The sequence below is a fragment of the Rutilus rutilus genome (assembly GCF_951802725.1).
Source record: "Rutilus rutilus genome assembly, chromosome: 10".
Classification (NCBI taxonomy): domain Eukaryota; kingdom Metazoa; phylum Chordata; class Actinopteri; order Cypriniformes; family Leuciscidae; genus Rutilus; species Rutilus rutilus.
In genome coordinates, this window is record NC_140215.1 from 5,130,165 (window position 1) to 5,274,053 (window position 143,889).

The window sequence follows — 143,889 nt, forward strand, 5'->3', positions numbered from 1 at the left end:
CTGTTTTTTATCAAATAAATGTCGCTTTAGTGAGCAGAAGAGACTTATTTCAAAAACATTAAAAATAGTAATGTTTCCAATTCCAAACTTTTGACCTGTACTGTATATATATATGTCATCATCATTATATCATTCTTTCTTTTCATTTTTTTTTTTTTTTTTGCCATAGCACTACTTATCTAATGACTCCTAGAATGTCAACTAACAAACATATACTTTTTATGAGTTAGTTCTTACAAAGTCTGAATGTCAGCAGCAGATGTGTTGGACAGGATCGTGTGCTATATAAATAAAGCCGAATAAGAGAGATTCACAGTACCTTCTTCAAGCTGCCATGCCATAACCATAGACTGTAAAGAAATAACCCACATCATGTAACACACAACAACATGAGTGTCCTGAGCTGCAGCAGACCACGTGTTTGAAGGACTGATGTCGTCAGATTTGTGTTACAGTCCCACAGATGTGCGGTACTGCTTGTGTTTGTTATACAGATGCTTATCGTGCATGTAAGAACAATGTTTTATCAACCACTTGAACAGAAATGGGCCAAATGTGGGTGGTATCATGGTCAATGCTGCTACTTGCTTCCTGTTTAATGAAACGCACAGACAAAAGTCACGGTGTCTGTCAAAATAAAAGTCACACCATGTGATAGAAAAATTATCTTTATTTGACAAGAGTGAAACCATAATGAATTCGGAGGTGGGGTATACACATGTATCATTAATTAAAATATTAATGAAACTTTGAATAAAAAAGAAAAATTGATAAATGTATAATTACACAAGTAAATCATTGTCATGATAAAAATTATTCTCCTGATATCCTGATATTTAAAGGAATAGTTCACTTAAAAATAAAAATTCTGTCATCATTTACTCATCCTCAAGTTGTTTCAAACCTGTATACATTTCTTTCTTCTACTGAACACAAAGGAAGATATTCTGAAGAATGTTAATGTTGATGGACCCCATTGTATGGATGGTTTCCGCCACAGTTGAGTAAAAAGTATAATTCTGTATGTAATAATAATGAGAAAGTTTCTCATAACAATGAATTATGTCATAATAATGAGAAACTTTCTCGTAATACTGAGAAATTTAGTTTCTCATTACGAGAGGTTATGTCATAATTACGAGAAAGTTTCTCATTGGTAGTCTATGACATAGGTTACTAAGTCATTATGAGAAGGTTTCTCATTATTACGAAAAAAACCCAACTTAACATCTCATAGCTAATAATGAGAAATGTTCTTGTAATTATGACTTAACATCTAGTAACAATGAGAAACTTTCTCGTAATAATGACTTCCCTACAAACAGAAACGTCCAGGAGATCCCCTGTTTGTCCGTAAGTCATTATTGGTAAAGTTTCTCATTGGTCATTGGCTACTAGAAATTTTCGCATTATCACAAGATGTTAAGTCATAGATGTTAAGTCATAATTGCGAGACATTTTCTCATAATTAACCTATAGGGTCCCTCGTTATAGGGTCCCCATTAGGTCCGCTTTGTGACGTTCCCGGGCGGACGTTCTGATGACGTCCGCAAATTTTGGTCGCTTTATTACGTTCCGATGGTGACGTCCGCATTTGGTCAGCTTTATAACTTTCTCTTACCTGCCATTTCCACAACACTTGCAAAATCCAGTCGCCCACGCGTTGCCGTTCATCATCAGAGCTGATACCTTGCAACTCAGACAAACGAAAAATCTTACTAAAATATTATCCCATATCGGATTTAAAAGGGGATTTGTTTATTCCTTAAAATTCCTTTAAATTTATTGTGATAACGGATTTTATCCAGAAACCATGGTTTTTGTTTTGCAGATTGACATTATAGTTATCTTGTTTATTATATATATGGATATAACACCTATCTTAGTTATTGCATGTGTTCGTCTTGTATAATGAGAAAGAAAAAAAAAGAATAAAGAAAAAGAAAAAAGAAGATATATACATTCTATTTTTTCGCATCCCAAGGCAAAGTCGTACTTTAATTTGACTGCTTTCAGTTTAGTTTGTTTTAAAATAGTCCTCAAGTTTCTCTGAATACTACTTTCAGGACTTATTTATAATATTACTACTTACTTTCTTTGAGGAATCCATACATCAGAATATTTCGAAACATACTTATAAAACATCCAATTTGATATTGTAATAAAATTGCAGCAATTAACATTTCTTTTGCATAAAATCTTAATTGTTGCAATAGCCAGACAGAGTCGTTATAACAACTAGATTACCAGGTAAATCCTAGTCTTTTCTTGGACTTCTGAATGTCATCGGTCTCATTCAGCTCTTTTATGTTTTGAGTGGTGCCGTTCACATAAGTGGGCATCTGAACACCCGACTCATCATGGACTAGATAGCTTGGTCTAAGTCCACCGAACATGGGCCCCAGGCCCCCTCCGATGCCCTCTCTGCCAGCCTTCAGGAGCGGGTAGATGTTTCTCCCTGCCTTCTCGGCCGTTTCGACGACTTGTTTGGCGTATTTCTGGAACTGGTTTTCCTCCTCAACAATGAGAGCGGTGTTCTTCGCCACAAAGTCCTTCTGTTCTTTTTTCGTACGGTGATGCTTTGCACGTTTTGCAGCCTTTACAAAACCAATGTTGCATTAGAGAGAAATTATGAGTTCAGCGCATAAAATAAAACATATTAAGAGCTACAGTATACCCACCATTTCTTGCATGTAGATGTCTTGGAGTGCTTTTCCTTCTTCTTTAGCTTTTCGAGCTTTAAGTTCTTGCTTTTCCATGAAGATTTTATCTGCTTCCTTCTTTGCATTCAGCATCTCCAGAGCTTTCTGTTTTTCTTCCTCTGCCTTTCGTTCCAGCTCTTGCCTCTGATATAGAGTTGAGAAAAATGTTTATTTCAATAAATGCATTTCAAATGATATATATAAACAGTGTGATGCTCATAAACCCAACATCACTGTGGTAAAATATCACTGTAATACATGGCCTCTTGTGGCTATACTTAAATAATTTAAGTAAATTTAAATAATCATGCATCCATTACTAGGCAAAGCATAACATTGAAATCATGCATTTCATTTTATTTACATGTATAAAAACAAGAGGAATAGGTCATTTACCATGGATTCTCTGTGTGCAGCGATAGATTTCAACACGGCTGCATGTTTTTCTTCTTTCTCACGCTGCACTCGGGCCTGTCTGGCCTCGCGTTCAGCGACTGCTTTTGCGATGATCTCTTCTTCATTGCTGATTTCTTCTTGCTTCTGCACGGCTAACTTCTGTATAATAGTCTCTCTGTGTCTTTGAAGCTCTCTAAAGCAAAAAGAAAGACAAAAACAAGCTCAGTTCTGAGACAAAGCAAGCAGTGGAAAGAATTATATTTTCTCTCCAGGCTTCCCACACTTCACCCACACACTGAATTTCCATGATTTCAATAACCTTCCCAGTTAGATGCGATTCATGAATAAGTTGTAAGAATGTGGATGTCAAATAGTAAGTTGGGTAACAATCTTTTGATTTAATGTAATTTATTTACTTTTGTATAAATGTTCCCAAAAGACCTTTCACAGACAAATTAAAGATTGGATCTGGTTTGCAAGCAAGTTTGACTTGAAATATTTGAGTAAGCTAATTCATACGCAACTTAAAATTATCATGTAATCTCAACTTAAATATTTTAGTAGTGGAAACTTGGCTAGCTTTAACCAGCAAATTCAATAAGTGCTACCTAGCTAATTGGTGACTGAATGCTTTCATAGCATCAGCATATCATAGCACTTGCTGAATGAGTACAGCAACTTGAAACATTTAACAATGTTAAATCACCACTCGTCACCAGCCATGATGGTAACCCCCTAAAAAACCCAACAACAAAAACTCTTCTAAACTATAGCATTACAAAACATTAAACACTACTAAATCTCCCACTTAACATTAATCTGGCATTATATGTCATAACATTATATGACACTTCATTTTAGCATTTACTCTCCCTTTTGAGTGCCATGGCAAAGCTTGCTGGGAAATTGAAATCCCAGCCCAGTTTCAGTTAAATTTAAGTTTATCAAAATTAAAAGAAACAAGTTCATAGAACTCAAAACAATGAAACAATTCAACTTACTTAAAATGTGTCAGTTTTGTGATACTTAGTTTTAAATGTTTCATTTTTAATTTTAATTTGAAGTATCTTATGTTAATTTGATGGAACTAATTTGTATAATTTGAGTTGGCCCAACTCAAAACAATTAATTATTTTGAGCGTTAGGGTTTACAGTTATAATAATTAATATTAGATGAGAAACTTAACATTAAACTTAGAAATGTTGCCTTGGCAACTAACTGAAATAACATTTCAATTTGTAAGTTGAAGTACTAAAATAACTAAAACTGAAATAAATATAAAATAAAACTCAAAAGAAATATATATAAAATAAAATAAAAAACGAATTAAAAAAATGACAAAAGCACATACCACATTTCCTAATACAAACTGAAAATATACAAATAAAAGGTCATTCAAAACATTACTAAATACTATATACTATAAATAATACTAAAATAACACTGAAAGCCCATGATCTCTAGAGATTCACAGTTTTAAAGTAACAAAAATGCCTAAAATGCACCCAAAGTGATTTTATCTATTATTTAGCATTTAATATATCAAGTTTAGTATGGGTTGGAAGTGTTTAACATAAATAATCAGCATGCTGTGTGTTTTAGCCCTCATAATTGTAAGAAAATGCTCCTGAAAATCAATTGCAGGGAGCAAAATAAAGAAGTTAATTTCTGACACTAATGAGAATCCTGTCATTAATATCCACCACAGGACGCATTTCCATTGTCTTATGTAGGCTACAATACCTAAATATTTCCTCCTGCTTTTCTTTCCTCATCCTCGTCACTTTCTCTTTATGGCTGGCGAGCTGCTTTCTTTTCTCCTCCTCTTCCTCCTCCCTCCGAGCCTCTGCTGCTTTCATCAGCTCTCTGTTGGTCAATTGGTCCTGATGGAAGACAGAAGAAGGGATTTCAAAACAGCATCTGATTCAATCTGCTTTTACAGTGTGAATGCTGTCCAACAACCGCCTTACACGAAAAGCATTCATTGTGCTTCTCTTCTCTTCCTGATTCTTGCGCTCTTTCATGGACTGTTCCCACAGATGAAGATCTCTGAGTCGCTCGATTTCTTCAGCCTCCCTTTTGATCTCCTGCCTCTCCTGCTCTTTCTTCATTTCATGATCCTTAAACCTAATAAAGCAGGAAACATCAGATACTTTGTCCTTTAAGGTAATTCCCAGCTAACAGGGAATGTTCTCAGAACATTAGATAAGGTTCTCTCAAAGTTACGTTCGTTCAAAGTTATCTGGTCTTTAATCATGTTCTCAAAACATTAACACAAAAACATTATTTATACATAATTCGTGAAGTGTTTTTTTTTTTTTTTTTATGAAAAGTTTTAGTTGGACAATCGTCTAACTTTTTTTTAATGTTACTAATTATTTCAGCACGTTCAGAGAACATTCAAAAGCAGTGCTCGGGGTATTGCATTACTTAATAAGATTACTTTTTTCAAGTAACGAGTTACTTTACATATACATTACTTTTAAATTTACAACAAAATATCCGAGTTAATATTTCAAATAAGTAACACACGTTTTCCCATTTATGGACTGATAGCTCTCCTGTTCCCATGTTGAGAGAAATCGGGAGTAAGTGCAGAGGCGTTTGAGTGTAAACATGATGGTTATTGCATCTCACTTGCACAAAAACATATTCAGCATTCCTCAAAATAAATAAAAACAGTAAAAACTCAGAATATGGCAATATGTCAAATAATACAACTATGCATTTAATCTCACTTTATTAAGCAATGCCTTTACTGTTGACCTTTGATGTTTCAATTACTAATAATCAAAAATGACTTTAGATGAACAACACATTTGTGTTTCATTTTTTTTTATTGCTGAAATACCCATGCGAAAAAGAAGTATGCTTCAAGTTCATTTTATGAAGTATACTTAAGTAATGTTCAAGTATATTTTAAATATACTTTATGTAGTAAGTATACTAATATCAATGTGTACTGTGTACTGCTTGGGACTAAATTGGCCCACTTTTAGTATATAAAAGTATACGTTTAAGTGTACTATAAGTGTAAGAGTAGTAAACTTTAAGTACACAACTAGGTTTCTCATTTGTAATGCATCTGTACTACAAGTGAACTTATAAGTATGCTAGTAGTTTACTATTTTAATACAAGTAGTACATTTTTTAGTTTATAGAGCATATTTTTGTTAGCTGTGTTTTTGCCAAATGCATTGAAGCAGGAATGCACTTTAATTTCTCCTTACTGTAGTTTCAAGCTCTCAGAAATGGCCAGTTGGTCTTGTTTCCTCTGCAGTGCTTTCTGCTGCTCCTGCTGGACAGCCTGGTCTTCTCTGGAAGCCATTTTGGTCAAGATATCTCTGTCAACGTCTTTGCTGGCATTCTGCTTCATGCGTTTTAGCTCGATCTGAGCCTCCCTTTCCTTCAGAACCTCCGCCAGCATCAGAGCGCTCTATAAAAACAAGAGGATAGTTTCTACCAACATTTTACCACAGAAAACGATTTGTGATCTACTAACGTAAGACACAAACATGGAAGCCTTTCACTCGGTCGTTCTGGTAGTACTGCTGGGTTTTTGCTTTCTCAATGGCCTCCTTTCGGATCTGGGCCTGGTATTTCGCTTCTTCTATGTCATGTAGTTTCTTCTCCTCTTCTTCGAGCGCCTCTCGGATTTTTTTCGCCTCTAGCTTTTTTTGTCGTTGTCCCTGTAAGGACAAAATCAGATTTGCTTGTTGTACTTTGTTACTGTATACATCAAGTCTCATATTGACCCTCAGAGACCCAGGTATTGTTTTATTTATTTTTTTACTTATGAAAAACTAAAATATCACATCAAGATGACATTCAAATTACAATTTAACATTATACCAAATTGTAACAAGCTTAATATTATAATAGGGGCACAGACACAAAAAGAAAATTAGACAGAGAGAAGTATAAATAAGGCTATATAAATAATAAAAAATAATAAAAAGTATCTACACATGGTCAAAAGAATAAATAATGGTAACGTTCTTTTTGGGTTTAGTTTGTGTTTTAGTTTTGTTCCCGTTTTCCTGTGAGCCTTGTCATTTGACTTAGTTTCCCAGTGTGTTTGATTAATCATTCCTTTCACCTGTTGTACAATTAATTAGCTCTTTTGTTTGCTCTGTGTATTTAAGACCTCAGTTTGAGTTAGTTCCAGTGTTGTTTGTATTAAGTGTAATGGTTATTCTGTTTCTCCTGCATGTTCCCATTGGTGATTAAAGCACTCTTTGTTTATCTCTGACTTGTGCATGTGGTACTACATGTGACAACTGTATAGTAAGTTCACCATTAGTTAGGCTAAGTACAACGCTTAACAGGAACTAACAATGAAAAATAATTCTAAAACATTTATTGATCTTAGTTTGTTAATTTTATTAATACATTTTTTTAAATCAAAAGCTAACATGAACTAACAATAAACAGCTGTATTTTAATAATTAACATTAACAAGGATTTAAGATATACTGTAACAAATGAATTTCAAATTAGTTTTACTTAATGCATTAACTAATATTGTAAAGTGTAACCTGAAAACATTCTAAACACAAACGGCATACAAAGTAAACAGGAGTACTAACAAAATAGTATAATACATTATACATACGAGCTAAAAAATCCAACCAAATAACAGCTTTTTATAATTATTTCTTAATAAAGACTTATATAAATAAAAATAGAAGACTTAATAAAGTAAAATTAGACTTAATAAAGGAAAAAGGCCTATTTTCCTTGTGTGTTTAGGTCAATAAAAAGCATGATGTTTACGCATATGTAGGTTTAGGGTAAATTTGGGTTTTTCAAGCAAGTATTATTGTTCAGTGAGTCTAATGCAAGAAAAAAAAAATTGTGTGCACGATTTACTAATTCGTACCCTCGATTTAGCCTACAATTTTTTCCAGCATGTCATGTGCGGGGCTCCGTAAATAACTTTCTTATACTGTCTATGGTAAATAAGAGAGCTACAAATGCAGTGATTCCAGTGCGATGCTCATTGCTCACAGCTATGGTGTTGGACCAGTGTTTGACGAGCTCTTTAGAGCGCATGTGCAGCGCCTCCCGCTGTTCAGCTGCTGCTATGACACTTCTATCGTGATGATTCACACCGTTCACACTGTCCTGCACGCGCTGCCATTCAGTTTTGGACAAAACTACCACTTGACGAAGGTCTGCTTCGGTTTTCCCCATCTCCGAACTCACAACTGTATGCATTCGACACAACACATTTCCAAGTTATTATAAAAGCTCTAATTATTATACGTTATTTTCAGATATTTTGTTGCACAGTTAGTATTTTTAATTCTCACCTTGTTTACTCGAGCCTTTCCTCCGACCGTACTGGACGACACCTGTTCTTACTAAGGCTGTTGACATTTTAACTCCTCACATTCGTTGATCTAGCTGTATATTGAGATGCTTTTATATTTTTATTCCTTCACACGTCGACGAACTTGGCTAACGTTGGTAACATGCTCGGACTCTACACTGTGGTGCTCGGCAACCACTTAAACTTTTGTTACACCGTTACCCAGCAACCCAGGGGTGTGTATGGAGTTAATATTGTGCCATAATTAAACAAACAAATCCAGCATTTTGCAAACAAACTCGATCTGCTTTGCAAAGGAAAACTCGACTCGCAAACAAACAGAAAGCAATGTGCAAGTACAAAGGTAAATTTGAGCGAAAATGCAGTGGAGTTACAAATATGCATTGTGTTTTACAAATATAAATAAATGAGCCTAGATCATATTTCACAAATAAATACAACCCATCCTACAAATTGCATGTAACCTTGGCTTTTTATGAGATCTCTCGGCTCGATTTTCTCACAAATGTGTCCAGGCAGATTTTCTCACAAATGCAGTTGAGCAACTTCCTCTTCTAAAACAGTAGATGGCGCTAAGATAGGGGATTAATTTAGCGTTAGTCTCCTGGGAGCAGGGGGGGGGGCAGGGTTTCATATTATTTTGAAGCTTCCCCGGGCGCCGCCATTGGCTAGCGGACCATCACCTGCTGTTAGCATCCCATTGACTCCCATTCATTTTGGCGTCACTTTGACAGCGAATAACTTTACATCTGAGGCGTTTAAAGACTCCATTTGTCCATTATTTATTTCTAAAGAAACACGAAAATGTATAAAAGGCTCCATTACGTTGTATCTTACGTTATGGCCCCGTAGAAGCAGTTTTTGTAAAAATAGGCTAACGATTGCGTCATAACCACGCGACTCTCTGTCGCACAGTAGAGAGATTACCGTATGGACAGGAGGAGAAGCTCGTGGGCAATCGGGGGGACGTGGAGGCAAAATGACAAAATAATTAATCAGAAAACATAGCAAAAGTTGCTCCTGCTCCTAGCTCATGGACACCTCCTACTCACGCTCTCCGTCTCTGCAAGTTTCAGAAGGGAATGATTCAGATTTATCTTGGCACAGCTACTAGAAGACAGACAGGTTGCTCACGTCACATCTACGTCATCAAGCTCAGTTTGAGTCTGCGCAGTACGCTCGACCATCAGGAAGTTAGTGCTTCTAATTGACTTCACTTGTCTCCATTGAATCCAATGGGGTCGCTGTGTCCAGTTTATATACTGTCTATGCCTGGGAGAAGCACTGATTTGATTCGTATTTGTATGCACTAGATTTGGTATTTTTTCAAAGGTTACATGCAATTTGTAGGATGGTTTGTATTTATTTGTGAAATATGTTCTAGGCTCATTTATTTCTATTTGCAAAACACAATGCATGTGTTACTCCACTGCATTTTCGCTCAAATTGACATTTGTACTTATAGACATTGCTTTCTGTTTGTTTGCAAGTCGAGTTTTCCTTTGCAAAGCAGGTCGAGTTTGTTTGCAAAATGCTGGATTTGTTTGTTTAATTATGGCACAATATTAACTCCATAACCTGCCTGTGAAGTAGGTGACGTCATGCGAATGTTTAAAGAGCCAGCAAAACAAACTGATTTAGCCAATTTGGTTCATTTGCCTTGACATTTTTAACATTATGGAATGAAATAAAATTATATTTACTTTAAATCCTTAGTATATGACTTTTAATAATACAGATACTCTCGGAAGCCTTTCTTCTTGGTCTGGTACATGTTAAGACAAAATGGCAAAATAGCCTTCCAGAAAGTAAATTCTCCTACATGATTTTACTTCAGTGATATTGACTTCTAAAGTAGGGTAGACCAGGGGCTAGTTTTCACACATTTTATTCCAGTAAATAACATAGGTATATTATTTTTAACTGGCTTTTTTTCTTTCAAATTAGTGTTGATTAATGTTACTGAACATATGTAGGCCTACCATGTTGTCACACTATATGGGGTAAGTTGTCACAACTGAAACTTGCCATTACAGTGAAACAATTCTGAAAAACATTACATCCAGTGTTTAAAAAAAAAAAAAAAAAAAAAATCCTTTTAACACATTTCACATTTTGATGAAATCTCAATAAAAAAATGTACAAAAAATGCATAAACTTTATTATGATTTTACTTACTTTACTAGATTGTTACTAACAGATAAGTCAAGACAAGAGAAAATGGCAACAGAATAATGTCTGTCATGTGGTCACCTAATTAGTCAGATGCTTCAGCTTGTGTGAAGAATTAGTCCAACTGACCTGAAATAGCCTTCTTTTCATCCTATATTCACTTTAAGCTCACAAGAATAGATCATTGATATATTGAAACATATTGATCATTGAAACACCCAATAAAGTATGAAGATCCCAAATTGCAGAAATTAAGAATAAATAAGTAAATAAATGTATAATAGGAAGGAATTAAATAAATAAAAGTGGATATAAATAAATAAATAAATGTGGGGAAAAATGAAAAAATGTTTGTGAAAATAAATGTAATAGGAAAATACATAGACTTTCTAAAATGTGAAATATATAAATAATGTTTGAACAATAGATAAACAAATAAATAAATATATGTGAGAATAAATCATTGTAATAATAGGAAAATCCATAAAGAAATATATAAAAGTGGAAATAAATAAATAAATACATGTGGGGAAAATGAATAAACAAATAAATAAATTGATGTGAAAATAAATAAATAAATGTAATAATAGGAAAATACCTAAAGAAATATAAAAAAGTAGAAATAAATACATGTGGGGAAAATAAATATATAAACGAATAAACAAATAAATAAATGTATGTGAGAATAAATAAATAATAGGAAAATACATAATGCAATACATAAAAGTAGAAATAAATTAATAAGTACATGTGGAAAAATAAATAAATGTACAAATAAATAAATACATAAATTGATATAATAAATATATGGGAAAAATAAATTAATGTATAAATTAATAAGGAAATAAATACATGAAAAAACACTAAAAATAAATACAGAAAATAATAAATAAAAGGAAATAGTAGTGCAAAAATTAATTGTAGGCCTACAATACTTGTTTTATCAATTCCTTTCTTTTTTTTCTTTTTCTGTTATTTATTGACTTATTGTTAATTTCTGCAGATTTGTGGGTCAATAATACCTGCGTTGCCATTACATATTTTTAAATGTCGATAAACAAAACTATTGCGAAATGTGTGGTGCTTCTGTTGCACATGCAGCGAGGCGCGTGAGGGCGGAGTTTATATGAGGAGAACATCAGTTCGCAGTTCGCACGCGATCAGTCATTTGAGTCGAGTCGAGTCAGTGAATCAACAGCAATGGCTCCGGTATTAGTCAAACGCGTTTTAATCAGTGAAAGTGTTGATCCATGCTGCAAAACTATTCTGCAAGAGAATGGCATCGAAGTGACGGAGAAGCAGCAGATGACTAAGGAAGAGTTGATTGCAGAGATTCAGGTAAGTGATTCTGAAGTTGTGCAGCAACTTCACCGGAATATCAAGTGGCTTGATTTGAATCGCCGCCAAGCTAATGGCGTCTTCCAATGCAGGAACAGTACAAATGTGATGTAAAATATAAGCATGTGTGAATGCGTGGCTGTTGGATGCATGTGCTGAAGTTTGTGTGTGACTGTCACCCCTCCTCCTCCTCCTCTAACAAGAGTCTGATGCAACAGCAGCCTGTATCTGCACCATTACGCATTACACATTAGATTCACAACTAATGATTGTATTAGACATCAAACAATCAATCATGATCCTTTCCCAGTGCAGTGTGCTTAATGCAAGTGTGTTTTGCTCTCTGCATGTGTTTTATTGGTTGCGTTTTAATTTATAAGGTATTAGCATTCGCAGTTTATCATTTTCATTATCACCAATGATTCTGCTATTGATTCGGTATTTGACAGATTAAGTAAAAAAAAAAAAAAAAAAAAAATGCTTTATGATGTCAATAAAATATATTTATAATAAAAAAAATATATATAAATATATATGTGTGTGTGTGTGTGTGTGTGTGTGTGTACATATGTTGTTTATTGTCAGGATAAATAAACAACATTTTACAAAATAACAACATAAATAAACAACAATAAATATTAATTGATTTACTGTCAGGAATACATTGTATGTTGACTTGCATGTCGTTCTTATAAAGGTTTGGGATAAACTTAATAATACCTTGTTTTACATGCCAATTTTGTTTACATGTCTTACAATCTTTTCCCCCAAGAATTATGATGGTTTAGTTGTCCGATCAGCAACCAAAGTTACTGCTGATGTCATCAATGCTGGCAGTAACTTGAAGATCATTGGCCGGGCCGGAACAGGAGTTGACAACGTGGATGTGGATGCAGCGACCAAGAGAGGAATCATTGTCATGAAGTAATGAAGCATGTTGAGTCTTGCTCTGACCTCTATTCTCTGTGTTCTCAGTGCTAAAGCAGGTTGCTCTAGTTGCGCACTTTTCTTTATTCTGTTGTTAAAGGGATACTCCATTTTAAAATGAAAATTCTGTCATCATATACTCACCCCTCATGTTGTTTCAAACCTGTATGAATTTCTTTCTTCTGCTGAACAGAAAGGAAGATATTTAGAAGAATATCAGTAACCGGACAGTTTCTGGTCTCATTGACTTCCATAGTATATATTTTTTCTCCTACTATGGAAGTCAATGAGACCAGAAACTCAACCAGGGGTGAGTATATGATGACAGAATTTTCATTTTAAAGTGGAGTATCCCTTTAAAGGAATAGTTTGCACCAAAAATAAAATCTTCATAATTTATTGCCTCTCGTGTTATTTTAACTCTGTATAATATATAATTTTTCTCGTCAGAAACGCATATTAGGAGGTTCTAAAAAGAATGGCTAAGAATTCCTTTACTAAAAGTTATTTTTTTTATGCTGTTGTGTTTTTTAATTAATTTATTTTATTAGTGAAGAAGGTGATAGCAGAAAGATGTTATTATTATTATTTTTTTATATTTTTAGCACTCCGAGCGGAAACACAATCAGTGCTGCTGAGCTCACCTGTGCTCTTTTGATGAGCTTGTCAAGGTAAACTTGCAAAATTATTCTTTAATAAATAACTTCTGTTTTTTTTTTTTTAAAGGGTTCATATGTTTTGAGATAAATAATTATTTGTGTTGTGAAATTATTGTAACATTCAGAACTCCGAAGTCACTGATGTCTGATGGTGGGTCTGAAATAGGGAAGAAAATGATCAAACAATACATTAATAAACTAAATTTTGGCTGCTTTGGCCTGTAGAATAAGTGGACCTCAGAGAGAACAAAATGTAAACATGATATTATCCCTTTAAGTTTGTTAAATTGAGCTTTCACAATCATTATTTAAGTTATGTTCTGTTCCTATTAAATACCTTATTAAAAATTTCCAATAATATATTTATTATTATTTTATGCATTTCTTAGACATATTCCCCAGGCTGTCATGTCAATGAAGGATGGAAAATGGGATCGGAAAAAGGTATGCACACTTTTTGTCCTCTGTTGCACAGGGCATTGCATTATGGGATAGAGTATTGCATGCAACACATTTTTTTGGCAAATCATCAATGTATTCTATGCATACTGAAAGTTTACAAATACTGTACAAAGTATACACTGATGAGCCAAAACACTATGAGACCCCCGAAGGTGTCCTGTGGTGTCTGGCACCAAGACATTAGCAGCAGATCCCTCAAGTCCTGTAGGTTGTGAAGTGGAGCCGCCGTGGGTCGAACTTTGTTGTTCCAGCACATCCCACACATGCTCAGTTGGATTGAGATCTGGGGAATGTGGAGGCCAGGACAACACCTTGAAATCTTCATCATGTTCCTCAAACCATTCCTGAACAAAATGTGGAGTGTGGCAGGATGCATTATCCTGCTGAAAGAGACCACGTCCACCAGGGAACACCATGGTCATGAAAGGGTGTACATGATCTGCAACAATGTTTAGGTAGGTGGCACGTTTCAAATTGCATCCAAATGAATGGCTGGACCCAGGGTTTCCCAGCAGAACATTACCCAGAGCATCACACTCCTTCCACTGGCTTGTATTCGAAAGTGGCCGTCGAAAGACGGCCATGTGCTGTTCACCTGGGGAAGTGATGGCACCAGGATGCACTGTGGGATGACCACAGTGCATCCTGGTGCCATCACTTCCCCAGGTGAACAGCACATGGCCGTCCAGGTGATGTAAAAGAAAACGGGACCTATCACACAAGGTGACCTTCTTCCACTGCTCCAAGGTCCAGTTCTGACACTCACTTTCGGCAGTGGACAAGGGTCATCATAGGCTCTCTGATTGGTCTGTGGTGTGACGCATTCCTCCTATAAACATCATTTAAAATTGTATGTATTGTGCCACAGTGGACCTTCTGTTGGCTCGGACCCGACGACATAGCCTTCATGCATCCATTAAGCTTTGGGCGCCCAACACCCTGTCGCTGGATTGACCCTCCTCCATTAGCCTTCAAATTGCGCAAATTGAAATTGCAAATTGAATATACGCCGGATGGAAACGCGTCAATTTCGCAAAAACTCCCATTTATCGCAAAAAAAATTGTTCTCGCATGAGGTGGTTTTTCAGGCAATTCGAAAAAGAAATATTTCGCAACACTGCAATGGAAACAGTTTTTGCGCATTTACAGGTCACCTGACGTAGATGACGCGGTGTGTTTGGACAGAATGCGAGACAGAGCTCTTTATTAAATTCATAAAAGACAGAAGAATTACAGGAATAATGGATTCTAAACCTCAAAGAGATGCCACAATCAAGACCTCGAAGCAGAAATGAGTGAGAAACACAGAAAAACACCAGCCGCTCCAAGTATAAGGGTCTTTCCTCAACATTAATGCTTGGATAACACACATACGTCACCTTCGATTAATAATAATGGCCAGTGCGGTGGCTGGGATATACGTCAACCTACCAACATCTGTCGCCATGATTTTTGGAAGGACTTACCGCGAGAGGAAAAAATGACGTTTTAGTCGCATAACATCGGTTAATGGAAACGCCGTCATTTCGCAATAGTTTTTTGTCGACATTTAGAAAAAAATCACAAAAGTTTTGCTCAAATCTGTAATGGAAACAGATTTAGTGTTAGTTAATTCTCACCACTGCTGATCGAGAGCAACCCAGTCGCCTTGCCATAACAGTTTGGCCCTTGTCAAAGTCACTCAGATCTTTATTCCTGCCCATTTCTCCAACACATTGATTACGAGAACTGATTGTTTACCATCTAATCTACCCTATGTGTCCTTGTTTGGAAGATAATCAGCGATATTCGCTTAACCTGTGACTGGTCATACTGTTTTAGCTCATCAGTGTACAAAGTACATCCTGCAGAAATAGTATGCCAGTATGCCGTTCCATAGCCATGCTTTCCTGTCTGTGTCAACTCAGTCATCACTAATCAAATGTGATCACTGAATGTGTTGCTTCACATTGTTTTGGTAGAATGGCTGAGAGTTTTGCTAATGATTTTGCAGTTCATGGGTGCAGAGCTGTATGGAAAAGTTCTTGGAATTGTAGGGCTTGGAAGAATCGGCAAAGAGGTGGCGGCGAGAATGCAGTCCTTTGGTATGAAGGTAAGATCTTTGTGACCTAAAAATGGACTTGACTTAAATGCAGGCATGATAGTGATTTCTATCAAATAATTTAATTGTTTTACAAAGATTGAACTTTTTGTATCCCTAATAGACCATTGGGTACGACCCCATCACGCCTCCGGAGGTTTCTGCGGGCTGGGGTGTGGAGCAGATGTCTCTGGAGCAACTGTGGCCACAGTGTGATTATATCACTGTCCACACTCCACTCATGCCCTCCACCACAGGTACACACAACCAAAACAGGACATGTGTCGTCTTTCCCAGTTTGCTCAGGTTGCACAATTTGGTTAAAAAATTAAATTGTGATTTATTCTGGGAAATATTTCAATACATCTCATCTCATCTCATATTGCCATTGCTTGGATGCCAAGACTAAAGTCCTGAGATACCTGCGTCTAATATAGTATAATCTAAAACCTGCATCTAATCTAATCTAATCTAATCTAATTTTTATTGTTGACTATTTGAAATTATGTTCTATAGATATATAGATAAAATCCTAAGTTCAATAAAAAACATCTGTCGATTCATCCATCCATCCATCCAATCACATCCATCCATCCAATCAATCAGTCCCATCCATCCAATCAATCAGTCCCATCCATCCAATCAATCAATCACATCCATCCAATCAATCACATCCATCCATCCGTCCATCCAATCGATCACATCCGTCCATCCATCCACCCAATCGATCAGATACATCCATCAATTAATCCATCGACTCAATCACATCCATCCATCCATCCATCCATCCATCCATCCATCCATCCATCCATCCATCCATCCATCCATCCATCCATCCATCCATCCATCCATCCATCCATCCATCCATCCATCCATCCATCCATCCATCCATCCATCCATCCATCCATCCATCCATCCATCCATCCACAATTGCCCCAGTATAAAAGCAAACCTTTGATGTCCTACACAGGTCTCCTCAATGACGCCTCATTTGCTAAGTGTAAGAAGGGTGTGAAGGTGGTGAACTGTGCTCGTGGTGGCATCATCGATGAAGCCGCCCTCCTCCGGGCTGTGGAGTCGGGGCAGTGTGGAGGAGCGGGACTGGATGTGTTTGTGGAGGTCAGAGCTTGTCTATCACCCAGACTGAGAACTATTTTAGCTTGTAGCTGCATAAATATAAATAAATAACATTACTTTCAGAAATATTTAAAATATTACTAATAATGTTGCTGTTATTTTGGGGTGTTCAGGAGCCTCCAAAGAACCGGGCATTGGTGAACCACCCCAATGTAATCAGCTGTCCTCATCTGGGAGCCAGCACTAAAGAAGCACAGGCTCGGTGTGGGAAGGATATCGCCCTGCAGATTGTGGACATGGTTACTGGAAAAGCATTAGTGGGAGCTGTGAGTTAAGCTCAGTTTACCAGTGTCAGAAATGAACTTTATGATGGATGGGGCAATATTTGCCCTCTGGAACGGATTCTTTTCCCCCCTGATTTTTCAGGGACATTTTGTATATTTATGAGGGCTTTTTTTTCTTTTTTAACCATATAAAATCATAGCAACTTATCCTTTTATGTCAAATAGTTCAGTTAAAATAAAAATATTCAATCTGAACAATTATGAATGATGCAACCAAGTAATTTATTTTGTAGGACAAAACAAGTAATGTTCACCAAATTCCACCATGGAAACCCTGGAAATATCAGGAATTTTGAAAATGAAATCCTTGCTAGATATTGAAAGGAAAAAGTTGGTACACAACAGCTCTGAAAATACATTCAATTTATTCAATTCTCACTTTCAAATGATTACACTCTTGTGTATTGTAAGACTTGCTTGCAGGACAAAAGTGATGTTCAGTTTGTGTGTGAATTGTTATTTTTAGTGAATCCGATGAAACGATTAGCAAAATGGACTGAAAGATTCATTAGCATATTCCTCTTAATGAATGAGTTTTAAAAACCCTTTTCCAATTAAGAAATTGATGTTATAAATTGGCAAATGAGAAAGTATCTTTAACATATAAGAAATTACACACATAACCTCAACTCTTTAGGATATTTACATAGATTAATTTGTTTAAAGCCAGCATGAAATGAAAATTGTAATAGGTTATTGTGTAAGTGCATGTTATTGATCTCATTTGTAAACAATTCATCCATGCATATGCTGTATTTCTTATATTTTTATTAAGATTGTAATTTTTAAATTACTGTGACGTAGGCCGGAATTCTCCAATCATTTAGTCTGCTTAAACCCTTTCGCATTCAGATCTGCCTCCATCCAATCAACAACCGACGGACAGAAATAGTCCCCGCCCTTCATTCTTTTGTGTTTTCGACAATTTATTTCACTTGGCTGTATATCACAATACAGTAGAACAGATCTGCACTATGTCTGTTACATCTAGACTTTAATCTCTTGTTTTATTCTCCTCAGGTCAATGCTCAGGTGTTGGTCAGTAGTTTCTCTCCTGACTCTCATCAGTGGATTCGGCTGGGAGAGTCCATGGGCAGAGTGTTGAAGGCCTGCAGCACTTCTAAAAAACCCTACAGTCACATCCATGTCACATCACTTGGTAGGTCAATTATTAAGCAATAATTTAGCCAAATACGTTGTCAACTTTTGTTATTAACTCACTCACTAACTGAATGAGTTCTGAAACAAATGGCAAGCAATACTGTTAAATTATTTTAATAACCATTTTTTCATTTACACATGATGCAGGATTGGATTTACACACACATATTTACTGTCAGGAGAAAACCCTCCCATATATACATGTGAGAGTTTGCTGTCGGTCAGATATATTTTATGGACTTTTAGAGTAGATATTTCTACTCTTCTGAGAAAAATGTTTTGTTCAATTTTTATTTTATTTTATTTTATTTTATTTTTTATCAAATGAATCCACATTTACAGTAGTTTATAAGGTCTTAATATCTTAACCCTGTGTGACCACTACAGATGTGTAACTCTCTCTTTCTGGATTAATAATTTGGAATGATTAATTCCATATTATTAGATATAAAATCATGTTCTTGCTTTGAAAACCCATGAAGATCAGTGTTGTTATTAACTGAAATAAAAACCATTCAAAATAGTTGTTGTTAATTAAACCAAAGATGAAATGACATAAAATATAAATATTAGATACAATAAAATTTCATTTAGAAATGTTGCCTAATAAACCAAGTAATAGAATAAGCTTCATTTGAAATATTAGTAGAAATATTTCTTAAACAAAAACTAATGAAAATAACAAAAAACAAAAGAACTAAAACTTAAATGAAAATATAACAAGCTAATTCATAATAATAATAATAATAAAACAATAAAAGTATATAAATAATACTAAAATATCAATGTTTGAATTTTTAGATATATTAATTTGTGATGTAAAAAGTCATGCATCACAGGGTTAATTTTTAAATAACTTATGGTTTTCGCCATGAAAATAACCAAAGAATCTGGCTTTCGCTTTAAAAAATTTTTTATAACATGATAACATTGTCTTGATGAAACAAAGATATTGTAATTGTACTACAATTAAATAAATTACTTACAAATGAAATTATTATAATTTACATTTTTATCTATTGGCATTACATTTTTATCATCAACAGTGCAAGGATGCCATCTTGTGGCAATATCATACATTTGTATCCATTTTACGTACAGTATATATACATATAAAATGTAAAAATATCCAAAATATTTGTTTGTTTGTTTATTTGCTGTTCAGGGGAGTCCTTGAAGAAGTCCACTGGGTTTTTGAGCTCAGCAGCTGTAGTTGGTTTGCTCACTGAAGGTCCTCAGAAAGGCCCCAACTTGGTGAACGCACTGCCTCTAGCTGCAGAGACGGGAATTACCGTAAGACAACTTTACAAAACCATGGTTTTGAACCATGTATTTCAGGTCAAAGCACACGTTACGTTAAATCTGTCCCTGTGTCACAAACCCCCAGATGAAGACGGATCATAACGACTCGAATGACCGCGAGGCGTGTGTTGTGGAGGTCTCTGTGAACGGCAGTAGCTGTAAGGCGGTCGGCTCGGTGCAGGCTGGGGTTCCTGTGCTGTTGGAGCTGAATGGAAGTGTGTTTCGACAGCCTGTTCCTCTCAGCGGACACCTGCTGTTCTTCAAGGCCGCCTCCTCCACTGAGCTCCTGCTCTCCATAACCGGTAAAGGCTGATTCAGGTTTTAGCTTTTAATGGGAAGAATAACTGAGATGGAAAAATTAGCAATATTAGGAATTTTAAAATGATGATTTCCTGTTCAGCTCTAAAATATTGACCAGAAATCGCTCTTTGCATGTAATTTATAGAAAATGTTTCAAAATCCTCAAGCAATCACAAACGACTGAAAGTCGTGAAAATGTATTGGTCAAAAGGCATGAGAACCCTGTTTTGTTTATTTTTTTGGGGGGGTAATTTATTTCCACTTTACAACATCCTGGAATAAATATATATTATGTTTATTTATGTTTATTTTTTTTTTTCTGAGAGGAAAGCATATTCATCATTTATTTACATATTCATCTAACCGTTGCTCTCAGCAGTGTGGGTGTTGAATGTTCGCTAACAGTATATAGCTGCTCACGTATTTATGACTTCTTTTTACCCGTAAGAGAACTTAGCCGTGAGTGTATCGGGACCTTCAGTTTATTGATGCTTTCCTATCTTCCTCAGGGGTTTTGGCTGCTGCAGGTGTGGAGATGGAGTCCTTCAGTGCCTCTACTGCCAGCAGTGGTGACCAATGGTACTGCATGGGGATTTCTTCACTGCTGGGGGACATTGGTGCCTTGAAGTCCTTAGTGAAAGAGGCTGCACAGCTCACTGTTTAAATATCTGTCACTGAACCACTTAACATCCCAGCGTCTAAAGCTCTAGCCTGACTGAGTTTCATTACTTGCTGTTACTCATTGATCACAACATTACGTTTCCTAAAACAACAGTGTGGAAAAAGTCAGATTTTTACTATTCTTGTTATTAGTTCACTAAACCTTATTTCTATTGCAGATATGTGAATGTTCGATTAAAACAATAACCATCAGTGCTTTGCAGTGGATTGTGTCTCTTTTCATACTAAAGGGTTGCCATTTTTGTCTCTAAAGTGTAAAAATTACGTTAAATAACTGACGCCATTTTGTACTACTAAAATAGATATTTACTAAACACTGCACTTATTTTTCCCTTTTTTTTCCCCCCTGTTTCTTTCATCATCAGGATAGAGTTTTTGGGACTGTCCCCACCTCTGTTTCTGACGTCTTAACAAATATGCATTAACAAATAGCACTTTGTTTTAAGTCTCTCTCTCTCTCTCTCTCTCTCTCTCTCTCTCTCTATATATATATATATATATATACACGTGTTTTACTCTATAATGTATTATCAGAAAGTCTTTTAATATATTGATCATGTTTTATTTTGGTAATTTAGGGGATGAACATAAAAACAAATTAGTCTCAAGTTGAGATCAATTTGTAATAAATTACTTTAGCTCCTTTACAGGAAGATATAGATGATGTATACTTATTGCTAATATGATCACTTGACAAAAATATGTTCCTGAGTCTTCATTAAATCCACTTTCGAACACTTTTTAGTTTCACCATCTTGACCACTAGGGTTGCAATGTCAAACTCAATGTCCCCTAACATTATAATACGGTCCTCATTTTTATAGCTAATGTTCCCAGAATGTTGCTGAGAGGTTTTACACTGATATAATTTAAACAGGGCTTTATTATTGTATTACCTAAACATAAACTAATGTTCAAAGAACGTTTCAGGAGCCAAACATTGTCATTTACGCACCCTCAGGTTTTTCTAAACCTGTATGAGTTTCTTTCTTCTGCAAAACACAAAAGAAGATATTCAAACAATTTCTGGTCCCTCCATTGACTTCCAAAGTAGCCTAGTTTTTTTTTTACTATGAAAGTCAATGGGGACCAGAAACTATTTGGTTACCAACATTCTTCAAAATATCTTATTTTGTGTTCGACATAACAAAGAAACTCATACAGGTTTAGATCAACTTGATGATGAGTAAACGTTGACTTTTTGGGTGAACTATCCCTTTAATCTGTTTATATATCTTGAGATTCAATTCACATTATACATGAAATTTAATATATCTTGAGATTGCAGAATGCGTTCAATTTAAATTCTTCAATTATTAGCACTTAATAATAACATGAAAGGATATTTAAAACCTCTGAGAACTTATAAATCGCCTCTATCAAGCAGGAAAAGGCGCTCGCTTCATCGACTTGACCCTCAGCACTGTTTCCATGGTAACTGTGAGTTATTTCTGTCCTTTTAATGTACCCTATGGACTTAATGGTAGCTACACACCAATAACTCACCGTCGCTAAGCTATATAAACAAACCTTTTTTAAACGAGTTAAGAAAGCGGTGAAGCAGCGCTCGGAATGGATTAATTCTTGGTGTTCGGCCGCCCTTGGTACTAGTAGTTTCCCTCAAGCGTTATTATGCAACGGCTTTAATCCTTATTAGGATTATACACTCAGCACTGCCATGATAACTGAAACGTGAAAGCTAGTATTATGTCTCAGTTGATTGAAGAATCGATCAAATGGTGGCACTTTGAACATGTCTTTGTAAAGATGGGATGCTTGTGAACATACTGGTGTCGTCACATGGCTGAAGGACGGCTGTGTTGAATCACTAGTGGCGGGTGACAGCAGCGAGTCTCTCCAGCTATTACACAGATACCAAAATAGGAGCTCGACATTCTAGTCTAGTGGCTGAGACTAAATACAGGGGCCACATGTCTGATCTGTCCGAGCGCAAGTTGCACTGTTGGGGATAAAACTTCTCCAGCGAAGAAAGGACGAGCTGTGTCAGTCAGTCAGTCTGTCATTACGGGCCAGGTAAGCTTGTTTTTACATAGGGGCTAGTTGTCACAAGCTTCATCTAGGTTGTTAGGTAATGAGTTATAAATTGCACGAGGGCTTGTTTTCATTAGCAGTGTTTTTGTAATATGTTGCTTGCAAAAACCTAATTCAAAGGTTCACGGGGTTATTATATTTAACTAAAACTTAATAACAAACATGCTACTGAAATAAAACAATTAACCCTTTATTTCAGCTAACGTTAGTTGTTTTCTAATTTCTCATTTAGTTTAACGTTATGTACTAAAACAACTAAAACCAAAATAAAATATGTATAAAAACAAAAACAAACAAAACAAAAACACACAATATATCGGTCACCATATCGGTAACGGCCGATAAATGTTCATTTTTAATGTTATCGTTTTCGGCCAATAAGAAAATTTGGTCGATGTACTAAAGCCGATACATAATGGATTATTTTCTTCAGATGAGACACTGTTCAAAACTGTTCAAAAGGGAAAATACATTTAAGTGTAACATGTGCAGCACAAAATCTGTCATATAGGCTACAATGAGGACATCATTATAATTGTGTGCTTGGGACATGGCTTTTAATGATAAGACTTTTGTTGTTATAATCAGGCTCTCAAAATTATAAAAACTTTGGATTTTGATTTATCGGCCAATATATCGGTTATCAGCTTTCAAATATAAAGAATTATCGTTATCAGCCAAAATGTTCATATCACGGTGCATCCCTGGCCAACACACAACCAACTTACTAAAACGGTAACTAAAATGAAAAGGAAAATGGTAAATATAAAAATAAAAACTAAATTTAAATAACACTGGTTCAAATGAGCCTTTTATTAGGATTGTTTTGTTCATCTTGTGCTCATAACTAAATTGTCTACAAAGATTTTTGTTATATCTGTTAAAGGGATAGTTCACTTTGAAATTAATTTTTGATATGTTTTAGCTTACCTCAAGGGCATCCAAGATGTAGGTGTCTTTGTTTCCGCAGTAGTTTCAATTTTGATATTTTTAGGTCAAACCGTTCTTGTCTGTCAGTCATATAATGCATGTCGATGGTCACTGGCTCAAAACACAAGCACAGAGTCCAAATTAAAACAATTCCCCATCGTCCAAATGAAACAATTCCCCATCATAAGTACACATTGATGGCCTAAGACACGAAACGAGCGGTTTGTGTGAGAAAACGAACAGTATTTATATCGTTGTTATCTCTTGAAAACAGCACATGTCCAAATGATCTGACGGCGCAGGCGGGTATAGATATATACATAGATGTCGCCTTGGCTACTGCAGTTCATTGGAACGAAACCGTAGCCAAGCGACATCTAGTGTATATATCTATACCCGCCCGCGCCGTCAGATCATTTGGACGTGTGCTGTTTTCAAGAGATAACAACAACGATATAAATACTGTTCGTTTTCTCACATATCACTCATATCAAAAATTAATTTCAAAGTGAACTATCCCTTTAAGTAAACAAGATAACCCAGTAAAAAACAGACTATATACATTCAGACAAGTCAACTATATAATGAAAGAAGTTTAAACAAAAGCTGAAACAGAAAAGAGATAAATGTCAGACAAATTTATTGTCACGTGTGTTTACGATTTTATACAATTGACTAATTACTATTTCTTGGCCAAAACAATAATATTTTATATGTTACAATTTACATATAGCTTTTTCATGATTGTTTTTTCGTAATTGTTTTACTGTGTGCATTTTGCCTATATTGTTTAATGCTCTTAATTTAATGATAAATCATCTCTTTCCAGTTGCAATGTCAGGAAAAGTTCAAAGCGGCTACTCGTATGAGTTCTGCGACGCTTCACACTCATCAGAAGTGCTGGAAGCTCTTCACGAGTTCCACAGCAGCGGTTTGTTCACGGACATCACCCTGCAGTCTTCATCCGGACAGCTCTTCCACTGCCACAAGGCTGTCCTATCAGCCCGCAGCTCCTATTTCAAGGTAATGTTCACCTTAGACATGAGAGAACGTCTGAATGACACCATCAACCTACCTTGCATAGACGGGGAGATTCTGGGTGCTTTGGTGACTTACGTCTACACTTCAAAGATCAGCATAACCCAGAACAACGTTCAAAGGCTTCTGGAGGCCGCAGACCTGTTGCAGCTCAGCTCGCTCAAGAAAGCCTGCGAGAACTTCTTGATTCGTCTGCTGGATGTCGACAACTGTCTCGGGATGCACTCGTTCGCCGAGCTTCACGTGTGCTCTTCACTGGAGCGCGCGGCCTTGAGGATCATACTGAGCCGCTTCGAGGAACTCACACTTCAGGAGGAGTTCCTGGAGGTGGATTTCCAAAAGCTCGAGGTGATATTAGCAACTGAAAACCTTAATGTGTGGAAAGAGGCGACGTTATTGGACGCTGTGGTGAAATGGGTCGCCCATGACGCGGCTCCTCGAATAGACCGCCTGAAAGAGCTTCTCAACTGCATCCATCTCGACGTGAATGATGTGTATCTCAAAACTGCTTTGGATCTACGCAAACAAAGCTTTGAAAGCAAATTGCGATCCTTAATTCTCACCTCCTTGAAGCCAAGCAAAGGTTTCTCAAACTGCTGCAAAAAACTAACATGCAGCTTGTATGTTATTGGTGGGTATTACTGGCATCCGTTGTGTGAAGTCCACATGTGGGACCCTGTTTCCAACACGTGGGTTCAGGGCAAAGACATGCCTGACTTTGCAAGAGAGAGTTATAGTGTGGTACTTCAAGGCCCTGATATCTACGTGACCGGAGGATACAGGACAGAGACTGTAGATGCTTTAGACACCGTGTGGATTTATAACACAGACTCGGATGAATGGACTGAAGGATGTCCGATGATCACAGCCAGATATTACCACTGCTCCGTGGCTTTACGGGGGTGCATATATGTCATAGGCGGATATACGGCAGGAGCTCCTACGCGAGAAACTGAATTCTATGACCCCTTGAAGAAGACATGGTTCCCTGTGGCGGATATGATACAAGGTATGAGAAATTCAAGTTGTGTCTCAAATGACTCACCATATACCAATACTATGTACTCAACTGTGTAGTAGTGTATGAATTTTATAAGGTTATTTTGTCATCGAACATAAGTCTTACAGCCCCTCCCCCTCAACTAGTGTCCAACATCCCACAATTAAGTGCATGATCTGAGTATTTGAAGTTCACTTTTACTTTTGGCAATTTTCAGTGTAAAAACACTACTTTCATTCTACAAAACGCCACAGAATAGTGCATAGGTAAATTGGGATGCATCTTCAGTTTATTTACAGACAACCTTTTACTAAAAAAGGAGGTTTTTTTTAAGCGGTCTCAGTTCTGGAAGTATTTTTTCTCACATTTTTTGTTGGGATTTAAAAAAAGAATAATACTTCAATAAACAGCCATTTGCCAGATCTACCAGATTCATCTATCCAAGATGAATTACAACATATTTGCAGCAAAAAAGTATGAGAAAATAGGACAAAAAAGGACAAAAGTACAAGACTGTGCACTTAAATGTTGTCGTGTCATTTGCAATGTTTCATGGATTACGTAATGAAATCAGAAACAAAACATTCTCATTTAAATACAGATTATTAAAAATTTCTTTAGTACATTTCTGGACAAATATTTAGACATATACACTACTGTTTAAAAGTTTGGGCTCATTAAGATTTATTAGTAGTTTTGTTCAGCAAGGAAGCATTAAAAATTGATCAGTAAAGTCAGTTATAAAGTTATTTTATAAAAAATGCTGTTCTTTTGAACATTCTATTAATCAAAGAATCCTGATAAAAATGTATGTTTCCACAAAAATATGAAGCAGCACAACTGCTTTCAACAGTGATAATAATAAGAAATGTTTCTTAAGTAGAAAATGAGCATATTAGAATGATTTCTGAATGATCATGTGACATTGAAGACTGGAGTAATGATGCTGAAAATTCAGCTTTGCACCACAGGAATAAATAGCATTTTAAAAGATAGTCAAATAGACATCAGTTACTTTAAATCGTAATAATATTTCACAATATTACTGTATTTTTGATCAAATAAATGCAGCTTTGGTGAGCAGCAAAAGAGACTTATTACAAAAACGTATGTGTAGTGCAGCTTTTCACTACGATTCAAGCTATTAAAAGACAGTTTAAAAAAAAATTATGTTGGAAAATGTATTGTCTTACACAGAAAAGCTTTAAAATACCAAAGACTTAAAATGCCTGTTGATGGAAGTTCGTTTTTTTTACTTTAAAGGTGTGGGAAATGCAACCTCTTGCGTGGTGAATGACAGAATCTATGTAACTGGAGGGCATTATGGCTACAGAGGAACCTGCACTTACGAGAAGATTCAGACTTACCGGCCAGAAATCAACGAGTGGACAATCACAACGATATGTCCACATCCTGGTGAGCCACCTACGCTTCGTATCAGATGAGCCAAAATGTGTTCTCCACCAGCATCCAAACAGAAATGAGTCCATCTGGTTTCTCTCATAATGATGTACCTGCCTATATTTGACCTTCTTCACCATCCCTTATTATTTGAAAAACTCATCAAAACTCTTTACTTTCAGAGTACGGTCTTTGCTCGGTCTCCTTGAACAATAAGCTTTATCTGGTCGGCGGTCAGACCACCATCACAGATTGCTACGACCCCGAGCAAGATGAATGGAGACAGATGTGTGCGATGAAGGAGAGAAGGATGGAGTGTGGATCGGCTGTTATAAACGGGTGCATCTATGTAGCAGGAGGGTATTCATACTCTAAGGGGACGTATCTGCAGAGTATAGAGAGGTACGACCCTGAGATAGACTGCTGGGAGATCGTGGGGAACCTCCCATCGGCCGCGCGCTCACACGGTTGCGTTTGTGTGTTCAGCATGTGAAATCACTACACAAATCACATTCAGTGGGGTCTAAAAGTCTGAGGTCACCATGTATTTATATAAACCTGAAAATAAATAGTTCAAGCAATGTCGTAAAATGAATAAGCAGTACTTCAGGTTCTGAATTTCAAGGTCACAAATCAAAGTACAACACCCTTTTGCTGTTATGACCCGCTGCAAACGAGATGTATAACCAGACACCAGCTTCTGTCAGTGTTTCTGAGGAATCTAAGCCCATGCCTTCTTCAAATCCCATTTTCTACGGGGTTCAAGTCAAGTGACATTAGCCGTGTTTCCATTACCCTTAAAATTGCGCAAATTGAAATTGCGAATTGAAAATACGCCCAATGGAAACGCGTCAATTTCGCAAAAACTCCCATTTATCGCAAAAAAAATTATTTACGCTCGCATGAGGTGGTTTTTCAGGCAATTCGAAAAAGAAATATTTCGCAAAACTGCAATGGAAATTTATAGTCGCATTTATAGTCACCTGACGTAGATGACGCGGTGTGTTTGGACAGAATACTGAGACAGAGTTCTTTATTAAATTCATAAAAGACAGAAGAATTACAGGAATACTGGATTCTAAACCTCAAAAAAGTGCCACAATCAAGACCTCGAACAAGATATGAGGGAGAAACACCCAGAAACACCTCATATGTGCCGCTCACAAGTATAAAGGTCTTTCCTTAACATTAATGATTGGATAACACACATACGTCTCCTTTGATTAATAATAATGTTCAGTGCGGTGGCTGAGATGTACATAAACCTACCAACGTCCGTTGCTATGATTTTTGGAATGACTTATCGCGAGAGGAAAAAATTTAGTTTTAGTCACCATTTCGCAATAGTTTTTTGTCGACATTTAGAAAAAAATCGCGAAAGTTTTGCGCAAATCTGTAATGGAAACGCACCTTGTGATGTGTAAAAAGTTCTTGCTTGTGCTTTTGGGTCAGTAGTGGTGTACGCCTTGGAGTTCTGGCATGGAAACCATCTGCGTTTAGTACTCGCATTACTGAAAACCTCAGTGCCTGTTGCCACCAAGTCTTGTTGCAGATCTTTTGCAGTCACTCGAGGGTTTTTCTGGGAACCTGCCTTCTCAGAAATCTGGTTGCAGCCGTTGATAGCTTCCTTTTCTGCCCCGTCCAGGTAGTGTAACCGCTGTTCCTTTAACTTTAAACTTGTGAACTGTGCTTCCAACGGTGTCTCTAGGAACATTTAGGGCTATCTTTTTGTATCCTGTTCCTTGTTTGTGAAGGGCAATGACATCTTCTCTTAACTTTTTGGACCATTCTTTTGGTCAAACGTGACACTCAACAAACCTAGCCAGTTCAGTATTTCATGTGTTCTAGCTCAAGCACACCTGGTGCAACTAATGAGCCCTTGATTTGTTGCATCAGATGTTCTTGAGACAACATCTGTTTTGCAGATTTGTGCTGTTGTGAGGGATTCTCTTCAGGGGGTTGAATAATCTTGAGACTGCAGAAGTCATTAAAGTGGCATTTTCAGTTGGATTTGGGGAAACCACTTGAAACATTTGTTGTGTTGAGCTATTTCAATTACTTTTGTTTGATTTGAAGTCTATACATTTTGCCAATGAACCTGATTTGCAATGGGGGTTGAATAATTTTAATCACAACTGTATATCATTATCGTTCTTGGAGTGAATGGGCCTTAAATCCTCGTGCATTGCAAATCCACTCTCACATCATATTCACTAAACCTTTGGCTCAGCTCTCTTCCTGATCCGAATGCCTGCTCTGCTTGTATGACAAAATTATTTTTAGAAAATTATTTTTCTATTTTAGACAACAAAATAGGGGCAATAGTATGTAATAAAACATTTTTCCATACTTATCCAGACATGGAAGTGACTAAAATCAAATTCCAATACTTTTCCATTCTGCGTAGGAAAGGAACCCTGCAAATTTGGTACATTGATCATCAGACTTTTTGTACAGACGGTCAGATGCACAAAATGCTCTTTGGATAATCTCAAATCATACTGGAGATCATGATCATCAGGTTATGTTCATGTCAGCTCCGAAAGGGAAAAAACCAATTAAGAATGAACTGAAACTCGTGTACATTTTCAGTTTCGATTTATCACAAGAATTGTTTCCCTGAAAAAATCCCTGAAAATATATATTTTTTTAACTTTTGAAAGGTGATGATATCATATTTGTTCAACATGTGAAGTCACTGATAATGTGTGAGAAACAGTTTGTCTGTTGTCTGTGCTGGAAGATAAGGGGCTGTTTCTAAACGTATACCGACAATAGATTACAGCACTTCACTTTTTGCACAGTGACTTTATAATATTTTGCAACTAAAAAACAAAACTACTGGTATTTCAAACATGATTTAAATGTATTTATTCCTTAATCAGTATTCCTTAATACTTAATCAGTATTTATTTACATGATTTTGAATTTGTAATACAATTGTGTGATGTGTAATTTATTGTTTTTAGTTATTGTGATGATGATGTTCAACTGTGTATGCTGCCAAAAACGTGAAAAGCACAAATTGAAATAAAGTTCCAACAATAGTGTGTTTGTAAATCTCTGCGGTACCCACCCAAAAATGATACAGTATGTAAATGTATAAAATTTATTTTGTACAACAGTGAAAAACTCTACTAAAATGTTGCAAAGCAACACAAACTCCTTTTTCCCCAACGCCTTTATGTTGGAGTGAATCGAATGAAGTCCACTTGAATATCAACCTACAATAATCAGATAAAAACAGAAATATTATATTAGCAGTTTATCATGTCTGATGCACATGTTGCCAGTGCAATAATTCTTCTTTTTTGTGGCAGTGTAAAATGTGAAAATGAAACTTCTCAACTCAAAACATGGACTTACCGACTTCTTTTTGTGGAACTTATAAGATGCCGGCAGGTCATATCTGAGCTCTGTGAGGAAGACAACAGTTCAAGATAAATAAAATATCATTATGACAAACTATGAAGCTTATTACATCCTACAGGTATTGCAGAAACTCCAGCATGCTCTTGTAGTTCAAAAACAAAACAATAAAACCTAAAATACTCTTCAAAAGTTAGGAATTAAATAAAATGTTAGGAAACATTTTTAATGTTTTTGGGGAAAAAAAAAAATCTCTTGCTCACCAAGGCTGCAGTTACTTGATCAAAAATACAGTAAAAACAGTAATATTGTGAAATATTATAACAATTTAAAATAACTATTTTCTATTTGAATATATTTTAAAATGTAATTTATTCCTGTAATGCAAAGCTGAATATTCAGCATTATTACTCCAGTCTTCAGTGTCACATGATCCTTCAGAAATCATTCTAATATGCTGATTAGTTGCTCAAAAAACATGTATTTTTATTATCAATGTTGAGAACAGTTGTGCAGCTTAATATTTGTGTGAAATCCATGACACTTTTTTCCAGGATTCTTCTTTTGAAAGTTCAAAAGAAGCATTTATTTGAAATAAAACAACTTTTGTGAAAAATTTAAGACTTTACTGTCACTTTTGATTCATTTAATGCATCCTTGATGAATATAAGTAATTAGGGGTGTAACAATATATCGTGTCACAATATATCGCAATACAAAAATGCAACAATATGTATCGTGGATAGTTCACCCAAAATCAAATTTACCCTGTGAGAAAGAATTGAAGTTTTCAGAGTCAGTACTACATTAAACTACAATATATTATGTTGAATATAATGTATAATAATAGGGGAATATTAGTGGGTCCTGATAATGCTTATGTTATAAGTCTTATGTTACCAGTAAAAAGTGGCCTACATTATTTTAAATATATCTAGCCATATTCGTCTAAAATAATTCTGTATTTTCAGGTTCAAAATCATGAATATATTTATTCTGGTGTCACCACTGTCCAAGCCTATTCATTTACACCCACAATGTTATATCAAATTTAGCATTTAATCAACGGTACATTTTTTCTTAAACTTTTATTATATGTCTTGGAGTATCGCAATAATATCGTATCGTGAGTTCAGTATCGTGATATGTGTCGAATCGTGAAATTAGGTTATCGTTACACCCCTACAAGTAATACTTTTTTTTAAATAAAGTCTTTCTGAACCAGTAGTGTGTATTATGTTTATAGGTGTAGTAAATGTTACCTGCAATGACTTCCATTTTCACTTTCCAGTCATTTGCTTTCTTCTGAATGTGCTGCACAAAATTGCAATTCAATTGTAAGTAATGTTTTCTCATGTATAGAGTTGAAGCTGCTAAATTATGACACAATGGGGTAACTTACATCTCGTGTTGAGGTCTTGTGAAGGGAATACACTGCCGTACTTGCCATAGAAATCGCTGTCTGCAGGAACTGCATGTCAATACCTAAGGTTGAAGACATGGATGTATAAGTTACTGTGAAGTGAAGCATTGCATGCAGAGGATAAGCTGACTCTTACCCTGGTTGTGCTTGGTGCCAAATGGCGGGTTCATGATGACCGTGTCAAACTTCTTGCCGTAAGAGGATCCGATTGAGCACACGTCACACTGGACCACATCAATGTTTGACAATTCAAATTCCTCAACATTTCCTTTGAATATATCCAAGGCGTCATCATCGATGTCAAATCCAACACACAGTCTTGTAAGGAAAGATCACGGTTATGTTGATTCACATCATTTTTAAAACTCGAGTAATTTTAGGCCATGGAGAGAAGGATGGAGTTGGTCTTACCCAGCATCAAGGACTGCAGCTCCTATAGACAGAACTCCACATCCACAGCCCAGGTCTGCAACTAGTTTATTCTGTATGTCATCAAATGTGTTGTGAATGGTGTACAACATGCAGCCTATAGACAAAAGCACATAGGACAACTGAATGCAGGGCTCAACATTAATGACGTTAACAACATTAATTAACGTATACTGAACTGTGGTATTCAGATATAGAATACAGATGTGAATATAGCATATATATATATGGTCTGCTAGATGAATGTGTGCACACACACGCACACATATACATATACACATACACATATACACACACACACACATATATATATATATATATATATATATATATATATATATATATATATATAAATAAATGTATAAAATATAAATGTAAAAATATATATATATAATATGTGTGTGTGTGTGTGTGTGTGTGTGTGTGTGTGTGTGTGTGTTTATTCACCTGATACAAGTAGACCACATCCATACATTCACAAGTACGCATCTCACATTAAATAAAAGTGTCATTATTGAGTCTATATAACAAAAATACATAATCCTCACCCGCTATATGAGGACTGGTGGGGTACTGCTCCAGGAGGATTTTGGGCTCCTCAAATCCATCCACCTGCTGAAGGCAGCTCTCCAGCTCTTTAAGCTTCATAACTTACATCAGACGATCAGTTAATCCAGCTCATACCAGCCTGTTGGTATATGTCATGCTAATGTTAATCGGATGAGGAGCGTTGACTCACTGACTCTCTTAACTGAAGCGCCAAATGATCATGATGGATCATGGATCTTGTGATGTCTCCTTCTGATATATGGTGATTTTCCTCAAGTGGATAGTTCATACAGTGGATCGCATTGATAATATGAAAACATGTAGTGCACTTACATGTGTTTTTCTCTTCTTCTTCTGCAAGATTATCTTGCCGGCCTGGCATATTAGCGCCACCTGCTGGATGATTACCACCATGCGGCACAGTCATCATAAGTCAAATGACCAGAGCCAGAGGTGTAAAGTCAGGTCAGAAAGTAAAAGTCCTGCCATATGTTTATTCCACGCATTAACTCAACCAGCTGATTTCACTGATTAGTTCTTTCTGTGCTAATTAGCAAATCCAGGTGATTGGAACAAAATACCGAGGAGGACTTTTACTTTCTGAACCTGGGGCACGTTCAAGTTCAAAACGGTGCGCAACGTTTTGCTACGGTTTCCGGGTTGAACGTCATGTTTCCTGTTAACGGCGTGCACCGGTGTGCAACGGGGTTTGAGATAAGTTTTCTCTTGTTTGGTGGGTGTGTCAGAACTGCAGTCCAATCAGCAGCAACATGTATATAAAGCACGCAGTATTAAAGTGAACTCGCAAAATGGGTTCAAGGAAAGTAATTTACAAATGTGTTCGATGCAGCTCGGTATACGCAACAACTGAGGATATTAGAAGACATGTTTGTCGAAAGTTTTATTGTAAAAAATATAGGATTTCAACATAATGATGTAGTTGTTTATATTTTTAGCTTCATTGCAAGTGTATTGGTATAGAAATAAACAATGGTAATTAAGTGCTTTTCCTAAAAATGAGAAAGAAAATACAGGGTATTAAAACAGTATGACCTACAAATAAAATAAGTATGTGAGGCTAAATAGATGTGTTTTAGTCTGAATTAGGTAAGATGTGTGCTTCCATTTCAGTTTCAGCAATCCCTTCACTCGATTGGGATGTTCTCTTTTGTTCTGGGCGGCAAGTGCAGTAACTGTAACATCAGGCATATTTTGTAGCATTAAACACATATTTATACCGACTTCATCAGGCTCCGAAAATTCTTCACAAAGAACACAAAGAATGGCCTTCTCAGCTGCCATAGTTGCAACTCTTGCGTCATCAGAACAGTGTGTTCAACGCATCACCGTTTCTGTTTAAAAAACGTTGTGCAACGTTTTGTCGGGGCTGAACGCAGCCCAGGACTTTACACCTCTAGTTTTTATATCACATGATTATTATTAAAGGAACATAGGGAATTCATTTATTTTTAAATCATGTCACTTGCCATTTCCCCAGTGCTTTATGCACACTTACAACTAACATGAAAAAAGAAAAAATAGAAAAAAAATATTTAGGTGTTTCTTCTCCAAATTTATGTTTAAAATGTGAAATATTTTAATTTGGCAATTGTTTTCAAGTGTCAACAAAAGAGCGTCTAGCTATGCCTGACCTGGCTCCTTATGTAGATACTGCACTACATAGCATTGGGTGCTGGCCATTTTTGTAGTTCTGTCCAGTTCCAAGTGTTTCAGTTTCTGAACTTGGAACAGCAATATATATATTATACTACTAATACAAATATCAGTATGCATTAGCAATCAGTTCTGCAATGCTTTGTGCTTTTTGGTTGGTTTGTGTGAATATAAAATGCCCCCCCAACCCCCCTAGCAAGATAATTTTTGGGACCTCTGTATTTATAAAACCCAATATTAATTGCAAAAACTGCACCTCTTCAGTGGCTAAATTAATTTCATAATGATCCTTTCTCTGTGAAGTCAAGCAGCAAAAGTTAAGTGATATTGTGCAAATACTAGGGTGATATCAGCTAAATTGGGCCACTTTTTGGTAAATCGTTTGGGACAATAATACAATACCATATATGCCTTTTCCATGTGTTTTTATGATTAATAATGACTGTTTTTGATAATTCTGTGTTGAAATTATGTAATAAAATATAATTATTTAGGCCCTACAGTTCTTGAAACATCAGCTGTGCCAACTTTTTTTGCATGAGCAGTTTCAGGTAAAATGGGCCAGTCAAACTGCAAAGGGAAATAGTAATTTATCATCAATTTTAATTTTAAAACACAATTGCTTATACAGCCACACATTTAAACTGCATTAAACAAACATATTCAAATGTGCAATTAAAAAAGTCCATTTTGGAACAGCATAGATCAGTGAACTGATGTCAGTGGTGTGTGTGTGTGTGGGGGGGGGACAACACATTTAGAACAAAATGTGCAAATTACAAAAATTCACATTCAAAATTGATAACTGATATGTGTGTCTGTGTGATGAAAACATTTTTCAAACACAGTATTTGCAAATGAAACCATCGTCATCACAGATACCATTCTCTTCACCACAGCTCTCATGAAACCAGGCAGAACATGGATCACATTTCACCCATTCCTCAGTAGCCTTAGGGTCATTTGGGTCACCATAGTGGGTGTTGCAGACTTTGCAAGGTGATTTGCTTCTCTTGCCCTGCTTTTTTCCCCTTTTGGTTGCTTGCCTTGCTGGCTTGCTTGGCCCATTTTGGGGTGAACTAATATGCAAGACTAGTCTTACATGTCACTGTTTATAACACAGAGCGTTCATCCTTTGCTGGGACGCTTAAAAAAATAAAATTCTCCAGGCACCACTACATCACTGAGCAAATCGGATTATCAAAAAATGTTTGCGTGTGTGTGTTGTCATGTAGCCCAGGTTATAGACTGATTGTCTTATATTGTAATGTTATAGGCCTACTGCATATTGAGAAAATTTAGATCGGTATTGTGCAACAATCGGGAGATGGACCATGGAGATAATGTACTAAAACGTTCTGTTCTTTACCCTGGAGATAATGTACTAAAACGTTCTGTTCTTTACCCTGGAGATAATGTACTAAAACGTTCTGTTCTTTACCCTGGAGATAATGTACTAAAACGTTCTGTTCTTTACCCTGGAGATAATGTACTAAAACGTTCTGTTCTTTGTCTGATTATTTCATGATATAATCAGTAATCAACTGAACTCTTATAACTCTTCACAATGTTTTTGATGATTCGAGATATTTTTGCTTATGTCAATAACAGAGGGTGAAAGGGGGGGCTTGCTTTACCAACTGAACCAATCATATTGATAGAAGGTGACATGTTAGTCACGCTGATCTTATTTTCATGTGTCTGTCTTTATCCTATAAAACCTGATGTATTCTTCTTTTTGGGTGAGATTCTCTGGAGAACTCTCCCGGCCGTGATTAAAGCATTTAAAAGACATTTGCTGAAGTCTGTCAGTTATTAATGCTGTGCAGCAAGTTAATTAGGGGAACAGGTTAGAGAAAGTTAATTATCACCCAGCCACCGTCGACCGTAGACGTTCGGGGGCGTCGATTGTAGACGAGACCCAGGTAGACTTAGGTCAGGTGACAAATAGAGAAAAATCTAGTGATATAGGCCTATAGACGCCCTGAGAGCGCCGATGAATACTAATGTAAATGTAGTGTTGCGTGCTTTCCTCTCAATAAAATAAAACCAGAACAAAAATGACAGTGGTGAGAAAGCGGCAATTAAGAAAGCATCTGATCATAGCGATGCATATTTGCACAAGCTCTGCAGTTCACCATCATGCCGACAGATGAGGTAATACATTTACACTTATGATAGTTTGATAAAGTAGCCTATATATTAGATACTATATAAGCATTTGTTTCATGTGTCATAGATTAGAATGGACGACAGGCTCTTGGGAGCACACGTAAATGACCTTGGTTTTCCCCTTAAAAATCAGTCTACAGGCTTCACACATTGACAATAAAAAATGTATCAATTCATGAAAAATCTTACATATAGCCCTTAAGCAGTGGCTAACTTTAGCCAGCTTTTCCTCTTCATTTTCTTGCAAGTGTCTTATCTTGCCTGCCAGGTGTCTGTACAGCATATTTTCCAGTAAAAGAAATGGACACAGTGATTGGATTCAATTATAAATTGGATTCAACGGAGAAGAGTGAAGTCAATTAGAAGCACTCACTTCCTGATGGCTGCGCAGACTCAAACTGAGCTTGACGACGTAGATGTAACGTGAGCAACCTGTCTGTCTGTCTTCTAGTAGCTGTGCCAAGAGAAATCTGTATCATTCCCTTCCGAAACTTGCAGAGACGGAGAGCGTGAGTAGGAGGTGTCCATGAGCTAGGAGCAGGAGCAACTTTTGCTAAGTATTCTGATTAATTATTTTGTCATTTTGCCTCCACGTCCCCCCGATTGCCCGTGAGCTTCTCCTCCTGTCCATACGGTAATTTCTCTACTGTGCGACAGAGAGTCGCGTGGTTATGACGCAATCGTTAGCCTATTTTAAAAAAAACTGCTTCTACGGGGCCATAACGTAAGATACAAGGTAATGGAGCCTTTTAAACATTTTTGTGTTTCTTTAGAAATAAATAATGGACAAATGGAGTCTTTAAACGCCTCAGATGTAAAGTTATTCGCTGTCAAATTGACGCCAAAATGAATGGGAGTCAATGGAATGCTAACAGCAGGTGATGGTCTGCTAATCAATGGCGGCGCCCGGGGAAGCTTCAGTGTTTTCTGAAACATTGGCCCCTTGATATTTTCAAAATCCTGCATAGACACTTTTACAGAAGTAGGCTACTTCCTGAAATTCTACCATAAGCATAGCCTAGTTCTTAAACGTTGCAGCCTCTATAACAGTGGTAAGGCCGGAAATCGTTAAGTGGGTGGACCTTGGTGAAATAGGGTGGACCTCTATTTTTTATCTTTTATATAAAAAAAAAAATATATATATATATATACAGACCCTTTCCAAAAAATTAGAATATCATGGAAAAGTTTATTTATTTCCATAATTCCATTCAAACCGTTAAACTTCCATAGATTATAGATTCAGGGCCCACAAATTAAAAGATTTTTTGTTTTTAGTATTTAGTTGTTTATTTGTACATAATTTGGGCTTCCAGCTCATAAAACCCACAAAAACAGGATTTCAAAAAATTTGAATATTACATGAAATCACACAGTAATTACACAGTAATACCATGGTCATTGAACCAGGTTTTTGGTTATTTTGGCAGTGTGGGCAGGTGCAAATCCTGCTGGAAAATGAAGGAAGCATGAAGTGCTCTGAAAATGTCCTGGTAGACGGCTGCGTTGACTCTGGATTTAATAAAGCACAGTGGACCAAAGTCCTCTTTTCTGATGAGAGCAAATTTTGCATCTCATTTGGAAACCAAGGTCCCAGAGTCTGGAGGAAGAATGGAGAGGCACACAATCCAAGATGCTTGAAGTCCAGTGTGAAGTTTCCACAGTCTGTGTTGGTCATCGGCTGGTGTTGGTCCACTGTGCTGTCCACTCAACGCAGCCGTCTACCAGGACATTTTCAGACCGCTTCATGCTTCCTTCATTTTCCAGCAGGATTTGCACCTGCCCACACTGCCAAAATAACCAAAAACCTGGTTCAATGACCAGTTCAATATCACTGTGTAATTACTGTGTGATTTCATGTAATATTCAAATTTTTTAAAATCCTGTTTTCGTGGGTTTTATGAGCTGGAAGCCTAAATTATGTACAAATAAACAACTAAATACTTGAAATCGTTTAAGTTGTGGCCTTGTGGGCCCTGAATCTATATAATCTATGGAAGTTTAACGTTTTGAACGGAATTATGGAAATAAATAAACTTTTCCATGATATTCTAATTTTTTGGAAAGGGTCTGTATTATGCTAACCCTAACTGTGCCACAACACCCCCCAACCCCATGTATAAATACACTTTAACATATTTTAAATATAATGGGTAACATAGAAATGGTGCAGAACCTTAAATAGGAGCAATTTTTCATAAACTTTGTTTTACTTTTGTCAAAATCCTTTAGCTTGTTTCTTTCCAATGGGCCTATTTAAACCTGGTCATTCGTGCATTTTTACTGATCTGACAGCTAGCCTATACATTTACACTGGGGAACCTCCTCAAAACGAATATAGCCTAAATCTAATCTTCAATTCCCGCGCGATATGCAAATTTAACTGAGTAAAATTTACATTTGTGGCTTCAACAACCAGATGCATTTTGTCCGGTTCCATCTGGAATAGGAAAAATGCACTCTCTTTCAGTCTTTTCACGATTGGATAGCTATCCGATCAGAGAAAACACGTGAAGTGACCAGGTTACGCATGAACGGAGTTTCCACACGCATCACAGTCATTTTGATGTGAGTGGAATGTTTAATAAGGACTCAGTATACTTAGTTGAATATCTCCAAAATGTATAGCATTGACTATAGTGTAGCCTACAGCAGAACAAACTGTAAGCTGTCAGTCAGTAACTGTCATGCGCAGTGGTCGCGCTAACGATTTATCAGAGCTGGTATTTTTAGAACTCTTAACTGAATAAAACAAGCTGTGTTATGACGAATGATTACCTCAAAATGTAGATCTGTATATGCAGATTTGAGGTGCTTTATCTGAATGAAATGATTACACCTCTTTCACTTTTGCTCATGGGTTGCCGACCCAACCAGCCCCTGATGGTTAGTCACTGATTAACTTACTTTGAGAATAAATGCCTCGTGCCTTTTAAAGCTTGTTGTATGAACCTTCACTTGTATACATATGTTGACAGACTGTGCTTGCAGTTGGGTGATATTTGCACTATTACACAGATTTTCCATTATACACAATGATGGGTGAGAATATGTTTTCTCTTGAAAAGATGCAGTCTCTCTTATTGTGATTCATGATTATATTGCTGTGTAATATTATTTAATATGCAATTAATTTCATAGTTTTATATGCTGAAATTTGCTCCTACATACAGTATTTCCTCTATAGATTCAGTTTCAATGGGTATAGTTTCTTTTTTTAAGTAAGAAAAAAAAAATGCTATTCTGTATCTCAACCATAATTATTTACATTTCATTTTGATCTTTTCTTTCCGTCCTTTGCGATACAGGTACTGGACAGGTTTCTCAGGTGCTTGGTCCAATCATGCTGCTAACCCTCCTTCTGACGACTGTTCCAGTTGTTCAGAGCGGGAAGGTTCTTGTCTGTCCTGTGGGTGGCAGTCACTGGGTCAACATGAACATCTTGGTTGAAGCACTTCATGCCAAAGGTCACAATGTTACAGTCATTCGGATAGAAGACAGCTGGCACATCAAAGAATTCTCACCTCACTACACATCGATCAATCTCAAGAGTGAAGGAGAATTTAGTGAAGAACTCCTCGAGACGTTTACATCCGGACTACTGGCAATTATGAGGGAGGATTCGATTTGGGCTCGCCTGAAGCTGGAGATAATTATGTGGAAAAGTTTTTTATGGATGGTTGAAGAAGAAAACAAGATAATAATCAACATGTTTGAAGACCAGCAGCTAATGCAGTCCTTAAAAGATGCCAAATATGATATGATTCTAACAGATCCAGCCATGTTTAAAGGTGTTATATTGGGTCATTATCTTAAACTGCCCATTGTCTACAATGTCCGTTGGACAGATTACAGTGAGGCTCATTTTGTAATAGCTCCTTCACCGCTTTCTTATGTTCCTGCTTCAATGGTGGAGTTATCAGACCGCATGAGTTTCTTGGAAAGAGTTGAGAATGTTGCGATGTACATCGTTCCAGAAATACTGCTAGCTATCCTGATTACTCCAGCTTATAATGCACTTTGTGAACGGTTCATTGGCCCAGGAACATCCTACTTTTCTTTACTTCAGGGTGCTGATCTGTGGCTCCATAGAGCTGATTTTATTTTTGAATTCCCGCGTCCCACTATGCCAAACGTTATCTACATTGGTGGTTTTCATTGCAAGCCATCGAAGCCTCTTCCACGAGACCTGGATGACTTTGTGCAGAGCTCTGGTGAGCATGGTGTCATCATCATGTCTCTGGGAACTCTCATTGGTCAGCTTCCTGATGATGTAGCTGAGGCAATTGCTGAAGCTTTTGCAGAACTTCCACAGAAGATCATTTGGAGGTACAAAGGAAAGAGACCATCTGCACTAGGGAACAATACCTTATTGATGGACTGGATACCTCAGAATGATCTTCTGGGTCATCCTAAGACCAGAGCCTTTGTGACACATGGAGGAACCAATGGAGTTCAAGAGGCCATCTACCACGGCGTGCCAATCATTGGACTTGGGCTGATTTTTGACCAGCCTTGTAATCTTGTAAAAATGAGAGTAAAGGGTGTAGCAAAGAACGTAGACTTTACCACAGTGGGTAAAGACTCCTTTCTTAAAACAGTTAAAGAGGTTCTTTATGAGCCCTCTTATCGGGAGAACATGCAGCGGCTCTCAAGGCTTCACAAGGACGTCCCGGTGAAGCCTCTGGACAACGCCATCTTCTGGATTGAGTTTGTTATGAGGCACAAAGGTGCCGCTCACTTGCAGACAGAGTCTCATAAAATGCCCTGGTACTCTTACCACTCTGTTGATGTCACACTGTTCCTGCTTTCTGCTGTGGCACTCATAATCCTGATCATATATATGGTTATCAAGTATTTCTGCTGCAGAATATTCATGAGAAAAACAAAAAACAAGCAACTGTAATGAGGATGAGGTCTTAGAATCCTTGCATTACTTTCCTGCTTTCCTGTTTGTCTAAAAATACAATGAAATCATCTATCTCAGCTAATCTCCAGATGAATACTTGGGGAAATATATTTGGGAAATAATACATATTTTACTACCTGCTCATTTAGCTGTGCATTCTTTACGGTATGTCATACCTTTTCTTTCCCAAAAAGCATTTTTAGGAAATGGAAAACAACAAACACCTTTCATTACTTGACCTAGTTTCTGTAAAGCTGCTTTGAAACGATGTGTATTGGGAAAAGCGGTATACAGATACATGTGAATAGAATTGAATAGTCGTATTCTGAATGACACAAGCAGTATTGACATTTCCACCTTTGATTATGATTATGCTCAAGAGCACAGTGATGGATATCTCTAGTTTATGATTCACATCTATGACCTTTGTGTTAGCAGCCCAGATTTTTACATGCCCTACAGCAGCCTTTTCTAAGTATAGCACTTGTTTTGTCAGTCTCAACTTGACACAGTTAAAATGTCGTAAAAAAAAAGAAAAAAGAATGACACTCTCTACTGTTTATATATTCATTGCAGTATGTGTTACATGAATTTAAAATTATTAAACATATTAATATGTGGTTCAGGCAATATGTGCATACTCTGATTGTCTTCACTGTAATAAAATTAAACATGACATAGAAACACAACCCTGTCTCTTTTTGTTAAATGTCAGTTTTAATGACCAATAATTATAGTGATTATAAAAGTAAAAAGAAGATATAATAAGAAATAAAAGCACACAATTCAGTCAAATACATCGCTCTAGAAGGCTACAATAGCCTAAAAATATCTAAAGTTATGAAACTTCACTTTGCCCCCTCAAAAGCAATTTTGCCAGGGAACAAATGATAGGAAAGGCTGCTACGCTGACGAGTCTGCCTATAGACAGGAGGTTAAAGAGCTGGCTGTCCGGTGCAGTCACAACAACCTGGAGCTGAACACTCTCAAAACAGTGGAGATGATTGTGGACTTTATGGAGAAACACCATAATGGACAGCACTGGTGAAGCAGTGGAGTCATTCAGGTTCCTTTGGCATTACCATCTCTCAGGACCGGAAGTGGGACACTCCATTTTGAAAAGGCCCAGTAGAGGTCGTATTTCCTTCGCCAGCTGAGGAGGTTAGACCTGCCACAGGAGCTGCTCCTGCAGTTCTGCAGTCATTCAGTCTGTCCTCTGCACTTCTGTAACTGTCTGGGTCGACTCGGCTACCAGATCAGACCTGAGAAGACTACTTCCCACTCTCCAAGAACCGCTCTCATCCAGAGTGAACAAAAGAGCTGTCAAAATCACTCCTGATCCCTCACATCCAAGCAGCTTCATCTATCTTTGACATGCCCTAAAGCAGCCTTTTCTAGTAGGCTACAAGTATATCACCCCCCATGTGAACATGTGCAATACAGAACACTACTTACATGTTTTTTTTTTTTTTACATTAGCACACCATACTTCTTATTTACATTCTCTTACATTTGTATATAACATATCTATTGTCTATATTGTGTATTTGTTATATTCTATTTTATCATTATGACTATCATGACTATCACTATCATAGGGTAAAACGAAAAATAGACATTTATATCTACTGCAGTTGTTCTTGTGTCTTATGTTTACCCAGCCACCCTCTTTCAGTTTATTTTTATACGCTGTATTCAATGGAAAGAAAATAAGAGTGAAGCCACATCCTGTACCTTTCTGAAAACAATATACTGTATGTGTTTACCACATTATTAGTTCATCAACATACTTTGTCATATGTTACATAGTTTTTGATTAAAGTTATTTTCGATTTTACTATTATTATTATTATTATTATTATTATTAGTGCGGAATATATCAATGTTCCAAGGCAGTGGTTTTAAACAAATGATCTTTCTTGTCTTAATTCACACGCAATGATAACAGGTGTAATGCGGATAAAGATTATATGTGATACAGCATTAAGAATTTGGATTGTGTTTCGAAAGTTTTTTTTCCTGTTTCCATTTCTCAAGACTTTATTTATGCAAACCACATAAGGATGACGTGTCACATGTGTCATTTTATCATGGTTAACACTTAGTCGACATAGTCATAAAAATAATAAAATCTTAATAACTGTATTTTAGTGGCATACAGAAAGTAGTATAACTTTTTTTGTATGTCAGTTTGTGTGTGCGTGATGTTTTAAGGGTTGCGACCTGTGAAGGAAGAAAACAGGTTGCTTCACTTCTCTCTGTTTTGTTGTCGAGGGGAAGTGGAGACATTAGTGAAATCATGTCATTGCATGACTCAGAGCAGACTGATTTCTCAACAGAGTTTAATGTAGAAGTGTAAGAACTTTATTTTTACTAAAACAACTTTATTTACAGCTGTGAAGCAGAATCAGCACAGTTATTTGCTTTTTACATTATAAGAGCAAGAAGAAAGATAACATGCCCTGAAACAAGCAACAACAACAACAAAAAAGAACACACTATATTCAAACATTATTTTTTTTTAAAGAAATGATTACTTTTATTCAGCATGGACACATTAAATTGTACTTCAAATATTTACAGTGTACTGTTTTAACTGTGTTTTTGATCAAATAAACGCAGCCTTGGTGAGCATAAGAGGCTTTTGTCAAAAACATTTAAAAAAAAAATCGTAAAACTGACCCAACACCGGTAAAAATACAGATGAAAAAATATACACAAAAAACGATCTCTGTTTTCATGGGTTATTCTGTTCTGACAGAATCTGAAACCTCTGCAAAGTGTTTTTCACAGATCATTTTTGATATGAACCCACAGAGTTAAAAGCACAAGCGTGGCATGTCACCTCAAGCCAAAGAAAAAACTTTTATGATCATCATCACAGGATTCACAAACAAGGTGTAAGTCTATACCTTGTAAATGAAGCTGCTATACTTAAAAAAAAAAAAGAATTTAGTTTACATGGAAGCAAAAGACCAGTGTACTGGTCTGTCTTTTTTTTTTACTCACTCCTTTGATGTTGCAAAAATCTGTATCTTTATAACAAGGACAAGTAAATAATGACCACATTTACATTTTTGTCTACACTGTTTCTTTAACAGAAGCAAAAAGCTTTTGTACCCTCATAAGAGAACAGCGGTTGACTACAGTGTGACTGACGTGTGCCTTGTGCTCCCAGAGCTATGAACAGATCCCACTCGATATTTCGACAGCACGCTTCTCCCCAACAGGCCTTTCTTAAAGAGAGAAGTCAGGAGCTGGTTGCGGAATTTCTTCCCAATGAAGGCGTACAAGATGGGGTTGATCGCACAGTGGGCGAAAGCTATGGCCTGCGTGACATATAAGGCCACGTCTAAGTCGTACCTCAGGTTGCACGTTTCCGTGATTCTGCCGGCTCGCATCAGGTTGTCTAAGAGCTCTGTGATGTTCTTGGGCAACCAGCAGAAGATAAAAGCCAGAACGACGCTCAAGATGACCCGCATGGCCTTGTGCTTTTGGCTGTTGCGCGTGCGGCAGAGCGTGCATATGGTGAAACCGTAGCAGAACAGCATCACGGCAAGCGGGAGGAAGAATCCCAAAGTGTGGTGGAGAATCCGTAGGCTCATCCTCCAGTTTTCCATGCTTTCCGCCGTCACATTGTCATGACATATGTAATCCCCATAGGGCGCGATGACATCGCGATTCAACACAACGGGAATGGACAAGAAAATGGCGCACAGCCACACCAACGCGCACACTATGCCAACCAGATGGCGTTTTTGGTTGATGAATTGGGTTGCTTTCACGATGGCCAGGTAGCGGTCAACACTAATGCATGCCAGCAGGAAGACGCAGCAGTAAAATGTGACTTCCTGTATGCCCGATAGCAGTTTGCACATAATGGTGCCAAACATCCATTCGCCGGCGTGAAGGAATGCGGCCCAGAACGGGAGGGTCAAAGAAAAGAGCAGGTCGGCTATGGCCAGGTGCATCAGGTAAACGTCAGTAGACGTCCTGCGGTTCTCCATGCAAAACACCACGAATATCACCACGGTGTTGCCCAGCAAGCTCAGGCAGAAGACGATGATGTAGACTAGGACCAAAGGCGTGCTGTTCAGATGTTGAAAGATGTCCGGGCAGGGAGGCATCAATAAAGGGTATTGGTAATCTGTAGTAACTTCTTCCATGTTTAAGGAGTTTGGCTGCCAACTGCAAGGGGACGAAAAGTTCATCAGGACCAGCATTTTCAGATTGAGAAATGTGCAAAATATGATTCACTACCAATCAAATGTTATACTGATATTAAAAGATATACTGTACAGTATGTGTGAATCACTGTATGTCATTTATTAAATACTGTTCATTTTTAACGGTTCAAACTAAACAGTTCTCATATGCACTAGCCGAATTAAGCTTGTCAAGAAACTATTATTGAACAAACCCGAATCAACACGATACTGACTCGAGCTGAATAATGACACTATTATGTTCTGAAGAGCTGCTTTATAGTTGAATTGAGTTTGCTTCATGACTAATGGACTACAGACCTTTTTCACAGCAGCGCTATCTTTTATTTTGAACGGGAATGAAAGCGAGGCTGTGTGGGATAGACATGCAGCTCTTCAATGGGTTGTACTGTTAATGTGTTTTTGGATCGTTCTGCTTACAAAACATTGCAAAAATGTCTTTCCAAGAAATTTCTGTAGCCAAAAAACTCTAGACAACGTGAGCATTGGATTATTATAAGTGATCTTGGAGCTTTATACAGGTTTTTATTTCTATCACTCACAGCCTTGCTCTGAATAAGGTCTATTGTCTTTTAGCGCTGCTTTACAGCTGAAACTGTGAAATTTCATTATCGAAGATCTTCACAACATTAACTGTTATTTTTGAAACAAAAATTTCTTTGAAACAATCTGTATTGTATAAAGTGCAATATAAATCAATTTTGACTTGACTAATTATTCTTATAACAAGGAGTAGATGTCTAAACTTTTGACTGTTGTATTGTAATACTTAAATGCATAAATCTAAAAGTATACTTCGACAATTCAAAGGAAATATTTCACAGTAAGTCATACTGACACATCCAAAAGCTGAACAAACACTTAATATTTTTTAATTCTCTTACCGTTTTATCTTCTGTGATATTACTGAGATTTTCAGGGCTGAGTTTAGGGATCATTCAGTGGAAATTTTCCGATACTTACTGACTGATTTCTCACAGTTTTCTGAGAATGACAGGTTTGATAACAACTGATTATTACTACCACGTCCCTTTCCTTCCTGCATGAATAATCAAAAAAAAATCAAAAAAAAAAAAAATAGAGCAGATATTATCAGTACCACAGTTTCACAAGAGAGACAACTAAAACCAGCTTAAAACCTGCTCAGGTATTAGCAATTAGTGATACACATTAGTTCATGTTGACTCTGGCTTGCTTTTGTGTGATGTAAAAAAAACACAATACACACATGTGTCCATAAAGTAGTGACCGCGACTCCATGCCAGCTCTGCCCACAACGACATCTCATTGGTTCAAAATCACACATAGCTGTACAGTGGTTCAGACATGTGTACAAACTGCACTTTAGGTTAGCTTCAGGATAGGAACTAACCATAAATGTAGCTTTGAAAAGACACAAACCCCTGTGTTGTACCAAAGACTTATTTTTTATGATTTTTATTTAGAACAAAATATAATTGCATACAAGAGTAGGGTGAATTGCCCTAATGTGGGAAATGTTTTGCACTTTAGACTTTTGTGACATATTGCGATGTGTAACCAAAACATTAAATCCACGCCCAATACCATTTTAAAAAACCCAGGATGTGTCCTAATCAAATCAAAAGAGAAAATTCAGATAACCCATTCATAAGAGAAATTATAGACATATTAGTGCTCTTATTGCAAGTCGTCTGAGACAATCTGCAGCTTCCTAATGTGGGACAGTTGTGTCCCCATTAAAAATCTATGATAAAAGACCAAAAATCACATTGATACATGTAGAATAGTAAAATCTTATTTTATTTTAGATTCTCTCTTAAATCTCAGTTAGTAATTCTCTTGGTTATGGATGGATGAAACATGGATAACTGAACATCATCAGACCGATAATACAATATTATCTAGTTCAGTTTACTTAACAACAAACACAGCTTGAACAAACTTTAATTCATAAACGTGCCGTTAACCTTTAAAAATCTGCATTAACAGTATTCTAATATTGCATTACAAGACTAAAACCATGTAAATAACCATGTTTGTCCCACAAACCATGCCCCACCACACATTTTTGACTCATTGAAGTACTGTCCCACATTAGGCTGATCATGCTGTCCCGGATTTAGAAACCACATTTCCTAATGTGGGACACTAGGAAATTTGATAAAAATATAAAATATATAGTTTATACAGACAAAGGTACACAATTTTTTGATGGACAAACATTTCATAAGCATATTAGGCTAAAAAGTAGCAGGATTGCTTTGTTTAAAATGTATTTAACCATTTGTCTTTCGTCTTTTGTCACACTTAAATCACACTCTTGACATAGGCCATTATACCACAGGGGTAGAATTGCATAATCTGTTCAACTGAGGAGGTGAGCGATTTTACCAGAGATGGCCAGCATCATGAGGAGATGACTTGAATATTTTTTTGTCAAAAAATGACTTAGGCAATTATTTTAGGAAGGTGAAGACATGCAATATGGCTGAATAAGTCTTCTTGAATAAGTCCGCCTTCTTCAGAAAAAAACAGCCAATCGCCAATTGGGAAAGTCACACCTTGCGTCCATACTATCCATCCTAAACAATACATGAGATTCAAATAAGTGTGTCCCAAAGCATAGTATGTTAAAAGAGTAAGCCAGAAGTCCCCGGATGGTCTACTATTTCCGATGTATTACTCTAAAAAATGCTGGGTTGTTTTAACCCAATGTTGGGTCAAATATGGACTAACCCAACGTTGGGTTAAAAATGCAATTTACAAATCGACAAACCCAGCCGTTGGGTTACATTTTTAATGTAACCAATGCAATGTGTCCATTTTTTAATTGCATTTTTGTCCATTTTTGATTTTGTCCAAAATGCAATTTGTCCATTTTTAAACTGCATTTTTTAACCCAACGTTGGGTTAGTCCATATTTGACCCAACATTGGGTTAAAACAACCCAGCATTTTTTAGAGTGGTGCACACTCTAAAGGCTAATATTGCGCACAACGCATTGCGGTCATGCAAAACATGGTGGATTTGCACGACTGACGGTGAGAGGTTCAGATAAAGGTTTGAGTGACTAATCAAAGTTTAACCTGCTAAAAAAATATTGATTTAATGTTATCCATGTTATATTTCATCTGTAATAACAATGTGGACTTTTATAAAGATCCCTTTGGCCATTAACTTTTAAATGCATCATTATGCATTAATATGAGGAGAGTCTCCACACGAAAGACCCGCGGACATGTGGAACATGCTTATGCATTTCTCTCTGATACGGTAGGAAATGAAATGAAATGTGGAGGATTTTATCCTTGACAAGATGATTGACAGGCTAGTTTACTGTGACAGGATGCGACAGAGAGCAACTGTTAAAGACGCAGTTGTGACGTGATAGTATGTCACAAAGCTTCTGCTACACACTCAATAGTATGTACTTTTTCTTCACAAAAAGAGTACATATTTTTAGGGTGTAGTATAAGTAGGCGAACTGAGACGCAGCAATGCAGCTGCCCTTATAAGCTTGATTGCTGTCACTGGCTGCGTCCGAAATCACATAGCCTACTCTCTTGAGTACCCAGCTAGCAAAAAGTTGTCTATTAGAGTTGAATAGACGTAAATCTTCAACGTCTAATTACGACTTTTCAATGTTGAAAACAGGTCGATCTTCAACGTCTTGACAGTAGGGGTTCAATCTTCAGCTGGCTGGCAAGAGCCGCCACTGGCATGTCACGTGACCTGTCAGTGGCTGGTTGGCATACAGTCTGATTCTGGCATTTCACGTGACCTGTCACTGGCTGGTTGGCGTCTGCCAGTCTGATTCTGGCATATCACATGACCTGTCAGTGGCTGGTTGGCGTCTGCCAGTCTGATTCTGGAATTCCACGTGACCTGTCAGTGGCTGGTTGGCGTCTGCCAGTCTGATTCTGGCATATCACGTGACCTGTCAGTGGCTTGTTGGCATACAGTCTGATTCTGGCATATCACGTGACCTGTCAGTGGCTGGTTGGCATACAGTCTGATTCTGGCATTTCATGTACATTGTTTTCGTCCATTTTAACTGGTTTAATTGGGATAAAGTTCTCTAAAACATCACTAATACTAAATTATAGATACATGAGATTCCATTCATAAAAAGAAAACAATGTATTTCCTTACAGCGACAGTGTCAGACAACGCGTTATACACGCAGTTCAACCGCGGCTGACTGGATTGAGCGCCCAGCAAAGCGTCAGTAAGCAACCAGTCTGATCAGGTCCATTTTAACTGGTTTAATTGGGATAAAATTCTCTAAAACATCACTAATACTACATAACAGATGCATGAGATTCCATTCATAAAAAGAAAACAATGTATTTCTTTACAGCGACAGTGTCAGACAACGCGTTATACACGCAGTTCAGCCGCGGCTGACTGGATTGAGCATCCGGTAAAGCGTCATAAGCAACCAGTCTGAATTCTCTAAAATGCCAATCATGCAAAAGAACATAATCATATCAACAGATGCATAATACACGAGCTAGAGAGGGAGGAACACAAAACAGCTAAACTGGCAAAAATCAATGGTTTCTGAAACTTGCAAAAGGCAGGTCACGTGATATACCAGAATCAGACTGGCAGCTGCCAGTCTGCCACTGACGGTCACGTGACATGCCAGCTGAAGATTGAACCCCCACTCCGTCTTGATGTAAAACTCTTTACATTTATTTGAGATAATAATGAACATGGTTTGGTAGTTTGTTTTTCTCTGTTATTTTAGCATTTAACAGACTTATCCTGTCTTAGATTATCAGTTGAAAACATGTGGTCAAACAGTCCGTCCGAAACTACTTAGTTGAAATCACATCATAAACCACGCTCACCCATATTTCAATGTTGAAAGACGGTAATTGTTTACTGAGTAGGTACTTATTTTGAATAAGTAATTACTTTGCGACCACTAAAAAAGTACATTCTTTATATGTAATCTGTATGTATATTCGCCATGTTGTCATTATCACGTGACCTACCAACATCAGTTGCGTCGTTTCACTGCCATTCATGAATCCTCTCCCGTGGCCTCATGGGATAGTAAAGTGTCCATCGCATGCACACTTCAGAATCTCGCTGGAAGAAGTAGGTCATCCGGGTACGTTTTGCCTTCGATGAGTAGCCTATTGTGAATTCAGACTTCTTTTGTCAGATTTCAGTGGTGATTTCAAATATGACATTTAATCGTAAGCTTAGTGGATAGCTTTCGTGAATTTGATGTTTCCCCAGTCAGAGAGATAGGAGCTGTACTTGCACGACTGAATGATGGCTGCCGAGCGAAATTACTTGCCTTTAAGGGAATTTGGTTGTACCCTTTTAGAGAAGTGAAATTATTTCTTTGGGATGTAACAAATCATAGCAGTTGCTACAGTGATTATGGCCATTCACTACTAAAATTGACGCTTTCTAATCGGAGCAGGGTTATTGAAACAATGATAAAACTATGATAAAATAAAATAACATTTAATAACCAAAACTTAAAATAAATTAACCAGAATGGAGGCACGTTTCCATAGTCAGCATTTTCACACGGTTGAATGTTTTTTCTTTTTACGAGAAGACGTCCCACAGCGGGCGATATGGTTTGTGATAAAATAAAGGCTTATTGATTCTGAAAATGATTTCAAGTTTATATAGTAAAGTGATTTTCAACCAGAGCGTCAGCAAACTTCCAAATGGGCCTCAAGATGATTTAAAATGATTTTTAAAAAAGAGAAAAGACCATATTTCTTATTTTAATTTACCCCTTCAACATCTGTTTGTTTCCTATGAAGAAACGGTTCACACAGTCTTGGAAAACCTGGATATACTGTATGTGGAAGTGTGATTTAGACCTGGAAAAGTAATATAAATTAATAAAAAATTAAAAAGCCATCAGAATTTTTTATAATAAATATACATTGCACTATATGCCAAGCTCTTAAAAAAAAAAAAAAAAATCATTGTAAATTATGAATAATTGGAAGAGTCATGTAAATTCATTGGTTAAAAATATTGGGAGCCCTGAAGAACATTCAGCTCTTTAAGTTTTTGAAATCCTGAAATGCAATTCTTTTAATTATAATTATTTTAGTTAGCCTATTTTGACTTCAGCTTTTAAAAACTGAAAAAAAAATTAAATAATAAAAACGAAACTGTAACCAACAAAACAAAAAAAGTCACATGTTTGAACATTTAAAATGTCACATGACACAAAACACAGAAGTGGCCTCAACAGCCACTTTTGGGACATTATCTCAAAATAAACCCCTAATTAAGTGTGTACTGATCGCCCTTTCTGAGTTTATTGTGCAACATGATCGGGCTGACGGTCTATTAAAGGGAAATGAGAGTGTTCATAGCATTTTTATTTTTTAGAGCATTTTTATTTTTTAAACGTACAAAATGAGCATAAAAACAAACATACAGTATATCCATTTTAAGTCCTGGAGAGCTTTTGTTATTATTGCATTCATTTAAGGCTGATTGACCATCGCACCATAAACACTTCATAAATACAATAATATAATATAATGCCCCTCCAGAATGCCCTGAATGAAATGAAGAATACTGTAAAATTAATGGAGGAAAAAAAGTACATTATGCATTATGAAAAGAATACTGCATTTTGATCAAGTGCATTTTAGACTATAATCTCATAAATAAAAAGCATCTAGCTTACTGACCAAACCAGCTGCCTTGAGCAAAACATGACTATGAAAAGCTTTTGCGTCATGTGTTGTAAGCAATTTCGCCAACATCAACCATTATGCAATAGCATGTGTTTGTTTACTGGCAAGTCAAGTCAAAAGAGTTCATCACCATTAAGTCTTTATGATATTATGCTTTCTCAGGTGGCTTGGGTCCATCCTTCAATGTAAGTCAATGGGTTTCTTCACTTGCGTTATCATCGTCCAGGCAGTTTAGCACTTCCGGTCCCATCGTCCCAAAGTCAAATAGTTTTTTTTGAATGGGTTTTTAGTTAAAAGCCTGAAATAAGGCCTGTGGTGAACACAAGCTCAAGATGTTTTCACGTTTCAATGTTTGACACAAAATACATCAGTAAAAGTCAACTTGTGATTTTTTTCCAAACCCGTAAAACTTTTGTTCATCTTTCGTTCATCAACCCGTAAGACTTTCTTCAATCTTCAGATTGAATTTAGGCTTTTATTCACATATAAACATTCATCAACTCACACATCAGTTGTGGTAGATGGAAGCTCAAGCATGTTCGCTTGACGTGCGAGAACCAATGAGGTTCATTCTCGTGTTACGCAGCACGTTTGAGCTTCAGCAAGAACCAATGAGCTTCATTCTTGCATCAAGCAGGTTCGGTTAAGTTTCTGTTTCTGTTAGCTGATCAATGTTTATATGTGAATAATAGTCTAAATTAAATCTGTTCATCATATAAAGCGATCTAGTCTCCTTAAGCGTAACCTTAAAGAGTTGTCGGAAGCTTAATGGTGGTGGCGTTTAAGTCATGTGACCATAGTGTAGTTCATTTATAGCCTAACTTTAGCTTTTCACTTCTGCTGATTGTATTTGTGTTTCAGAATTCATAAAAGTTGAGTTAATTTGTGAAGATTTCCATGATGAACAAAGGGTGGATGAATCCTAAATGTTGTTGGCCACAAAGCTTATTTTCTGTAATCATCCAACAGCCCAAAGGAAAAAAATCCTATTGGGTTTTTGTCTACAAAAATGTCACCACTTCTATTCTCACCCGATCATGGATTTTGCTCTTTCTGACCAATAGATGGAGCCAATGCAACATGGCAATTAGTCTCTAGAAGCGAGGTCTCCAATCCTGCTCCTGGAGGGACACTTTCCTGCAGAGTTTAGTTCCAACACAATTACCTGGAAGTTTCTAGTAGTCCTGAAGACTTGAAGTAGTCCTGATTATCTGGTTCAGATATTTTGAATTAGAGCTAAAGCTACACTTTGACGGAAAGTAGCCCTTCAGGAACATAATAGGAACAACAGCGTTGTTGTATTTCAAGCAAACATGGAAAGGTGCACTAAGTGTCTTGCAATTCACATACATTGATGTCCATGGCCTGGCAGTAGCTCACAAGAAGCTGGAAGTGACTTCTGAGGTCAGAGAGGAGGAAGACCTACTAGATCTAGATCTAGAGACGGAGATCCGGTCCAGAAGTCCATTTCTATAGAGCAACTGCAGAAGCCTTCTTCTGAACTTCTCTCCCACAAAGGCGTACAGCACTGGGTTCACGCAGCAATGCAGAAGCCCAAAGTTTTGAGTTGCGAACATGGCGATGTCCATCGATGTCCGTGCGAAACAGCTGAAGTGAACCACTTTGGCCCTCATGAGGGTGTCAACCATCATGGAAACATGGAAGGGGGTCCAGCACAGAAGAAAAACCACGACCACGGCTACGATCACCTTCATGGCCTTGTGCTTCTGGAAACCACGTGTACGCAAGAGCCGCGCCACTGTCACGCTGTAGCAGATCAGCATGACCACCAGAGGGAGAAGGAAGCCCAGCAGATGCCTCATGATACGTGTGGCCAGTCGCCACTCGTCGGCGTGGTCCGTCTCGAAGCGTTCTGCACAAATAATCTTCTCGGAATGTTTGTCTTGAAATGCCTCATAGTACAATGATGGCAAGGACAGCACAAAGCCCAAAATCCACACCAATACACAGGCGACTCCGCTGCACAGTCTCCTCTGAGCCTTCCTGGACTCCATAGCCCGTACGATGACCAAGTAACGGTCCACACTGATGCACACCAAAAACAAGATGCTGGTGTAGAAGTTCACTTCCTTCACCAGGTTAACCATCTTGCATAAAACATCACCAAACACCCAACCTTCGATCACGGAAACCGCCGTAAAGGGCAGAACGAGAGCCAGTAACGTGTCGGCCAGCATCAGATTGAATAGGTAAACATCTGAAGCAGAAAGCGAGCGTCTATTAGAGCCGATGACCCAGCCTACGATCAGATTCCCGGGAATAGCCAACAGAAAGATGAGCACGTAGAAGACACAGAATGAAATGTTGATGGCATCCGTCATATTGATGGAGGAGCAGAGCAGCGTTTTCTCATCCAAAACAAATTCAGTGTCGTTCTGGTATTCTGTATAGTTGAACTCTTCATTGTAGAATTCACTGAAGTACTCGATAGTCCCCATTCGATAAGAGGTGTTCAGATCTGTAGAGAAGAACAAATAGAGAAGCGATGTATTATTAATAATTTCAAAATAAATAAATAAAAAATTCCGGCAAGAAATACAGTTTAGTAGCTTAACTCAAAAAATTTTCAAACATTCATAATTTTTTTTCTTCATAAGTTTTTATTAATTAAATTCACTCTAAAAGATTTTTATTATTACTATTATTTCTTATGTCAAAAAAAGAAGAAAAAAAAGACATGAACAAACAAACTATCAAAAAAATAAATAAATATATATATATATATATATATATATATTTATTTATTTATTTGATATTCTAACTGAGATTTTTTGGTGGGCAGTTGACATTTAAAATGTTTTTCTGCAATGTGACATGCCATCTTAAACTATTTTACTGTTATTATTAAAACGTGTACTATTTAAAATGTATATTAGCTCATTTTAATTGAAGGTTTACATGGAAATATACTAGTACAATTTATTTTTCACACGGCAGGACTATTTAAAATGAATGAATGATGGCAAAAGATGATTAAACATTTTTAGGGAAAGCTGAAATGGTCCCTTAGGCCTATACATTAATATAAATTTGAATGTACAATCTGTTTTTAAATAAACATTTTAAGTGTCAACGACTTAAAAGCGTTTGATAATCAGATTTCCAAACGACTGACTTCTAAATTAATGATACAATTAAGATATGGGACTTACCAGTCATCATAACTTCTTTTGTACGTGCTGTACGTGAGAATCCACGGGATACGATGTTAGACTTGTGTGCTGAAGGTTCCTTTATACTCTTTGAAGGGATGTTGATATATCCTGTTTGCCTAAGTCCTAAAAGTTACCTAAAGTGCACCATCTCAACTAAGATGCTCCGATTCTTCTCAAAAAACGTATTCACGGTACTCATGACATATCTGGAATAATCTTTCCCCCTTTCACAGGAGACAAGCAGATCTCACATTAATGACTCCAATATCTGAATGGGATGCAGAAGATTTGGATGTTTGGTGATGTTGCTTTTATGCAGCAACAAGAAAGCAGAAGATAAGAGATGTATGCTGGGGGAATTTGAGACATTCGAATGGTCACAAGATCCTCACTTGTGATCCTCAATCAGACATAAACATGATCAAAACACCAAAAGTGAAACTAAGAATCATGTGGACTAAAATCATAATATTTATGATACATAGTCATGAGGCCATTTAATAAGAATTCTGAAACCCAGTTTTAAATCATTATTTTGGTTGTGAATATTAATGGGTTTCTTTCTACATATACATGACAGTCTTAAAATTGTTATATTTAAATAACAGTCATAAAATATATTCTGTGATGCACAAAAAATGATGAGACATTTTTAAGACTAAATCTAACTAGGAAATCCAACACATTTAAACTAATGAATAATTTCATTATTTGTTACATATTGTGTGACTGTAAAAAGACAAGAGTATAACATTTTTGAATTTTAAATGAATCACTAGAATGTTATTTGATACAATGACAAGGATTTATCTGATCAAAGAACACCATAAACATGATTTAGAAAAACCTAAAATACGTAATATGGAAGTGATTGTTCAACATTGGAGGAAAGACGCGTCACATGTGAAGAGATGTGAGGCCACAAATCATCACTTACCAACATTTATCAAGGAAATTGAGCAACTCCGTCCCACTGTCCTGAAGACGCTGTAAACAAGTGTTTCTCACATGAGAAGCGGCCAATTTAATTTCATTAGCTATTTTTAAAAGTAACCATAATCTGGAGATATCCTGGACATTTGTTTTTTTTTTTTTTTTTTTTTACATCTTTGGACCTTCATTTATGAATACTGATGTGGTGTGTAAACAAACATGCAGAACAATCCTTTCAGGTGTAAATGATAAAATATCTGTTTTTTATATTTTGAGGTGTAAGAGAGGCTAGCTAGTAAGTGCGAGTAAACCACACTCCTCTGGCCTCAGGAGGCGCACTATTTTATTAGAAACTGTGGTCTTTAGTGCCCTTGTTAGTCTGTCCACATCCCATGCCGGTGACGCTGGTTTGAACCTCAAAGAAGTGCAAGTAGATCCAGAGGGGTTACACTGGTGCCGTGACCCGGATGGGAGTGAGGTATATTTAAAATCATTGAAAGCACAGATCTTGTAGTGACAATGCAAGAGTCCAGCTCTCTGTAAAGTCTCCTCCAGCACATCCCAAAGACTTTCAATGAATTTAAGGTCTGGACTCAAAGGTGCCGATTCATGTGTGAAAATGATCCTTCATGCTCCTCCCAACCATTCTTTCACAATTTGAGCCTTATGACTCTTGAAATTGTCATCCTGGAATATGGCCATGATGTGTCTTCCTACATGGTTGTTTAAGAAATGAAAAGCTACACACTCCATCAATTAGGGTTAGAAGAACTGTTGCCAAACATATAGCATGATACATAATAATCACGGCAATAATGATTCAATTTTCACATTTATGTTCTGTTTATTTTGAGTTTGTATTGGTTAGTCACACGTGTTTCTTTGGTTAGATTCCCGCCACTAATCTGTTTCCTTGGTTACCGTCATTCATGTGTTGAATGTGTATCAGATGTGTATTGTCATTACATTACCTCGTTTGCATTTAGTACTCAAGTTTCCCGGTCACCGGTATGTTAAGTTGTGTTGTGCTAATGCCTGTCTGCCTACTCTTGGATTACCTGTTATTAAACTACGTTTGGAACTATATTTTTCTGTCTTTGTCTTCCTTCTAGCACACGCACGTGACACCAATTATAGACTCTTGAGCATTTGCCTATTTAAATCCAAACATTTGGGGGCTGGGCTAGGATGAGAATGGTATATGCGTATATAGGCATATTTATAAATATTCCCCCAAACATGAATATTTGAATGTAATAATTGTAAATGACTTAATGCAAAGTTATTCTACAATAAGTGCTAGAATTCTGTTTAGATTTTAGATTGTCTGCAATGTGATCAAGTACAATGAGATATGAGCTTAAATTACATGACTTTGTGAAATTTAAAGCAGCGTGAATCTGGTCCGGCCCTTTTTGACTAAGACCCCTTTCTGCTGTGTTCAGGACAGGAAGAAACACGTCTCTCTGTGAAGAATAAGGCAAGGAATGCAAGATGAGATGTAAAGTGGTTGTATTACATCGGAAAGAATTTTATATAAGTTCATTCATAGCATTTCAAGCATTCATATTAAAATATGGTAGGCACAAGATAACCCATATAGGGGCAGAAAATCTCAAATTAGGTATTTTTAATATCTCGGCAATCAAAATATTGTGTGCAATCAAACGTCAGAGATATCAACATTTGAACTCAAACATTTTTCATCTGTTTCTTCCAAGTCCAATTTATATAGGCCTATTTTATGTTGAAAGATCAAGTTTCTTTGTAAACTGTGATAACCTGTAAATAGAGAGACATCCCACCCCCACTTCATTCCACGAAAGTAAAAACATTTTATAGACAGAGAATGGAAAAGAGTGTCCTTCTCAGATTACAGTGTGTGTAAATGGCAACAAAAAGAAAGAGGTGAAAATTCTTGCCTGAAAACTAATCAGTTTCATCAAAGATCCTCAGAAGCCGATGCATGTTTATGATACTTTCCAATTAAAAATAAAGATCTCTGCAGTGAATGTTAATGAGCCAAATTAATAGGATTTTAATAGGAGTAGATAGAACAAGATAATAATTCTTAAAGTAATAGTTCACCCTACTATTTTGTCATTGTTTACTTACCCTCATGTTATTCCAAACCCGCATGCTGGCATTTTTCCAAAAAACACAGAAAGGGAACGTTGAAGAATCTAGTTATCTTCTGTAACACTCACATAAATAAAGGTTCCAAAAGGAGGTTTGTATACGATGCCATAGAATAACCATTTTTGGTTCCGCAGAGTTTCAGTAAACAGATCTTAAAATAACCTTTTTTTTCTTATTGTGAAGAACAGTCTTATAATCTGAAGAACCCTTTTCCACTTTAGAGAACCTTTTGTGCAGTGGAAAGATTCTAAAGTTGTTAAAGTTCCCTTATGAACCACAGATAGCAATAAATAACCTTTATTTTTAGGAGTGAATGACACAAAATACACACTGACTGACACACAAACTATTTTGCTACTGCCTTAACTGGATGAAATGATCTAAACATCAAACTCACTCAAATTTCAGGCAAGACAAATTTAGCCTCAATAACATAACAACCTTAGCCTACTAGATAATCACAACACTGTCCTAAATTTTCCTCATGAGGTACAAAAGATCGAATTTTAGACACATATTGTAGCAAAATACATAATTCTTCAGTTTTCTTCAAATCGATTTCATTTTTTTATTTTATTAACTGGACAGTATACAGCACAGTAGCCTATAGGCTATTTGTATCAACAGGCCTTTCACACTCAAAACTTAGAAAATATCAGAAAATGGCCCCAAACAGCGTGCTTTCAATAAACTAATAAATGTAAATGTGCTAATATAAAATATTTTAGAAAGAACGAATAAATAGTAGAAATTCTTCTTATTTAATTTCAGGATATGATTAGCACAAACGAACAGGCAGTGACGCGGGCAGCTCGCGGGTCTTTCGAGTCAATGCGGAAGCGGCCAGAGGTCTAGGAGCAGGAAAACCAAAACGATTGTAGTGGGATTGTAGAACAGCAATATTTACTCTTATATTTTTAATTCCACATAGCCATTAAACAGTAATTTAAATCATCATGATTTTGTTGGAAATCAACAATCGGATCATAGAGGAGACTCTCACCCTCAAATTCGACAGCGCGAGCAACGGGTAAGAGGAAGATCTTCCTGTCTGAGTTAGAACTCACATCAAACATCGCTCATCTGATGCATGCACGCGTTGACAAGAGACATATTTTCTTTTGCACGGATAAAATAACATAACGCATGCATTCGTGTTCGATTGATTCTGTTCTGTGATGTAATCTGTTGATTGTTGTCCGTGGTCGAGTAATGAAGTATCCAGTATGGGGTGTGTCCAGCTGTTCAGGTCACATAGAAAACAAGTATTTATGTGTGTGTGAGAGTGGATCAGTGTGTCAAGTGATTGCTAAAACAAAAAAAAAGAGTGATTCTGACCATTTCATACATGCCGCTTTCGGCTGGCCAGATTTCTATAAATGTTTAGTCCCAGTGAAGACTGAAGACACTTCCTGTTCATAGCGTCCATGTAAATCAGTCGAGTACATGTCGCTGCAAGAACAAGCAACTATCAGACCCGTCCATGCAGGATGAAGTAGCATTGCAGTTCCTCGGGAACTTCTCTCCCCTTCATTTCATTCTTCTCCAATATGTGTGACTTTGCGCGTGCTTGCGCTCGTGTTGGAACGGCCACGCGCCTGCTGTGACTCATCATCAAAGGATATAAATATAACGAAGTTATGATTTGTTTCCGCTTTGTGTTTATATATATAAAAAAAGTGATTTTACTTAAAATGAAAGTAAATGAAATGGCACGTTATTGCTTTTAAAGGAATAGTTCACCAAAACATAAAAATTCTGTCATTGTTGTTTACATTATTACTGGGATACTTTAAGGTCCAGTTCACCCAAAAATGATTCTGTCATCATTTATTCACTTTCAAGTTGTTCCAAACCAGTATTAATTTCTTTCTTCTGCTGAACACAAAAGAAGATATTTTGAAGAATGTTGGAAACCAAACAGTTGATTGACCCCATTGACTTCCATAGTATTTTTTTTCCCATATCATGGATGTCAGTGGGGTCCATCGGGTGTTTGGTGAACCGTATTTTTCGCAATAGCTTCTTTTGTGTTCAACAGAAGAACAAAATTCATACAGGTTTGAAACAACTTGAGGGTGAGTGAGTGATGACAGAATTTTTCATTTTTGGGTTGAACTGTACCTTTTAATTCTGATTGGTCAATCACAACATTCAGGTATAATAATATTTCTTGATAATGACCGCTGTTCGTGACCACACCGTATAAATAACTTATATTAGCATTGTACAAACTAATACAATTATTTCAACAGTGAATATTTAATGTCCATGTATTTATTTGTTTATTTGGCAAGTAGTTGTGTAGTAAGTGGAATAATGTATTATGGCATTAATAATCCCTTACTTTTTCTAACGTTTTCTTATTTTTATTTCTGTGTGTTTCATGTGGAAAATACTATCAATTGGATGAACTGTTCTTTTAAATATTAAATCACTCATTAAGGCTGAATATCTTGATAATAGTGATTTTCTCCTTATTGTTGTCCTGAATTTAAAGGGACAGCACCTTGATTTTCCTATCTTAGTGCCCACATGGCCTATATATTGTCATTCATTTCCAGATAGCAGACTCACAAAATGCTTTTTTTCTTTCTTTCAGGAACAAGCCTGAAGCAGTAGAAGTTACATTTGCAGGTAAGGTTGAAATATATGAATGACCTCAGCAGTGGAAGTCTTTCTGTTGTTAATAGTGTTTCTATTATCCAAACTGTGTTATTACTATGCATGTATTTTATTGATCAAATATTATACACTGATAAATGCAACATGAATGATTGGAATGGGACCTGATTATATTTTTGCTACAGACTTCGATGGTGTGCTTTACCACATCTCCAACCCCAACGGAGACAAAACTAAACTAATGGTCAGCATCTCTCTCAAGTTCTACAAGGAGCTTCAGGAGCACGGCGCCGATGAGGTACGAGAACATGTCAAGAACATATCTGAGTGGAATTTCAGTGAGCCTAAAAAATTGGCTTTATCTTTTTATGCAAAAAATACACTACCGTTTGGGGACGTTATGCTTTTTTTTTCCTTTAAAAAAAAAAATCAAAAATACAGTTAAAACAGAAATATTCAGAAATTTTATTACAATTTAATAGAACTGTTTTCTATTTGAATATATTTAAAAATGTAATTTATTCCTGTGATGCAAAGCTGAATTTTCAGCATCATTACTCCAGTCTTCAGTGTCACATGATCCTTCAGAAATCATTCTAATATGATGATTTGCTGCTCAAGCAACATTTCTTACTAAACAGTTTTGCTTCTTAATATTTGTGTGCAAACCATGATACTTTTTTCAGGATTCTTTGATGAATGGAAAGTTCAAAAGATCAGAATTCATTTGACACTGAAATCTTTTGTAACGTTATAAATGTCTTTATTTATTGGCCAATTTAATGCGCCCTTGCTGAATAAAAGTATACATTTCTTTAAAACCCAAACTTTTGAATGGTAGTGCATTTTAATTACTTGTTCCTTTTGATTTTGAGTGAAATATGACCGGGTTGTTTATTTTTGAGAGTTTTACAACATTATGTTCAATGCAGTTTTTCACAATAACATCATCATCATCATCTTACTGAGCAAATGGACTAATAGGTTGCAAGATTGCAACTTTTGTAGATTATATATTGTAATTGTTGTCTGTTACAAAAGTACAGTTCAGGTTTCCTATGGACAATTATGCAATGTGAAGTTGCCGACAAGTTGCTTTATTTCACACGGTCTTTTGTGTCATTCTTTCATACGGTTCTTGTCCTGTGATTTGACATGGCTCAGTCCAGGGGTGATCACATTTAAGCACCATGTAAGGTTTTAAATGACTTGTGGTTTCACTATGAAACAGGAAGTGTCTGTGACTCACTTTGGATGGAGGAAGTCACATGTTGTAAAAAAAGAAACACTGGTTCCTTGTCCTTTTAAGCCGGTGTTATGTTTATTTGCTGTTTCAAATTTTGAATTGATTATTTGCTGGGATGTTTCAAGATCATTGCAGTTGCATCGGCAAGATTTTGAATCAGTGCATTGAGAGAAAAAAAAAAAGAATGAATTGTTTTTAGGGAAGGATTTATCATGAATCTTTAGGGTTCATGGAGTTGAGGTTGATGGGTAGCCTTTTCCCTGCCAATGCAAATAAATATTCAAAGTATGTTCCAGCCCCATTCAGGACTGCCAATGTAAATCAAACGAATTACCAATGCAAAATAGAGGAACCAGTAGAATGGCCCTCAGCTTCCTGTCTGCTCTTGCCATCCACACAGATACAAAATGATCTCTGAGACAAAAATTAATTCAAATGAGTTTTTTCCCCCCTGACAACTGTTTTATTTGTTGAACATATCTTGTCTATATACTGACATTCAGGCTAAAACAGATGACAAAAGATCAAATACAGGGAACTCAAAGCATGTTAAAAATGCCAGGAATGAAACAAGCCAGTGCAAGTTATTTCATACGTGGTTAGTTGACATGAAATGGTTTTTTGGATATTGATGTGCCCTGAAATGTGACATTCTATACTTTATTTAAAAATGCATTTTATTCATTCCTTTATAATTGTTACACATGCTGACATTTTAGGACCTGATTTTTTTTTTATGAGCTAGTTAACCCTGTCAGTGTTGTTCAATGACAGATAAAAAAAAAAAAAAAAAATTCAATGAAATTATTGTACTACGTTTTAGTTCGATAATGTTTTTTTATTTAATATTTTGTATTTTTAGGGAATTGTATGGCACTACATTATATTTATGTGCAGTAGTTATAATCCAATTTATTCACTTTTTGAGCATGGACCTTAAAATGAAATTACCAACTTAAACGGTCATAATGCTTTGGAGCACAGACTTAAGTTTGGTCTCTTTTTAATTTAAAGACGACACTTGGCAGATTAAGTGAAAAAAAGTGTAAAAAAGGGAACTTGAAAAAAATTATAAAATGTTACATTTATTATGCACAAAAATAACATTTAGAATTTTTATATGAAATATGTATTTTCCAAAACACGTTTGACTCTAAAACTGTGAGGAAAATCAAAACAAGCTGTGCCAAATTTATGGTTGATATCTCAAAAAATGTGCTTTCAGAAAGAAATAATTTCTTATTTCACAAAATAAAGTGCACTGTATTGGTGCAGTACCAAACATTTCCACTAGATGAAATTCATCTTCCCGTTAATTTCCACAAAATAATACAATAAAATACAACAATACAAGTGTGACTATTTTTTTAAGGACCATTTAACCTTTTTTGAATCATGTCCATGTTTTTTTTGTTTATACAACATGTACTAAAACCTTTACCAAGTTTCATACCATTCCGATGAAGTAAAAAAAAAAAAAAACGTAACATTTTTCGGTCAAATATGACCAGGGTTTAGCCAAAAAGTGGAAAATAGTAACCAGGCCTAAGATATACACTTTCACTTGTACATTCAAACAAAATGTAATCTAAAATCATGATGTTCACTTTAAAAAAAAAAGAAAGTATATTGCATTAACTTTGTTGCAGTTGTTATTATTCTTATAGAATAATTCAGTGTTTTTGTCCTTTTTTTAAATTAGACATTGAGTTTTAAAATTTTTGTATTTGTTTTGTTTCAGTTGCTGAAGCGCGTTTATGGCAATTTCCTCGTGGCACCAGAAGATGGTAAGCTAAACGGTAAGAATTTATTACTGTAAGAATTTTGGTTTGACTGTTTGTTGCTGTTCCTCTCTGAAGGGTACAATATTTCACTGCTCTTTGACCTGGAGGCACTTCCGCCCAACAAAGAGGAGGTGATCCACCAGGCGGGCATTCTCAAGAGAAACTGCTTTGCTTCTGTCTTCGAGAAGTACTTTAATTTCCAGGAGGAGGGTCGTGAGGGAGAGAAGAGGGCTGTTGTCCATTACAGGGATGACGAGTCTATGTAAGATACTTGATCTTTCTTCATTAGTCCTGCAACTGACAAATTAGTGATCATCAACAAATCGAGTCTTTATTTGTCTGATTAATTGAATAAAATTGTATTATTTTGCATTTAATTGACTAAACATATTATCATTTTGCAATTTTTAGGCCGTAAGGCACTAGAATTAGACTCGAATTTTACAGTTTCTGTAGAAATTGAGTGGCGCAAATCTTTTCACCATATTAATTACTTCAGATAAACATAAACATATAGGTATATATATACGACACCCCTAGCACACAGTTTATAATCCAGCTCACATCTCACCTGTGTTTGTGTTTTCCAGGTATATTGAGGCTAAGAAAGACCGAGTAACTGTTGTGTTCAGCACAGTGTTCAAGGATGACGACGATGTCATCATCGGGAAAGTGTTCATGCAGGTTCGCTCATTTTGTCCCATTTCTTTGGAATAGTTGGTTCTCAGGTTCAATCTCGACCATTTCTGTTTTGACTCGCCATTCAATCATTTCTGTATGCTTACAATGCTGAAACACATGTCCTCTGGGTGTTTTGCAATCCAGTCATTTTGTGTCGTGGTTTCCTATTTAATCCACTGTATGACGTCATCAACCAACGCTGTCATTCCTGTATTTATTTACAGAATGAAATGCTATCATTTATTCTGACTTCAAGACTTATGACTCAACATTTTAAAGGGTTAGTTCACCCAAAAAAGAAAATTCTGTCATTAATGACTCACCCTCATGTCGTTCCAAACCCGTAAGACCTCCGTTCCTCTTCTGAACACAGTTTAAGATATTTTAGATTTAGTCCGAGAGCTTTCTGTCCCTCCATTGAAAATGTATGTACGGTATACTGTCCATGTCCAGAAAGGTAATAAAGACATCATCAAAGTAGTCCATGTGACTACAGTGGCTCAATCTTAAGTTTATCAAGCGACAAGAATATTTTTTGTGCGCAAAAAGTAAACAAAAATAACGACTTTATTCCACTATTCATTTCCTTCTCTCTGGGCCTCGAGTGAGTTCACGTAGTGTAATAGCGCAGCGCTTCTGTGTTGTACGTCACACGCATCACACACATGACCAGCGTCGGCCAATAGTGAGCCTACGTGTGACGTACAACCCAGAAGCGCTACCCAGAATTCCATTTTGTCGTATAATGTAATTTATTTTTACTGGAAAGTACAATAATGGCCAAAAGTGATGCCCGGGCTTGACATCTCACCCTTGATTCAAATATTATTAAAAATGTATTAAAGATTTTGTAATCGTATTGCATAGTTGTGCTTGGAGTCAATTGTTCTATTTGTGATAACGCAATGAAATTCTGTAGACATAATTTCTGGCCAGGCTGTCATACAAAGAAATTATTAACACATGCAAAAACAAGAGATAACCAACAACCAACTAATTTATTATTACAAAAAATATGAATAACTGGTTATGTATTATGTATGCTTTTTTTCTGTGTGCTTTTTGTTTTCCTATGCTTTTTTTGCATAGTAAAATAAAACCTGTAGCTGTAGTTTGTCTTTTTTGTCAAATCATTTTCAAATGAGTTCCATAACCAAGTTTAGTGTTTTGTTCTTCCCTCATTTTTTAAATAATCCCAAATTATAAAGTATTTTACTCATAATTTGATTGTTTAATCGAACTTGTAGGGTCATAAAAAAAAAAACAAATATCCCCTCCGGACATCGCTTTTGGCCACTTTTATACAATGAATGACAATGTAATAATGTCTATGTTTGGGATAATCCAATGAATGAAATACTTTACAAATGAAAGGCACTTCTAATGTAATTTGACTGTGTTCTCAAAATCACCTGCACATAATGATGTCAGCAGTGCAAACCCCCACCAGGATGGCTGCTGTGTTTGTTACAGTGGCGTTTTGACAGACCGATGACTGTTTCTCTCTGTGTTCAGGAGTTTAAGGAGGGCAGGAGGGCCAGTCACACGGCTCCTCAGGTGCTGTTCAGTCACAGAGAGCCTCCCCTCGAGCTGAAGGACACTGACGCCACTGTGGGAGACAACATCGGCTACATCACTTTTGGTTTGTACCATGAGGTCACGTACACATAAACATGAATTTAGTGTCGAGAATGGTTATTTTTACTCACAAATGGCTCTAAGGAAGTGTTCATTTTGGACCCTGGTTAAACACTGTTATCAACCACATCTGCTAGTTGGAACAAAGTTAAATATAGACTCTTGTCAGGTTGACTTGGTGATGACTTGCACGTTAATACGTGGCCAGAACAAAGCGCTTCTGCTTACCTGCGGCAGGTGCACTGTGTATTTGCATTTGGTTCAAGAGAGCAAACGCCCAGCTTCTCTTCATGGCGGTTACACAAACCACTTAATGATTAAAAAAAACACTGCACCCTTTTATCAAAGCCAACTACGTTTACCAGCGCTACTCTACTTCAGTTTTTCATGCAACCAAGGAAGTATTTGGAGACATGCAATGTTTGCTGAGTGCTTATTTAGTTAGTTTTTTGTTTGTTCATTTTACTCTGGTAGCTTGTAGCAGTATCTGACACTACTGTTCTTTTAGTGTTAACCTATGCAAACTTCATATTACAGATTATTGTATTTTGGGAAAAATGCTTTTAGTTACTCAGATTGACGTTATACCTTTAGGATTACACATCTGTTTTCAAGTTTCATTGATTTAAATGACTTCTTAAGTATTTAATTGGGGTTTCTCCCCTTTTTCCAGTTGAAATGTCTACCAATTCAGTATTTTTATTCATAGTATGTATTTGTTACCCAAATATCACATTTACACTGAGTGTCATATTCTAGTTTAAATATAAATCCTAAAATTATTTGAAATGATTTCCAACCAGTGCTGTTCCCCCGACACACCAACGCAAGTACCAGAGACAACACCATCAACCTCATCCACACCTTCCGGGACTATCTGCACTACCACATAAAGTGCTCCAAGGTGAGACCCTCCTCAGAAACGCCTCAGTCGACCCAACAACGACTTATTGGCCCTGTTTACACCTGGTATTGATCGGATCACAAGTAGGCTAGAGAGACACATTCCTGTTTACACCTGGTGTTTTAATCCGTCTCTTTTGTCCACTTTCAACTACTGTCCTGATTTCTTTGAGGGGATGGTTGATGGGTGGGTAAATATATGGTTTTTTTCAGATCTTTCGATCTAATGGATGAAATAATCTTGCCCAATTTACATATGAGCAAAAAAACACACGGAGAGCATCAGTTTTAGTTTCTGCTCTGACAGCCGCAAGACCAACCGAACGCTGTGAGTGTGTGTTAGAAATCAGGAATGGTGAGAGAACATTGTGCTTGGTACATTTTTCATCTTCAAACCAAACTTGGGTCTTCAGCCGACAAAGTTTAAATCCCATCTGGCTAGCGCGCTTCCCATAATGTTCACGCATTAGGTCAGTAGACAGAGAGTAGACAGTCTTTTTTGTCTGTTCGGACTCATTCCACATGAGCATTTACAGTACGAAAGCAGTCCGGTCGAAAGCGTTTTTGACGACCTCTGGAAGTGGTTGAAAGTGGACAAGCTCAAAATGTTTAAGACCCTGTTTACACCTGTATTTAGAGTCGTCCACTTGTGATTCGATCGACCGAAACTCATCTTAATACCAGGTGTAAACACAGCCTTTGTGTTTATGAGGGTTTGAGCAACGCCCTTGAGTTTGTAAAAAGCTTTGTAATGGCTTCTTAGTTTGCATACTTGCCATTCAACCATTCGGCCCTTTATTTGGTCAGATGAAACAAATATGCTGGGGGCTTTTGCCAGTGTGAAGTTAATGAATAATCGGTGTGTTTTCTCCTGTGTTAGGCCTACATCCACACTCGTATGAGGGCCAAGACCTCAGAGTTTCTCAAGGTACTCAATCGAGCTCGCCCAGACGCTGAGAAGAAAGAGATGAAAACTATTTCGTAAGTGCTTTTTTCACAATTTCTCGCACTTCACATGAAACCGCACATCAAATTAATATCTTTCTCATGGGTTTTTTTTTCCATTTGTGCTGATGTTGGTGCTTATCTCTGGGTTTTATCCAATACCAGAGGCACATACTTGCAAAAGATTAATTTGTGATAGTGTGTGTTTAACTGGCTCTGGCTCTTCGTCTTTATTAATTACCCAGAGGTGTTGCACCATTTGCTGACTCTTAGAGGTTGATCTTATCAGAGCGGATTAGTGTGTACTTTTTAAACACACTGGTTGTTGTTTGAGCTTGTTTAAACTGAAACATGGCCAAATCTTACAAATTCTTTTAACTTTGCAACTACATGTCAACTAACTCTCATTAGAGGATTAGTTCCTACGAAGTTACTTATGGTCAGTGGAATGTCTGTTGGGAAGCATCAAAATAAAGTGTTAGCAGATATTAAGCAATCAGTCTACTAATACTCTATTGACTGGTAGTTGACATGTGGTTGCAAAGTTACTTGTAGTTAATAGAATGTCTACAGTGGACTATCGAAATAAAGTGTAATTTTTATATTAGGTTGCCTATTTTGTTTAAAATGTGTATGCACTTCAATTTTTTGGGGGTATTATGTGTCTAGTAAAATTTTTCAATATTGGGCCAGATTTACTAGCATTTTGCACCAGCGCAAACCCTCTTTAGGAGTTAAAAAACTACTGTCGGGATTTACTAAAGACTAAATTAGCGCTGAGAAGCCGTGGAAAGGGTTATTTTTGCGGCTGACCTTATTGCATATGCATTTGTAGGAATTTCCCTTTCAGATGCAACATTTATGGGAGGAGAGCATTTAAATGAATCACGCAAGGTGATTTACTATGGTTTGCGCTAGTAAATTTACTGCTATATGCGCCATTATTTACCGCCCCAAAAAAAGCAAACGTATGTCTTAAACCAGACGCTAATTTGCGCGGCTCTTGGTAGATTGCATTGGTCATTATGGAAATGATCCGGCTGCGTCTGTGTTCTTTAATTTGTTGTTTATTTTATCATCAGTAGATCACACACAGAACTTTCCACTCCCATCTGTGCTTTAATGGGATTGCGCAAATTTGACTTTAGTAAATCTGAAAAAATTATGATTTGCCTCAGGCTAGAGGATAACTATATTTGATCACATTTATTCCCCTGTTTTGACCTGAGAACATGAATCTAACCCTCACATGATCTGTTCAGGGGCAAGACCTTCTCTCGTTAAGGACATGATGTGCAATCACGAGACCAGCATCCGTGGACTCCATTATACACCTCTGGCCAGTGATGTCGATCCTCCACGTGGAATTTGCAACAGGGAGACAAATAAATTCCTCGCTTTGCATTTATAGGATAAATGTTATTTGTATGTTGGATAAACAGATTTTTTGATACACTCTTATGTTTCACTGTGTAGCGCTGTTGACTGACAGTGTTTTATTGACATAGTCATTGCAGTATTTTCCTTTTCCTCTTTCCTTCGTTTCGCCAAATGCATCAATATTGGACATCATGAAATGGTCATGAATAAACCAGTCTTCTATACAAGAGATTCTTTGTCTGTTCTTTGGGGTGAAATCATTTAAAATGTGGGGTTTTTATGAGTCTCTTTGCTCAATAATACAGTAAAAAAAGGTAATATTGTTAAATATTATTACAATTCAAAACAACTGTTTTCTATTTGAATATATTTTGAAATGAAATTTATTCTTGTGATGTTTTTCAGCATCATTATTCCAGTCTTCAGTGTCACATGATCCTTCAGAAATCATTTTAATATGTGGATTTGATGCTCAAGAGATATTTCTTTTTATTATCAATGTTGAAAACAGAAAAAAATAACAGAAATAATGCATTATAAGGTATTAATTATGTATGTTATAATTCATTATATATTTTCATAAATAATTGTAACCAAAGTTAAAATGCATTATAATATTTTCAGATTGCTTGTTACATCTGAAATTGGTTGTTTGTCATGTGTTTTAATGCATTTCCATGCAATAAATAGGCAAGCATTGTAACTGTGGTTACAATTATACATTGAGACCATATAATTAATTATAAGGTGCATTACGAGGCATAATTAATGCATTGAAAATACTGCACTATACAGGATTCAAGTGTTACCGAAATCTTTTATAAAAGTATAAATGTTTTCTCTCTCTCTCTCTCTATATATATATACACATGTGTATATATATATATATATATATATATATATATATATATATATACACACACACACACTAACCCTAACTTTCGAACCTAAATGTACATTATAAAATAACAACACTGACCAGAAAATGAGGCTCATACTTGTTTTAATGTGGCACAGTAGAATGATAAGAGAGTCATGGTCTTCACAATAATAAACAGAGCAGGAAGAAGGAAAGAAAGAGAGATGAAGAACCCCTCAGGCTGTTAGATTAGGAAGAGAAATGTAGGACGCAGCAGTAGAAAGTCACTCGTTCTCCTCCACCAGATCTAGATAATCTTCCTCCTCATGTTCATCAGGTTTCTTCTCTTCTTCCACCAACACCTCTTCATCTGCTGACTTCTGCAGTTCTTCCTCCACTAACTCCTGTAGTTCTGCTAACTCCTCTTCCTCCCCAAAAACGTCCTGGCCGTTGTGGTTAGTATGATTCTGCTCAAGTTCACTCTGAGAGACCACCTCTCCGTCCACTATTTCTTGGGTGATGATGATGGCTTTCTTAAGACCTACGGAAGACGGAAGAGGAGGAGCTGGAGACAGAACGTAGGTTGGAGGTTAGAGTCAGTCTTTAGTAATTCATTACATTTATGTAGCTTGCAAAAACATAAAAACATTAGAAGCAAACAAATCATTAAGGCACAGGGCTTGACATTAACACCCACCAACCCGCCAAATTGTAATCTTTTAAAAAGGCATCTGAAATAATAAACTAAGTGCAATACAGTGTTGTCAAAAATACAGATTTGTTTTGATACATATCGATGCTGAAATATCTGAAACCCTTCCAATACTCATTTTCTGCAGAACAGATACAGGATTCCAGCTGCGCTTTCTCACTCTCTCATCTCTCCGACAACGAGTTACACACACACTGCATCCCTTTACTCACTCGTTTCATTTGCTCCGGATGATAAATATTGTTGGTGTGTTACAGGGTTTGAATTTCAGCGTGAGATTGCGCATAATTTTACTCATTCCTGCAGATGTTGTTCTTACAACCTAAGTATGCACACATAAAGCCGCCTCTCAGTAATAAATTGAGTTCTTTTTCGCTGCTAATTGTGCTTAAACAGTCAAATACACACAAAATAATGTCAAAATGGCGACTTAAACACAGTTATGTTTTAAATTAGGTAAACATTTGAGAAAGAAAACCATGTGTAACAGTATAATGGGTCTGTGCGTCAGGTCTTAAAGTGACAGCAGCCTAATATACCTGCTAACAAATTATGAGATGATATTAAAAATATCTATATGGCGGTTTTTCCCCATGGTATCAATGTCAAAATTGTGGCTAGTAACTTCGGAAAAGCACTAGTCACAGTGGCTGGTGAGCAAAAAAGTTAATGTCAAGCCCTGGTGCTGCATATATTAGTTGAGAAAGCAACTTTTGTAATTGGCTAGTCAATATTATTTGGGTCATTCTATGAATCACGTGCCTATTGCAGTTTGATAAGGTAATTTTGCAAGTGAGTTTTTGTAAATTAAATGCAGAAAAATAATGTTTAAAAGAAAATACATTGCATAATTGCATTGCACAATTGCAACCTTATAAGTTCATAAAGCAAAAATGTGCTTTGAAAATTTAATGCTGATACTTCTACAAATATCTACTTTTTCACAATTTTATTAAAAAAAAAAATTCAATAAAAAAAAATCTGACCTAAATGCTAATTTCATTACACATTTCTGTTCAAAAGTTTGTGCTCAGCAAGAAATTAATAAAATTTCAAATAAATGCTGTTCTTTTGAACAATGTTTTTTTTTTTTTTTTAAGAATCCTGAGGAAAAAAGTGCTTCACAAAAACATTACGCATAATTAGAATTAAAATTACATTTTAAAATATATTTTGTTAATGTATATATTTGTACTGTATTTTTGAGCAAATAAAAGCCTTGGTGAGCATAAGAGACTGTTTTCAAAAACATCTTGGTGATCAAACTTTTGAACAGTATATATAGATATATGTATATATATCGCGATTAATCGCATCTAACATAAAAGTGTTTATATAATATATGTGTATATACAGACATATACTTTACACACCAACTTTTAACTTTTATGTAAGATGCGATAAATCGATTTGGCAGTACTAAAGCTCAAAACAGGGGTGGCTAAAAAAGGCATATATAAATATATGAAGGACACAAATGGTACTTGTTTTATAGAATGACCCATTTGATTCTTTAACAAACTGTAAAGATGATTTATTATCTTCAAACATATTTGCATGAGGATAGCAGTGAGAAACAAAAACAGTGTGACTGATGCATGTATATTTGGGCAGCGAGGGCCCGGGCAGCACTGATTACCCGTCTGTGTGAGACCGTAGAGCAGTGAGTAATGATTAGTATGAAGACAAGCTTGATGTGGGTTAGGCAAGCGTTTGTTAACTCAAACTGAACGACGATGCCTAAAATCTACACGTCACGTACTCACCTGCATACAACGCCTGCTCTAAAGAAAATTCCTCTCTGTGGGAGGGAAGAGAAAACATGAGAGAGTGGCACAAATGTTGGTACTTGTGGGGAAAGGATGCAAATTCAAGACTGGGGTGGATCGAAGTTAAAGATCGTTCACTGAAAAAACCACATTGGGCGACCACTTTTCTGCATACCAGGGGGGGATGTGACCCCCTCATTGTCTATGGTGTTTAAGTGATGTCTGTTTTAAAAGACAAATGCTTGCTGGGACATGTTTCTCACAAGCCTGTAGGGAAAGAGTTTGTGCCTTGTGTTTGTTAGCGTGACTTCACCATGGAAAGATATGCTAGATTTGCATGGACAGCTCACCAGGGAAAATGCTGTATGGAAACAGCAATATTGTGTGATGTCCACATTGCAATTTGTGACCAAATGCTTTTCAAAATTAAACATGCTTTTTGTATTTGTTCTGAACTACACCAAAACATGTGAACAAACAGCAATATTTTCCTATATATATATACACACCTTTTAATGAATAGTTCACCCAAAAATGAAAATGATCCCATAATTGACTCCCCCGCTCAAGCCATCCTGTAGTGTATATGCCTTTCTTCTTTGAGTCGGACACAATCGGAGTTATATTAAATAATATAAAAGTATTAAAGGATAGAGCAAAAGAAAATGCCGGTCAAGAATTAGAAGTCTAAAACGAGAAGTTTCAAAGAAAAATGAAAAAAAGAGAAAAAATAGGGTCAGAGATCATCCTTCCGCCGGAACTCGATTCTCATGAACGCGAGTACGGCCGTTGCTGGAAGCCAGTGATTATAGTTAAAGTATGAATGAAGTGAATAAAGTTTTAAATACGGATATTTTTCTTACAAATATGATGCGATTTTTGGAGCTTCAAAATCGTAGGCTCTATTCAATGCCATTACAAAGCTGGGAAGAGCCAGGATTTATTTAGTTATTATATAGTTATTTAATATAACTCTGATTGTGTTTAGCTGAAAGACGAAAGTCATATACATCTAGGATGGCTTGAGGGTGAGTAAATTATGAGACAATTCAAATTTTTGGGTCAACTACTCCTTTAATAATTTTTTTTTAATAGAAAGATTGTTAAAACGGACTGAAAATGAATTGAACCAACCAACTCTAATGCCTTTTTTTTTTTTTTTTTACAATGTTTAAAGTCAACATGAACATGCACTAAATTTGTCTACGTAATTTTATCAAATTATAACAATACTTTTATATCGCTGGTAAAATCATCTTGAAAATATCGTGATATATTGCCCATGCTGTCCTAACTGGTACATTCTTAAAAATAAAGGTTCCAAAAGTTTTATTTTATTTTATTGAAAAATCATTTTGAGTTCCACAAAGAATGCTTTTATTCCCCTTTGTGTGTGGAGAACTTTTTAATTCCACTATAAAGAACCTTTTGTGCAATGTAAAGATTCTATAAATGTTAAAGTTTCCACATGGAACCATAAATGCCAATAAAGAACCTTTATTTTTAAGATTGTAGTATTGATTCTTTATAAGGGCTTCAGACTTCACGCTCTCAAAAAAAAAAAAAAAAAAAATTTCGTACAAATGGGACAGTACCCTTTCGAAAGGTACTAATATGTACCATTTAGGTGTAAAAATGCACACTTTAGGTACTAATATGCATCCTTTAGGGGTAAACAAGGTACAAAGGTGTACCATTTGAAAGGGAATCAACCCAGTGACAGCTTTTGTAGTTTTAAAAAAGAAAAACAAATGATTCAGCTCATTAGGGACTTGAGGCGATTAAGTATAATGGATGAGTCTAGCATTGAGCAAACTTTGCATCTTACCTGTCTTTGTCCCCCTTATTGTCGTCAACAACACCCTCCAAAAGACGATGATAGCTGGCGATCTCTGCCTCGAGTTTGGACTTAATGTTGAGCAGCGCCTCGTACTCGGCCGTGTGACGCTCCACCTGGGCACGCACCTGTCCCAGCTCACTCTCCAGCTGCAGGATTTGAGAGTTGTGGCCATTGATCTCCTGACCGTAACGTGCTTCAGTTTCATGCAGCGAATCTTCGAGAGAACGAATCTGCAAGGCACCAAGCAGAGTAAGAAAAGTTTGGACACACTCGACCGAATTTATGTTTCTCATGATCTTAATATGGAAAATTAAACTGTATTTATCTATTTACATGATATGAAATATCATATTTGCAATGCATTGAGATAAAAATGAACGTGGGAAATAATAATTAAGCAATTATAAGAATAAGTGTGTGCATCAACGTTTTTACTAAGTTGTGCAATCATTTTTGTGCAGGATTGTGTTTCAGCCAAGTTCAAAAATAAAAACAAATCTTGCCAAACCACTGTATAAAAACAGCTTCTGTTTTCCCATGGTTTAAAAAACAATTGGGTGCACAGGAATAATGTGTAAAATCAGATGACATGCATGCACAGAGACAGGCATCCGAACAATTTGTTTTTTTTGCAATCACATTTCAAGCGATCAAATATGCAAAGCACCAAGCAGAAGAAGAAAAGTTTGGACACACTTGACGGAAATGATTTTTCTCATAATCTTAATAACCTTTTAAATGGCTTTAAATTAATTCTTTATGTTTCCATTTGTGTTATTCATAGACATCTTTGCTATTATTCTAAAATGTGGGAAATAATATTAACAAAAAGTATGCGCATCAGAGTTCTGTAAACATTTTTGTGCATCTTGAATCTTGACAAACCACTTTGTTTGTCAGCTTCTATTTTCTCATGGTTTAGAAAACACATGGGTGCACAAAGATAATGCGTAAGTTCAGATGACATGCATGCATGAAGACAAGCATGGGACATTTCATAATCGTGTGAAGGATGCACCGGTGAGAGCGCTGACTGTGTAAAAGGCAGAATGATTTGTCAAGCAGATAATTAGTGTAATTTGTGTACCGTACCATGTTGTGCAGAGCCTGCAGGTCAATTTCAAGAGATTGTCTCTGCCTGCGCAGCTCATTCAGCTCAGTCTTTGCTGTCTGCAGGGCTTCTGTGTTCTGAGTCACCTCAGCTGTGATGTTGTCAAACTGGATAGAGAAGAACAAGATAATCAGGACACATGATAATATAGGTCCGCCTTATAATTATGCACAAAGCTCGCCTAAATAATAGGCACTTTCCCACAGGGTGTAAAATATGGTCACAACAAGGATGTGCTTAAGCTTCATTTCTTTGGAGGTACAATTGTTTTAAATATATTTTATATGAGATTTTCCATTTTTGCTGAATTTCGAAATATAAATTAGCACCCTTATTCATAGTATACTTATTCATAAATCCTTAGATAATAAATAAATCACTGGATGGATTAAAACATTTAAAATAAAAGTAGGTCAGAAAGGGTAATATGATTCCAAGTGCTAGTTTGACTGAGAGCAAATGTTTGTTTAGAGATGAATGAGATTGCAAACAGGCCAAAATCTACAAATGAATGGGAGATACAGACATTTTATGTGTTGAAAATGATCTGATATTCATGCTAGGATCATTTTAATTTACAAAATAACAGTTTAGCTAATAGATCTAATAGTACCTACATCATAAAAAGTGCCTTGTAATGGGACACCAAAGCATAGTGCATTGATAGAAAGTGCCAACAATTAGGAAAAACAGAGTGAGACAACAAAATAATGCACAATACAACTGACTTTGTTTTGATACCAGGCTTCAGTTTCCTCGCGGCTCTTCTGTACAGCTCGTTCGTACTGCTTGCGGATGTTACTGATCGTGTCATTGAGGTCTGGACTGTTTTTATTCTCCATTTGCACATTGACTTGACAGTCACTGATCTGGCCCTTCAGGTTGGCAACATCCTGTGAAATAAAATGATAAATGACTTTAGTTATACGGTTTATAATAACAGGATCTGGAAACAGTGTGGCTACTAGATAACTGAGTTTGTTTAACGATTGCCCTAAAGCATTGAAAACCAGGTGGGAAGATCTGTTGACAGTAGGCTTAAATAATAGGTGTGTGCGACTTGAAACAGCGCTGTGCAGATCGATCGGTGTACGACATCAAAGTGGCGAGAACGATTAGAGAGCAGACGGCTCTGTATGCTTTCGAATCTCTCGTGGTACTTTAATGTCATACAACGACTGGTCTGCGCAGCGCCGCTTTAAGATGAACACACCTATTGATTTTATGGTGACTGCCAACTTTTTTTTTAGCATGTCTTAGTTTGGGAATATTTCCCCATAGGCATTTCTAAATGCATAAATAGGCCTATATTTAAATTAAATATTAAGGTAAAGGGGCTATATGAGGAATTTCCATGTATTAATCACTTTTTTATAGCCAAGAGGAATTTCCATGTATTAATAACTTTTTTTATTGCTTAAGTTTCAGCTTGTAAAAAAAAAAACGAGGCCTTCCCCAATTTCCTAGGTCACTCTCTGACACATGAAACAAATGCCTATGTTCAGGAAAATGCCGAAAGAGCTATTCTGTCCTGTAATGTCAATGTGTCATGCAAAGAAGAGGGATTAATTCTAACTAATTCAAATAGTCTCACATAGCCAGGTCTAGTCTCAAAAATATACTTCATAATCAAGTTATCAACAGTCAGTGTCATTTTTATTACCTCATCTGTTGGAATGATACGGGTAAATTGCAGAGTTTGTTGTACAAAGTCAAACATATTCACATCGCTATGATCAGATGCTTTCTTAACTGCTGATTTCTCACTGCTGCCATTTTTTTCCTGTGTTTATTTTAGCGAGGAAAGCGCGCAACACTACATTAACATATTCATCTATTCCTCGTCTCTCTCAGCAGCGTGGATGGGGTCGGGATGTTCGTTAACAGTATATCGCTGCAAAGGTATTTCCAACTTCTTACTTCAAAGCAAAAAATGAAAAAGAACTTCACAGTGAGTATATCAGTGCATTGAATCACGTTCAGTCTCTTGTGCGTTACATGTGCACGCACGAGCAATTAAGCGGCTGGCTGCAGTTCACTTAATGGCCACCGGTGTCGCTAATAACAAAAGTTTCTGAATTCTACATACAACCCCTTTAAATTAAATAAATAAATACGTTTCTGAATCAACCTTTGAAGTCAGAAATCAGACAAAAGTAGGCCTACAGGACTCATTATGTCCTCATTATGAATGACATCCTAAAAACTGATGATAGGTCTACAATTTAATTGATTATACATATAAAAAAATATATTTTAAGTTTATTAAACATTAATGTTAAATATCTGTTAACTACTACTTATTGCTGACTAGAAGGCTGTTGGAGTCTCATTAATCACAGATCAAACAAACCCATCTGTAGGTGTTTAATCAGTGTTGAATAGTGTGTTTAAGGCGTATACCTCATCATGACTCTTCTTTAGGAACGCCAGCTCTTCTCTCATAGACTCGATCTGGCTCTCCAGCTGCATGCGGCCCATGTAAGTGTCGTCCAGCATCTTGCGGAGACGAGCAAGATCCTGCTCCACCCCCTGCCGCATGCCCTGCTCTGACTCAAACCTGCCCGGACGGGACGGTTCATTTACATGAGAGACTACAGGGCGTATGTCACACTTATAGGATACTGACAGCTTTTATTTTTAACATGATTAATGATTTGATTGTAATGAACATGATTTTATTATAAGAGAATAAATAAATAAATATCTCACTTGACTTTGAAATCGTCAGCAGCCAGTCTCGCATTGTCTATCTGTAGAAACAGTCTGGCATTGTCCAAATTCATTTCCTGGATCTACAAACACAATGATATCATTGTCTCGCATTGACTATCTCAATACAGAAAAAAATCCCCCTAAAAATCTACAATTGTCATTAGACTTTATGCTGAGGAAAATAAACTATAATAAAATTAACAAATTAAATAATTAAATATAAAACAAATACGCTTTTATATATAGTAGCTCTGTATTTTCTTCTTTTAAATCGTTACATCTCATAAAAAAATATATAAAAGTAATAAGTATATGTATTATATTTTTTGTAACATTTTTATGCATCTCTTCCGTGAAAGCAGTTCATGTAGTATTTGTTTTAATGCACCCAGTTTTCTTTTAAACTTTCTTATTAATATTTCTACAACAGTTATCTTTTGCTGCTTTTGGCGAGGTCACCAATGGTACTTGGTTAAAAAAAAAGATTACTAACTGAAAATGTATATGTATTATCAAAATATAATATTTTATTAAACCAATTGAATATTCAATTAATTTAATACATTCTCATTAAAAGTTTAAAGGTCGTTGCAGCATATAGTGTTAGCAAGTTGTTCTTACAAGCTTAAACCATCCAAATGTTTAGACACACTTATATGCTTGAAATGACATTTTAATTTCAAATGTGATTTTTAATGTCCAGCATTAGCTTGCATCTCATGAAGTTGAGAAAGTGAGCAGAGCTGGAATCTAAAGGGTGGAGAGCTTTTGCAGAAGCTCAAATCTATGAACATTTGTTTGGTCACTCCATACTTCCACTGTGCCATTTCATAGTGATGACTTTACTATCATTCTAAAATGAGGAAAATAGTCGGGTGTGTCCAAACATTGTCTGTGTACATTATGATAAAAAAGCATGCATGGATGCCTAACAAACCCTTTTATTTGCTCACCTGGTTTCTCAGATCCGCAATGATCCTCTCGTATGGGCTCCAGTCTCTGCCGGTCTCAGCTCCTTTTCTCATCAGAGCCTCTTTGATTTGCTCCTCCAGTTTACTGTTGGACTCCTCCAGCAGTCGCACTTTCGACAGGTAATCCCCCAGACGGTCATTCAGACCCTTCATGGTCTCTTTATCATCTAGAGGAGGCAAAGAGTTGCTGTTGATCTGCACATGCGGACGCAGTGCGTTTGCCAGATTCCCTATAGCGGATGGGGAAAAAGCCCCAAACAAACTGCCCCTTGAGCCCATGCTGCCAGACAGGCTTGAGCTGGAGAAACTCCTGGTAGGGCCCTTGAACGACATGGTGCGGATTAGAGGTGCCTTTGAATGTGTTTGCGAGACACGGTCTGTTGTTTTACCTGCAGCAGGTAGTAGTGTGAGGGGGGTTTGGGAGCAGCTATATATAGACTCAGCTCTCTACAGTGATTGGTCTGTCTACTGCTGCACCTCTCTCATTTGTTTGCAAAATCCTAAAGACGATAAACAAACAAACTAGTAGAGAATTTCTTTGCACAGTGCTGGGTAGTAAATTATTATGTATTACATGAACAGATTCCAAAAATTTAGTATATTGTAATTATATTACATTTTATACTGCTCAGAGTACATTTAGATGTACTGATCTAATCAGATTACATGATTACATGTTTTTAACACAATGGCAGTTAATTGTTCATATTGATTTTCTTAGTTAATTTAATTTAGTTAAATTTAGTAATTTAGTTAGTTAGAGTTTGAGAAGTCAGGATATTGAAGAACAAAACCCTGAAATGTATCAAACATAACACATACTCAAAACAACCTTATGTACCTAATTTAGAACAAATAAAAAAAAAAAAAGAAGAAGAAAAAAAGAAAACAAACATGAAACAAATACACAGAAAAACCTGAAATACAGGCTTCATACAATAAAACCTGTACGTTATTTACAAAACAATTTAAGAGCATGTGGAATAAAAGAAAGTTCATGTCTTTTTGTTTTACTCCTGGGCACTATTGATCTTTTCTATCTTCTAAAAAGCCTATTGACTTCATACAAGTAAAAAAAAAAAAATTGGATAGGGAAATTGGTCACATCTTTTTGTATTTTATTTGGATTTGTTTTTACTTTTTTATGATTACTTATGAGATCAATTTATGAATCCCCTGCAGTTTCTTCACGAACCCCAGTTTGACCCTAGCTAAAAGTAATCAAAAATTAAAAAAATGTCAGATTATAACATTTGTAATGTAATTGCAATTACAAAATATAGCTGCGAGCAGCGATTGCGGGCCCAAACCGGTGGCACCGCCACCCTCGTGCCTTTAGTTACACTAAAGGCACAGGGGTGGCGGTATCACCGGCTTGGGCCCTCCATCGCTGCTCGCAGCTATTATATATTTATATACAATATACAAGACAGAATATTACTTATCTTATATATATATATATTTTTTTTTTACATTTATATATATATACAGTATATATAGGTATATATATATATATATAGATAAGTAATATTCTGTCTTGTCACTTTTAAAAAAAAAGTATATATATATATATATATATATATATATACATACATACATACGTACATACACACATTTTAAAAATATATATATATAAATATATATATGTATACCCCCCCACCCTATTTTTATATATATATATATATATATATATATATATATATATATTAGGGGTGTAACGGTTCACAAAATTCACGGTTCGGTTCGATACGATACACTTGTGTCACGGTTCGGTACGGTTCGGTTCGGTACGTTTTCCATACAGCAAAAATAAATAAATCCCAGAGAAATTTCCTTGAAATAATTTTTTATTTTAATTTTTTATTTAATGAAACTAACATTATAAAGTATGATTTTTTTTTTTTGCTTTTTTTTTGCTTTTTTTTTACTGAGTAATAATGGAGCTTGACTCTTCTTATGAGCATATAAAACAAAACAGCTCCTTGGACAAAATGAAATGTAATATTATAATAGTAGGCTAGTTAAACAAAGGTTTATTTTAGTTCAGAGTAACATTTGAGGGCAGCAATTGTATTCATAATGTCAAAATAAAACCGACGTAATGTTACTTAGAAACATTATAGCCCACTATTCCTGACAAACTTCCATACCTTGCAGTTAGTGTTACTACAGTAAATCCATGGTGAATGTTGCTGATCTGTGGATACCGGTCAGTTCATTCATTCATTGCATGATGTTTCTTCCTGGTTTCCACGTCAGCGCTGTTTGATCCGTTAATAACAGAGAAATGTGCATGTTTCTCACTAGATCTCGCAGCGATGTTATTACTTCAGTGGTGAATTCAAAAAGCATTTGAAATTCAAATGCTTTCTTTACTGGTCTGGATCTCTTAGCGCTGTGTGGTAGTGTTGCTTAATCAGGCTCGCGCATAGGGCTCGCGTGTCCCGCTTCACAGGTCAAAACTGATAAACGGTCCACACAAACACAATAAGAGTAGCTCCGTTTCGTTCCTTACATTGCATTTGCCAGTTGATGTTGTGGTCGCGCCAACCTCTATGAGCGCGCTTGCCACCCGCGACGCGCCTTCATTTGAAATAAAATTGAAATTTTGGTCGGCAGAAAAAATGGTCCAACGAACCGTTCGGTACGTAATGCGTACCGAAAACCGAACCGAAAGCCTCGTACCGAACGGTTCGATACGAATACGCGTATCGTTACACCCCTAATATATATATATTAACTATTTTTTATTATAGGCTTTGTACTTCACTCACGTTCCAATATTGAAGGGAAAAATTATCCTCTTCACATGCACAAAAATGTGCATTCTGGGTGTTTTTAAACTTAAACAATAATAAAAAAAAATTTAGTTCTGATATTTGTATAATTTTATATAGAAAGAAATGGTGTATAATTACATTTTTAGAAGATATGAGGCTTTTAGTGTTTCCTTTTTTGACATTACTTTAATCCCTCGCCATAGCAAAACCGTTTGAGATATTTATTATCTGTTTACAATTTAGCATCTTTAATGTATTTTCATCATGTTGAAAAAGTTTGGTGGGAATAAAATAAACCACTTAAGAGGAGTGGGTAAAAATTCAGAGGCTGATTTTGCAAAGAAATCCACATTCAAACCAAAATATCTGACTTCCTGTTGCTCGGAGCTAATGACTGTAAACTAGAAAATTGTCCGGCTCGATGAGACCAATATGCGTACTGATTTTTGTGACTGTACATAAAATTAACCCCCCCACTTTTGACAAAAGCATTTAGAAAGTGACACACTTCCTGTTGCCAGTTGGTGGCGCTATAACTTGACTAACGATAGTTACATACAAGTGATCGGCCTCTTACCACAAACACACTGCTGAAGTTTCATCAAGATCAGTTAATGTATGCAGAAGTTATAACACTTCGTTTTTATCTTTTCTTGACATAAATTCGTTTCCTCGCCACGGCCAAACCGTTCGAGATATCAAAAATCCGTCCGCAATTTAGCATCCTCAATGTCTTTACATCATGCTGACCGAGTTTGGTGGCAATTGAAAGAATTGCCTAGGAGGATTATTTCAAATTCCAGAGCAAGCGTTCTCCAAACAACCCATAATAGCCGACTTCCTGTTGGGCTGGCGTAAAACTTGACCAAGGGAAAGTTGTTCGGCCCGATGAGATCTATACGTGTACTGAGTTTCATATTAATTCATGCAAGCATGTTTGATCTATGGACAAAGTTTTCAGACCCTGTTCAAGGGGGAAAAATCCCCCCCACCCCTCACACACACAGAGACAGAGAGAGAGAGAGAGAAAATTCTCCAGAAAAATCCACATTCAATCCAAAATATCTGACTTCCTGTTGGTCGGAGCTAATGACTGTAAATTAGAAAGTTGTCCGGCTTGATGAGACCAACATACATACCAAGTTTTGTTGCTGTAGATGAATCTAACCATCCACTTTGGTCAAAAGGTGGCGCTACTGAGCCATTCCACCACGCCCGTTTCTGAAACTTTGCACATGTATTACTGGCTAATAAATGTGATATGTCTGTCGAGTTTCATCCAATGTCAAGCATGCCAAGAGTCTCAAAAGCATAAAAAAAGAATATTAAAGTTCGATGCGTTGCCATGGCAACAGTGTCTAAGATATCAATAATCCTTTCACAGGTCTACATCTGCCGTGTGTCTACATTATACACATAAAGTTTGAAGCAAATCAGGTAAAAATAGAAGAGTGATTTCAAAGCATTTTGAAATTGACAAACTTCCTGCTGCCAGTTGGTGGCGCTATAACTTTTACTCACAATAGTCACATCCATGTGATCGGCCTCTTACAACGAACACACTGCCGAAGTTTCAGCAAGATCAGTTAATGTATGCATAAGTTATAAGTTATAACACACTTCCTGTGTCCCATTATTCGCCATAAATTTGTTTCCTCGCCACGGCCAAACCGTTCAAGATATCAAAAATCTGTTCGCAAGAATTCATCCTCAGTGTCTTGACTTCATTCACACCGAGTTTGGTGGCGATTGGATTAATTCCCTAGGAGGAGTATATTTCACATTCCATTGTATGCGTTTTCCAAACAACGTATAATATAACCGACTTCCTGTTGGGCTTTTGTAAAACTTAGAGCACGAAAGTTGCTCGGCCCGATGAGATCTATATGTGTACTGAGCAGAGCCGTCGCAATGGGGTAGGCAAGGTAGGCAGCTGCCTAGGGCCCCCAGCTGAAGGGGGCCCCCGATGGCCGCACGGTCGTTTAGGTTGTGTATCTGCCCTCGTCAAACAGTATCAACCATTGTAAGCAAACCACCACAGTGAGACAGCGCTATCACTTTCCAGTACTGCTCCGTGAGAGGGCCCCCCCAAACTAGAGGGATTCCAATACAACTGTCTGACGTATTTTCACATCTCTGCGAATAAAGGCAAAAGCTAGAGAAGTGTTGTCACGGCTGTCTGCCTGCGGTCACAGTAAAAACTTTGTCAATTCCAAACAAAATGAGCTGGTCCTTTGACTCCCATGCAGTTAGGTCCAAACAAAATAATCCATCAAGTCCGGTTACATTTTAGGTGTACGCAGGCTATCAATTTCCGTTGGTGGTGTTTCTATTCCATCTGGAGAAAAATGCCCCTTTCCTTCGCGTTTGTCCTTCTATTCTTCTCCATCAACACTTTGTACCGTACGCAACAGGTAGGTCCTTGCACACTGAGTCCGAAATTCGCAATCCGAAATTTTCGCACGTTAAAAAATAAATACGACCTCACGTTATGTCAATCACGCTTGCACACTGCCTCCGAAACTTTCGTCCGTCAAAAAAAAAAAAAAAACGGTCTGCGTTTTTCGCGTCCGTAGCAAGCATGTTTTGACAATTTAGAGCCACCGAATCACGAATATTCATGAATACGAAAAAACGCACGCGAAAATTTCGGACACAGTGGCCCTCATTTATCAAAAGTGCGTACACCAAATTTCCAGCGTACACCTGGCGTACACCTAAAACCACGGTGACTTTGAGATTTATCAATATGGACGTTGGCGTACGGCACGCTCAAATCCTACACCAGCTCAGGAGGTGGTGTACGCACGTTTTGAGTGCGGGAATGCGCAGAAAAACAATTCCTAACACTACAAAACGCACTGACAAACTAAAAGATATGATATATTATGACCCACTGTAAAAAAAACAACAACATAGTAATTATAAACTTCAGTGTTTATTTTTGTGCAACATGGACTTCAATGTTTAATTTGTGTGACTTTACCAAAGCATTTGAATTGTAGGCATATGTATTCCTTAAGTTGCGAGCCTGTGCGCTTTACCTGACGTTTCAAGCCTTGTTTATACTTTCGCCTGGCTCCGCAGCGCGAGTCTCTGCAGACTGCGCGCGCACCTCGACGCGCTCGCCGTTGTAGGCTACTATTCTTTGAAACGATGGTTAGGCCAGGGTTTGCACGGACTGGGTTCAGTAATGAAAGGCTTTCAATGACCAAAAAAATAATTCAGACTGACAAAATAAAGACATAATATTCTTCTTCTTTTAAATAATAATAATAATAATAATAATACAAATAATAATAATAACGACATTCTTCTTCTAAATAACAATAAGCGTCATTAATAATAAAAATCTATTTTGTTTCTTTCCACTTCCCTGGTTTCGCTTTCTCTTTCTCAAAGAAGTTTCTCTTCTTTGCCGTCTTCCGTGTGTCCATGGCGTAAAATGAGGGCGTGGGAGGAGCGGAGACTTGAATATATAAGGGCGTGTTATTCTAATGACGATCGTTTTCAGCCGCGACATTTATCAAGGGCAGGTATTGCGTACACCTGGATTTCAAAGGTACGCACAGCTTCATAAATCAGGCGATGAGAGGAGTGTAAGCATAATCTTACGCCAATATATACGCCCGTTTCTACGCAAGATTGATAAATGAGGGCCAGTGTGTGCAAGGACCTGTAGTTTTGCGTATGACGTTGCTGTTTGTGGCATTATGGGAAGTGAAGTTCTTTTCCTGTAAAGTAAATATCGAATCCTCCACACTTCACTTTCATGATATGCTATGAGAATAACAATAAACGTATGGCTATTCACCAAATGTTTTTTTTTTTTTTGCTTTATTAGGTGCTTTGCTTAAATTTCTGTCTGTGCCAATTGATAATTCATGACTCTTAAAATGCACCAGAATACAAGATATCCCATCTGAATTTTAAAAATGTTCCTGAGGGAGGACTTGGGACCTCACTTCACTCTTTTGCCTAGGGCCCCCAAATATCTTGAAACGGCCCTGGTACTGAGTTTCATATTAGTACATGCAAGCGTGTTTGATTTATGGACCAAGTTTTCGGACACCATTCCAGGGGGCGCTGTCGAGCCCCCCTGCCACGCCCGGGTACCAGCTTCAGTCCAGCCCTGATGGCCGCAGGTTCTGACGTGTGTGCAAAATTTCAAGAGTTTTTGAGTATGTTAAGGGCTCCAAAAGTGGCAAAAAAAACAAAAAACAAAACCGTCCTTTCGTATTTTTCGAATTCGGGCCCTAATTACAATTTCGTCATGTAATTTGAAATCAGTAACGGCCTACAATTTGTATGTAAGTAATCTCGCAAATGCATGAGTAACCTGCAAGCAAGTTAATCTGCTATTGCATATAAAAGACATCAGAATAGGTCAGTTATGAGTTCGCTTGATCATAGAATCATATGGAATAATATAGGTAAAGGCTTGGCATGCTGTCCATGAAATGAAATGGAAAAATACATAGAAAGATGAATGTAGAAGGTTAGGAGGAGGGATGTCTGCGCGAGTTCATCTGCTTAGCCTACCTTTTGGAAAAATCTCCTCCTCCCGTCCCGAACTTCAATAAGATGCGCGAGCTTCCTGTCGCATTATGACGTATGCGCAGGGGCTCATTGGGAATCTGTAAAAAGTCAATCTTCCCGATTGAGATCACGCAAGTGAACGTAAACTTGATTTTTTATTTTTATAGCTTGCGGCATCCAGGAGTAAATCCATCACCATCCACTTGTAAGTTCCACTTCTTTGATGAACAATACAGACATGTAAACAAACGCAGCTGGTCACAGGTGAGTTTGCTCAAGCGCGTAGGCCTACTTCATAATGCCACAGGAAGCTCGCTTGCGAGTCGCGCTCCAGAGTGCTGTGAACGCGCTAAGGACCGTTTGCCCTGTCTGTGGATTACAGGTAATTATGTTGTAAAAAGTGGTCAGTGTCTTGCACAGACCGATCGTTTCGCTTAATAACAAGTCAGTGTTTAATCAGGAGTCACGGGTATTCATTTTGTTTTGCCTGCATAGCCTATTTTTCTTTTATCTTTTTACTCACTCAAAGTGAGGGAGCCTTTGACATGCATTAGGCCTATATTATGAATCACTAAGGACCCTGGTTTCAGCTAAAAACTTATTTACTGTTCTAGTAAAGAAAAAAAAATACACCTACATCTTGGATGACCTGAATTCTGTGACTAAATTTTTGGGTGAACTATCACTTTGAGGTGGAAATTCAAAATCATAAAAGTAAACATTTTAAAATGCTATTAGAAAAGTAAATACAATAAGCATGCTGGTTGTCTCAGAACATCTGTCAAGAAAACGCCAAGGTAATATTTCATTCTAAGAATTAGATTTTGCTTTACCTTTTGTGACAACATGGTAAGTTGTCACACCAAACAGCCTAAAGGCTTAATTTTCATCAAAATATAATCAGTAAAACAATTATGAAACAAAAATATAAAATGTAACTATAAATACATTCATTGTTTTTTATTAAGGCCTACACCGTTATAGCCCAGGAAAACAATTAAGAGTTAATTGAACACACACTGACCTTTTGTGAAAACAAGGCCCAGCAGCTTATGGGGTAAGTTGTCACATTAAGAACTTACCATTAAACAGCTTAATGCAAGTATACACTGTAAATTATTGTTGGCTTAACTTAAAAAAAAGTAACCTGGTTGCCTTAAAATTCAGTTCATTGAAACAAAAATGTAAATTAAGTTAATACAAAGAATGAGATTGGTTTAATCAACAGAAGCTTAAAATATTATGTTATCTGAACCACATTAATTTTCTAAGTTGATTTGACAAAAGAAAAAAAGTTGTGATAACAAATCATGCAAATATTTTTTTTAGTGTGTAGAAAAAATGATGAAACAAAAAACAATAATAATAACTATTGTTCCGGCCAACTAATATTTAAAATTTACAACTTGCCCCCAATTTGCCATTTATGAAAAATCCTCTCATCCTTCAACCATTCAGTTCAAATACCTTAATTATATGGCTGACTCGTGCTTGGATGTAAATTTATGTAGCCCACATTCTTTTGTGCTTTCAAATAATTAAAGTGCATTTTATATTTCTAATAATCTTTAGAATTATGTGATCATTCTTCCCAATTCTTTATCTCTTGAAGTGTGACGTTTCCACATATGGCCACAAGAGGGCAGCAGAGAACGCTTGATTTAAACGTTCTTCAGGAATCATGAAGGTTTGTAGTTCTCTGTTCAGGGATCATACATGAATAGTGTAACGTTACATTCCTACAACAATACATTGTTTTTGAACTGGTTCTCTAAAGCGGTCTGAACGATGCGTGAATCGTAGCTTACTGAATCGGTAAAGGCGGTTCTCGAGTCAAACAGTCTAACGTTAGCCTACTCATTGAACAGAGAACAGTTGAAAAGTAAGTTTTGATAGTACTTTTTAATAGTTGAATTGAATAACATAATGTTTCAAATAAAATGTCAACACAGATGCGGATAGCTTTTATTAAAGTACTAAGCCGAGTGATGTAAATGAATGTTAGTAGGCTACTGTTTATTGTAAATGAAAATGTAAATAAATTACTTTGTTTTATGAGTTAAATCCATAGACAGTATATAAACGGTTAAATCATGGCTGCAGCCATTTTGATTTCTTAATTACGACGTGACGTAAAATAATCACTGAATAGTTTTTTGAACCTATTCGGTGAAATTATTTTTTTGTCGTTTTTTCAGTGCAGTAGGCCTACTTATTTTTAAATGGCTGATTGATAATGTAAGTCCCAGCATTTTTGCTGTGCTCATTTATTAAAAGTCTGGAATATTAATAGAAGGTTTCTCTCAAAAATCATATATTTGCCTCTGGAATGGCAAATTTCTCATCTTTCTTTTATGATATGCATGTATATTTCTGGTAACAACTTTGATAATTTCATGTGATTAAACAGTTTTCTTTTTTTCTTTCCAGTAACTTTATGTAAACTTTCCAGTAAAGTTTACGTCAGCAGAAAAACATATTTCGTGCAATGCTTTTGTGTTATCTGACCTCAGAGATCCCTATCAGTTGCAATCTCGCACAGTTTCACAGTTCTTTACAGCTTTCTGACACAGTTCTGTAGCTTCCCATGATTATAATTTAAATTGTAAGTATAACTAAATATATTTTATGGAAAGAGAAGTAGTTTCATGGTATGTAATATGACTACTGAGTGTGTGATAACCCATTGTTTGCATGCCATAAATGCCATAGGTCACAAATCGTTTGTCACAGGTGCGGAAAAATCAGGAGTAAACAAGGCAGTGGAGACTAAACATAGAGCTTTAGTCTCACAAAGATTAGTCTGTTATGAACTGACAAACAACATGGAGCGACCCATGAACACCAGAATCCACTGCTGAACTGAATTATGACAAGATGATGGACTTCTGATAAGAACATATAAATGACTTAAACAGGACATTCAGGAATGGGTCAGACTTCTCCCATAAGCTACTGTTTGAATCAAACAGAAATTCATCTATCATGTCTCTGTACACATAGAGATACTAATGCATGCTCTCCTCAAAATACAGGCTCCGTTTCTAGGAAAATGTATGATTATCATTTAGGAAAGAGTCTGTTTTAATACAGATCACTGTCTGTTTGTGCTCAGCTTATCTCAGAGGTGTAGATCTAACAGCTGTAGGCATTTGGTTGTATAAATCTGTATTAGTCTAGCGTAAATCATTCCGACTCAAAGGATCCCAGATGCTCAGGCCAGTCGACATGTAATGTTTCTCAGGGAGATAAATCACATCTGACAACTTTTCCACCTGTTGATTCCTCATGTACTATAATGTGTATAATGACAGGCTGAGCAAAAAAAAATCAATAATGACAATTTTTAATGTTCTTTAAAAGATCTGACATAAGTGTGAGCAAATGAGTGAACTATTTCTTTCTTTAAGCAGAAGATCTGCTGAGCTTCAATCCCGAGCCGGAATGTTCTGAGCATGGAGACCCAGAGAAGCACAGAGAAAGATAACATCCTGAAACTGGCGGCCCAGAATGAGGTTTGCAATAAAGATGATGGAGAGCAGAACAAACAGGAATAAAAAAAGATGAGTATTGCTTTTGGTCAAGTGTATCTGATTTGGCTCTTGATCAGGTTACCTTTTCAGTCACAATACAGAATACACTCATCCTTCACTGATGAGTAAAATAATCTAATCTTAAATTCTGGTTTGTGGCTACCCTTCTGCTGTCATTGATGAAAGCACCTTTACAATATTGGATCTTATTGGATGTGGTTTTCAGATGAAGGGTCATAGCACAATAAATGGCCTGAATTAAACCAGCTATAGGATGCACCTGCTTTTATGGAGGATGCATTTCTGTGCAGATGGATTTTATGATACAAGTGAATATAATATACAGTTCTCAACAGATGAGAGGAAACCGTTAAATGGGGGAATCTTATGAAACCCTTTAAGTTTTCTGGTCATCACCGCCATAAGAAAATCTCGCCAATTTTTATTACCATGATGCATTACTGTAATGGGGAAAAAAATAGCACATTTGAAATAGTAAAATATGCATTCATCAGTATTATGTTTTTTTTTGTTGTTATATTTGTTGCACTGCCTTTTATTTATGCTTTTTTAAATATTCAAATTACAATATTTTTTAAAACATTTCTTATGCTTAAAGGAGCCGTATGTAAGATTGTGGCCAAACCTGGTACTGCAATCACTTTCAAATTACTGTAGAGCGGTGTATCCCCTCCCCCTCCCCCTGACTCGAGGTTGCCAGATAGGCTGCAGGATCCAGCAGGAACGTTTGTAGCTGCAGCTGTGGTAACTAGAGCAGAGCTGGCAACCCGGATGCCGAAACACTACTGACTTCGTGATTGGTAGATAGGTGGAGGGTGGCGCTTCAGGCCAAAACACAAGATGACAACATCAACATCAGTTGAGGGCTGCAACTTCACTTTTTAAATGACAATATCCTGGCCGGACTACTGTTGTCAGTGATATAAGTATTTGAAATTAACATGATTTCTTAATGTCTAGTGACATATCAGGGCCATTTTATGATTAATTGAAATACTGTACATTTCTTACATACAGCTCCTTTAATAAGTCATATTGGGAATGGTTTGCAATGCAAAACAATTTAAGTCATTTTAAATATAAAATATAATTTTAATTAAAAAAAATATTGTTTTGATTTTAGGGATAAATAGGACATTATATATATATATATATATATATATATATATATATAAATTTTTATTTAATTTTTTTATATATATATATATTTGCGGACTCCATTTGATATTTCCCTCATCAAAAATAAAATAAAAATAGTTTTCTTCATCTCAGTGGCATGGGATTTTGTGACTTTTGTTACATTATCTATCTAAAAACACCGGGCTTGATTTGATTGTTCTGAAGGTATGTTAAAAAAAAAAAAAAAAAAAGTCACACTTGTGGTCTTCGGGGGTCCGGAGTCCGGACCCACATTGAAAAGGAATGGGAAAGGCGAAAAGTTGAGATTGTTTTTTTTAGTTCATTGTTTTAATAAAATCCATAAATGCAGCATAATTCTGAAACCTTTCAAACAGAAACGAAAGGCCTGGTATTAGAGCACAAATGCAATGTGAAATAAATATGTTCACACTTCACACACACGAGGTGTGACTGCCACAAACAGCATTTGTAGAGTTTAGCAAACAAAATAAGCCACAAATGTAGATATGAAGGGGTGAGACCAAACACTCTCACACACACACCCACCCACACACACACACACACACACACACACACACCCACCCACCCACACCCACACACACCAGCAGATGGCAGAATTCTACCTATAAGACCTAGATTAATATCCAGAAACAACTTTTTAGATCATCATTAAAATATATTTTTCCCAGAAATAATTAATCAAGCAAATTTCAAATGCAAGCTGCTGGTGTAGTTGAGCAATTTTGTGGTAAATAGGTAAAAAAAAGAATCACATATCCCCCAAATCACAGCATAAATGTATAGTTTTTGTACATAAAAGTATCTTTTGTATTAAAATATGTAAAAAAAAAAATTATACAATATTACACAATGTAAGTGTGTGATCCCAAAGACCATGAGTGTAAAGGGGAAATGAGGAGATAAATATAATAAATATACACTGCTCAAAAAAATTAAGGGAACACTTAAACAACACAATGTAACTCCAAGTCAATCACACTTCTGTGAAATCAAACTGTCCACTTAGGAAGCAACACTGATTGACAATCAATTTCACATGCTGTTGTGCGAATGGAATAGACGACCGGTGGAAATTATAGGCAATTAGCAAGACACCCCCAATAAAGGAGTGGTTCTGCAGGTGGTGACCACAGACCACTTCTCAGTTCCTATGCTTTCTGGCTGATGTTTTGGTCACTTTTGAATGCTGGCGGTGCTTTCACTCTAGTGGTAGCATGAGACGGAGTCTACAACCCACACAAGTGGCTCAGGTAGTGCAGCTCATCCAGAATGGCACATCAATGCGAGCTGTGGCAAGAAGGTTTGCTGTGTCTGTCAGGATAGTGTCCAGAGCATGGAGGCGCTACCAGGAGACAGGCCAGTACATCAGGAGACGTGGAGGAAGCCGTAGGAGGGCAACAACCCAGCAGCAGGACCGCTACCTCCGCCTTTGTGCAAGGAGGAGCAGGAGGAACACTGCCAGAGCCCTGCAAAATGACCTCCAGTAGGCCACAAATGTGCATGTGTCTGCTCAAACGGTCAGAAACAGACTCCATGAGGGTGGTATGAGGGCCCGACGTCCACAGGTGGGGGTTGTGCTTACAGCCCAACACCGTGCAGGACGTTTGGCTTTTGCCAGAGAACACCAAGATTGGCAAATTCGCCACTGGCGCCCTGTGCTCTTCACAGATGAAAGCAGGCAGCAGAACGTTGTCCATGGCGTCTCCAGACTCTGTCACATCTGTCACATGTGCTCAGTGTGAACCTGCTTTCATCTGTGAAGAGCACAGGGCGCCAGTGGCGAATTTGCCAATCTTGGTGTTCTCTGGCAAATGCCAAACGTCCTGCACGGTGTTTTGGTCATTTGCAGGGCTCTGGCAGTGTTCCTCCTGCTCCTCCTTGCACAAAGGCGGAGGTAGCGGTCCTGCTGCTGGGTTGTTGCCCTCCTACGGCTTCCTCCACGTCTCCTGATGTACTGGCCTGTCTCCTGGTAGCGCCTCCATGCTCTGGACACTACGCTGACAGACACAGCAAACCTTCTTGCCACAGCTCGCATTGATGTGCCATTCTGGATGAGCTGCACTACCTGAGCCACTTGTGTGGGTTGTAGACTCCGTCTCATGCTACCACTAGAGTGAAAGCACCGCCAGCATTCAAAAGTGACCAAAACATCAGCCAGAAAGCATAGGAACTGAGAAGTGGTCTGTGGTCACCACCTGCAGAACCACTCCTTTATTGGGGGTGTCTTGCTAATTGCCTATAATTTCCACCGGTCGTCTATTCCATTCGCACAACAGCATGTGAAATTGATTGTCAATCAGTGTTGCTTCCTAAGTGGACAGTTTGATTTCACAGAAGTGTGATTGACTTGGAGTTACATTGTGTTGTTTAAGTGTTCCCTTAATTTTTTTGAGCAGTGTAGATAAATTAATTCTTTATAATACCATTGCAGAAAAAAAATCCAGGTCTGTCACAATATCTTTTAAATAACTTTGAAATAAGCACTGGCAAGGTCCAATACTGTTAATTATAGCTCTCTAAAATGCTTTTAAATGAAAAATGAAAAACAGACATGACGAAATAGTTTCAAGCTTATGCATTTTAACGTTTGCATTTAATAAATCAGAGTGTCCATCAGACACTGGATTAAAAACGCTGGGGTGGTGTTTAAAAATGCTCTTCTACAATATCATATCCATAGACAGTAAAAGAGATCATATCATGTGCCGTTCATATTCATAAACGTACCATAGCTTACGCAAACATCCACGCACAATAGGAGTGACTGTCGTCCCTTATTCTTAGCCAAGAAGAGGCTCATCAAAACCTCAGAGACTGAAAGGTCAAAGCCTAAATAGACTGTATACTAAATTTTTATGTATTTATATGAATGGTTTGTATTATTATTTAGAATTATTTAAAATTTGAGTATAGTCTGGACACTGCGATATTTCGTTCTTTCATAAAAATGTAATCATATTTTGTTTCACATTGTACTTGGTTTATAAACCATTATGTTAATAAAGGGGTGGTTGATTATGATTTATGATTTTTTTTTACTTTAGTTAGTGTGTAATGTTGCTGTTTGAGCATAAACAACATCTGCAAAGTTACAATGCTCAAAGGTCAAAGCAAAGGGAGATATTTGCTTTTAAAGAAATTGCTGGTATGACATTCCGCCCGGGTTAGTGACATCACCAACCCTAGAATTTACATAAACCCCGCCCCCTGAACCCGATTTATAGATAATCAAGACAGAATATGCTAATCAATGACTAGAAGATAACTACACATAAGCTACATAAATTCATCAACGAACCATTCAGAAACGTCCTGTTGCATTCTACATGTTGTCACTTCTTCTTGAGTCTCTCCATCATTATCTGAAACCGGTTTGAACATAAAAGGCTAAAAGTTTTTGAAATTTTCAGTGCATGTCTGTGTGAGGTAAAAGGACACGAGCTATTGAAGCTCCGCCCTCTGTGCTGGGAGCAGCAGCTCATTTGCATTTAAAGGAACAGACACAAAACGGTGCGTTTTTGCTCACCCTCAAAAAGTGACAACTTTAAGATGCTATATAAAAATATATAAAATATTATGGAACAATATAGATGTTTTATTGAAAAATATTTAAAATTTGATCCCCTGGTTTCACAGACAAGGCCTTAGCCTAATTCTAGACTAAAATGCATGTTTGAGCTTTTTTAACTGAAAGCAACACTTGCTTTCTGACATATCTGACATATCTTCACAGACATATCTTAAAATGTCACTGCCATTGTTTTGTCTCAAGATGCACGCCAGTAATGTGCTTTTTTCTAAGGCACGTATTTAAAAGCCTAATCCTGGCTTAATCTAAGCCCTGTTTGTGAAACCAGGCCTATGTATATTGAAATGTAATGGTTAAGATCAGGGGTTCCAGTCCCTAAATGTAAGTATGAGCAATAGTAATGATTTGTCTTCTGAAAGCTGAACGCTCTGTGAGTAGTAAGAAGGAAGAAAGTGTTGGGTATCGAAAGTGCAAGTGATAAATGTGTGTGTGTGTGTGTGTGTGGGTGGAGGGAAGAGGGTGTGTTTGTGGTTTTTCACTCTGTACACTATTGACCTTCCTTAGCTTCTACAAAACTATGGGGAACAAAGAGTCAGACTTAAAAGCATTAAGCAAATATTTTCTTCTTTATATAAATGTACATGTGAGTAATGATCAACGTTAGAGAGTCTTGGCCAGTGTTTGTTGTGAAGTTACTGAAATGTTCTCTAGGGACTGGACATATTTCCATTTTACCCTGCAACACAAACCATCAGGACATCTCAATTTGTCTTTATATGTCTTGTTTACAGTTACTTTGTGATTTTTAGCCTTTTGTCTTGTGGGTCATACAGACAGTATGCAAACACACAATATTCAAAAGACTTTCTCTAGACTCAGTGTATCATTTAACAATTCCCCACCGTGATGAATTCAATGTTAGTGCATTTGGCAGTGGAAGGACAGTTTCTGGGAATGAGCGTATGAGTAAAGGGCCTCTGAAAAACACTCTTATCTCAGTCACAGAAATAGCTGACCACATCTATGATCACATCTTAAACCATTGGTCAATTTAAAGTTCTCATATTTGTTCATTTATTCACTTTATGACGTCAAATTTATGTCTAATAGTAAATGCTTTATCTCAGTGGGAAATGTTTAGATTATGAATGTACGGCAAACAAATATGTTTTAGCTTACTGTCCTCAATTTGTAATGATATAGATAGATAGATAGATAGATAGATAGATAGATAGACAACACACAACAATGTCTACTCTCACGTCAACACAAAATGCATGCATTGTGGTGCTCTGCTCTCATGAATGTGTGTTGGAGAATAATATTTTGTAAGTAAAGTGGTAAATTATGTTTTTTTGCACAAACAAAGCACTGGCTTCACTTCTTAAAATGTAGGTTAAACCACTGGAGTCACATGTATTACTTTCATGATGTCTTTATTACCTTTCTGGGGTTTGAAAGTGGTAGTTGCGTAGCTGTCAATGGAGGGACAGAAAACTCAGATTTCATTAAAAAGAGCTTAATTTGTGTTCTGAAGATGAATGAAAGTCTTATGGGTTTGGAACAACATGAGGGTGAGTAATGACAGCATTTCCATTTTGGGGATACTAACCCTTTAACGTTATTTAAAAAAAAATCCTCCAGGTTTTTTTTTTTTATACAAAATTAAGAATGTGCTTAAATATATATAATATCATTCCGTAAACTCATAAACACATTTTTACAGCATAAAACATTATTAAGTGGTTTGTAGTTTTCAACATATTTTTACTGATGTTTCCATCAGTATGACAAGTAACTTTTGTTATCTTGGTGACAAATCAGCACAGTTTGCAACAACAACGTAGAACACATTACAGAAAACTGAACATTTACGTTTACAAGGCATAAAAATAAATGTACAAGATGAAATGTAAGATTTTCAGTGGCAACACAAAACTCCCGGGTCAACATGACAAACTTATTGTTGAGCCTGGGATAAATAGATGTGATTACTAACTAATAGAGTGTTTTGTTCTTTTACAATACAGTTAAAAAGTTATAATATGCCTTTATGAGCATAATGCCTGGTTCAGATTACACAATTTTTTCGTCTGTTGCGATAGCCACTGTGTCAGATTACGCGATTTTGACTCCAAAAATCTTGTCGTTTCGTGGACAAGAAACATGTCAGACTACACGTTGCTTTCCGACCAGTCATCGTGTGCTGTCTCACACGCACACATTCACTCGCACATATACACATGCACTCACACACACACACACACGCACACACACACAAACGCACTCACTCACTCACTCTCGCGCACACACACTCACTCACTCACTCTTGGCGCAACCCGTCGTGGAGGACCGGAAAAAAAATTAAACATGCTAGTCTTTTTATGGTGATGTCGTGAAGCATCGGTTGTCGCCCACTATGACACACTATACGAGATGAAACGATCGAATCTTGCATCCCGACGCCCGTTGTCGTTTACGAATCCCCACGACACCCTACGTCAAACGGATCGTGCCAAAATCGGGCTAAAATCGTGTAATCTGAACCAGGCATAAGAGATCTTACCGACCCCAAACTTTTAAACAGTAGTTTATATAAAGCATTTAATGCATGACAGAACATTCATTTACACATTCAATTGAAACATCCTACGACTACGTCCTACGTCAAAGCGCAATATCTCTGTTGTTCTGTCCTCCTCTCCAGCGGTTTCTCAGTTTACGCATCAGCATGCGGATGGGCTCAGTGTACTGCTTGTTGGCCAGTCCCAGTATCAGCGGAATGACGGCCATGCTCCCGATTCCCGTACAGGACATGATGATGTACAGAGAGGAGCTTGGCAAGCTCACGCCGCTCTGCAGAGCCGTCACGGACATGAGTTGGTAGATTATATACGGCACCCAGCAGACCAAGAACGTGAGGGACACGGCGGCCACGCATTTGGCGTAACGCAGGTTAAGCTGCTGCTCGTGGTCCGTCGGCTGCTGCTGCTGAAGACGGTCCACGGCCCGGTGGAGCTTGCAGATGTTCTGCAGCTGCTTGTGTGCGATCCACAACACCCGTCCCATCATGCCCACGATGGACAGCATGGCCGGCAGAACCAGTCCGCACACTTCCAGGTAAATGAAGGCCTTGGGAAAAACCTGTTTGTAGGAGCAAACCTCATCCTCTTTGGAAGTGTTACCAACTGTGTTTGATCTCAGTAACGTCTCGTTTGGGTTGGAGCTCTTGTTGGCATTGGGTTCCACCCAATTATTCCATCCAAAAGCAGGGAGGGATGCGTATAGCAACGGCGGGAGCCAAACTGTTAATAAGGCCAATGGGAAGTAGCGGTGAACCCAGAACTGGCTGTGGTGGAGCGGGCTGACGATACACAGGTATCGCTCGTAATGCACCATCACCAGATTGAAGAGGAACGACAGGAACAGAAAGTTTGGGAAGATGTACATCACCAAACAGTGCTTGAAGTCCAGATGCCGGTCTAATGTCATGCGGGGAATGAAAGGCAGGGTGATGCCCGTGCACAAGTCGGCCACCAGCAGACTCAAGAAGAAGTAGTTAGGGGTGTTGTGCAGCTGCCGGTTGCAGGCGATGCCTATGATAATGAAGAGGTTGGAGAAGATGATGATTGTGGAGAGTGGAACTGTCAGATAGAAGATCAGTTTCTCTTTGCTCATCTTGTCGTCTGGACTCATGATGAAGAGCTGTTCCCCACTGGACTAAACCAGACTAAACCTTCTCCATCCACTGTGAGAGTCCTGAAAACATAAGTAAAATATAGTAAACAGGTCTTGCCTATTATATCTGTTCAGTTGCTTGGAGACGTAATCATTCATCTTAGCGCTACCAGTTTGTTTGACTTCCCTTTTATATAAGACAGAATGAGAGTTAACATCTGACCCTCCTGAAATGAATTAAAGGAATAGGTCACACAAAAAATGAAAACTCTCATGATTAACATTTTCATTTAAAATTCATATGCTTTTATTTATTTCTGTGGAACAGTGTTTTTTTTAATGTCAATCCTGTACCATTTTTAAATCAATAGTCTGAATTAGTCTTTATTTTTATATTTTCATTTGAAAGTTTTAGTAATTGTGTTGTTTAGTTTAGTCAATTTAGTTTTTAGTCATTTTTGTTTCAGCTTTAGTAATTTGAATACAGTTTAGGTTTTTAATGTTCTTTATTACTTATGTTAACGTTTAATTTATTCCAATTAACGTAAATGTTTTACAGTAGTTAACAATAATAACACTGCTGTAGAACACAAAAATACATTTTCCCACAACTCTTTTTCCAATGTATGAGTGTGTGTATATGTGCATATATATATATATATATATATATACTGTATTAGTCACTGATAGGGGTGTAACGATACCCTAATTTCACGATTCGATACATATCACGATACTGAACTCACGATACGATATTATTGCGATACTCCAAGACATATAATAAATGTTTAAGAAAAAATGTACTGTTGATTAAATGCTAAATTTGATATAACATTGTGGGTGTAAATGAATAGGCTTGGACAGTGGTGACACCAGAATAAATATATTCATGATTCTGAACCTGAAAATACAGAATTATTTTAGACGAATATGCTTGCACTCTGTCACTGGCTAGATATATTTAAAATAATGTTGGCCACTTTTTACTGGTAACATAAGACTTATAACATAAGCATTATCAGGACCCACTAATATCCCCCCATTATTATACATTATATTCAACATAATATATTGTAGTTTAATGTAGTACTGACTCTGAAAACTTCAATTTTTTCTCACAGGGTCATTTTTATTTTGGGTGAACTATCCACGATACATATTGTTGCATTTTTGTATTGCGATATATTGTGACACGATATATTGTTACACCCCTAATCACTGATAGATCTTTCCCGCCAGTGAAGCTTTGAAATAGCTGAAAGATTCTGCTAAAAAAACAGCATATGGGTTTGGAACTATATGGGTCAATAAAGAATTTTCATGCCTTTAACATCTGATCAAGTTTGAATTCAATATCTTTTTTAGTATTTGACCTTTCCACTGGTCAAAACATCTAGTAAATTGGATGTTTCTTTATCATGATGCACAGTTATCACTCAAAATGACTCTACTTCTAATGCTGGAGTTGACGCAGTAAAGACAGAGAATGCAGATAAAAACCACAACCAAAGCTGCATGACCCCAAAGTATTAGAGGGAACATGTTAACCTTTTTATAGGTCATAAAAGCCAGTGCTGCACAATTGCATTCGGCTAATGTTTAAATATTCATATAGGTTCATGTTTCCATTTGTATTAAACAATGATGGCATGACCGCTATCAAATGTCCATCACTTGCACCAAGCAAACTTTCCTTCTCATTCAAGGTGTAAATGCACTGAAGTTCAGTGTTGCTTTCTGTTGAATTTGGTCTTTAATTTTACTTTTCCCTTGAAGATAATGATTCACTTCATATTTAAAAAGCCAATAACCAATATATTGCCCTATAAATATAATTCCAAATTTTTATGTAATTTTTGAGAACCTGGTTACAAAAAAACAAAAGTATCACCATTAAAAGCCATGTCCCAAGCACACAATTATAATGTTCTCATTATAATTTTATGTAGCCCATGACAGACTTGCGCTGCAAATGTTGCACTTCACAGTAATTTCTTTTTTGAAGTGATCCCAATCATATTTCAAGCAATTCAAAACCATCACGGCGAACAGTGCGCATCTGTCGTGTCTTAGCTGAGGGAAATCATTTATCAGCGTTAATATATCAGCCACATTTTCTTATCGGCTGACAACGATAACATTAAAAAAGAACATATATCAGCCGGTACCAATATGGTGACCGATATATCGTGCATCCCTAGTCTTTTTTTAATGCAAACAAACAAACACAATATAAGTAGAGAAATCAGACTTTTGTTTCCCAGTGCACTTGAAATGAGGCAGTGCAACTAAAAGAAACATGTCTGTCAAATACTCACCTTACAAATAATGTTAATCTTCATACATGAGACTCGCATAAGATGTTCCAGCCATGTGTGAATCAGTGATCCTGTGAGGTTCTCTCACATGTGAACTCTTCTGTGTTCCTCTCTCCTCTCACCAGCATTTGCGGACGGAGATCTGAGTTGTGTTCACAGCAGTCAGCAGGATGCTTCTTAAAGAGACAGTGACCTCATTCTGACTTCGGCCATGAAGCATCACAAGAGAGGTATTTCAACTCAGGAAGCAACAGTTTACACTCGATTTATGAGATGGATGTGGGAGGCATGGAAACATGCAATGCTGATATCTAATTGTATATTTCTATCATAAAAATAGTTTAATTACATTGAAGGGGTAGTTTGTCCAACTAGTATAAACTAAAAAGAGAGTGTTGCACAACATTTGTACTACTATATGCAGTAGAATATACTCTAACATTTAAGTGTTTATAAAATGAAATTAATGGATTAGTTCACACAAAAAGGAAATATTTGTCATTTACTCATCCTGATGTCATTCCAACCCTGTAATTTCGTTTTTCTTCTGTGAAACACAAAATGAGATGTTAGGAAAAATGTATGAGCTGGTCTTTTATAATTTACAATGAAAGTAGATGGTGATTTTACACTACTGTTCAAAAGCTTTAGAAAGATGTCTCTCATGCTCACTAAGGCTGTATTTGTTTGATCAAAAATACAGTAAAAACACTAATATTGTGAAATATTATTACACCTTAAAATTAAGGAATAAATGTAATTTATTCCTGTGAGCAAAGCTGAATTTTCAGCATCATTACTCCAGTCTTCAGTGTCACATGATCCTTCAGAAATCATTCTAATATGCTGATTTGCTGCTCAAGAAACTAATTAAAGACTTCAGATGCAAAAGCCTCTTAGTGCCATCAGATATTTTCTTCTAGAATGATTATTTTTATCAAGTTTGTGTGTTTATGTTCAGTTATTTCACTTTAATGGCAATGAAAATGACCTATTAATTGTCATTAAAGTGAAATTACTGAACCTAAATATATGAGCTTGATAAAAATGCTAATTTTAGAAGAAAAGCTTTTGCATCTGAAGTCTTCAATTATTAACTATACTTATAAACTTTTATTATAAACTATAATTATTATTATTATCAATGTTGAAAACTGATTTTTGTGGAAACTGTATATTTTAGTACAAATACATTTTTTCCCCAGGATTATCTGATGAAAAGAACAAGTTTATTTTAAATTGAACTCTTTTGCAACATTATAAACGTCTTTACTGTCACATTTGATTAATTGAATGCATCCTTTCTGAATAAAAGTAATAATTTCTTTAAAAAAACAAAAACAAATCTTACCGACCCCAAATGTGTAATGTATACTTCCAAAAGGTACAAATGTAGCCGTGCACTATATTTCAAGTCTTCTGAAGCTATATGATATGAAAAATTGGGTTATTGTTTACTTGTTCTGTGTCATGCAAAATGGCAATTGCTTTCAGTGGCTTCAAATCTTTCAGATTAAATTGAACAAAACAACATCTGGCTGAGAAAAAGATGACAACATTTTAAATGCTTGAAATGCTTTAGACTTTAGATACATCCAAACATTCTTTACTTACTGTACATAGTCTGCAAGGTCTCTACTGTACTCTAACAGCAGTGATGCATGAGAACAGCATTCAGTTTGCTGAGAAAAAGCAGGCGGGCGACAGTCAGGCTTGCTTTGCCTGGTGCCACAGCAAACACATCTATCAGCCTCTGTGTCATTTTCCAAAGGTTCCCCTCGGATGGCCTCATCCCTGAGATACGCGGCGTCACAAGTGCAGAAACACACAAACACATACAGACCTAGGAAAAACACATAAAAAGAAAGGCCTGTGTTACGTAATTGAATACGCATTGTGGGATGAGGGACAGGAAATGGACACTTGGACATTCTGTGGCTGTTTTCCTGAGTGGTCAGAAGTGAAACAGTTATGGATGGAGGATATCGCTCATCTGATGCCAGAGTTGTCCAGACACCTGGACAGAAAGAGTTATGGCCGCATAACAAACGGTTTCCAAACTTGCATGATTGTTGGAAGTATATTTTTGGCCACGTGAGAACATGTAAAGCTCTTAAAGGGATAGTTCACCCAAAAATGTAAATATTGTTTTCATTTCTGTCTTCTGTGAAACACAAAAGAAGATAGTTTGGAACGACATGATGGTTAGGGAGTGAAACTATTCTTTTGAAAGGTTATCTGTTAATAGATATTTTTAAATCAAATGGTGCAAACTTAATTATACTCACAATTTAGAATACTATGATACTATAAAAAATGAAATGATGCATTCTACGGAGCCCCTTAAGGGACATGGTGATGGAAAAAAAACATGAGGGGAGAAAAAAATGTAATAGCGTACTCTTGCACTTATACAGTTGGGTAATTATATTGTATATAATTTGCGGGTATCAGGGAGAAGATATCAATATGTGGGGTGTTGAAATCGCTTTTGAATGCACGCTCGCTTTTTACTTTCCCTTTCCAGGTCACGATCACACGTATTCTGTGTATGGAGCGGCTACTGACCACAACCTTTACAAGATAAGATACTTGTCAATGACAATCAGGATCTGTTGCACACCAAATCCTCCGACCGTCATCTCTACTTACTGGCTTCACGTGATAAGTGAAATCTGATGTACTGTAATGTAACTACCATAGCCCTTAATCGCTGTTAAAAAAGGATAACACTTAAGATGTTTGGGGTCATTTTGACATTTATGCTGTGTTTTTGTGGAAATTTTGAAGTTTTTTACCTATTTACTGCACAATTACATAACTAGGCCATAAATTGGCTCATGAAAAAAGATTTTTTAAAGAAAAAATCACTTAAATGATGATCTTAATTAAATCTAAATAGTTTTTGGACATTGCTCTATGTGTTAGGGATAGAATACTGACATCTGCTGGTTTGTGGAAAAACTTTAGAAATTATAATTAAAGAAAGAAATTGCAATGACCACATATATCCAATAGAGGGCCATAGAGACTCATTCATTTTCACATGGCAAGCTTGTTCAATGTTGCATATGTGACATTTTTCAGATTTATGCCAGTTTAGTTGATTTTATTTGCCAATTTCTATAAAAATGCGCTCTGTTGCAGTGACATACGTGTGTGTGTGTTGGTGTGTGTGTGTATGAGATAGAAAGTTCGTTCCACTTTGGGTTTATGCTCTAGGACCAGACCTTTATTTAAATGTAAATTTTTTTAGATTTATGCCAGTTTTGTTTATTTTATTTGCCAATTTCTGTAAAAATGCTCTCTGTTGCAGTCACACACATGTGTGTGTTTGTGTGTGTGTGTGAGTGTGTGTGTATGAGATAGAAAGTTCGTTCTACTTTTTATTTATGCTCTAGGACCAGACCTTGGTTTATTTGTAAAAAATTTCAGATTTATAATGGATTTACTTTAATTTTTTTGACAAACAAAATTTTAAAAAGTCATTTTTTTCATTTTCCCATTCATTTTCAATGTGGGGTCATTTTGACCCCAAACAGCTTAAATGGTACTTTTTTTTTTACACAACTTTAGAACAACCAAATCAAGCCCAGTTTTTTTGTGCATGTTTAGATAGATTATTTAGGAAAAGTCACAGAGTTTCATGCCCCTGAGATGAAGGTAACACTTTTAAAAAATGAAGGAAAAGTCCATTGGGGTCATTTTGACCCCAAACAGCGATTAAGGGTTAGGTTAGAATGCGTTATTCATTTTCCATACCTTTCCGAATTCAGATGATGTGTTTACTGGCGCGAGGGCGGGACACTCTGTCACTCACATGTGATCGACCAATTGCAAACCACAACCATCCAGCCGATTCCTGATGGACAAAATCAAGTCCCGTCCTACCTTTTTATTCCTTTTTGAGAAGCCATTTCACTCGGATACACGTAACATTAGGGAAGAAAACACTATCGCAACTTCCATTTCATGCTTACTTTCATATTTTTGTGGAAACTGTGACACTTTTTTTTTTATGATTCTTTGATGAATAGAAAGTTCAAAAGAACAGCATTTATTTGAAAGTAGTTAGAAATAGTTGAGATTTATAAAAAAATATTATATTGCATTGCAAAATTAGTGATTATTTCTTGAAATATCAGCATTAAATTATCAGAGAAGCACCTTTCAGCTTCATGACCTTATAATGCCAAATGAAACCTTAAGAATTCACCTGAAGACAAATATATATCTCAGAATTTGTTGATTTAGATGGATGATATGGTGGAAATAGATTTTTGCAATTTTATGAAACATGTTTAGGTGGTTACTCACTCGTCTAAGTTAAAAGAGCCCATTTCCAGGTCTGTATATTCTGGCTCTATATTCCATCCTTCATGCAAGCAAAAATTGCTAAATTACAGTTCTCACAAAAATGTAAGATAATTTAAAACAGTAATAGCATCTCTTCTCACTTAGCTGCATAAATTGAGGTATCATTCATATATGTTGCTGCATTCAAAGTTTAAAGGCATACCGGTACTCCACTTTAAAATGAAAATTCTGTCATCATATACCAGACAGTTTCTGGTCTCATTGACTTCCAAAGTAGGAAAAATATATACTATGGAAGTCAATGAGACCAGAAACTGTCTGGTTACTGATATTCTTCTAAATATCTTCCTTCTGTTCAGCTGAAGAAAGAAATTCATAAAGGACTGAAACAACATGAGGGTGAGTATATGATGACAGAATTTTCATTTTAAAGTGGAGTATCCCTTTAATATTAAGAGTTTTTAATAGCCGAATGCTAGAGTAACACCAATGATATAAAATATAAAGTAATATTCATATTTTATTATAAAAATGGCTTCTATCTAGTACAAATAACCTATAAAGTGTGAAACGATCAAGATGTCACCTGTCATGTTGAACAACATAGAGTTACGATACCGTGTGTGTTTGGCCTCAGAAACGCAAGGAGCACAAAGGTTGATGATCTCATCTCATAAAGCCTATTTTTCTTCACAGTAGCTTTTTTTAGTGGATCCCTGTAGTAAATATACGCCCAGGAGCTATAAAATGACAAAAATGTTTACCCAAAAATTTTATACATGCCAAATGCCTCAGTGACAAGCATTAAGAGCAGGAAATAGGGTAAAGGCCAAGCACTTCACGACAGCCAAATGACTTTACCATGGCTTTTTGCAGTAGGATAAACCCGTTTGACAAACACAAAACTAAGTAATTACTATAAAAAAACCATCATACAAAATATCCACGAGTGCAGAAACAATATATCCTATACCGTTGTCTTTAAATCACATGTTGGCTGTGTGCACACCGTATGCTTCAATTATTTGTTTACAAGATACTACACTGTATGTCTGTTTGTAGTGGGTTGCACTTCCCTGTATTGTATGTGGATGTGTATTGCGTGTGTAGATTGTTGTTGGCTGGAGGTTATACAAGTTTCAGAATTAACCCCCATTTTTTTATTTTAATATCACATCTGTGATGCAAGTGATGATATTATCTTTAAACCTTTTTATGCTAGAGATTTATATTTTAAAGTACATTGACCTCATTAGTGAAAATATATTTAGTTTCTAACAGTGGTTGGTTATTTAATATACTTTATACCCAAAGCATCTGAAACATCTTCAAGACACATTTACTCAAAGCCAGTTTTGATTGAAGGAACTGATTTTGATGAGTGTACAGCATCATCTGGTGGATAGATTGAGTTTAGCACCATCTAGAGCTGTGGTTCAAAACCACAAAACTGGTTTAACTGTCCACCTTTTTCCCAACGAGATTATGGGAGGCACTTCCGACTTGGGGAAGTTCCGCTCAAAAAGACTGATAGACAAACAAACAAACAAACAAAACATTTCAAATCATAAGGTTGTGCTACAAATAATCCCTATTAGTCAGTTTAACTCAATGAGCTGTAAAATTTCCCTCATGTTCTATTTTCAGATGTCAGGAAAATAACGTTAACACTTGGTATTTAATGGGACAAAATATCTATGGCAAGAGCTTGTTTCAGTCGCTGCATTCTTTTCCTCCTGATTATTTTCCCTTTTTCCTTTGTATTCTACTGTAACAGTATAAATAACCTACTGCACATTTGTGCTCTGTTCTTCTGATTTAATTTACGATATATATCCCATAAATAATCACTGCAATGCAATAAGAATCTCTTGTTTTTCTACCCAAATCCTCACGTCTCCGTTCCAGGTTTGTTTTCACATGGATGCTTTAAAATGTAATTGCCCCCTCTTTTCTCTTCTCATAGCAGTGTTTACTGGAATGTTTCTAAAGCAGGTAAATGCAATACTTATTGTCTGTCAAAATGATAATTTTGAAATATTATCACTCAACTTTCAAGTTAATGAACATTTTTGATTAAGGCAACTTACAATACAGACATGCATTATTATTGCTATTTTCCCCACATTTTAGAAAAGTAAAATCAAAGCTTACTTAGCCTATATTTAAACTTCTTCAAATTCGCCTGTCTGGATATGATTGCATCTGCCTCTGCTCCTAAATTACATTTGTCTAACTAATTTCAAGGATTTAAGCATAAGCCTTAAGGCCAAAAGGTCTTGAGGATTATGAGAAACAAATTCAGTCAAACTTTTGACTAGTACTGTATCTCTTCTAAAGGATAATATTTGAGATAATTAATGTATGTCATACAGTTTATATCTGTTATGATATATTTATTACAAAATCAGTGTTGCTTTGTGGTTTATAACAGGTGTAAAAGACAAATGATGCCATCATGTTGTTTAGAGCTCGCGTCTTGCAGGAATTCTGCTGTAATCAGGTTTTATAGTTGTTCTAATGGTGAACAGGTAATTTCAGCAACACAATCACTGTTAGCTTGACATTATGTATCAATAAACAGCATATTTAAAGTCACTTGTGCAAAAGTGAGCGTTTAAACACCACAAATTTCAAATCCATGCATATTACTATCCCAAATGTGTTCAGTGAAGTTCAGGTCTGACATTTGTACAGGCCAGTCCAATAAATCACTTCTATCTACATGTGTGCACTTTGTGTGATTTTCAGGCATGATTTTTTCTGCATCTGTTTGTAGTGAGTGAAAAATAAGCAAATTAGAAGGTGAAGTCTTCACCCTCCTGACGAGCCTTTCTTTCAGCCGTTTGCACCGTAAGACAATGTAGAATTAAAGAAGCTGTCAAAACCACTCACATACATAAAATAACAAACACAATCACTGGATTTTTATCCTTATTCCCAGTTTTATTTTTTAAATTTTTTTTGGTACAACAGTTCACAATATAAATTTTTTAGGCTCTAGTTTTGATCAAACAAATGCAGCCTTGGTGAACATAAGAATGTAAGAAAAAAGAACATAAGATGAAGAAAAAAAATCAACCCCAAACCAGAAACCTTTAAATGATAGTGTATGCTATTTTGCAATCAATTTAATTTTAATCATAAAGCTATAAGTCTGAAACAAGAAACTAGTACAAAAGGTCATCAGGATACTCTTAATTACTCTGGTCATTTGCTTGAGCCTCAGCAGGATGTTTTCTTGAACAAGGGTTGAACAGCTTGTAGGGAGTTCCTTTTTTGCAGGAATTCACTGAGGTAACAGTCAGCGATTTTCTACAGAGAAGAAAAAAGAACAGAAACCAATTTAGAAAAAAGTACAACATTCATGGATCTTGTGAATATATATGTGATCATATCCTGTTATATTTAAATAATGAAAATAATATTTTAAATGTTTTAAAAATGTTTAAAAGAATTTAATACCTTGTCCCCAAACCGGCAGGCACAGGGTTTTTCAAGACTTTCTCTAAAACAATTACCGGTAGGTTGTGTAGCTAAATCCTTTACCAGGTCATGGAATGTTTTTTCAGTAAAGTCAACCTGTGAATATAAAGACAAATACACACATTTGTCATGTTTACTTTGTGGCTGTAATGAGATCAGAATGTTAACCTACAAATGCAATTTGCAGTTTAAAGACAGAAAACACATACCTTGTTAAGGTACTTCAACCAAGTGCTTGAGAATTTATCAGAGAGGAAGACGTCCCTCAGTTCATCGTAATCAGTGGGAGTGGTTTCGGTATATTTGGAACATGAAGTCACCGCAAGGACTGGGTGACAGAAAATGGATTATGGACACGCAACTTTCAAATAAAAACTAGTGTGACTCTGGTTACAAATAAGGCAGGACCATTAGTATCATATAGCATCTTACCGTTTATATCAATGGGAAGTTCTTCGAACATTGTTGCAGAGTAACTGCCGTGCATGTATATCACCATCTGCAGCACAAATACATGATGAGGAAATAGTAAGATATTTAAAAATAATCATTCCCTTTACTTAAGCAGTTTTATATCACTACAGGTTGTTGTTGACCCTTTCAAAAGCTTGCAGAATCAGTTGTGAAAGTTGTCGGCCTACTAATGTGACTGTAGGGTAAGATGGACCTGCTAGAAATAGAAGAGTAGGAAAAAGAATCGCAAGGTCTGAATTTAAGATTGGGATTTGTTAAGTAAGGAAGGTGGAAGAGGGTAAAATTTGTCACATTTGGCAGCAAATTTTTTTTCAATTATTATTAAACAGAATCCATCTCTCTCGCTATATATATATACATACACTGCCATTCAAAAGTTTTGGGTCAGTACATTTTTGAATGTTTTTAAAAGAAGTCTCTTCTGCTCACCAAGGCTGCATTTATTTGATAAAAAAATATAATAATAATGATAATATTGTTAATTTTTATGACAATTTAAAATAACACTTTTCTATTTGAATATATTTTAAAATGTAATGTATTCCTGTGATCAAAGCTGAATTTTCAGCATCATTACTCCAGTCTTCAGTGTCACATGATCCTTCAGAAATCATTCTAATAAAAATTCAGCTTTGATCACAGAAATAGTTTACAGTTTGCTATATATTCACATAGAAAACAGCTGTTTTAAATTGTAATAATATTTCACAATGTTACTGTTTTTGTTTTGTTTTTTATCAAATAAATGCAGCCTTGGTGAGCAGAAGAGACTTCTTTTAAAAACATTAAAAATCTTTTAGATCAAAAACTTTTGAATGGCAGTGTATATATACTATAATACATACAAATTATGTAAACATTACTGAATACATACCTTTGAAAATTTTCTTTCATAATGCATCCTCTTGAGCGTTTCAATGAGATCTTTAGGAGAAAGCTGTCATAAAACATTCTGAATTAATTAATGGTCTAGAAGTCAGCAGGTTTTCAGATTAAACACAACAGTTCCTATGTCCTTATCCGTGTATTTACATGCAAAATCTTGGATTGATCGTTTTATTCCCTGTAATTACATGGTAAATTCTAAAATCCATACCTACTGGGTAAATAGAGTCATTTTTAAGATGATCGCTTATAACCATTAAAAGTAAATAAATAAATAATAATAAATGTAAAAAATATAATAAAATTGTTGTATGTTTTGTTGTCAAATGTATGTCCATAGCTACACTTATAAATGAGTGATGCTAATTTTTGGTTTCTACTATAGTATTATTATTATATTTTTTCATGTTCAGATAAATGATTCCTTAACATTCCTGCCCATTTACTGTTTTACTGCGAAATTTTGTGGGCAGAATTTCTTTCCCAAAAGAATCCGTGGGATTGGGAGTTTTGCATGAGGGTGAAAATGTTCCCCATAGATTTTGCTCATATTCAAGTTGGTCGACAGAAAACTGCTTGGTTTAAAAGTGAATTTATTTGAGAGCTGTGAGCTTCATACATTGCTTCACTCTTCAGAGTAGAGAATTGGCATTTTTATATGATATTTTGGCTCATCATTATAAATATACCGTATATCATGTCCATTCTGATAATCTCTTGAAACTTTTTATACTTACTTCCTTCTCGGGAAATGGAAACGCGCCTTCTTGTCCCACACCGGACATGTAGACGTAGATGTTGTCATTGGGTCCACTGCATTAAATGAAAATAATAATGGTACTTCATTTTATGTGCAAATTCACATTAGCTGCAAGCAGCAATTACAGGGTCAATCACTGAAGCGGCAGATCTGTTACAGTTATTTCATTGTACTGAGCATCCCTGGTGATAATTGTAGGCAAAGTTGTTTCCAAAATCCACATGTAGAAATATTTGTAACGTGAAACAATTGCTTTTTGACCAGTAGGTGGTGCGGTCACCTAATTCATAGAAAATTGTGTATTTCGACAAACACATTGGCTGCGTCCTAAATCGCATACTCTCCTGCGTAGATACTTTTTTGAATAAATGATTACTTTTCGATACGATGGACACTTTACTATCCCATGAGGCCACAGTTGAGGATTTATGAATGGCAGTGAAGCGACTGGCGTTGGTAGGTCACATGATAATGACCAAAAGGGCCATTACATCATTTGTGCCGAGGAGCATTCAGTTACTGAAAAGATCAGACACAGGCACATAGACATTTTTGGCGAATGTAGTATGTCCGGATTACATTCATATTACACACACATACACTATATAGAGCAAACTTTTTTAGCGGTCGTGAAGTACTTATTCAAAATAAGTACCTATTCAAGAGAGTATGCGATTTCGGATGAAGCTAAAATCTTGCCGGAAGAAGTAGGTAATCAGAGTACTTTTTGACAACTCTTTTATGAGTTCTGTGAATTCGGACAAACTTCTTTTGTCTCATACTGATTTTGCCTATTTAGTACTGGCCATCTGTCCAGGGTGCTTTCCCCTGACTCTGGCCTAGGAAACTGGGAAAGGCTCCACCCCTATGACTTACGGTCGTATAAGGAATAGAAAGAGAGAAAGATATTTTGGGACGTATGTGATTTCAGATTCAAAGCTACATCTCTAAGCACCTGTGCTGCTTCCTCACATTCAGTGGTTGGCCCTTAATTAACTGCACAAAAGTGAAGATATTATTAATAATAATAAAACATTACATGACATTGATATCATTGAAAGATTGAAAGATTTCTTCTTTACAGACAAACAAACCTTTCTATGACTTTTTTGTTTGTGCTCTTATCCCCTTTAAGAGCAGCCAGGAAGTTCTCTGGGGTCACATCCTATAAGATCATAATTGTCATAATTAATCATTATTGTTGAAAGTTATAATTGTGCACAGATATAGAATAAAAATATCAAATGAAACTAAACTTGTTACCATGTCAAAACAAAACAAATATTACCTCTTTAGTGTAGTCTTTTGGAACTCCAGAGTACACGTTTGAATCATCAACTACACTGACAATTTTTCCATTACATGGGTTTCTGCAGGCGGTGAAGAAGGAAAGTGTTAAATGCGGTCAGCTCCAACAATCTTATCCACACTTTTCTGTGATGACGTGTTTCTAGAATTATTAAATCTTGCAAAGATTGCTAGCAAATGCTGTTATGAGGATGATTTGTAATGCATGTCTGAGCAAATGACGGTCGATTTGTCATCTTTCTCTCTTGTCTTCCGTAATCAATCTCTCTGTTTTCTTCCTCTTTTGGAAAGTCATGCAGATGCTATGTTATCATGCATTTAAAAAAAAAAATCTTTTCCCCCTTTTGCTATTGTGGCGAATGCAGAAAATCATTTACTGTATTGTCTTCCAGTCGTCCCTCTGTGACAACCCTGTTTTGCTTTTGAAAACCCCAGAAATGCGGCTCGGTTACACTGTTGTTCCCGCACTACTAATTAGCAGTATGTTTAGCACAGATGATCAACTATGAAACACATGATACTCAAAAGCTTTGGGAAATTACTCACTTTCCATTGTGAGCGATGTCATCATACATCATCACCACAATCTGCTCATCAGGAATCGGCTCATTAGGATGATACTTAAGCATCTGATAATGAAGGCACACATTGGCCTGAAACGCAAATGACAAAGATGATTTCAGTTACTGTCATCATTTATAAACTGAGGCACATCACACCTTGGGGAATTTATAAACAATATGTCTTAAAAATAATGAAAAACAAAAAACCAAACACAAACCTGGTGTTTGTAATTTACCCAGTCCTTTGAGCTGGCGACGAGGAGAATCCAGTTTTTTCCAGACATTTCTTGAGTCTTTTCAAAGCAAAGTCTATTGGAATAAAAAATAATAATAATACTAACAATTTAAAACTAAATTAACATTGTTCTAATGCTTTTAATTGGGTAACATTAATTCTTTAATGGCTCATACATTTATGATGCATTTTAAGAAACACATAAAAGAACACAAGTAATGATATGTTATAAAGTTTAGGACGATATAACAAGAGTTCAGGTTTTAAACTTAAGTGTTGCTTTCTATTCATGAAGTGGAGAATGTCAATCACTCGCCATGATGTTAAAAATACTGGTCAAAAATGTTTCTATTTTATTATCTACATAATTAAATACAGTTGCTAAAAGTGTTTATTGATTTAGGTTATAGATGATTGGATCATATGCCATCATACCTGTGTTGAGTATCAGGTGTTCCTGTCCTGTTGATCTCTGGTGGTTTTAGTCAGACAGCCTCTGTCTTTATATAGGCAGTTTATCCCTTTCATTTCATCAGATTCATGGGTGTGTATTTCATATTTTGCAATACTTTTCATATTCACTTTAACTGATGGCAGTTGGTGACTTTGTGAATCATCTGAAACTGAATTTTGAATTAGAATTAAGTTGATTTGGTTTTAAACTTTTGAGGTGGGACACTTGTTACAGTAACAGTTACATACAAGTAATCAAATTGGAAATATGAAGCTCTTCCACAGGTTTTCTCTTTTTTTTTTTTAATTATTGAATTATTATTATTTATTGAATGTCATTTGCGCAAGTTGCTTCAGTAAAGTTTTGTCAGAAAGGGGAAATACACACAGCCACAATTTGATTCCACAAAATCACAAGTTTTACAGTTTTTTTACACTTTGGGATTTTTTTTTTTATAACTCAGTTACTTTAAAGAAAAAATCCTGTCCAGATGAAATATTTTCAAAATATGCAAAAATTTGGTAATGTCTTAAATGAGCCTTTATGATGTTTTTTTACTTGCGAAATTGATAATATCAGAGGAAATGATAACCATGCAACCATCAGTACAGTACTGCGTCAGACACTGTGCAATAGACGCCATGAGGAACATTTCATTCTTCATTATTTTCTATAGGAGAGGAAGCATTGTGAAAGTTTGTTAAATCATCAAAATCAACATGTTTGTTAGACCCTATACCGACTAAGCTACTGAAAGAGATGCTTCCAGAAGTCATAAATTCACTCCTTAATATGATTAATTCATCATTGTCATTAGGATATGTCCCAAAAACTTTCAAGCTAACTGTTAAGCCTCTCATTAAAAACAACACAACTTTACCCTAGAAAATTAGTTAATTACAGACCGACCTCAAATCTCCCTTTTCAGTCAAAAATACTAGAAAATAAATTGTGTTTGTGAGATTTCCAGTCAGAATTTAGACTGTATCATATTCAGTTCAATGACATTAAAGGTACATTTTGACATTGACTTTCTCATGAAATGGAAAAGATTAAGACATGAATGGTGTCACATGAAAGTAAAATCCTGTCCCACACAAATTCATGACGAATTAATCGCTTGTTTCAATTAGTTGTTTTTTTTCGTCAAAATCTTATCTTGTTTCTTTGGTGAATTATTATTAATGCATTCAACGATTGTAAATGTGTGTGTGTGTACCTGGTAATCCATACATTGTGAGGACCAAATGTCCCTACTGGGATAATAATACAAGGCATTTTTAACCTTGTTGGGACTTTTTTTTTTTGGTCCCCATTAGGAAAACAGCTTATAAATCATACTAAGTGATTTTTTTTTTTTTTTTATGCAAAAATGCAGGTTTCCTGTGATGGGTAAGTTTAGGGGTAGGGGATAAAAATACACTTTGTACAGTATGGAAGTCATTTTGTCTATGGAATAAAGGATAACACATTATATAAGTACTGTACTTACAAATATATATATATATATATATATATATATATATACAGTCATGGTCAAAATTGATGGCACCCCTGATAAATATGATAAAAAATGGCTGTAAAAAATAAATCTGCATTGTTTATCCTTTTGATCTTTCATTAAAAAATTTTACAAAAATCGAACCTTTCAGTGAAGTAAAAGAATTGAAAGTGGGGGTAAATCACATTATAAAATAAATGTTTTTCTCCAAAACACACTGGCCATAATTGTTGGCACCCTGTTATTAAATACTTTTTGCAACCTCCTTTTGCCAAGATAACAGATCTGAGTTTTCTTCTATAATGCCTGATGAGTTTGGAGAATAACTGACCAGAGATCAGAGACCATTACTCCATTCAGAACCTCTCCAGATCCTTCAGATTCACAAGTCCATGTTGGTGCTTCTTCTCTTCAGTTCACTCCACTCATCAGGTCAGGGAACTGGGACGGTCATGGCAGAAGCTTCATTTTGTGCTCAGTTACCCATTTTTGTGTTGATTTTGATGTTTGTTTTGGGCCGTTGTCCTGATGGAAGATCCAACCACGGCCCATTATAAGATTTCTAGCAGAGGCAGTCAGGTTTTGATTTTTTATCTGTTTGTATTTGCTAGAATCCATAATACCATGTATCTGAACAAGATGTCCAGGACCTCCAGCAAATAAATAGTCCCACAACATATAAGATCCAGCAGTATTTAACCATAGGCATGGGGTACTCTTCATCCCTGTGTGCACCGAACACATCTGGTGGGTTTGCTGGCAAAAAGCCCTTTTTTTAGTTTCATCTGACCATAGAATCTGGTCCCTTTTGAAGATCCAGTCGTGTCTGACCACTGAATATGCTGGAGTTTATTTTTGGAGGATCGAGGAGGATTTTTCTTGATTTTTCTTTTTTTATAGGCTTTCTGACCCCCAAGACTCAACTAATCTCAGCAATTCTCCATCTGTGATCCTTGAAGAGTCTTTGGCCACTCAAACCATCCTCCTCACCATCCAGTAAGACAATATAGACACACGGGTTTATATATATATAAACCCGATTCCAAAAAAGTTGGGACACTGTACAAATTGTGAGTAAAAAAGGAATAGAATAATTTACAAATCTCATAAACTTATATTTTATTCACAATAGAATATAGACAACATATCAAATGTTGAAAGTGAGACATTTTGAAATATCATTCCAAATATTGGCTCATTTTGGATTTCATGAGAGCTACACATTCCAAAAAAGTTGGGACAGGTAGCAATAAGAGGCCGGAAAAGATAAATGTACATATAAGGAACAGCTGGAGGACCAATCTGCAACTTATTAGGTCAATTGGCAACATGATTGGGTATAAAAAGAGCCTCTCAGAGTGGCAGTGTCTCTCAGAAGTCAAGATGGGCGGAGGATCACCAATTCCCCCAATGCTGCGGCGAAAAATAGTGGAGCAATATCAGAAAGGAGTTTCTCAGAGAAAAATTGCAAAGAGTTTGAAGTTATCATCATCTACAGTGCATAACATCATCCAAAGATTCAGAGAATCTGGAACAATCTCTGTGCGTAAGGGTCAAGGCCGGAAAACCATACTGGATGCCCGTGATCTTCGGGCCCTTAGACGGCACTGCATCACATACAGGAATGCTACTGTAATGGAAATCACAACATGGGCTCAGGAATACTTCCAGAAAACATTGTCGGTGAACACAATCCACCGTGCCATTCGCCGTTGCCAGCTAAAACTCTATAGGTCAAAAAAGAAGCCATATCAAAACATGATCCAGAAGCGCAGGAGCGTTTTCTCTGGGCCAAGGCTCATTTAAAATGGACTGTGGCAAAGTGGAAAACCGTTCTGTGGTCAGTCGAATCAAAAATTTAAGGTCTTTTTGGAAAACTGGGATGCCATGTCATCCGGACTAAAGAGGACAAGGACAACCCAAGTTGTTATCAGCGCTCAGTTCAGAAGCCTGCATCTCTGATGGTATGGGGTTGCATGAGTGCGTGTGGCATGGGCAGCTTACACATCTGGAAAGGCACCATCAATGCTGAAAGGTATATCCAAGTTCTAGAACAACATATGCTCCCATCCAGACGTCGTCTCTTTCAGGGAAGACCTTGCATTTTCCAACATGACAATGCCAGACCACATACTGCATCAATTACAATATCATGGCTGCGTAGAAGGAGGATCCGGGTACTGAAATGGCCAGCCTGCAGTCCAGATCTTTCACCCATAGAAAACATTTGGTGCATCATAAAGAGGAAGATGCGACAAAGAAGACCTAAGACAGTTGAGCAACTAGAAGCCTGTATTAGACAAGAATGGGACAACATTCCTATTCCTAAACTTGAGCAACTTGTCTCCTCAGTCCCCAGACGTCTGCAGACTGTTATAAAAAGAAGAGGGGATGTGTTGATGCCATGAAATTTAAAATCAACTTATTTTTCCCGTAAAATGATACATTTTCTCAGTTTAAACATTTGATATGTCATCTATGTTGTATTCTGAATAAAATATTGAAATTTGAAACTTCCACATCATTGCAATCTGGTTTTATTCACAATTTGTACAGTGTCCCAACTTTTTTGGAATCGGGTTTGTGTATATATATATATTTTTTTTTTTAATGTGGTTATGTCTAACTTTGCGGATAGGCTTAATGTATTTGTAAACATTTTAATGAACTCTTAATACTAATGCAATTATTGTCCAATAAAGGTTAGGTTTAAAGCACTTAATTAATGACATTTCCCCATTTTCCATGACGTTAAGAGAGTACTTTTTACAGACAATAAGTTGTTAACAATGCATTTCCTAACACTTTACATACTGTATGAGATAATTAAATAACACTTTAATTACAGTGACAAATGGAAAAACTCACTATAGTCTATTAATGTATTAACTACAGTTTATAAACTATTAATTAACTTCAAACTTTGCAAATGATTTGTAAATACTTATTATAAAGTGTTGCCTTTTTTTCATGCTTGGCACTAATTGCACAAGCAAGTCTAAAAAGGAACTATTTCAGCATATTTTCAGTTATGTTACTGTGTGTGTGTGTGTGTGTGTGTGCGCGTGTGTGTGTGTGCGTGCGTGCGTGTGTGTACCTACTTAACCATATTTTGGGGAGAAATTTGTAACCCAGAATTGAGCAAAACCTGACAAAATCTCCAAAAACTTCCTTTTGGGGACGTCCTTGTTTGTAAAACCAGTAAATAGTAAATAGTACATAGCTTACATGTCGCATTAAACTGGCAGATTTTAGAATGTTGTAGGCAATTATTTTGCAAGTAATTACATGTTTAATCTTGTGCCTGGATCTTTGGAGTAAACTCGTGAACGCCCCCCTTTCAAAAATCTTGCTTCCAACACCCCCCGCTGTTCTCTGAACACCCCCTGGGGGGCGGTACCACCTGTTATATATAACTATCCATATATAAAAACAACATAATTCTATGCAATGTACCCATTTAGATAGCTAAGCAAACGTGTGTTATTTGTTTGTTTGTATTTTTAGTCCCGATGAGGAAAAACATCTTATAAATCATACTGAGGTTTTCTGAAGATGCAAAAATGCAGAAGGTTTCCTGTGATGGGTAGGTTTAGGGGTAGGGGATAGAATATACAGTTTGTACAGTATAACAATCATTATGTTTATGGAATAGAGGGTAGCACTTTAATAATAATTATACAGTGATAAAGTACTTACAAATCATGTGCAAACTTAGCCTGGGTTTCCCCATGCTGCCTTGAGCGCAGCGCGATTTTATTCACGCTGCTAGGTAGCCTGGATACCATGGACCAGATTTTCCCCTCAAAATGAGAACCAATCACAGAACGGGGAGGGAGCAGCAAGACGATGACTATGCGACACACCGAAGCAGTTTGTTTATCTATGGATCCAACATGACAGACGTAAAAATATATGCATATTTTTAGGAACACATCTACAAAAATATGCCTGTATTTCAAGTTGATAAAATAATTTAAAACATCAGTTCATTTGTGCCGACGCGCCACGCCCTCCCAGGATCTATAACCATAGCTGTCAACATTTGGGTACCAAAATACGGGAAGCCTGGGGGGGTTTCAGTTCAACCACATGCGGTTTCATGTCATCTTTACACACCCCATCGCCAAATCATAGAAAAATTCAGTTAAGACAGTTGTATTCATCTTAACAATGCACAACAAATCAATATACAGAAAAACAGATTTCTAAAATAAGGTATAGTCCACAAATCTGCACTGTAAAAAATTTCTAACCCTCCCAAATCAAAAATTTCAAGTGACCGATAACATCTAAATTTTTCAATTGGCCCAAGTGAAATTCTGTAAATTATAAAATTAAATGTACAGATTTTCACTTGGGCCAATTGAAATTTACAGAATTTCACTTGGGCCAATTGAAAAATGTAGATGTTATCGGTCACTTGAAATTTTTGATTTGGGAGGGTTAGAAATTTTTTACAGTGTGTGAGTAGGCTACGCTTTTCAAAACTGAACAGGTGATGTTGTGTAATATTCAGTTACTGTAAGAAACTGTTCCAGCGGGTGGAGTTTACTGTACTGGATATTACACATCACCTGTGTATACTCCATTAACTGGAACAGATTTTCACTGGAACTGAATATTACATCCAAATATTGTTATGTAATCAATCAGCATATTGTTGTGTAACTTCACCTATTGGAACAGTATTTCACAATTTTTCACAGGAACTGAATATTACAAACAACTATTGCAAAAGAACGATTTACAAAACAACGAATGCGCATGCGAAAGCGTGCACGGATTATGAATTTGTTCACTGTTACATTTGTACGTAGTTTTTTTTTCTTTTTTCTGTATAGTTCTATTTTGTTAATATATTTTGCATTCTATTTTGGCTTTCTCGTGTGTCCCTATTTTTGTTGTGTTCCTTTTGAGCCACGGGGCGAAACGGGTACGGATTGAACAACCAAAGCAACTGTGCGGTTTACAAATCTGTTTACAATTTTTCTCTGGTACTTTTGGCGTAGGATATTTATTTCCGTCAAGGTCAAACTGCGATGTCAAATGTAATCCCAGGAATGAGTGATGCGCTTCCGCTTAACACTGAGTCCTTTCCCATTTCTACCAGTAACGCTTATTCAACTTCCCGCGTCTACCTGCGCAGAGATCGATGGCACAACTGGGTTGTAGGCCTAGGTTGCCAGGTTGAGCTCAAAAATGGGTTGAAATTTGTATGATGTGTTGATTGCGCGAGTTGGATGGGTTTCATACAAGATCTGGCAACTGGACAACCTTGGAATAATATATTTATGTGATTATTCATATAACGACGTTTGGGAAATACAAATAACGGGAGTTTCACGGGAGAAATAAAAAAACGGGAGGGGGGCGGGAGATGGGTGTGAAATACGGGAGACTCCCGGGGAAAACGGGAGTGTTGACAGGTATGTCTATAACGTTACCTAGGCAACTTTCACTTTTAAAAATTCATCATAACTGCGCGCGTGATCTGCTTGCAGTCGTCGAGATGGATGCTGAGGAGTTGAAGAAAAGAATAGCTATAGTCCAGGCAAAGTAACTCATTTTGGAGCCAAAAATAGAACTAATTGTAAAAGAATTTTTTTCAGCTTAGATAATTTCTATGAGGTGTCCAGAACAACATACTAAAAGTCCTAAGAAATCCTAGTTGAGGAAATATGTTAAATTCTCATCAATCCGAGATGTGTGCCAATAAGACCAGGCAACAATACACCCCAATGGGGCTATTTTTTCCCTTTACTCCTATCAAAATGAAACTTTACACAATGAAAGTACCCATGAAAAGTAACATTTTTTGTATTACAAGTTTCTTTGAAAATTAATTTGAATATGCAAATGAGCTATACACTAATCAAATATGCCCAAAATACACCCAAATAGGCTTAATTTTTTCCTTTACTCCTACCACAATAAAACTTTACATAGTAAAAGTATACATGAAAAGTAACTTTTTTTGTATTACAAGTTTCTTTTGAAATTAATTTGAATATGCACATGAGCGCCACACTTATTGAATATGCCCAAAATACACCCGCATAGGCTTAATTTCTTCCTTTACTCCTACCACAATAAAACTTTACACAATGAAAGTCTACAAGAAAAGTAAAACATTTTTGTAGAAATTTCTTTGAAAATGAATTTGAAATGAGCAATATACTAATCGAATATGCCTAAAATACACCCTAATGGACTTATCCTATCACAATCAAACCTCACACAGTGAAAGTATACATGAAAAGTAACATTTTTGTTTTACAAGTTTCTTTTTTACAACAAATCTATTTTAAATATGCAAATGAGCTCAACACTAGGGCTAATTGACTTATGGCCAAGAAACCATAAAGTCACAAGTAGAAAAAACAGGGGCCAAATAACTAACACATTCATGTCCATTCAGTAAGTTAACCTATGCATAAACAGTCACTTGCCACACTTACCTGGTGTCACGTTTTGGGTTTGTTCTTGTCATGTTTCTGTGTCATGTCTTGTTTCCATGTCTGTCATGTGATTCCCTGTTTGTCATGTGATCCTGCCATGTCTTGTCATTGGTTAATTGTCTGATCGTTGTTCACAGGTGTCCCTTGTTTTGTCATTAGTCTGTGTATTTAGCCCTCATGTTTGCCATGTGTCTTGGTCAAGTATTGTTTCCTGTAGTCTGCTGTTGTGCAATGTTCATGTTCATGTTCATGTTCATGTTCATGTTCATGTTCATGTTCATGTTCATGTTCATGTTCATGTTCATGTTTCTGTTTTCATGCCACGCCATGTTTTTGTTTCATGTTTTGTTTTAGTTATAATAAACTGCACTTGGGTTTTCATCTTTCAACTTGCCTCCAGTGGATCCTTATTACAGAATACTTGACCTACTACAATGAACCCAGCGGTTGCCCTCCTGAACCTACGCCAGGGGAATCTTCCCATTGAATCGTATGTGGCAGAATTTTGTGAACTCTCTTACCTGGTGGACTTTAATGATGTGGCGCTCAAAGACATTTTTAGGGTAGGTTTGAATGAGCCTGTTTGCTACCAGCTACCTGGGGGAAAAATTCATTGGTCTCTGGCACAATACATGGACTATGCCCTATTATTGAGCGGTTCCTCATTGACTGTGGGTTTTGAGGAGAAGCCCCACAAACCCACAGTATCTGCCAAGCCTGAGCCATTTCACGTCATGCCTGCCAAGCCTGAGCCACTTCACGTCATGCCTGCCAAGCCTGAGTCACTTCACGTCATGTCTGCCAAGCCTGAATCTCTTCACGTCATGTCTGCCAAGCCTGAATCTCTTCACGTCATGCCTGCCAAGTCTGAGTCTATTCACGCCACGTCGGCCGCCGAGCCGGTGTCTCCTGACAATATGGCCGCCACCGAGCCGATGTCTCCTGACAAAATGGCCGCCGCCGAGCCGGTGTCTCCTGACAAGATGGCCGCCACCGAGCCTGTGTCTCCTGACAAGATGGCCGCCGCCAAGCCTGTGTCTCCTGACAAGATGGCCGCCGCCACGCCTGAACCTGAGCCCTCAACAGAGATGGCCGCCACCACGCATGAACCTGAGCCCTCAACAGAGATGGCCAACGCCACGCCTGAACCTGAGCCCTCAGCAGAGATGGCCAACGCCACGCCTGAACTTGAGCCCTCAGCAGAGATGACCGCCGCCACGCCTGAACCTGAGCCCTCAGCAAAGATGGCTGCCACTAATCTTGAATCCTCAGTTATGGCTACACTAACAATTATGGCCACAGCCATATGGTGTGTGTGGTCGGTGCACACATTTGAAGTTCACGTCACGTCTGCCGAGCCAGAGCCTGTTCACGTCACGTCACGTCTGCCGAGCCAGAGCCTGTTCGCGTCACGTCTGCCGAGCCAGAGCCTGTTCACGTCACGTCTGCCGAGCTAGAGCCTGTTCACGTCACGACTGCTGAGACTTTTCACGTCATTTCTGTTCTTGAGCCGTTGTCTGTTCCAGCCCATAACCCCATAGCTGTCCCCAAGAAATTTTTTTTGGGGGGGGCAATAGGGTCCATGATAGGACCATGGAGGCCGCGCCGCCATGGTCTCCTGAACTGTCTGGTCTACCTTGTCCACCTGAACTGTCTGGTCCACCCTGGCCACCTGAACTGTCTGGTCCACCCTGGTCCACCCTGGCCACCTGAACTGTCTGGTCCACCCTGGCCACCTGAACTGTCTGGTCCACCCTGGCCACCTGAACTGTCTGGTCCACCTTGGCCACCTGAACTGTCTGGTCCACCTTGGCCACCTGAACTGTCTGGTCCACACTGGCCACCTGAACTGTCTGGTCTGCCCTGCCCTGGCCTCCAGCACAGCCGGATCCGCCCTGGCCTCCAGCACAGCCGGATCCGCCCTGGCCTCCAGCACTGCCGGATCCGCCCTGGCTTCCTGCACTGCCGGATCCGCCCACGCCTTGCCACGGCCCAGGTCCGCCCACGCCTTGCCACGGCCCAGGTCCGCCCACGCCTTGCCACGGCCCAGGTCCGCCCACGCCTTGCCACGGCCCAGGTCCGCCCACGCCATGCCACGTCCCAGGCCCATCCACGCCATGCCACGTCCCATGTCCTGTCCCCCTGCACGGGCCTGGCCCACCATCCCTCCCCCATGACCTCCTCCACTCCACCACCCTCCTGGTCTTATGTTGTGTTTTTGGTTTTGTTGGGCGTCGGGAGACGCCCTTAGAGGGGGGGATTGTGTCACGTTTTGGGTTTGTTCTTGTCATGTTTCTGTGTCATGTCTTGTTTCCATGTCTGTCATGTGATTCCCTGTTTGTCATGTGATCCTGCCATGTCTTGTCATTGGTTAATTGTCTGATCATTGTTCACAGGTGTCCCTTGTTTTGTCATTAGTCTGTGTATTTAGCCCTCATGTTTGCCATGTGTCTTGGTCAAGTATTGTTTCCTGTAGTCTGCTGTTGTGCAATGTTCATGTTCATGTTCATGGTCATGTTTCCTGTAGTCTGCTGTTGTGCAAAGTTCATGTTCATGCTTTGGTTTCTGTTTTCATGCCACACCATGTTTTTGTTTCATGTTTTGTTTTAGTTATAATAAACTGCACTTGGGTTTTCATCTTTCAACTTGCCTCCAGTGGATCCTTATTACACCTGGGTTACTTGCCACAAAAAGACTTATATTGACCTTAAGAATTGATTGCACAATCTTGCCTCCAATTGCTTTCTAAATTCTTTTTTTTTTTTTTTGCGAACAAGCCTTATAATGATATTCCCCCACAGATAACATCAGAAGAAAGTCAGAATAGCCATCTTAGTCATTAGTAACGTGGTGAGATTAAATTTTGGGCTGGTGGATTTACAAATGATTGGTATTGTTGGTAAGATTACGAGATTACAGGCAGAAGTCAATTTTACCAACTAAACGATTCACTCTCACACAGAATACAGATGAAAAACCTGATAGACACACTTTCCAGACATTCCAGCTCTTTAAAATAATTTTGCCAGACACCAAAACTGCTTCTCTTTTTGTAGTTAGCAAGTATTTCAGAACAGGCGGGCCACACATCAGACTTCCACCGTTTGTAAAGTAGCTTTGCAGTGTTATGAGAAGCTAGCAACAGCAATATCTTAGGTTAGTTAAAGAAAAACAAACAAAAACACTAAACTAAAATAAAAAATGACCAAAAAGAAACCTCCCCTGTTGTTGCTACCTTGTCGTGGTGGGGAGGCTTGTGTGCCTCCGTGACCCTGAAGACTATACCGGCAGGGGTTATACCCCTGCAGGTACTACCAAGCCAGGCAGTTTTCAAGTTAGAGCCCAGTCTAAAAGCAGCATTGCCATCACCCATTGGCAGTAGGATGATTGGATGAAGATTGGGCCGATGTATTTGTCATACATATGAATGGTGTTTCTGCCTATGCAAATTAGGACATATTCAATAATTGTGGTGCTCGTGCATATTCAAATTCATTTCAAAAGAAACTTGTAATACAAAAAAAGTTACTTTTCATGTATACTTTTTCTATGTAAAGTTTTATTGTGGTAGGAGTAAAGGAAAAAAATTAAGCCTATTTGGGTGTATTTTGGGCATATTTGATTAGTGTATAGCTCATTTGCATATTCAAATTCATTTTCAAAAAAACTTGTAATACAAAAAATGTTACTTTTCAAGGGTACTTTCATTGTGTAAAGTTTCATTTTGATAGGAGTAAAGGAAAAAAAATAGTCCCATTGGGGTGTATTGTTGCCTGGCCTTATTGGCACACATCTCGGATTGATGAGAATTTAACATATTTCCTCAACTAGGATTTCTTAGGACTTTTAGTATGTTGTTCTGGACACCTCATAGAAATGATCTAAGCTGAAAAAAATTATTTTACAATTAGTAAAACTCTACTTTGCCTGGACTACTAGTGGAGATTGTAAAGTTGTCGACAATACGTCATCAAAAATCAAGTCCAGTGTGTGGGAGAAATTTGGAGTTATCTGTAGAAAATATTGTGAAAGGCTTTGCTGCTAACATTTTCGTGTTGGATAGCTGCAAATGTGGAACTTCATCCCTGAGGAAGCACACAGATAACTGTGGTAACAAAGCAGTTCTATCGAACAGTATTTTTCAAATTTAACACTAAGTATGTGTGGTGTGCAGGGCGTGTTTGAACCCAAAATTGTCAGATGTAGGCTAGACGAAATTGCATGGCATATAGTGTTGTAGCCGCGTCTGTTCGATTGGTAAAATGTTATAAGGCTAACTTACTCAGTTTTGTGGTAACGTTAGCCATGGTCTTCATGTACACCGGCCTTTTGACAGCTTCGGCTGAAGTTGTCCTTGTGTTAATTGTCGTGTAATAACTTCTGTATGACCTGGCAATAAACATTTTTGTAAGTGTGTCTATAATGTGATAGTCTATACTGATTTTATTTCGGGTGCGGGTCGGGTGTCGGTTCTATTTTAAGCGGGTCGGGTGCAGATTTTAATTAGTGCTGCTGTCGGGAAACGGGTCGGGTGCGGTTTTAAGCACTGCGGGTACGGGCGGGTGCGGATTTACAAAATCGGACCCGTGCAGGACTCTGGTGTACACATACAGTGAGGAAAATAAGTATTTGAACACCCTGCTATTTTGCAAGTTCTCCCACTTAGAAATCATGGAGGGGTCTGAAATTGTCATCGTAGGTGCATGTCCACTGTGAGAGACATAATCTAAAAAAAAAAATCCAGAAATCACAATGTATGTTTTTTTAACTATTTATTTGTATGATACAGCTGCAAGTAAGTATTTGAACACCTGAGAAAATCAATGTTAATATTTGGTACAGTAGCCTTTGTTTGCAATTACAGAGGTCAAACGTTTCCTGTAGTTTTTCACCAGGTTTGCACACACTGCAGGAGGGATTTTGGCCCACTCCTCCACACAGATCTTCTCTAGATCAGTCAGGTTTCTGGGCTGTCGCTGAGAAACACGGAGTTTGAGCTCCCTCCAAAGATTCTCTATTGGGTTTAGGTCTGGAGACTGGCTAGGCCACGCCAGAACCTTGATATGCTCCTTACAGAGCCACTCCTTGGTTATCCTGGCTGTGTGCTTCGGGTCATTGTCATGTTGGAAGACCCAGCCTCGACCCATCTTCAATGCTCTAACTGAGGGAAGTAGGTTGTTCCTCAAAATCTCGCAATACATGGCCCCGGTCATCCTCTCCTTAATACAGTGCAGTCGCCCTGTCCCATGTGCAGAAAAACACCCCCAAAGCATGATGCTACCACCCCCATGCTTCACAGTAGGGATGGTGTTCTTGGGATGGTACTCATCATTCTTCTTCCTCCAAACACGTTTAGTGGAATTATGACCAAAAAGTTCTATTTTGGTCTCATCTGACCACATGACTTTCTCCCATGACTCCTCTGGATCATCCAAATGGTCATTGGCAAACTTAAGATGGGCCTTGACATGTGCTGGTTTAAGCAGGGGAACCTTCCGTGCCATGCATGATTTCAAACCATGACGTCTTAGTGTATTACCAACAGTAACCTTGGAAACGGTGGTCCCAGCTCTTTTCAAGTCATTGACCAGCTCCTCCCGTGTAGTTCTGGGCTGATTTCTCACCTTTCTTAGGATCATTGAGACCCCACGAGGTGAGATCTTGCATGGAGCCCCAGTCCGAGGGAGATTGATAGTCATGTTTAGCTTCTTCCATTTTCTAATGATTGCTCCAACAGTGGACCTTTTTTCACCAAGCTGCTTGGCAATTTCCCCGTAGCCCTTTCCAGCCTTGTGGAGGTGTACAATTTTGTCTCTAGTGTCTTTGGACAGTTCTTTGGTCTTGGCCATGTTAGTAGTTGGATTCTTACTGATTGTATGGGGTGGACAGGTGTCTTTATGCAGCTAACGACCTCAAACAGGTGCATCTAATTTAGGATAATAAATGGAGTGGAGGTGGACATTTTAAAGGCAGACTAACAGGTCTTTGAGGGTCAGAATTCTAGCTGATAGACAGGTGTTCAAATACTTATTTGCAGCTGTATCATACAAATAAATAGTTAAAAAAAATCATATATTGTGATTTTTGGTTTTCTTTTTTTAGATTATGTCTCTCACAGTGGACATGCACCTACGATGACAATTTCAGACCCCTCCATGATTTCCAAGTGGGAGAACTTGCAAAATAGCAGGGTGTTCAAATACTTATTTTCCTCACTGTAAATCTCTGACCCATCGTCGTCTTCTTTGAATATCTGTCGCTCTACATACGTCATCTGGTATAATTAAAACGATTGGCTATGAGCTGTCACAAAACAGTAACGTGAGACGAGGATACAGATGCAGAGGAAATTTATTAGTAACATGCAGACAAGGTACAAAAACTCAAAAAACTCAGGACTCCAGGAACAGGGAAACTCGGACAACAAACCAGCACAAGACTACAAACACAAGGAGGCTAAATAGGGGCACAAACAAAGGAGGGTAACGAGACAGACAGGGGGGACAAATTAACCAATAATCAGATAACAAGATGGCAGGGGCTAGACAACAGACACGAGCACATGGCCCAAAATAACAAAACACCCATGTGCAGCACAAGACAGGACAGGCATGTGACATTACCCCCTCCCTACGGAGCGGCTACCAGACGCTCCATAAGACCAGGGCGGGACGGGAGGGACAGACCAGGGCGGAACGGGAGGGACAGACCAGGGCGGGACAAGGGGAATGGACAGTTCAGAAGGCCAGGGAGGCACACAAAGTTCGGGAGTCCAGGGCGGAGCAGACAGTCCATCTGGCGGCCAGGGCGGAGACGACAGTCCATCGGGCGGCCAGGGCGGAGACGACCCCTCGGGCGGCCACGGCGGAGACGGTACCACCGGCTCAGGAACTGGAACGACACCACCGGCTCAGGAACAGACACCACCAGCTCAGGAGCAGGAACAGACACCACCGGCTCAAAAAATTTCACTCCGCTGTATCCACATATTGGCTGGTTCGTTCTGTCACAAAACAGTAACGTGAGACGAGGATACAGATGCAGAGGAAATTTATTAGTAACATGCAGACAAGGTACAAAAACTCAAAAAACTCAGGACTCCAGGAACGGGGAAACTCGGACAATGAACCAGCACAAGACTACAAACACAAGGAGGCTAAATAGGGGAACAAACAAAGGAGGGTAACGAGACAGACAGGTGGGACAAATTAACCAATAATCAGATAACAAGATGGGAGGGGCTAGACAACAGACACGAGCACATGGCCCAAAATAACAAAACACCCATGTGCAGCACAAGACAGGACAGGCATGTGACATTACCCCCTCCCTACGGAGCGGCTACCAGACGCTCCATAAGACCAGGGCGGGACGGGAGGGACAGACCAGGGCGGAACGGGAGGGACAGACCAGGGCGGAACGGGAGGGACAGACCAGGGCGGAACGGGAGGGACAGACCAGGGCGGGACAAGGGGAATGGACAGTTCAGAAGGCCAGGGAGGCACACAAAGTTCGGGAGTCCAGGGCGGAGCAGACAGTCCATCTGGCGGCCAGGGCGGAGACGACCGTCCATCGGGCGGCCAGGGCGGAGACGACAGTCCATCGGGCGGCCACGGCGGAGACGATCCCTCGGGCGGCCACGGCGGAGACGACCCCTCGGGCGGCCACGGCGGAGACGACCCCTCGGGCGGCCACGGCGGAGACGACCCCTCGGGCGGCCATGGCGGAGCGGACAGTCCATCTGGCGGCCAGGGCGGAGGCTTTCCCTCAGGCGTCCAGGGCAGAGACTTTCCCTCGGGCGACCAGAGCGGAACAGACAGTCCGTCGGGCGACCACGGCGGAGACGACCCCTCGGGCGGCCACGGCGGAGACGACCCCTCGGGCGGCCACGGCGGAGACGACCCCTCGGGCGGCCACGGCGGAGACGACCCCTCGGGCGGCCACGGCGGAGACGGTACCACCGGCTCAGGAACTGGAACGACACCACCGGCTCAGGAACAGACACCACCAGCTCAGGAGCAGGAACAGACACCACCGGCTCAAAAAATTTCACTCCGCTGTATCCACATATTGGCTGGTTCGTTCTGTCACAAAACAGTAACGTGAGACGAGGATACAGATGCAGAGGAAATTTATTAGTAACATGCAGACAAGGTAGGCAAGGCAAGGCAAGGCAAGTTTATTTATATAGCACATTTCATACACAATGGCAATTCAAAGTGCTTTACATAGAAGAAATTAAAATAATAAAAAGAAATAAGAATAATTAAAACAGTTTAGAAGAATACAAAATAAAATACAGTACAAACAGTCGGACGAACATTGGCACAGTGCTCATTCAGTAAATGCATAGTTAAACAGATGTGTTTTGAGTCTGGATTTGAATGTGACTACAGTAGGAGCACATCTGATCTCCTCTGGAAGCTGATTCCAGCTGCGGCTGGCATAATAGCTAAAAGCGGACTCGCCATGCTTAGAGTGAACCCTTGGTATTTCAAACTGATATGATCCTAATGATCTGAGTGATCTGTTGGGTTTATATTCAGTGAGCATATCTGCAATGTATTGAGGTCCTAGGCCATTGAATGATTTATATACCAGTAATAATACTTTAAAATCAATCCTAAATTTAACTGGGAGCCAGTGTAAAGACCTGAGGACTGGTGTGATATGTTCATATTTTCTGGTTCTGCTCAGAATCCTGGCGGCAGCGTTCTGTATGAGCTGCAACTGTCTTATGGTCTTTTTGGGAAGGCCAGTGAGGAGTCCATTACAATAATCCACCCTGCTGGTGATGAAAGCATGAACAAGTTTCTCTAAGTCTTGTCTGGAAACAAAGCATCTTATTCTTGCTATATTTTTCAGATGATAGTATGCTGATTTAGTTATTGCTTTGACATGACTACTGAAACTAAGGTCTGACTCTAGTGTCACACCAAGATTCCTGACTTGATGTTTAGTTGTTTGACCCCTAGAGTGAAGGTATGCGTTCACCTTGAGAACTTCATCTTTGTTTCCAAACGCAATGACTTCAGTTTTGTCTTTGTTTAACTGAAGAAAGTTTTGACACATCCAACTGTTAACTTCATCAATGCATTGGCACAGGGAGTCAATGGGGCTGTAATCGTTAGGCGATAGGGCTAAGTAGATCTGTGTGTCGTCTGCATAGCTGTGGTAAGCAATTTGGTTCTTTCTCATTATTTGGCTCATTGGGAGCATATACAGGTTGAACAGGAGTGGTGCAAGAATTGAGCCTTGAGGGACTCCGCATGTCATGGATGTCCACTCAGACTTATGGTCTCCTATACTCACATAATAACCTCTCCCATCTAAGTATGACCTGAACCATTTTAGGACTATCCCAGAAAGCCCCACCCAGTTTTCCAGCCTGTCCAGAAGTATGTTGTGATCGACAGTGTCAAATGCAGCACTGAGGTCGAGTAGTACCAGCACTGATAATTTGCCTGAGTCAGTATTTAAGCGAATATCGTTTATTATCTTTATGAGCGCTGTCTCTGTGCTGTGGTGCGGTCGGAAACCAGATTGAAAATTGTCAAAGTATCCATTCAAGCTCAAGAATTTGTTCAGCTGATTGAAGACAACTTTTTCAATGATCTTACCTATGAAAGGAAGATTTGAGATCGGTCTATAGTTGCTTAATATGGTCTTATCCAGATTGCTCTTTTTCAGGAGGGGCTTGACAACTGCAGTTTTTAGGGAGTTTGGAAAACTCCCAGAGAGAAGTGAAGCATTTACCACTTCTAGAAGATCTGCTTCTAAACTGTTTAACACACTTTTGAAAAACGATGTGGGAAGTGTGTCGAGAGCGCAGGTTGATGTTTTAAGGTGCTGTACGGTTTCTTCCAAAATTTTGCCATCAATTTCTTTGAAATCAGACATAGTAACTACTTTCTCAGGTGGTCTGATCTGTCTGACCCCAGCGCAAGTCAAGGATGTGCTGATCACCTTTCTGATATTATTGATTTTCTCAGAGAAGAAAGAAGCAAACTCACTGCACTTGCTGTCTGAGAGCATTTCACTGGGAATCTGGCTTGGAGGGTTTGTCAGTCTCTCTACAGTAGCAAAAAGAGTGCGTGTGTTGTTTAAATTGCTGTTTATAATATTTGAGAAGAAAGTCTGTCTAGCTTTGCCTAGTTCCATATTGAAAGCATGAAGGCTGTCTTTGTAGATGTTATAATGGACTACAAGTTTTGTCTTCCGCCACATGCGCTCTGCTTTTCTGCATTGTCTTTTCATATTTTGCACTGCTGTTGAGTTTCTCCAAGGTGCCTTTTGTCTGCCACTCTTCTTCCTGACTTTAACAGGAGCAATATCATCAATTACACCTTTAACTTTTGAGTTAAAAGAATCAAGGAGAAAATCAACAGAGTCTGCAGATATGCTTGGTGTTAAGGATATAGCCTTCATAAATAGGACACTAGTGTTCTCATTTAAGCATCTCTTCTTGACAGACACAGATCTAGCTTCAGTGGCAGGAGAGATCAATATATCAAAGAAAATACAGAAATGATCAGACAGTGCTACATCCTTAATAACAATCGATGAAATGTTTAGACCCTTACTGATAAGTAAATCTAAAGTGTGTCCACGATTGTGTGTGGGTCCATGTACATGCTGAGTCAGATCAAAAGTTTTTAAAACAGTTTTGATTTCTTTTGCCATATTGTTTTCTCCATTATCTATATGAATGTTAAAATCTCCAGTAATGGCAAAACAGTCAAACTCTGAGGTAATTGTTGATAACAGTTCTGTAAAGTCCTCAGCAAAGGCTGGAGAGTATTTTGGAGGCCTGTAAATAATGAAAAGTAAAATGCGTGGAGCACCTTTTAACACAATACCCAGATATTCGAAAGACAAGTAATTCCCAAATGATATTTGCTTACATTGATAGATATCTTTAAAAAGAGCAGCTAGACCCCCACCTCTCTTTACAGCTCTGCAGACACTCATAAAAGTAAAGTTAGGAGGGGCTGCTTCATTGAGGATTGTTGCACTGTAGCTGTCTTCTAGCCAGGTTTCATTTAGAAGCATAAAATCCAGGTTGTTTGTGGTTATTAAGTCGTTGACTAGAAGTGATTTATTTTTAAGTGAGCGAATGTTTAAAAGAGCTAACTTAACAGACTTACTTTTCCCCACAGCAATATTAGTTTGACGTGTAATAGGCACCAGATTAGTTGGGTTTGCTGTACGGCTATTGAAGGCCTTAGACTTTCTATCTTGTAATAGAACAGCAATAGAGAAAGATACAGGCACACTGGGTTCCCGCTTGTTTTGTAAACATTTGAGAAAGTTACTGTTATCAAAACGGGGACCCGACACATATCACTGAGAGCTGGTATCAGTTGTTTTTGGTTCACCTCGAGCAGAAGGAGGAGGGTGTGGGCCCTGGCGTTGTGGCAGAGGCCGAAGAGCTCTCACAGGAGGAGGGGGAGGGCGAGCTGGGCCCGCAGGCTTTGGTGGTAGTGGTGCCTGTCTTTTTTTAGTTGGTATCTGGGGGCTTGCAGCAAAAGAGTGGGATAGTCTGGTTCCAGCATGCACCAGTTCTTCCATTTTCTGTGAGAAGCACAGTAGTGACGTTGCAGGGGAGAGGGAGAAAGTGTCTGGTGAAAGGGGCTGTTGCTCTGGTGTTATAGGAGGCTGTAATATGCTGTCCTGGCTTCCCTGGCTGTTTTCCAGGAAGTCGTCCTTGGGTGCTGAATCTTCAAGCAGTTCTGATATGGCTGTCTGTGGTGAGCTCTGTGTACAGGGCTCAGCTGAGATTGTGTCCGTGAGCAGAGGTTGTTGTGGCGGAGTGGTGTTATCATGTCCATTTTGCTGCTGAAGTGAAGTCCCGTGGTCATTCATACTGTGTCCAGGTGTGTGTGTGCCATTCAGATTGAGTGGATTGGCACAAACCGCAGAAGGATGATTTAGGGAGAAGTAGATATTGTCCTTTAACACTCTTGAACCAAGTTTGTTTGGGTGATGGCCATCCCGATGAAACAGTTGTCGTTGACTCCAGAAAAGATTGAAATTGTCAATGAAGTTCACTGCTTTTATATTGCAGGTTTTTTGCAGCCATGTATTAAGCCCAAGCAACCGTGAAAACCTGTTTGTTCCTCTTGCTGGTAGTGGTCCACTGATGAATGTTTGAACTTTCAGTCTTTTAAGTGTTTCAAAAAGTTCATTGAAATCCTTCTTAAGGAGTTCTGACTGCTCTTTATGAATATCATTCTTCCCCACATGTATGATGAGTCGATTTGCAGTCTTATGTTTCATCAGAATGTTCTGAACTTCCCTGTTTATATCAGAAGTTGTTGCTTGTGGAAGGCAGCACGTAGTTGTATCCCTGTTGCTAATGTTTCTGATTATGGAGTCCCCCACTATCAGAGTCCTGGGCCCGGCTGCGCTCTGAGCTGAGTGCCGCTGTCTGCTCGACCTTGAGCGCCAGTTAGCATCAGTGTTAGCTACTGGCCTATTCAGTCTGTGTTCGATCACATTCATCACATTTGTGGATTCCTCATTTACATTCATTAGTACTTCAAATCTGTTCTCAAGATGTATAGGCGGTGGTAGGAGGCCAGTGTTTGCAATCCTTGTCAGAGCTGTATCTGGGGTAGAGGATGCTACTGCGGTAATATGTGATGCTCGTGACAATCTGATGTCTCGAGTGCCTTTGGGTTTAGCTCCCTGTTTGTGCCATCGATTAGTAAGTCGATCGGCTTGTTTCTCTACCTGTCGAGGAGTACTAGTTTCATGGGACTCACCGGTATGCTGTGGGTGTCCATGACGAAGCTCTGTTGTGTGCTCCGTCTGGTTTGGTGGTCCCGTAAATAACTTTGTTTCTAGAACTGCAATCCTTTGTAAATGTCTGTGGCAGTTAGTGCAGCAAGTAGATTCCAGAAGAGGCATTTTCTCTTATCCTTGTAGGCAGTTGTGTTTTCCTTTCCCGGTATGTAAGCTGGTCGGGTAAAAGAATTCTCAGTTTTTGTAGTAATCCAAACTTTGTCGTATGAGCACTGTGCTGATTTGCTGAAGTTAAAATTAGGTGATAAAAGGAAATAAAATAAAGGAAATCAAATATAGAAAAAATAGGAGATAAAATGTAAAAGCGATAGAGCAAAGCGCGGAGCAGTAAGCAAGAGCTTACAAAAGCAAGGTACAAAAACTCAAAAAACTCAGGACTCCAGGAACGGGGAAACTCGGACAATGAACCAGCACAAGACTACAAACACAAGGAGGCTAAATAGGGGAACAAACAAAGGAGGGTAACGAGACAGACAGGTGGGACAAATTAACCAATAATCAGATAACAAGATGGGAGGGGCTAGACAACAGACACGAGCACATGGCCCAAAATAACAAAACACCCATGTGCAGCACAAGACAGGACAGGCATGTGACATGAGCTACGTACAGTCGCATTTATAGCGCCCAATAAACGGCTCTGGGCATTCGTAAACCACGCCTCAAATACGAGAAAATGAACATTTGGTTCCCAGACCACGTCTCAAAGAGAAAGAGGTCTGACGTTAGCCAGGCTAGTGCAAACTAGTAGTTTATTGTTAACTCATAATTGTAGTCTCTACCTTATATACAAATAGAAAGGTTTTCAATTATTGCCACTGTAATTACCAAAATTACTATTGTTTAATTAGCTCATATTCAAAGAGTTAGATAATTTTTTTTTTTATGCTTTGTTAACTAATTAACCATAAATAGTTCTTACATTAGATAAGGTCACAGAAAATCAGAAAATGTTATTAGTATTAGGTTTTTGTACAAAGGCCACTTAATGAGGAGTAAGAGAATGTCAGAGCGCTGTCATACTAATGCTAGTGGGGACTTTTTCTGTATTCATGAGTGCTGAAGACATACATCAAAGTTATTATCAGCCTCAGATTGGATGAACGGCCTGTGTCTAAAGTATTGCACATTGTCACTTAACTTCTGCTGCTTGACTTCACAAAGTAGTATTCTCTTACCTTGCAAGTAGTCTGTATCAGTAGTTTATTTTGTAAACTATCTCTTGGAACAGCTGATTTGCAACAGATAATGTAGGCCAGAGTGTGCCACCATTATAAGTTTAAGGGGCATTTTGCAAATATTACTGGTCCTGCACAGGCCTAATGCATGAATATAAGATATATTCAAGATGAGGCAACCATGGTGTTTCAATCAGAGATTAGTCTATTGTTAACAAACATTAAAATATCATCACCATTCAAAGAATTCAACAATATATTCAAAACAATATGTTAGAACACAAACAAAATATAGTTAAATATAATGGTAATTATACAAAAATGTATACATTTTACAAAATATTAATTAAAACAACAGTGAAATACTCTCTCAACCCAATGCAACCAATGTTTTTCATTGTGTCCATTTTCTCAGTGTGGACATCTTTTATCCACATATGTGCAATCAGTACATATTTTCTGCATTCAAGTGTGTATTTATTTGTCTCTGTCTCGTGTCATGTGCAGTGAGTCTGTGTCTGTGTGCATTTCTTGGTGTGTGAGTGTCCTTTGCCCACTTGTTTTCCATCTAGGTGGAAAGACTGCTGTCTGTAGTCTCTGAAATGGTTTGATCTCCCCTTTTTTCTTTTTGCTATTGTCCGTTCTTTTTTCATTTGAACCATTAGTCCTTCTAGAAGAAGCAGTCACTGGTGTTGTTCGAGTCTGTGCCGCTCCATCAGTTCCATCAATCCCATGGTGGGTCTCAGGGTTTCGAATAGTAACTGTCACAGCTTTCCTGTAGCTCAAACAGTAGCGTATTGACACTTGCAACACCAAGGTCATGGGTTCGTTTCCCAGGGAAAGCAAGAACTGATAAGAATGTAAATGTGTACTTGAAATGCAATGCAAGTGTCACAATGTTATAGATCCAAATGCAAGTATAGCCCTATTCGGACAGGACAAGTTTAAAATGGAGACTGGAGAGGTGGGGTAAAATAATAATTACCAGAGCTTCTCTGTGATTTTAGTCCCGTCCGAATGTGCCATCTCAGTAATCATTACGGACAATATCAGTAAAGATTACGGCGACTTTTACTTTCAGTGAAAAGGTCCGGAAAAAATATCTCAGGTATTACTAATCCCGTGCGAATAGACCCGCTGTAAATATGTACGTAAATATTTTGTTTAAAAGTAGTTTTCTGCTGTTTTTCAAGTATGGAGACGCTTAAAAAAGCATTCAGTTGCGTTCAAGATGCTGGGACAAGTCTGGCAAATCTCAAGTGTTTTCCACACACCATTCAGATCAGAAAGAAGATCGAAAGAACTTGTTAGAGGCATGAAACATCTTTTAGCGTTAGGTAAGTGCACCCAAAGCAAATCCACCCTGCTGGAGATGAAAGCATGAACAAGTTTCTCTAAGTCTTGTCTGGAAACAAAGCATTTAATTCTTGCAATATTTTTCAGATGATAGTATGCTGATTTAGTTATTGCTTTGACATGACTACTGAAACTAAGGTCTGACTCTAGAGTCATACCAAGATTCCTGACTTGATTTTTAGTTGTTTGACGCCGAGAGTCAAGGTATTCATTCACCTTGAGAACGTCATGTTTGTTTCCAAACGCAATGACTTCAGTTTTGTCTTTGTTTTACTGAAGAACGTTTTGGCACATCCAACTGTTTACTTCATCAATGCATTGGCACAGGGAGTCAATGGGGCTGTAGTCGTTAGGCGATAGGGCTAAGTAGATCTGTGTGTCATCTGCATAGTGAGCAATTTGGTTCTTTCTCATTATTTGGCTCAGTGGGAGCATATACAGGTTGAACAGGAGTGGCGCAAGAATTGAGTCTTGAGGGACTCCGCCCAAACCACACCTGTGAGTAATGTAGCTACTTCAGACCAACCCATTTTAGATTTGCGTCGAGCGCAAGAGTCATTTATCCCGCCGGTCTAATAGCAACAGTGCCCGATATCCGCCCACAAAGTTACTTGCGTTTCATGTTTGATACTTGCGTTTCAGATCGTTAAAATAGGGCCCAGGGAACCAATAGGGAACCATTTTAGGACTATCCCAGAAAGCCCCACCCAGTTTTCCAGCCTGTCAAGAAGTATGTTATGATCGACAGTGTCAAATGCAGCACTGAAGTCGAGTAGCACCAGCACTGATAATTTGCCTGAATCAGTATTTAAGCGAATATCGTTTATTATCTTTATGAGCGCTGTCTCTGTGCTGTGCTGCAGTCGGAAACCAGATTGAAAATTGTCAAAGTATCCATTGGAGCTTAAGAATTTGTTCAGCTGATTGAAGACAACTTTTTCAATGATCTTGCCTATGAAAGGAAGATTTGTAGATAGATAATATATAAGGTTAAAGATAGATGATAAGTCATGAAGTTCATCCACAGGTTTTCCTGTTTTTCCAGATTTTTTCTTTGACGTTAGTCAAAGGCTAGCTTCAGTGAAGTTTCATTGGAAATTATTAGAAATCCATAAAATTTACCACAGTACAGTGAGTCAACCAACACATGCACCACACAAGAAAAAAATTGATTGCACAAACTCAATAGTTTTAGTTACACAATTTGGAACTTTTTGTTCTGGGAACGTTTTGTCGGTACGTTTTAATTTATTTAATTTATATACGGTATATAACTATATAAAACCACAGATTTATTAAAACATTACAACATAATAACAATCAAACATAGCCCAACACATAGTAAAAGGGGAAAATTAATAATAACAGCATCAAGTATGACAACACAAAATAAATACATATATCAACAATAAGAAATGGGGTCCAAATGTGATTTAAAATAAATAAATCTGTTGAGGACTGAATCAGGAGCTCCAAAGGAATAATCTTAAAATTTTATGCCAGCCTTTTAGAGAGGGTGATTTAACCCTAATACAAGACATCAAAATATTTTTCATAACAAGTAAAAAAAATCATCTAGCATGTTTATTGGAGATTAATTTACACGGAAGACCTAGAAATCTAGACGCACCCTAGCGGCAGCAAAATTTATTTTGCTTCCAGGGTAGTCTAGCAACTCTCCGTTGACTTTCGAGCTGGAAAAACCAAACTCTGGTCAGGCCAATCACATCGTGTATAGACTCGGTGGGCGGGCTTAACATAATGACGACAGTTGTGACGGTTCCATGTGAATTCCCTGCTACTTGAAAACAAAGAATGGCTGATGACGAACAGCGGTCTTTCGAATCAGCTTTGGCTGCTACTCTGGAGGACTTGGAGTTAAGCTTTTCTTTGAGAAAAGAACAAAGAATGGCACTTAAGTCATTCTTAAAAAAAGAAGATGTGTTCGTAGTTTTGCCGGCCAGATATGGCAAAAGTTGAATCTATCAACTAACGTTAGCTCCACTGTTGGGAAAACGCTTGGAATTTGGAAGACAGTCGTTTATCCCGCCCCTCGGATTGAGCCGTGTCTATGGTGAGTTGCCAGACCTAACATCTTGATGTAGGTCTGGCTTGCCAGGCTAAGAAGTAATGATAACAGGTCCAAATCCAAGACAGAACCAACTATGTGACTCATCTATGTTAGTAACCGAAAAAAAGACTCATTGTTTGAAAATATGAATTGCTTGTCTGTGTATGAATGAATGAATGGCACAGATGCACGCTGTTTGTAGTAATCAACAGCGCGCATCTGTGCCGTTCATTCACACTTGCACTTACATTAGTAAACATGTTATTTTTACATGCATAGACTCAATCTATGGCAAATTTTTGTGAAGGAAGACAAGCATGTGAAGTTTATCTGGTTTCAAACTGAAGCCAAACACTGTCTGAAGGTTTCCTGAAGAACTGAAAAGCTCTTAAACCTGTTGTTGCACTGGCGCCATAAAGTCATGCAGATAGCAGATTTGAATAAAAAAATCAAGTGCAAATACAAATACAAAAATAAGATGAGTAAAGAAAACGGGGGTTCTTAATTTTAATAATCACCCTGTATTAAATATATGAACACAGAAACCCCCTGTTAACAGTTAATGTCACGTTTCCCATTCCATGATGACTAGTAAAATAATATCCGCGTCGCGTCTATGCCAACTCCAGGTATTGCACACCGGACACGCACTTTCTCAGTTTATGGCCAGCAATATCATTATGTTTAAGGACATTATGGAATTGAGATAATGTCTGTACTATGTTATGATTATACTGTACAATTAAATACAATAGTTGCTGAGTCTGTGATCTGAACACTTTTTTCTGCGCTCTGTGTCGCGGCAGGATTTTGAACAAGGTCCTGAGCCGTTGCTGGGCGCCGCGGACAGACGCCGAATAGAACCGCGCTGTGCTTCTCGTCCGGTGTGTGTACACTCAAACAGAATGTGTTCGTATTTTAAAAAGACGTGGCGCTGCGCTTCTCGTCCGGTGTGCGACCACCTCTAAGGTGCTGTTTTCTTTGAAGCCGAAGAACTCTGTTGTTAATACTGGCGAGCTCAGCTTACTTTTTTCGGGTGTGGACAGTGTTTCACTCTAGCTGCGCGGGCGCGGACGAGCGCTGCGTCTAGAAAACGCCAATATCACCAATACCGGTATATTGTATTGCTCTAAATTAACACGATGTCGATATTTCATGCTTTGAATATCACGATTATCGTCAATACCGGTATATTGCGACACCCCTAGTTTAGACAAGATTTCATTGATTAATTTTGGATAGATTATAACATTTTTACTGTAAAAAAGACTACTGCCACATCAAATAAGCTTTTGTTCGCCAATTTCTGCTCGTTAAATATATAGTATGGGATGTTTTGTCAAAAATAAAGTAGGTATATTGAATTATCAGCTAAGATGTTATTATAGTGTTTGTTCCAGTATTCAAACTAATGAATCCTTAACTTTGAAATACGTATGATAAAATGTATACTTTTTACAAAGAAAGATTACACTTGAAATATTGTTAAAATTGTAATTGTTGTTGTAATTATAATCTTTTTAATAAAATAGCAAAAAATATATTTACAAGGTAAATCTAAACAAAGCAAAATCTAAATCGGTCAATATAAGCCGTCTCATAATTTTTTTTTTTTTTTTTTTTTTTTTTTTTTGTGTGTGTTTTATTAGTGACAAATTTGGGGAGAGGATACATATTCCAAAACTTTCTGAAAATACAGTTTGAGAATTAACTGCACAATTACTAGAAATGTTACCTTGGATATTATTTCAATAAAGAGATAGTGTGCACATCCAGACACTTTTTGGCAGGTGCTCGATCAAAATAAATCATCAAACTCAAAATAAACAAAAATCAGCACACTGCTACTTTTGCTCCCAAAGATTTATTAAAAAAGCAACGTTTCGACCCAAAGGGTCTTCGTCATGACAGCAACAATCATAGACAGATACAATTTATATCAGTAGGCGCGTTTACATTACAGATTTGCGCAAAACTTTTGCGTTTTTTTTCTAAATATCGATAAAAAACTATTGCGAAATGACGCCGTTTCCATTAACCGATGTTATGCGACTAAAACTTAATTTTTTCCTCTTGCGATAAGTCATTCCAAAAATCATGGCAACGACCGTTGGTAGGTTGTATATATATATATATATCACAGCCACGTACCACACTAGACATTATTATTATTAATGGAAGGAAACGTAGGCGTGTTATCCAAGCATTAATGGCAAGGAAAGACCCTTATGAGTGGCACATATGAGGTGTTTCTGGGTTTTTCTCACTCTTTTCTGCTCCGAGGTCTTGATTGTGGCATTTCTTTGAGGTTTAGAATCCAGTATTTCTGTCATTCTTTTGTCTTTTATGAATTTAATAAAGAACTCGTATTCTGTCCAAACACACTGTGCCTTCTAAGTCAGGTGACTGTAAATGCGCAAAAACCTAAGAATGTTTCCATTTCATTGCAACCATAAGTTTCCATTGCAGGAAACTTTCCATTGTGAAATATTCCTTTTTCAAATTGCATGAAAAACCACCTCATGCGAGCGTATTTTTGCGATAAATGGGAGTTTTTGCGAAGTCTTGCGTGTTTCCATTGGGCGTATTTTCAATTCACAATTTCAATTTGCGCAATTTGAAGGGTAATGGAAATGCGGCTAGTGTGAACCATCACACCTGACCTCATTAATGAACTAATTACTCAATCATTCCATGCAGTAATGACTTAATCACACACAGATAACCACTTTATACATGATCATGAACCAACATGATATTGAAAGAAAGAGAAAAAAAAAAACCCACAAAAGATATTCACAAAAAGATTTTCAAGTCAAACTCCATATTTAAACCTTTTGGAGAAAGAGTATGTGTATTATGTGTATTAAGTGTATGTATATGAAAAAATACCTTGGATATCATAAAATTTGCATGCACACAAAATTTGTGGAAAAAGACATTTTTTAAAGATGTTTCCAACTCTAACTTTGAAACAGTTCTGTATATACACACCTGATTATATACTGAATATACACACCTGAATGAAAGCCTCATTATGCAGCTCATTATGCAGGTCTTCTCAGGTGTGAATCACAGCATTATTCATGATCATTCACGCCCCCACACATATTGCCTTGCGAAACAAAAAGTGTCTTACAAAATTTAAATCAATGTATTGTTTTATGTGAATGATTTGGCAGGATGATTTTCAGATCATTTTGAAGCAAAAAATCTAGGCGACAACATCCATTAGTCAAAAGGCTTGTGGACACATTTTTAGTATGTGTTTTGTGGCCTTATTTCAGGAACTTTTTTTTTTTTTTTTTTTTTTCAATAACCATGCATAAACATTATTCTCTCAAAAATACAAACATGTACATACATGTTGCTCACATATTATGGTAGCCCTGTTTGTGCTAAATAGAGTGTAATGACACCTTAGCCATTAATATGTTTATAAGCAACCGAATAAAGGACAAATGTCAGGGCATGTCAAAACATCTCAAGAACCCCAAAAACACCTTAGACCCCAGAGGGTTAAAAAGTTAATCACTTGTGTAAATTATAGTAAAGCAAATAAGTAAAGCTAGAATTTTAGACTTTAAGAATTCTTTTTTCAGTTTCAGAAATTGCAAAGCAGTTCTATCGAATCTATATCTGTGGAAATGTATAGATGTTCCAAATTATTTATTAATTAATCATTAAGATTAGCTGGATTAAAAAACTAACAAATGTATTAAACTGAACCACAAGAGATGCAAATGAAAAGTTTGATAGTAATAAGCATTATAGTTAAACATTTATATCGATGAAACACTCATTTTGTGTAATGAAAAAGATACTTTGCAATTGTGTGTACTGGGCTGCTTCAGTGAAGTTTCATTGGAAATTATTAGAAATCCATAAAATTTGCCACAGTACAGTAAGTCAACCAACACATGCACCTCCCAAGAAAAAAATTGAATAATGAGATACTGAAAACAGCCGTTTTGATTGCACAAACTCACTAGTTTCACTTACACAATTTCCCACACCCATTCCATCCTACAATTAAATGACCATTTGCTCAGGATTTGATCAACCCAAATGGTACATAAAAAGTATAACTGACTTTCTTCTTCTCTAGGATAATTATGCCATTTTGGGGGTGAGCTTATTGTAAAATATACTTTGGAGTGGAATCTGAGTCGAGGCAGACTACAATTTCTTACAGTCCCCCCTTTGATGCTCTTGGCCCAAAAGAAGCATCACATTCACTCCCTTTTTTCACAGATTACAC

The 143,889-nt window shown here is 37.4% G+C and overlaps 12 protein-coding genes across 16 annotated transcripts in view; 4 read left to right on the forward strand and 8 right to left on the reverse strand.

The window, feature by feature from the left end:
* The window catches only part of fastkd1 (FAST kinase domains 1), a 14,874-nt gene extending 14,334 nt beyond the window's left edge, over window positions 1–540 (reverse strand). The window contains exon 1 of one of the 2 annotated variants that reach the window (XM_084420855.1): window positions 320–540. The gene's annotated coding sequence lies outside the window, so the exon portion shown is untranslated. The remainder of the gene's footprint in view (window positions 1–319) is intronic. The other variant, XM_084420854.1, reaches the window with a different exon arrangement.
* Window positions 541–1,973: 1,433 nt separating this feature from the next.
* On the reverse strand, window positions 1,974–8,651 carry cfap210 (cilia and flagella associated protein 210). The gene is made up of 9 exons (XM_084422388.1): window positions 8,415–8,651; window positions 8,110–8,309; window positions 6,615–6,788; window positions 6,330–6,535; window positions 5,070–5,226; window positions 4,843–4,982; window positions 3,099–3,291; window positions 2,682–2,846; window positions 1,974–2,597 (listed from the first exon to the last, which is right to left on the reverse strand). The coding sequence occupies exons 1-9, from the start codon at window positions 8,479–8,481 to the stop codon at window positions 2,244–2,246; spliced, it is 1,656 nt and encodes a 551-aa protein (XP_084278514.1). The 5' UTR covers window positions 8,482–8,651; the 3' UTR covers window positions 1,974–2,243.
* Window positions 8,652–11,735: 3,084 nt separating this feature from the next.
* phgdh (phosphoglycerate dehydrogenase) lies at window positions 11,736–21,129 on the forward strand. Its single transcript, XM_084421583.1, has 12 exons — window positions 11,736–11,944; window positions 12,717–12,868; window positions 13,477–13,542; window positions 13,920–13,974; window positions 15,986–16,084; window positions 16,197–16,329; window positions 17,043–17,191; window positions 17,323–17,475; window positions 18,514–18,652; window positions 19,820–19,947; window positions 20,042–20,258; window positions 20,766–21,129. The coding sequence occupies exons 1-12, from the start codon at window positions 11,807–11,809 to the stop codon at window positions 20,918–20,920; spliced, it is 1,584 nt and encodes a 527-aa protein (XP_084277709.1). The 5' UTR covers window positions 11,736–11,806; the 3' UTR covers window positions 20,921–21,129.
* A 1,301-nt stretch (window positions 21,130–22,430) lies between these two features.
* On the forward strand, window positions 22,431–30,307 carry klhl23 (kelch-like family member 23). Its single transcript, XM_084421582.1, has 4 exons — window positions 22,431–22,971; window positions 24,749–25,966; window positions 27,221–27,373; window positions 27,541–30,307. Exons 2-4 carry the CDS (start codon window positions 24,754–24,756, stop codon window positions 27,849–27,851), a joined length of 1,677 nt encoding a protein of 558 aa, XP_084277708.1. The 5' UTR covers window positions 22,431–22,971; window positions 24,749–24,753; the 3' UTR covers window positions 27,852–30,307.
* A 146-nt stretch (window positions 30,308–30,453) lies between these two features.
* mettl5 (methyltransferase 5, N6-adenosine) lies at window positions 30,454–33,571 on the reverse strand. 2 transcript variants are annotated; one of them, XM_084421586.1, is made up of 8 exons: window positions 33,462–33,571; window positions 33,128–33,267; window positions 32,562–32,676; window positions 32,287–32,468; window positions 32,130–32,212; window positions 31,990–32,041; window positions 30,725–30,774; window positions 30,454–30,582 (listed from the first exon to the last, which is right to left on the reverse strand). In XM_084421586.1, exons 2-8 carry the CDS (start codon window positions 33,225–33,227, stop codon window positions 30,541–30,543), a joined length of 624 nt encoding a protein of 207 aa, XP_084277712.1. In that variant the 5' UTR covers window positions 33,228–33,267; window positions 33,462–33,571; the 3' UTR covers window positions 30,454–30,540. The 2 variants fall into 2 exon arrangements, with proteins under 2 accessions (XP_084277712.1, XP_084277711.1); XM_084421585.1 differs by having other exon boundaries at window positions 33,128–33,221; window positions 33,319–33,569.
* A 6,359-nt stretch (window positions 33,572–39,930) lies between these two features.
* On the forward strand, window positions 39,931–42,558 carry LOC311299019 (UDP-glucuronosyltransferase 2A3-like). The gene is made up of 2 exons (XM_084422400.1): window positions 39,931–40,016; window positions 40,283–42,558. The coding sequence occupies exons 1-2, from the start codon at window positions 40,010–40,012 to the stop codon at window positions 41,878–41,880; spliced, it is 1,605 nt and encodes a 534-aa protein (XP_084278526.1). The 5' UTR covers window positions 39,931–40,009; the 3' UTR covers window positions 41,881–42,558.
* Window positions 42,559–44,203: 1,645 nt separating this feature from the next.
* On the reverse strand, window positions 44,204–51,395 carry cxcr2 (chemokine (C-X-C motif) receptor 2). Its single transcript, XM_084420471.1, has 3 exons — window positions 51,095–51,395; window positions 46,994–47,148; window positions 44,204–46,071 (listed from the first exon to the last, which is right to left on the reverse strand). The coding sequence occupies exon 3, from the start codon at window positions 46,047–46,049 to the stop codon at window positions 45,027–45,029; it is 1,023 nt and encodes a 340-aa protein (XP_084276597.1). The 5' UTR covers window positions 46,050–46,071; window positions 46,994–47,148; window positions 51,095–51,395; the 3' UTR covers window positions 44,204–45,026.
* Window positions 51,396–52,458: 1,063 nt separating this feature from the next.
* Window positions 52,459–56,260, reverse strand: cxcr1 (chemokine (C-X-C motif) receptor 1). Its single transcript, XM_084420585.1, has 2 exons — window positions 55,960–56,260; window positions 52,459–55,265 (listed from the first exon to the last, which is right to left on the reverse strand). The coding sequence occupies exons 1-2, from the start codon at window positions 55,967–55,969 to the stop codon at window positions 54,163–54,165; spliced, it is 1,113 nt and encodes a 370-aa protein (XP_084276711.1). The 5' UTR covers window positions 55,970–56,260; the 3' UTR covers window positions 52,459–54,162.
* Window positions 56,261–59,817: 3,557 nt separating this feature from the next.
* On the forward strand, window positions 59,818–70,465 carry arpc2 (actin related protein 2/3 complex, subunit 2). The gene is made up of 10 exons (XM_084420914.1): window positions 59,818–60,064; window positions 61,637–61,671; window positions 61,845–61,957; window positions 64,647–64,692; window positions 64,765–64,951; window positions 65,280–65,373; window positions 66,886–67,012; window positions 67,812–67,912; window positions 68,792–68,892; window positions 70,119–70,465. Exons 1-10 carry the CDS (start codon window positions 59,991–59,993, stop codon window positions 70,138–70,140), a joined length of 900 nt encoding a protein of 299 aa, XP_084277040.1. The 5' UTR covers window positions 59,818–59,990; the 3' UTR covers window positions 70,141–70,465.
* Window positions 70,466–71,223: 758 nt separating this feature from the next.
* On the reverse strand, window positions 71,224–87,617 carry LOC311298033 (keratin, type I cytoskeletal 18). Of its 3 annotated transcripts, XM_084420587.1 has the most exons (9): window positions 87,536–87,617; window positions 80,196–80,380; window positions 79,240–79,322; window positions 78,931–79,087; window positions 77,256–77,420; window positions 76,509–76,634; window positions 75,405–75,646; window positions 73,574–73,608; window positions 71,224–71,660 (listed from the first exon to the last, which is right to left on the reverse strand). In XM_084420587.1, the coding sequence occupies exons 2-9, from the start codon at window positions 80,364–80,366 to the stop codon at window positions 71,380–71,382; spliced, it is 1,260 nt and encodes a 419-aa protein (XP_084276713.1). In that variant the 5' UTR covers window positions 80,367–80,380; window positions 87,536–87,617; the 3' UTR covers window positions 71,224–71,379. The 3 variants fall into 3 exon arrangements, with proteins under 3 accessions (XP_084276713.1, XP_084276712.1, XP_084276714.1); XM_084420586.1 differs by lacking the exon at window positions 87,536–87,617 and having other exon boundaries at window positions 80,196–80,686; XM_084420588.1 differs by lacking the exons at window positions 73,574–73,608; window positions 87,536–87,617 and having other exon boundaries at window positions 80,196–80,613.
* Window positions 87,618–97,197: 9,580 nt separating this feature from the next.
* gpbar1 (G protein-coupled bile acid receptor 1) lies at window positions 97,198–101,904 on the reverse strand. The gene is made up of 2 exons (XM_084420589.1): window positions 101,773–101,904; window positions 97,198–99,535 (listed from the first exon to the last, which is right to left on the reverse strand). The coding sequence occupies exon 2, from the start codon at window positions 99,470–99,472 to the stop codon at window positions 98,444–98,446; it is 1,029 nt and encodes a 342-aa protein (XP_084276715.1). The 5' UTR covers window positions 99,473–99,535; window positions 101,773–101,904; the 3' UTR covers window positions 97,198–98,443.
* A 7,106-nt stretch (window positions 101,905–109,010) lies between these two features.
* LOC311298241 (legumain-like) lies at window positions 109,011–114,316 on the reverse strand. The gene is made up of 11 exons (XM_084421001.1): window positions 114,236–114,316; window positions 113,784–113,874; window positions 113,549–113,655; window positions 112,983–113,064; window positions 112,789–112,859; window positions 111,672–111,747; window positions 110,924–110,986; window positions 110,008–110,074; window positions 109,785–109,903; window positions 109,555–109,671; window positions 109,011–109,404 (listed from the first exon to the last, which is right to left on the reverse strand). Exons 2-11 carry the CDS (start codon window positions 113,847–113,849, stop codon window positions 109,315–109,317), a joined length of 858 nt encoding a protein of 285 aa, XP_084277127.1. The 5' UTR covers window positions 113,850–113,874; window positions 114,236–114,316; the 3' UTR covers window positions 109,011–109,314.
* Between the last annotated feature and the right edge of the window lie 29,573 nt (window positions 114,317–143,889).

Coding starts and splice junctions, on each gene's coding strand:
- cfap210 (XM_084422388.1), bottom strand. CDS start 8,481: ATGTCAACAGCCTTAGTAAGAACAGGTGTCGTCCAGTACGGTCGGAGG. Junction 3,292..4,842: donor AAGCAGGAGGAAATATTTAG/GTATTGTAGCCT, acceptor TTTTTGCTTTAG/AGAGCTTCAAAGACACAGAG. Junction 2,598..2,681: donor ACATCTACATGCAAGAAATG/GTGGGTATACTG, acceptor GGTTTTGTAAAG/GCTGCAAAACGTGCAAAGCA.
- phgdh (XM_084421583.1), top strand. CDS start 11,807: ATGGCTCCGGTATTAGTCAAACGCGTTTTAATCAGTGAAAGTGTTGAT. Junction 11,945..12,716: donor AGTTGATTGCAGAGATTCAG/GTAAGTGATTCT, acceptor TTTTCCCCCAAG/AATTATGATGGTTTAGTTGT. Junction 19,948..20,041: donor CTGCAGAGACGGGAATTACC/GTAAGACAACTT, acceptor ACAAACCCCCAG/ATGAAGACGGATCATAACGA.
- klhl23 (XM_084421582.1), top strand. CDS start 24,754: ATGTCAGGAAAAGTTCAAAGCGGCTACTCGTATGAGTTCTGCGACGCT. Junction 25,967..27,220: donor TGTGGCGGATATGATACAAG/GTATGAGAAATT, acceptor TTTACTTTAAAG/GTGTGGGAAATGCAACCTCT. Junction 27,374..27,540: donor AACGATATGTCCACATCCTG/GTGAGCCACCTA, acceptor CTTTACTTTCAG/AGTACGGTCTTTGCTCGGTC.
- mettl5 (XM_084421585.1), bottom strand. CDS start 33,558: ATGATGACTGTGCCGCATGGTGGTAATCATCCAGCAGGTGGCGCTAAT. Junction 32,469..32,561: donor GCTGCAGTCCTTGATGCTGG/GTAAGACCAACT, acceptor TTTCCTTACAAG/ACTGTGTGTTGGATTTGACA. Junction 30,775..31,989: donor GAAAATGGAAGTCATTGCAG/GTAACATTTACT, acceptor TCTTCCTCACAG/AGCTCAGATATGACCTGCCG.
- cxcr2 (XM_084420471.1), bottom strand. CDS start 46,049: ATGGAAGAAGTTACTACAGATTACCAATACCCTTTATTGATGCCTCCC.
- arpc2 (XM_084420914.1), top strand. CDS start 59,991: ATGATTTTGTTGGAAATCAACAATCGGATCATAGAGGAGACTCTCACC. Junction 60,065..61,636: donor TTCGACAGCGCGAGCAACGG/GTAAGAGGAAGA, acceptor TCTTTCTTTCAG/GAACAAGCCTGAAGCAGTAG. Junction 68,893..70,118: donor AAAGAGATGAAAACTATTTC/GTAAGTGCTTTT, acceptor TGATCTGTTCAG/GGGCAAGACCTTCTCTCGTT.
- LOC311298033 (XM_084420586.1), bottom strand. CDS start 80,546: ATGTCGTTCAAGGGCCCTACCAGGAGTTTCTCCAGCTCAAGCCTGTCT. Junction 77,421..78,930: donor TAAAGAAGAGTCATGATGAG/GTATACGCCTTA, acceptor TTTATTTCACAG/GATGTTGCCAACCTGAAGGG. Junction 75,647..76,508: donor TGCAGGCTCTGCACAACATG/GTACGGTACACA, acceptor GGTGCCTTGCAG/ATTCGTTCTCTCGAAGATTC.
- gpbar1 (XM_084420589.1), bottom strand. CDS start 99,472: ATGAGTCCAGACGACAAGATGAGCAAAGAGAAACTGATCTTCTATCTG.
- LOC311298241 (XM_084421001.1), bottom strand. CDS start 113,849: ATGTCTGGAAAAAACTGGATTCTCCTCGTCGCCAGCTCAAAGGACTGG. Junction 113,656..113,783: donor GGGTAAATTACAAACACCAG/GTTTGTGTTTGG, acceptor TTTGCGTTTCAG/GCCAATGTGTGCCTTCATTA. Junction 110,987..111,671: donor TTCCATTTCCCGAGAAGGAA/GTAAGTATAAAA, acceptor GTTTTATGACAG/CTTTCTCCTAAAGATCTCAT.